Source organism: Carettochelys insculpta, chromosome 2 (genome assembly GCF_033958435.1).
Source record: "Carettochelys insculpta isolate YL-2023 chromosome 2, ASM3395843v1, whole genome shotgun sequence".
Taxonomy (NCBI): domain Eukaryota; kingdom Metazoa; phylum Chordata; order Testudines; family Carettochelyidae; genus Carettochelys; species Carettochelys insculpta.
The window spans coordinates 275,980,573-276,124,423 of NC_134138.1; the positions used below are offsets into that span (position 1 = coordinate 275,980,573).

Genomic DNA, 143,851 nt, shown 5'->3' on the forward strand with positions numbered 1-143,851 from the left:
TTTTCCCATGTGCCGTACTTGGCATTTATCAGCATTGAATGTCAGAGGCCATTTTGTTGCCCAGTCTCCCAGAACTCCTAGGGTGGTGGTGTATCAGGCCTTGCTCCAAGCTACCCTGCTTTTGCTTGTTCCTGTTCTCCCCTGGCATGCCCTGAAATGCCCTTTGCCCAGGGGTGCGGCACAGGTTAGCCAGGGGCTATCACCCCCGCTCCAGAGGGAGGCGCCTATGCCTAGGGTGACCACATTGCCCCACGGCTAATATGGGACATCAGCTGCTGGGGATGGGGGCTGCTGTCCCATGTCAGGGCTCCTTGAGGATGGGGGCTGCTGCCTCACTGTGAGGCACTGGGGATGCCGTGTCCCTGCAGCCTCCCGATGAGGGTGAGTGGAGGGTGGGGGTTTTGCAGCCTCCTGGCAGGGGAGGACAGAGAACTGGGCAGCCAACCCATGGACTAGCCCCCCGGAAATGGGGGCTGCTGTCCTGAGGCACCGGCTGCCAGGTAACTGGGCAGATGCCCTGCAGTGAGGCTCCCTGGCAGCGAAGGCTGCTGCCCGCACAAGACACTGAGTGCCGGGAAACAGGAGCCCTGCAAAATACAGGACAATTTGCCCATTTGCTTAAAAAAGTCAGGATGCCTGCAGGGCAGCTCAAATAAGGGACTGTCCTGGGAAAACTGGGACAGATGGTCACCTTGCTAAGTCACATTGCATGCTAAATCACATTGCATGGCATCTTTGGGGCACAGGGCTGTATGAATCCACAAGCCTCAGCAGAAGCCCTAGCAGTGGGATTCATCTAGCAGGGCCGGCACTCGCTCCCTTCTGCCCCGTGCTGGGCAGAGCACAAAGCACAGGCTGTGCCAATCAGCTGCCATCACAGTTCCATCCTGGGAACCCCGCCAGGTATGGTGGGGCCTGCCAGGAGCATCGGAGGCAGCTCAGGAGCCATGAGCACTAATGAGCTGGTTATGGCACTATAACCCCAGAGCTTATCCCATCCCAGCCGTGCGGATGGAGCAGGCAGGTGGGTAATTAACTACCCTCAGGGATGACACTGTTTATTTTACAGCACCAGCTGCCCCTCACACAGAGAGGTGCACAGCGAGCCTCCCTCCCCCATGCCCATCAATGGGAGCTTCGCCTTTCATTTCACTGGCAGGCACTTAAAAATCCAGAGGTGAGGGCAGGAGCATCCCAATACAGGGGGCCACCCCTGCAAACTTTAATTAAACAACCAGAATCCTGGTGCCAATGGCCTGACTCATACTGCAGCACTGGAGCCTTGTCTAAGAGTCCGGGCAACTCCTCAACCTTTGAACTGAATAGTGACATTTCTCCACCTTTCTGTCTGGCTCGGCTGCTTGGGACCATGTGGATTAACACTCGCAACAGCAGCAGCATCTACAGGCTGTAAACTAAACTGGGGCCTCCAGAGCAGGTGGAAGAACAAGTGCATACATGATGCAGGTTGAACTGCTCTCTTCCAGCACCCTCAGGACCTGACTGGTGCCAAACGAGCGAATTTGCTGGACCATGGGAGGGCCAATATTATCTAGCAGCATTACCAACGTTTCCACTGCTTCCTGGGCTCTTACAAGACATTTAGGGGTAAATTACAGCTAAATAACAGCAGAGGACACTGAGAGCCAGGAAGCGTGGCTGGAAACAAACTTTATGGGGCTGCAGGAAACTTGGCTACACCCATGATAAGTAGACATCCAGCTAACTGAAATCATGCGAGATTACAGATGTTGCTGGACGGGAGAGTTCCGGGCTGGAGAGGTTCAACCTGTACTTGGTTTCCAACATGTGAGCAGCTTGTCTCTGTGGCTGACTCATTGTGCTAGGTGTCCAATGCCTCAGATTTGGTATTATGTGAAGTTCTGAGCTCAGGTGCCCTTTTTGCAATTGGTACTAGAGCCATTAAAGAAAATAACAAACTTCTTGTCCTATAGACATGCTGGCTTGGCTGGGCTCCAATTCCTTTCTCACAAGCTAAGCAAGGTCAGACAGGCTCAACCCTTGGAGGGGAGGCTGCCCTGGAAGAGCAGGACTACTTGATTGAGGGGTCTGTAGCTTTGCTCTAAGGAAATATTTAAGTCTGGTCCTGGGAAGGGAACTGGGTGCTCCATCATCAATGTTGTGTACTCTAGTAGCTGGAATGCTCAACGGGAAGTTGTAAGACCTTGGTTCTTGTCCCTTGCTCGACTTTGGGTCAGTCATTTTAGCTCTTTTGTTGTACCTATCCCTTTGGGATAGAGATGCGAACGTCTCCTCCAATGCATCTGTACATTGACTGGCTGCACAACAGGGCCGGCCCTGAGCTCAGCTGGAGTCTCTAAGGATGACTGCCATACAACTAACAGAAATCTGAAAAGGGCTCATGATGCTATCTCCACCTGCAGAGTAGACCTGCTCCAAGGCAGAGAACACTGAGGGGGTGAGCTGAGCAGGTCTGAAGGAGGAGCCCTAAGAGCAGCCAAGTCTTGAAAGAAGAGTATTGTCTTGTGTGTTTGTTAACAGAGTCGAATCCCAGGAAGGTGATGAGTTTTGACCCAACAAAGTGCACAGAGACTATATTTTAGAGCTGGGGGGTGGGAAACAGCTAGCTGTTCTCACACACACTTTGCCTTTATCCAAAGACCAGGAGGGTTTCACTGCTTCAGCATGTCTTAAGCAATGATTTTATTAACCTCTCTTTGGACCCACTTCTCTCCACGCAGCAGAAGAAAATGAACAGAATAAAATGCTGAGGCATCCACAACAGCATCAACTTGTTTAGAGTGTGTGGGGAAATCGCAGCTTGTGTCCTGGATGTTGTACCTGAAAGCCCTGATTCTCAGCTGGGAATTTCTCATTGCATTTGTGCATGTGCAGCTGCTGTAGGAAGGTCCAATTACAGTTGCACACCAAGGCTGCGTCTACACGTGCACGCTACTTCGAAGTAGCGGCAGTAACTTCGAAATAGCGCCCGTCACGTCTACACGTGTTGGGCGCTATTTCGAAGTTGAAATCGACGTTAGGTGGCGAGACGTCGAAGTCGCTAACCCCATGAGGGGATGGGAATAGCGCCCTACTTCGACGTTCAACATCGAAGTAGGGACGTGTAGACGATCCGCGTCCCGCAACATCGAAATAGCGGGGTCCTCCATGGCGGCCATCAGCTGGGGGGTTGAGAGATACTCTCTCTCCAGCCCTTGCGGGGCTCTGTGGTCACCGTGGGCAGCAGCCCTTAGCCCAGGGCTTCTGGCTGCTGCTGCTGCAGCTGGGGGTCCGTGCTGCATATACAGGGTCTGCAACTAGTTGTTGGCTCTGTGTATCTTGCACTGTTTAATGAAAGTGTGTCTGGGAGGGGCCCTTTAAGGGAGCGACTTGCTGTTGAGTCCGCCCCGTGACCCTGTCTGCAGCTGTGCCTGGCTCCCTTATTTCGATGTGTGCTACTTTGCCGTGTAGACGTTCCCTCGCTGTGCCTATTTCGATGTTGGGCTGAGCAACGTCGAAGTTGAACATCGACGTTGCCAGCCCTGGAGGACGTGTAGACGTTATTCATCGAAATAGACTATTTCGATGTCGCTACATCGAAATAAGCTATTTCGAAGTTGGGTGCACGTGTAGACGTAGCCCAACAGTTTTGTGTGTTTGTAACCCAGCAGTGAATGCATCTTACAACCAACCTGCAGAGGACCAGGCTTGTCACAACACCTGCCCAGAACATCTCAGGCTCTAGCTGCTCATATGTTCACTCTTGAAGCTCCTGGTTCAACCCATGGAGTATTGCCCAGGAGGATGGCTGCCCCATATGGAACAAATTGGTGCTGGCCTAGATTGGTGTTTATATAAATCCCCTGCACACTTGCGCTGGTGCAGGTGCAACTGTGTGTACAACCAGCAACACTAGTTGAATGCATCATTTTAGCAGCCCTGTACCAGGATACATCAGTTTATCAGCGTCACCCCTGAGGCTGTTACCAAAATATTAATAAATGAACTGTTTGGCCAGGTAGGTGTTCGCTCCATTTTACAGGCGCGGGAAGATGACGTAGAAAGCTGTGACATGATTTAGCTAAGACTGGACAGCTGGGAATAGAAGTCCCCCTCCCAGGGCAGAGGGCACTCCTGCACAACAAATAAAAGGGGATGAGAGATTAACAAGAGAAACGAGTAGACTGCAACTATGACAATACAGTTTTATTATCTTCACAGACCCAGCAGAATGCCTATAAAACTTCACTTTGATTTAAAACAATGCTGGTACTTTGATGGAGCAGGTACAAATTCTGGAAAGAACTACGCACTCCGTAGCAAACATGCTTACAAAGGCAGTCTATGAAATTTAAGCTTAAAAATAGGTCTCCTTCCCTGATGGCTGTCTCCTGAAGACCACTGAGCAGATAAGCAATATGCTAATAAGATGCGTTCATTCCTGCCTTTCACCCGTTCTGACACTGAACCTACAGATCCTTTTGTCTGATGTCTCATTATGCATCTTCTTGCTGCTGACAAAGCTACTTCCATATGTTTGCCTTGATGTTTGCTTGACATCACCGCTTTTCAATTCTTTAACACGCAAACATCTGGTTTAAGTCAACCACAAACGTTCGCACTGATCTTGCAAACTGGAGCTTTGTGATTCTTATACATAACAATGCACCTAACACACTCTCGGCTTGAGACGGTTCCCTTTGCACACTGCTGGATTGGAACAATGGATGAGTCCAGCGTTTCTGCTAATTTTTTCCATCCAAGGGTGTAATAAATTTTGTTATGTGCACCAAGGCATGGTCAGATGTGCAACAGCAGTAGAAACACACGCTGTCCACTGTGGGTGCTCTGCTAATCAGCGGGGTGGCACCTGAATCCGTCCTGGGCAGCTGCCCAAGTGCTCAGCTAATGGGGAACACTGGACCCCTCTACTCTTGTATCCCTCCACTTTCTGCGACACTGGATCAGACTAATGAGGCCGGCTAGCTGGGTATCCCCCACCCCCATTCCTTGTTCTGCTGGGCCAACCTTCTAGTTCAGGGCCTGTCCACACTGCCACTTTGCTGCACTGTAACTTTCTTGCTTAGGGGTGTGAAAAAACCACATCCCCAGCATAACAAGCTACAGCACTGCAGAGTGCCAGTGTGAATAGGCTCCCAGCTCTTGCAGAGGTGGTTTACTTAGTGCGCCAGGAGTGGTGTCGTCCAATGCCAGATCTGCAACCACACTGCAGCGCTTTAATGTCCTCGGTGTAGACAAAGCCTTAGTAGCATTCCCAAGGCCTTCCGTTGTTCACAACCAGCGTCCTTTTGCCTGAATAACATAGCCATGAGTTTTGTTCACATTTAGGCAGAACCCAGCTAGGCTATGGATTCAGGAGACCTTAATATAACAATACTCTTTAATTTAGAAGGAGAACCAGTTGTTTGGGTCGGGAGTGATATTTTCCCTTCCAAAATAACCTTCCCAATGCCTGAGGTGTGGGGCTCTAGGATGTTTTAAACGTGTAACATATCACTTTTTGAGCTGTTTTAAGTCTTCTTAGATTTGTGTCTTGCTATTTTTAACAGAAGGATTTCCTGTTTAGTTAACTGACAGAGGCTGTTGTTGGACTGATTTTTTCTTGAAAACAGTTTGTGACAATAATGTCATTCTGACAAGCACAGAGGCACATTCGGGTGGTGCGTAAAGAAATAAGAACATAAGAACATCCACACTGGGTCAGATCAAAAGTCCATCTAGCCCAGTGTCCTGTCTTCTGACAGAGGCCAGTGCCAGGTACCCCAGAGGGGGGTGAAGAAAACAGGGAATCACCAAAGTGATCCTTCACCTGCCATCCATGGCTTGAGTGATTAGCCTGCTAAACCCAGGATTGTGAGTTCAATCCTTGAGGAGGCAATGAAGGCAAATAGATGCCAAGGATGGTGCTTGGCCCTCCCAGGAGGGCAGAGGACTGGCCTAGATGACCTCCTGAGATCCCTTCCAGCTCTAGGAGGTGTGTATCCATTTCCAGCCTAGGACAGAGACACCATTCCCACCCATCCTGGCTAATAGCCCTTGATGCCTAACCACCATGAGTTTATCTAGTTCTTTCATTGAACCCTGTTAAAGTTCTTGTCTTCACAACCTCTTCTAGCAAGGGGTTCCACAGGCTGACCATGTGCTGCACAAAGAAAAACTTCCTTTTGTTATATACCCGCTACCCATTAATTCTGTTTGGTGACCCCCTAGTTCTTTTATTATAGGAACAAGTAAATAACTTTTCCTTATTCACTTTTTCCACGCCTGTCATGATTTTACAGATGTCTGTCATATCCCCCCTTTGTCTCCTTTTCAGTAAACTGAAAAGTCCCAGTCTTCTTAATTTTTCTCCATATGGTGCCTGTTCCAAACCCTTCACATTTTTGTTGCCCTTTTTCTGAACCTTTTCCAATGTCGATATATCTTTTTAGAGGTGAGCCGACTAAATCTGTATGCAATAGTCAAGATCTGGGTGTACCATGGATTTATACAGAGGTACGAAGATATTCTCTGCTTTATTCTCTCTCTCTTTTTCAGCACATTGCCTGGATGTTTTTAGAGAACTATCCACAATGACTCCAAGATCTCTCTCTTGAGTGGTTATAGCCAAATTCCCAAACACTAAAATCTAACTTGAGAGAAGTGTTCTCTGGTGGTCTGATTACAAGTCTGTGAGTAAGGAACCCCAGCGGGCTCACCCATCTGTGACAGTGACTCTTCACGTATGTAGTTGGGGGAGTCATTAACCGCTTCATGCCTCAGTTTTTCCATCTGTAAAATGGGAATTATACATTTTCCTGTTAACTTGAATTCTCTGCTCCCTTCCCCCACCCTGCTCACTGGATTGGGGCCTAAAGCATGTGAGAATTTCTCTTTGTCAGACATAAGCATCTCTCTGGGAACCTAGCCAGTTATGCTTCTGTTCATTCTGGTAGACAAGAAGTAAAAGCATCTGCCACCAGAGAAACGCAGAATTTGTAAACCTTGCTTTATCACCAGCAAGCAAGGTAGCTTGATGCATAGTTTCATATTAGGTCTGTAAACAGTGTCTGTGTAAGCTATTGAAGGAGGGCTTCTCTCCAGGTTTGAAGAATGTGTTGCACTGTGTTATCAGATGTTATTTCTAGTCCCAGGTGTCCTGTTTGATCTTTGTTCAGTGGACTGAGTTGTTAATGGTTCCCACACTGGTAACAAAAAAGCCAAGAAGCTTACCCTTTGTTGGCAGATTTCCTGGAAATATATTATCTTAAAGGCTAAATTAAGTTAGTGTAACATACTCACTTCTAAAATGTTCCTTATTTACTGATTTAATTTCACAGAACAACCATTTGGTTGGCCTCAGATGTCCACATCTTAGAAACCATTAGAATATTCGACACTAACTGCGCTAACAGAGCCCATTTCTTCTGCGCTGCTGGCCTTGCCAAGGGGCTGTATACCTTCGGTCAGTGAAACTACGTTCTGCTCCGTCACGCTGTTGAAATATTCGCTACCCTGGAGGGGAGGAGTAGCAGGTGCAGAAATTGCCTCCTTTGGCACAAACCCAACAGGAAGGTCCCTTTCACGAGGGGAATTCTTCTCTGGCTGTTTTTGCCCATGATAGTCACTCTCCATAGAAAGGCCAGGAACGAAAGGATCAGAGAGACTCTGCTGTCCTCTGATGGGTTAGGACCAGTGTTCCCTGTAAGCTGAGTGCTTGGGTGGCTACTTAGGAGAGATTCAGGTGCTGCCTGGCTGATTATCAGCTGACCCACAGCAACCCAGGGTGGGTGTTTCTATTGGCGGTGCACATCCATGCAGGCTTTGGTGCACATAACAAAATTTATTCTGCCCATGGAGGGAAGAAATTAGAGGGAACACTTGTTAGGACCCAGCTTGGCTCACAATCACCCTTCTAGTCCATATCCCTAAAGACAGTTGTACACAGGGCTAAGAGAGACATTGTGTAAAGGTTATTTTCTACTCATTCTTATACATTAGAGAAGACACCCAAGCCAATTACATTCATACCACCCTGCAATGTTCCCTCTCATTTTTTCCTTTCTTGTGAAGAATGAATTTTGTTATGCGCATCAAGGTATGTGCTCATGTGCACCACCAATAGAAATACACACTGCCAACTGTGGGCACTCTGCTGGGCTGCACTTGAATCTCTCCTGGGCTCTCAGCTTACAGGGAATCATGTCCTTCTTCTGTCGTATCAGCCTGATGTGGGACACTTCTCTTTTCCCATAGTAAGCTGCTGCACAGCCTCGTCATTAACTACGGCGTCCCACCCTGGGAGTGAGTGAAACGAATCCTACTCAGTGTCTTGTGTCTCCTTCCACACGGGCCAGACTCTCCTCCTCCCGGATAGGGAGGCGGAGGGGACAGGCGGAGTTTCTCAGTCACAGGAATGAGAGGTAGCATTCACAGAGCCAGGGATAGTAGCCTGCCAACCCTGCCAGCCGAGACTAACAGGGAAGGAGAGGGGAGGCCTGCTCCTGAAGGCACCAGACTTCTCCTGTCCCTGACTCCCCACGCCCCCCTGTCCTCTCCTATTACCCTCCCTTCCATTTCCCCACTAGGTGTATCCTCCTTCTCAGTCCCGTCACCTGTCTCCCATCCAGCTCCCCTCCCCCACTCTGCTCACTCCTCCTGCCCCAGCCCCTCTGCTCCCCTTCCCCACCTTAGTGCCTCTGGTCCCCTCGCCCCAGTGTGGGTCCTGCTTATCCGTTCCCTTCCCCCACCCTGCTCACCCCTCTATCCCTTTCCCCCACCCAGCCCCCGCTCCCCTCCCCCACCCTAGCCCCTCAACAAGCCCTCCCCCAACCTTCTCATCCCTTCTCTTCCTCCACCCTGCTCACCCCTCCCGCTCCAGCCCCTCTGCTCCCCTCCCACACCCTGCTCACCCCTCCAGCCACACTCCCTCTGCTCCTCTGCCCCATCCTAGCCCCTCTGCTCCCATCCTCCAGCCTTCTTAGCCCTTCTCTTCCTCAACCCTGTTAACCCTTCCCCTGCCCCTCTACTCCCCTTCTGCTGCCCTGCTCATCCCCTCCCCTGCTCACCCCTCCCTCATCCCAGCCCCTCTGCTCCCCTCCTCCAGCCTTCTTAGCCCTTCTCTTCCCCAACCCTGCTCACCCCTCTCCTGCCCCTCTGCTCCCCGCCCCCACGCTGCTCACCCCTCCCCCAGCCCTTCTACTCCCCTTCCCTCCCATGTTCATCGCATCCCTTCCCTACCCTCTGCTCACACCCCGCACCATGGTCCCCCCACCCTGCTCACCCTCCCCCACCCTGCTCATCCCTTCCCCCAGCCCCTGTGCTCCCCTCCCCCATGCTACTCACCCCGTCCTCCAGCCCTTCTACTCCCCTTCCCTCCCATGTTCATCCCATCCCTTCCCTACCCTCTGCTCACACCCCGCACCATGGTCCCCCCACCCTGCTCACCCTCCCCCACCCTGCTCATCCCTTCCCCCAGCCCCTGTGCTCCCCTCCCCCCATGCTACTCACCCCCTCCTCCAGCCCTTCTACTCCCCTGCCCTCCCATGTTCATCCCATCCCTTCCCTACCCTCTGCTCACACCCCGCACCATGGTCCTCCCCACCCTGCTCACCCTCCCCCACTCCAGCCCCTCTACTCCCCTCCCCCACCCTGCTCATCCCTTTCCGCAGCCCCTCTACTCCCCTCCTCCAGCCTTCTTAGCCCTTCTCTTCCCCAACCCTGTAAATCCTTCCCCTGCCCCTCTGCTCACAGAATCACAGGGCTGGAAGGGACCTCAGCAGGTCATCTAGTCCAGCCCCCTGCTTCAAGTAGGATCAACCCCCACTAAGTCATCCCAGCCAGGACCTTGTCCAGCCGGGACTTAAAAACTTCATGGGATGGAGAATCCACCACCTCTCTAGGCAACGCATTCCAATGCTTCACCACCTGCCTGGTGAACTAGTATTTCCTAATATCTAAACTACACCTCTCCCTCTTCAACTTCTGACCATTGCTCCTTGTTCTGCCATCTGACACCACTGAGAACATTTTCTCACCCTCCTTTTTAGAGCTCCCCTTCAGGAAGTTGAAGGTTGCTATTAAATCACCTCTCAGTCTTCTCTTCTGTAAACTAAACAAGCCCAAAACCCTCAGCCTATCCTCATAGGTCTTGTGCTCCAGACCCTTAATCATTTTTGTTGCCCTTCGCTGAACCTTCTCCAGCAAATCCACACCCTTTTTATGCTGGGGGGGGGGCCCAAAACTGGACACAATATTCCAGATGTGGCCTCACCAGTGCCGAATAAAGAGGAATAACTACTTCTCTAGATCTGCTCGAAATGCTCCTCCTAATGCACCCTCGTATGCCTTCTTGGCATTAGCCTTCTTGGCTACAAGGACACACTGTTTACTCATATCCAGACTTTTATCCACCATAACCCCTCGGTCCCTTTCCATTGTACTGCTGCTGAACCAGTCGGTCCCCAGCCTATACCAATGCTTGGGATTCTTCCACCCCAGGCGCAGGACTCTACACTTCTCCTTATTGAACCGCATCAGATTTCTTTTGGCCCAGTCCTCCAATTTATCCAGGTCCCTCTGGGTTCTCTTTCTACCCTCCAACCTATCTACCTCTCCCCCTAGTTTTGTGTCATCCACAAACTTGCTGAGGGTGCAACCCAGTCTCTCATCCAGGTCGTTAATAAAGATGTTGAACAACACCGGCCCCAGAACTGAGCCTTGCGGCACTCCGCTGGAAACAGACCGCCATCCAGATATTGAGCCATTGACCACTACCCGTTGGGCCCGACCATCAAGCCAGCTTTCTATCCATCTTATAGTCCAAGGATCCCATCCGGATTTCCTTAACTTAGGGATGAGAATGTTGTGGGAGACCGTATCAAAAGCCTTGCTGAAGTCAAGCTCCCCTCCCCCACCCCGATCACCCCTCCCCCAGCCCCTCTGCTCCCCTCCCATGTTCATCCCTTCCCTCCTCCCTGCTCACACCCCGCCCCCACCCCATCGCCTCTCTTCCCCTCCCCCACCCTGATCACACCTCCCCCAGCCCCTCTGCTCCCCTCCCATGTTCATCCCTTCCCTCCTCCCTGCTCACACCCCGCCCCCACCCCATCGCCTCTCTTCCCCTCCCCCACCCTGATCACACCTCCCCCAGCCCCTCTGCTCCCCTCCCATGTTCATCCCTTCCCTCCTCCCTGCTCACACCCCGCCCCCACCCCATCCCCTCTCTTCCCCTCCCCCACCCTGATCACCCCTCCCCCAGCCCCTCTGCTCCCCTCCCATGTTCATCCCTTCCCTCCTCCCTGCTCACACCCCGCCCCCACCCCATCGCCTCTCTTCCCCTCCCCCACCCTGATCACCCCTCCCCCAGCCCCTCTGCTCCCCTCCCATGTTCATCCCTTCCCTCCTCCCTGCTCACACCCCGCCCCCACCCCATCCCCTCTCTTCCCCTCCCCCACCTGGCTCCCGACTCAGAATTCCGGCTCCGATCGATGCACTCGGGGCTCCCCCTTGTCCTGGGGAGGCCGCTCGATTGGCCGGGGCTTTTCCCCCTGCGCGGGGCCTGCTGGGTGTCGGGCAAGATGGCGGCGCCCGTGACCAGCTCGGGCCCGGAGCCTGCGGCCGGTGCCGGCGTGGGGCGGCTGCAGGAGGAGGCGCTGCGGCGTAGAGAGCGGCTCAAGGCGCTGCGGAGCCGGACAGCGGCGCACAAGGTGAGTCGGCCGGGCTTGTGGGGGGGGGGGAGGGGTTAAGAGAGTGGTGGTGGCGGCGGCGGACCTGTGGGGGAGGGGAAGGAGCTGCGGGGTCTGTGGGGGGAGGGGATAAGGGGGAGGAATCTCTGTGGGGAATGGGCTGGGGTCTTTGTGGGGGAGGGGATTGGAGCTGGTGGGGTCTGGGGGATGGGCAGGGGTAGGACCTGGGGACCCCTGTGGGGGAGGGGGGAAAGAGTTGGGGTTTCTGTAGGGGAGGGGGTAGCAGCTGGGGACCCCTGTGGGGAAAGGGCAGGGGCAGGAATGGGGGGGGCTGTGGGGGAGGGGATAGGAGTGGGGGTGTCCTGGTGCTGGGGGAGGTCTGTGGGGAATGGGTGTGGACACGAGAGGGGCTCTGTGGGGGAATGGGTTGGAGGCAGACAGGAGGAGCTGGGCCAAGGGCCGGAGCTGTGAGTGTAGTGGGATTGGGGGAGCACCAGCAGCCACCGGGGGGTGGGAGACTTGGCAGCCACTGGTGTTAGGGGAGTGTCGATGAGTTTTTGGGTTGGGGTGCGAGTGTCCCCAGAGCAGTGGAGTTGTGGCAGGTGCGTGGGGCTGGAGAAGGTGATGTGAGAGGAGCAGAGGGAGGCAATTGTGCTCAGAATGCATGAGGGGGGCACAAATCAACTGGTGGAGAGCAGGGTGTTGGGAACTGTGTGTGTGGAAGCAAGAAACTTGCAGGGGAGCATCTGGGGAATGGCAGGAAGGCCTTGTGCCTCATTGAGACCTGCCCTTGGTTGTCTGCCAACTGGTAATCTGCTGATTTTGCTCCTGATCTGTAATTGGATTTCTGTGGGTAATCATCTTTCTCTGTGTAGGGTCCCCATAATCTTCATAAAAACTGGATAATGGTTGCAAGGGGGTCTTTTATGTAGGTTCAATTGCTGAATCAGGGTGTTACTCTCCGACTTTCTTTTTCATTATTGTTGCTTCATCATGCTAGTGTATTAGCCTTTGTTGAGTAACCATGTAAGCTTGCTGATGTTAACTTTTCCTTTTTCTCCCTACTCTTCTCCTCTTGTGCTTGGTTACGGTCTTCTCATTTGCCTTGTGTCATTTTAGATTGTAAGTGCTTCAGGATCATGTCTGCTGTCAGTATTAGACAGCACCTAACACCTTTAGTTTTGGTGGTGTTAAAACGATAAATAAGTCACTAAATGAAGTGTACAAGTGTGAATCAATTGAGTATAAACTGGGTTTAGTACTGTCATATTCGAATATTTTGTATTTTATAGTAGTTTCTGACTTATAGAAGGATACACATCTCAATTTTCAAAGTAGTCTGTCTGGAAGATGTTATGTGCTTGGTATTCATGGAAAAACTGAGGTGCAATGTGTATGATTTGCTCAGACTGTGCCTTTGTCAGTATCAGGCTCGGGATTATGACTTGGGAGTTCCATGGCTCTCAGTCCTGTGTTTATTGCTGTCAGCTTGGTTTTCTAACTTGGAGTTTGATGATGGTAAATTTACAGTGATAAAAGGTAGAATACTCTAGATCAGGTGTACAGAAACATCTAGCCTGAGGGCAGTAAATGAAAGAATGGGTTGGGTGACTGGGACAGAGTCCGTTGGAGGAGGAGGAAAGGTGGGCATGAGTTCTGTGGAGAGGAGAGAAGTTGCTCAGCAATCACTGGGGAGAGGGCATTGAATGAATGGCTTGATCTTTCATCAGTAGAGAACCTGAACTCTGTGTGTATGTGTAAAATAGACAGAGTTGCCACCTCATGGTTTTTGTACTTCCGTGAACACCATTTAGTTCATTGTCATATTACTAGTTTCTTTGTGACTCTATAGTACCGTAAGCAGGCTTATTGCTGTACAGTGTGCCAAATGGATAATAAGCCTCAACTGCAGAAATCAGCCTAAAATCAACAGCAGGTACACAACAGAAAATAGCATATAGTTAACAAACTTGGAATCTTACCTTATAAACTCCTTGGAATAGGAACTGCCTCTGTGTATATAGTACCTAGCAGAATGGGTTTTTGGTTCGTGACTCCATCCTCTAGGCCTGTGCTATTGCTATAATTCCTTTTCTGTTTTCTTTTGCCTTCAGCATCTGAGGAAGTGAGTTGTAGGGGGCTCTGCAGATGTATTTCTGAGTAAATGGAGATGGTATAAAACTGGCAAAAGTTTAAATAGCCTTTTATCTGATGCCCAACTGAAGTCAGTATGAGGGGACAACATGGGAACAGTGCTTTCTTCAGAACAAACTTCCCCCCTTTGTTTCTTTGTGGAAGAAGAAATGCTGTTGTAATGTTTGATGTGGTCTTGCACATTTTTCTGCAGGCTTAAGATACTGAAATATCTTTGAAAGAGGTTGCTTGTATAACTGTCACTTAGCTGATGTTTTTGGTGCCACATCCAATTGAGAGGAAAGCAGCACCGGTTTTTCTGATGCCAGCTTTGGTAACGCTCACATAATGATGCATGGGAAAAGCAGGGGTAGTTATTTCCTAAGTAACTGAGTGTATGTCATATCATACCTGTAAAAGCAAGCCTCTCCCAAAGGGTGAACATGAGCGAACACTTGAGGTGCAGTTTAGCACTTAGTCATTCTGCACAGCAGTGGGGTGGAAGAATCTGGTATTTCGTGCATTATATGTGGAAGTGTAGAGCTGCATATTAAATAATAGAAGCAAGAGCTGCATTCATACTGTAATTGCATCATAATTTTCTCAACTTGCTTAAAGCTTATTAATACACTAAGTTTTCTCTTATAGTATCATGTAGTCCAGCCCACTGTTCCTTTCACGTATATTATCTTTTTATTAAGCAGCTGAAAATCAAATAATGAATCAGAATGCTGATTTTTGCCTTTTGGTAAGTTTATTATTGCTAAAGTGTAAAGTTAGGCTCATTTTAAAGTTAAATACTACATGCCTGGCAGTGTTCTCTCTCTTTTTTTCAATCGATTTGCAGAATAAGTTGTGTTTGCACAGAGGCACATGCAGAGGTGCACCACCAGTAGGAGTACATGCTAATGGCTGTTGGTGCTTTGCTAAACAGCTGAGTAGCATTTGAATCCCTTTTGGGCAACCATCCAAGACCTCATCTTAGAGGGAACGCCGATGCTTGGCTGTTTTTAGTGGCCATCACTTAGCTACTAAGTGCAACATCACTATCTGCTTATAAATCATGGAACATAATTAGAGAATTTGCCCTCTTTGATTTATTTTAAGTGTTTAGGTACATCATTACCCAACTTTTAGTGACTCCTAGCTTGCTTATGCTGTGATGCTTCCACTATTTAAACACATGCTGAATGGCATGCACCCCAGCAAGCTCATTGTCATTGGGACTACTTGTATGTAAGTGTTTGCAAAATCGGCACTGTAAAGCATAAGCCTCAATATCATTCATTTGCAGTAAATGAGAAGAAGATGAAGGATAATTGTATCAAAAGTTTCCTAGCTGTCAGGGCTGTCAAACACTGGAATAAATTGCCTAGGGAAGTTGTGGAATCTCCATCTCTGAAGATATTTAAGAACAGGTTAGATAAACGGCTTTCAGGGATGGTCTAGACAGTACTTGGTCCTGCCATGAGGGCAGGGGGCTGGACTCGATGACCTCTCGAGGTCCCTTCCAGTCCTAGCTCTCTATGATTCCCCACTGAACATTGAAAACTGGCTTGCTCTGTGGGCCTCAGTTGACTCGTGGATCTCACTGTTGCGGTTCCTAATTTAGTATGTTGTTGGGGAGCTGTTCCCGCATAAAGAATGTAAGATTAGATTCAGAGTGCTGTTGGGGGCAGTGAAAGCTCTTTTACAATCAACTCCAAACAGAATGTGGCCACACTTGTGTGGAATCAGCATTAAATTTTTTTGGATTGGTCTTCCTCAGTAATTTAGGAGCACAGGCTCTTTTGATTACCAGTGAGACTTGTAAATCAAAATACCACTAAGTGCTCGAAAATTCTACCTATAAGTCACGGAAAATCTTATTTCCAGGTACCACCACTTCCCATTAAGTTGATTAAATTTGCAAACTGTTAACTTCATCTCCTTTTCTGCTGCAAATGTTTGTTTAAGAGATCATATGTAGTGAGAGGTTGTAGCTGTTTTGGTCCCAGCATATTAGAGACAAGGTGGGTGATGCAATCTCTTTTATTGGACCAGAATCAGAGATTCCCAACCAATGGGTCAGGACCCAAACATGGATTGCCATTGGATTTTCTAAGAGTCACTGTCTAGGCAGCTCCAGGCCACATGTGGCTCTTCAAGGAGCCTTTGCAGCTCCTGGTGCTGCCGCCACTTACTCCTCCAGCTCCCAGGCCCAGTCCTGATGCGCTGAAACGGAATTCAGTTTAATTATTTTGACATCCAGCAGGAGGGATCCAGCCATTAAACCAATTAAATTGAGTCCCATTTCAGTGCAGCAGGGCAGGGAACTGCCCATTCTGCAGATGGGGAAAGAAAGTAAGAGGGCTGGGGGGAGCCGTGCCGAGGAGGTGGTGGTGGCCCGGCGAAGGAGCGGCAGAGACAGTGCCCGGAGGTTGTCTTAGGTAGGTGGTGGGGGGCATTTTGGGACTGAGAGGGGTTTAAGCGGGGGGCATGGGAGAGTCCATTTTTCCCAGGGGAGAATGTTCTCCTGACCCCCGTTTTGAATTGCCTTGGGTCACCAAGTCTTACTGAATTATTAGAATGGGTCCCCACTTCCAAAAGGTTGGGAACCAGTGGACCAGATTCTGTTGGTGAGAGAGACAAGCTTTCCAGCTGACACGGTGCTTTTCTACAGGGGCTGGGAAATGGTACGTATCAGGGAACATCTACACTACACAGCTGTGTCGCTAAAAGTAGTGCATGTGAACGCTTCTTGTCACTTGCACTGACCAAATACTTCTACTCCCCCACTTGTGGGTGTTTCTTTGTCAGCAGAAGAGCGTTCATTTGTACGAGCACTTGCCACCAGAAGACCTTGTTGTTCATGGGGTGGATGGTGGGGGTTAAACACCCATGAATATAGGCGATGTTTACACTCTAGGGTTTTTTTTTTTTTGACATTACTTTTCGATGTTCTAATGTGTGCATAAGTAATGTTGGAAAATTGCATTCACACAGTCACAGCATTGCGAAAGGAGCCTAGAGATGAGCCATTGGTAACCGTGCTTTGTTCACACACATTCCTTTTTGACCTTGAAGGGGTTGGCAAAAGTTGTTGGTAAAGCTGGAGTAATAATCTTGAGGGAAAAGCCCTCTTATCTTAAATCAATAAATGGAGACACACACCTCATAGAGCTGGATGGGGCCTTGGCAGGGCCAAGTACACACTCACCCCACACAACTTTTTTTTTTTTTTATTTTAAATTTATTTGTCCTAGATCTCTAAATGGCCCTCTCAAGGATTGAACTCTCAACCCTGAGTTTAACAGGCTCATGCTCATACCACTGAGCTATCCCTCCTTCAAATACTTAAATTATCTTGCTTGGTTGTGTGAACGCTTTGGGCTCTTTTTTTTTTTTTTCCCGGAAAAGGGTTTTCCATAACCCCTTCCTCCCATTGTAGACAAGCCCCTAGCCTCAGAGCTAAATAAAATGCAAGGTAAAACAGACGGTTTAATGCAAGTGTTTAACATATTTTTCAAAGGACCATTCCAGGTGAAATAGCCTGCTAACACCCCTCCAAACACCTCAGGAGTGGGGGGGAAAAAAGGGGGATGGGTGAAAGGCAGTTTGGGGAGTAGTTTCTGGTGGATTATAGATTGTTTGGGGTTTTTGTGTTTTTTCTCCTATGGGCCCTTTTCATCTCGAGAGACCGTGGTTAGCCGCGGCGGTGAGGATGCATGGGCAGTGTTTGCGTCTGCAGCTTCTCTCATGGCTTATCCATCCAAACCTGAATTTGCACACCCAATTGCAATAACCCATGTTGGTCTGTTTCCAAATTCTTGAGTCCCAGAGTTAATAAGTAATAAATTAAGTGTGTCTATTCAGTCCATGATTTTTGATATCTAATGAAGTTATGAATTTAAGCTTCCAGGCTTGTGTTTTGAAGGCATGGTGCAGTATTGCTTTTGAGGAGAAGGACTGAGTGGTCATCGGTAGAGTGATTGTTTTGTGAAAAATTGTTCACCCACAGGTGTAAGAGTGTTTTTGTCATTTATAATTTTTTGCATGGGAATTTGTCTGAGAGCATAGTGATTGTCTGGTTTCATCCACACAGATGCTGTTGGGGCACTGAGTGCACTGTTGAGGTATACCACATGTGATGAGTATCAGAGAGGTAGCCATGTTAGTCTGTATCTTCGAGAACAACAAGAAGTCCTGTGGCACCTTATAGACTAACAGATATTTTGGAGCATAAGTTATTGTGGGCAAGGACCCGCTTCATTAGATGTACCATGTGAGAGGCATGTTTAGGACCCAGGGATAGAGCCTTGTAAATCTGTAGCTATCCGCTTGGTGTCTGCAGCAATTTTGTGGATATGGATGCAGACACAAATTTTGTATCTAGAATCCTGCAAATCCATGGAAGTCTGCTTTGTATCTGGGGGTATCCACATCCATAGATGTCGATCTGTAGCTCATGTTTACAGATACAGATGCGGCTGCAGGTACAAATTTTACATCCTTGCAGGGCCTTGCACAAGGATGTTGATCATCACAGCAATGGCGATTTGTCTGCGTGTTTTGAATCATCTGTTCTGGCTGAGTTTGGTGCTCTTGTGAGTTGGTGTGTTCTTCTGATCTGTGGGGAGCTTGCTTCTGATGATGAGCTTGGAGAGGTTGGGGGGTGTTATTTGAAGGCTGGAAGAAGGAGTTTAGGAAAGGTTTCTTCTAGGATGTGGTTCCAGTGAAGTGTAGGTTGCAGTTGCTTGAGGATATCTTACGTAGATGCCAGTGAAGGATGGTAAATCACAAGTAGGGGTGTGTGGTTGAAGGTGGTCTTATGTCCACATTGCGAGAGGTTCTCTCAGGGCATTTGGGTGACCCGTTCCATGATGCAGTCTGCCTCTCTGTTGGAATGTCTTTGTTTGGTGAAGGAAGTTTTAAGTGTCTAAGGTGTACATGGCCTGGACTTTCTCCTCAGAGCATAGTCTATGGAATACGAGAGCCTGGCTGTTTTCTTGGTGTGTTTGTGTGGTTATGAGAGCTATCTGGGTAGGTCTGTTGATGCAGGATTTCTTGTTTATAGGTGCCTGTAGCGTTCCGTTGTTGAGGCTGATCACTCTGTTCAAGAAGTTAATAATAGTATGGGAGTGTTTTAGAGAGAGTTTAACTGATAAATTGTAGTTGTTGAAGTTGTGACGAAAACCTACAAGGGAGCTTTAGTTGTCTGTCCGGAGGATGAAAGTATCCTTTGTGTCTTCCCGGTATATCATTGGTTAGTGGAGCATTTATCCAGAAAGTCTTCCTCCAGGTGGCCCAAAAGCAGGTTGTCATACTGGGGAGCCATCCTAGTACCATGTTGGTTCCCATGGATTGGACACAGCATTTGTTGTTGAATGTACAATTGTAATGGGAGAGGATGAAATGAGTGAGTTTAGCCATGCCTCTGTGGTGGGGATATCTGAGGACTGCCCATTATTAGAGCCCTGGGCAGTTACAAAATTTGCATCTGCATTGATATCTGCAGATGCATATAAAATGCATGTCCCTGGATTTACAGGGCTGTACTCATTATCTTGTAAATATTTGAGTCAGGGAACACTGCTGTCATTGTGAAGGAGAAATCCACAGGGGCAAGGATGATGTCTTAAGAGAGTGGGTCTTGAGAAACCACCTTATGTATACATCTGTATCTGTCTGTTTTAGGATTTTGACATTCTGCCCTTCACTGGAGTCCTTTTCTTTATGAAACTTAATGTTCAGAACCAGAAAAAAGTCATGCAATATTAATCTTCAAAAGGGATACTTTATGGTAATCTATTGTGGTGCATCTGTAAATAAATGAAAACAGTATATATTCAAACATACATTCCTAGGAAGTTTTGAGACCTTAAAGTAGTCTAAACAGGGATTTTTCAAATCTGTCTGCCATGCACTATTTTGAAAACCGAGCATGTAAAGCAGGGAAAACCAAGTTTTCCTTAGTTGCTGTTGGATACCACAAATGTCACAATGCATGGTCCAAATCATTAGTTTCACTGCAGGGAGGCATTTTGATTTTAATTAAAAGAACATAGTGAAGTATTCTGTAGTTCTTTCATCATTGCTAACACTATAGAGAAGATGTGGATCTGTGAATTATCTGTATAAGAGAATCAAGTAATCTGTTTTCTTTTTCTTGTATGCTAAGCCCTTTTCACACCATCAGTCACTCAGTAGTATTTTTAGAAGCATATTTTTGAACAGGGCCGTTGTTTCAAACCTGGGGTTTGTTTTTTCATGTCTAACGTTGAAACAATTTTGTGTGTAACCTTTAGGTGTTGAAATGAGGGAGGAAATGTTCATTGGCTGTTGGTGGTGTGATAAAGTCTGCAGCTTATCCTTGCTAGAGGAGGAAGCTGTGACTGCATTGTTAATTCAGCCTACTTCAGAGAAGGAGGACATTTATTAACAAAAATTGAGCATTAAAATCAAGCATAGAAAATTGTGAGGTCTTACTGTACATTGAAGTACTGAGCATTTGCATCTGATTCCTATTCGTTGGTTCCTTCTAAAAGAAGAGAGGGTTGAAATAAGAGAGCAAAAGCTTTACTGGGATAGAGATCAGACTCTCCATACAAATATACAGAAACAAGACATGTGCAGTGCAAATACTAAGCAAAAAAGTAGTAAATTGTTTTTAAAAGGATGCTGTTAACTTGTAAGCTGATCAGGTTAAAACTAAGTTAAAACCAATTGTAGGTTGTGCACCTCTCCTGTTTCTCTTGCCAGCCTTTGTGGTTTTGCATATTTTTCCATTTTCTAAACTGAATTAGTCTCTGCCGTTGCTGTTTGAAAGACCCACACAAAAGGGAATATGACTATATGGGGAAGGACTAAAAATGACTAGATACATTGCTCCTTTGTGCACAAAGTAAATAAATAGGGGATTATTATTCAGTAGTCTGTCAACTTATAATAGTTTTGGGTGTTTCTTTCATAACAGTAAAGTTTTAGACTGAAGTGGTTGGTTTTGATCTTTACGTACTTGTTTCTTTGCCTTCGAATCACATCTAGGTTTTTTGTATGTTGAGTATTCCACGTAGGAAGACAGAGTCAAACTAGGCCAAAGAAGCAGTGGGGCTTTCATCACTTCCTTTGGGAGACAGATGTAGTATAGAGGGTAGGAAAACCAAAGAGAGGCAGGTTCACACCCTCATTTGCTACTGTTGGCCAAACTGAAGCTGAGAGGTTAAATCACCTGCCTGTGGTCATGTGACAAGTCCATGGAGAACTGAGAAGTCTCTGGCTTCAAGCCCACACCTCTCCAAGGTGGCTGTCTAATTTCCATCTGTATGGCACTAGGTGACCACATTTCTGTTCTTATTTCTTGCGATCTGGGTTTTTTCATGCTCTTGGCTTTGTTTTTTTGGTTGAGGTGAGTATGGACTAGAACTAGTTTTGATACAATTAGACGCTAATGGCAAATAAATGTGGCTAGCACTTTTCCTGAGTTGTTGCTTTTTGCAGTGAGATGCGCTTCACTGCGTTTATGCAAGCATGGAATCTGACGCAATGGCATCCGGAGGCAAATCTTTGAAAACTCTGCTGCAAACTCATTTGGACTTCTTCCCTCTCCCCAGTGTAAAAAACATTGTAATATAATAAAATCCTGGGGAGATCCCTTATTTATCTTGTAAATAAGGATTACTTTTCACATGGGAAACCAGCAATAAGCTTATGGGTTCTGATTTTTGTGATGCTCATTATCTTGACTTGACTTTGCATTGCCATGGTAATGGGCAAGAGGACTTTTACATAGTTTTTCCTTTTTTCCATCTGTACCCATAAAAAAGATTAACTGCTCCTTTTCAACACAAACTGGTGGGCTAAAACCTTGACTCCGTTTATCTGCCGCTTAGTGGTCCCAGCTGTGCAGTCTCTTCTTTCTTCCATGAGTTTTTGACTGGGCTCCATGGTCATAGATGACTGACACGAGGTATCTTTTCATCTGTAACTGGTCATATGCTCACTGTGAATAGATACAAGCTCCAGAGGGTAGTGCAAAGACAGACAAGTTATGATATTAATACTAAACATGGGGGTGGGGAGAAGAGTGTGAGCATTCTCCTTTGGTATACAGCCTTCATCCCTTTGTTTCAAATGAAACTTTTGGGTATCACCTGCCTCCAGCTCATGAGAAATTTGTGTTCAGTTTGTTTAAATAACCCCCAGTGGGAAAATCTGAACATCTTTTTTTTCCGCTGGATTTGAACAAGTATCTGTTGGTTTTGAAGAAAGTTAGCAATGAGCGTGGAGGAGGCATCAATGTGGTCTTGATCTCTGGCTCTTAGTCACCTGAAGTTGACTCACCTAAATTAGCTTGCTGTCTGTTGGAGAATAATATGGCTAAAACTTAATCTGAGCCCCTTCCTCCCACGCGTTTATTTGAGTCGCCTTTTCTAATACCTTTTTTGAAACTTGAGAATATGTTGCCTTCAGATTTGGTAGTGTTCCACTCTGCAGCCCACTATCTCTCTTTAATGGGTCTTGAAACTTATTTTCTTTAAGATCTTAGTTCTAAATACAGCCAACGCACATCATTCTGGCATTTGAAATGTCTCGCAGTGTGAACCTTTAAGTTTCCATATGCTCTGAAAGTGATATCAAAAATTGGGAATCAAAACCGCTTATCCCAAGTGGTGAATGGATTTAGGAATCTTAGAATGGGTGATCCATAGAAAAGTTTCCCACCTCGGATAGAGTGGTATGAAAGATACCGCAAGGGGGAAGAATAACACATCTAAGGGGTGTAATGAAATGACCACAGAGAAATCCCATAGGAATAACATGAGAAGTCTAACATCAGTGACCAAATCTGAGAAGCACCACTTTGTGATGGGTCACAGTGGAAGGGACAAACTGGAATAGGAGGTTACATTCTCAGAAGTATGAGATGTTTTTTATTTGCTGCTGTAACACAAATGACACCTGTCTAAGCCGGCTTTTGCAGCAGTTAAGGTATCTTATGTGTCTGGTTCTTTTGTTTTATCTACCATAGCTGCTGTTCCAAATGTATTTTTTTCTTGCAACTCCTGTGTGATGCATTATCCTTGTGGTATAGATGCGGGAAATGAGACTGGGAGACCCAAAGAGGAGAAAGTCCAACAAGAAGTCTGTGGCAGAGCTGGTAGTAAAACTGGGACCTCCTGAGTCCTTATCAGTGCTTGACCACCAGACTTTCCTTTTTCTAATAAGATTTTCTCTTGTTAAATACATCTTGTCTGAGTAAACTGTGGATGGTTTGAGGCTGTCTGGGCATTTCATGTTTGCTGTCTCAGAGGTGAAACATCTGTCAGCCTGTAAGAAATGGTAGAGAAATAAGGTTGTTTAATGTCAGCCCTCACACCGTACAGGCTAAGGACTCCTTTGCAGAAATGTCACATTCATGGTCGTCTTCCTCATGCATGCAGGATGTATTCAGTGACCAGAGACTACAGCTGACTTTAAGGATGACTTTAAGGTTACAGGGGTGTGACAAAGGCCGCGTCTACATGTGCACACTACTTCGAAGTAGCGGCGCCAACTTCGAAATAGCGCCCGTCACGGCTACCCATGTTGGGCACTATTTCGAAGTTGAAATCGACGTTAGGCGTCGAGACGTCGAAGTCGCTAACCCCATGAGGGGATGGGAATAGCGCCCTACTTCGAAGTTGAACGTCAAAGTAGGGCATGTGTAGACGATCTGCGTCCCGCAACATCGAAATAGCGGGGTCCACCATGGCAGCCATCAGCTGAGGGGTTGAGAGACGCTCTCTCTCCAGCCCCTGCGGGGCTCTATGGTCACCGTGTGCAGCAGCCCTTAGCCCAGGGCTTCTGGCTGCTGCTGCTGCAGCTGGGGATCCATGCTGCATGCACAGGGTCTGCAACCAGTTGTCGGCTCTGTGGATCTTGTGTTGTTTAGTGCAACTGTGTCTGGGAGGGGCCCTTTAAGGGAGCGGCTTGCTGTTGAGTCTGCCCTGTGACCCTGTCTGCAGCTGTGCCTGGCACCCTTATTTCGATGTGTGCTACTCTGGCGTGTAGACGTTCCCTCGCAGCGCCTATTTCGATGTGGTGCTGCCCAACGTCGAAGTTGAACATCGACGTTGCCAGCCCCGGAGGACGTGTAGACGTTGTTCATCGAAATAGACTATTTCGATGTAGCCTGCACGTGTAGACGTAGCCAAAGAGGGAGAAGGGGAGGGATAATAGCAAGAAAAAATCTTCAGGACAGTTCAGTATTTTAAGTATTTAAAAGAGGTGTGTTGCTTTGGTATCTAATCACCTCTCCCTGGCTGTGGAATTCTCTTCCAAGAGAATGGTGGAAGCCCAGTTATTTGACCAGCCTAGTTTTAAACATACAGTAAAAGCTGGGTTATCCAGAATTTACATAACTGGCAAGCTCAATTAACTGGCACTTGCTCCGGCGAAGCAGGGCTGGTTGCCCTGAGACCTGGGCAGTTGGCTGCCCTACCATGGTCTGTGGCCATGGGGCCAGTTGTGCAGCTGGTGCCAGCAGCAGTGGGGCCAGGGCTGATGGCCCAGACAGGGCTATGTGCCTGGCTTTCTGGCCAATGGCAGTGGGACCGGGGGCCAGCTGTCTGCAGGGCCAGCTGCCTGCTTGGGACTGCGATCTTGGGGCTGGCTGCCTGGGTGGGGTGCTGGCTATTGTCCCGCAGCAGCGGAGTCAAGGCCAGCTGCCTGGCCAGGGCTGCAGTTGATGGCCATGGAGCCCGATGTTTGGTTGGAGGTAGTGGCAGCAGAGCCAGAAGAGTGAGGCCAGTGGCCCTGCTCCAAAATCCATTACTTTTGATTATCCAGCATCCCCAGTTCCCTGGGGGTGACAGATAATACAGCTTCTACTGTATCATGACAGTAGCTAATAGTGAAAAAAGGAACAATTCTGCACTGGCAGCATGAAGACTAGGTAACCTATGAGTCCTTTCCATCTCCAGCATCCGATTCAGTTTTCAATTGAGTGGGTGTGAGGGGATATAAAACAAAATATTCATAATATTGTAAGTCTTGAGAAATGTGATCTTGTGAGCTATGCATGTAAGCCAGGAATTGTTGGGTTCAGATTCCAGCTCTGGCTTGTCGCATGGCCTTATGCAAACTGCCCAGCTCCAGTTTCCCCATCTGTAAAACAGAGATGAGAATGTGTTTTTTCCCCAGTTACTGAGGGTATAGTTGTTTGGAAAATGCTGTGTAAATGCTATGTATTGCTGACACAACAGAATAGTGTGTTATAAATAAATACTTCTTGGGCAGGGATGTTCCAAATATAGCTTTTTCTTATTTGTGCACCAAGATTGCTCCCATCCAGCCCTCTTAGAGCCAGCGGCAAACTGTTGTTATAGAGCTGTCTGAATTCTGGAGTGCATATTGTGTACAGCAAACAAACACCATGTGCAGAACCTGTTCAAGGCAGAAGAAGCTGGTTTACTGGGTGGGGAAATCTCCCAGCTGCAGTCCAGGAGGAGTTGATGCTAGTGTCGCAGTCGGAGATTTGATATAAAAGTGGGTAGATGGTAGCAGGAACTTTTGTGCCTTTTGTCAGCTACTCTTACCCATGGTGATGGGCATGGTGGTACAGCCAGTGGAACCAAATTCCCAGCTCTGTGCAAGTAATGCAAGAATGCGAGAGAACACGTGGTAGAAACATGATCCTAGCACCTAACCGTCAAGGTGCTGTCTTGTTTTTGTCTAGAAAATATTAAACAGTAAAGTGATGCAGGAGGTTTCCAGGTGCTGTGACAGCTGCCAGCTGTGATCTCTTTCTGTAGCCACTTTATTCTGTCTCGCTCACTGCAGTTCTAAACAGGCAGCAAATCAGTAGTTGAAAACTCTAACTAAACCAACCGAAGCTCTGACCTGGGATCTCTCTCCATTGAAGAGAAGGGCATAGCCTGGTTACTGGCAGTGTGCCTTCTTCAAATGTGTTTTTCTCCTCAGTTTTATTTTAGAAAGAGGATTGTAGCAGCAGCTTGTGTTCCTGAAAGCAGAGAACAAAGTGACTGAGAAAATAGTTGCTGTGGTAACAACACAGCATAGTAAAGTTGAATTACATGGAGACAAAAATGTACACTTCAGGGCTAGCCAAAGCTCTTTCTATTTCGGCTTTATTAAGAAAATAATATGCTCTTCCTGCAAAGCTTAAGTGTTTAGATGTGGAACCTGCAGACAAAATTATTTCACCAGCAATGTACAACTGGATAATTTGCAGTGAAAAATGGTTAGTCATCTAATCTATGTAGAAATATTACTTAGCTGTTCTATCCTGCTTGTCAATTTAGATACTGCTATTTGCAGGCATAGTGTTTATAGTAGTTAATCCTTTCAAGACTCAGCACGTCTCCCAAAGCATTCCTTTGACAGTTAAGCAAAGGTCCATAGTCTCAGAAACTAGCAGTTCTTTAGCACCTTAAAGACTAATAAACTAACAAATTTAACAAATAAATGTATTAGTCTTTTAGGTGCTACAGGCTAACTTGGCTACTCTCCGAGACCATATCCCAAGAGTTCAAACACAGCACAAGCTGCCTAAAGAGCTAACATACAAATTAAAAAAGAACTACTCTAAGTAAATGATATTTTGCATGTCTGTGGTTCCTTTGAGCTAAAGCTTTTAAAGCGCTTTGTAAATACTAATTTCATTACATCCCTGTGATGTAAGTAAGTTGCAATCCCATTTATAGATTCTTCAAAAACAAGATCTGATGAAGCGGGTCTTTGCCCATGAAAGCTTATGCTGCAAAATATCTGTTAGTCTATAAGGAGCCACAGGACTTCTTGTTGCATTTATAGATTGGTAGTCAAACTATTGTATACTTTTCAGGGGTCTGTTTTGTCCATTTTTCACCTCACCTAAAACCGACTTGCTTAGAAAATCAATTCTAAAAATGCTAAAGTGTTACAGCACATTAGTACCGAAAAAATGTTCATATTCTTATTTTTACCATACCATGATGAAATAAAACAGTTGAAACATAATTACTTCACTTACTTTTCAGTGTTCAGCATATAAAGTGGTATCAGCAAGTTGTGTGAAGTTTGAGTTTGTACTGACTTGCCAAGTGCTTTTTATGTAGCCTGTTGTAAAACAAGGCCGATATCTAGAAGAGTGAGCAGTGAGATCTTTTAAGCCTATTGATGGCAACTGGTACACTGATACAGAGAACGGCATGCGATGGAATTAATGTGAATGAACAAACACAGACCCAGAGTCCCCTGATTCTCGGTGGTGGGTTTTACAAGTCTTTTAAGCGTTTGAAATTGAAGCTTGATGACAAAAGTCTCTTCTTTGCTATAACTGTACTGTTGCTTTTATTGCTTCACGGTAAGGTTCTGCCAAAAATCCATAATATTTTCCTATTATGTTCTTCTGTTGCATTTTATAGGGTAGCCTACTAATACACTACCAACAGTGCTCTTAATCTGACAATCTCAAGTACTTTATACAAATTTAGCTTTCATCTTCCCCACTCCCTTAGCCTGGTGCATTGTCAATATTTGACAGAGGAGGAGACAGAGATGCAGCCGCTAAATGAGTTCCCCAAAGTCAAACAATGTGTTTGTGGTGAAGCTCCTTTCTTTGAGTCCCATGCTTGGACCACTAGCCAGCACCTCTGTATCAACAGAGAAAACGTTCTCCTTCTGAATAAGGTTGATCTGTGCCTAGCTACCAACAAACAAGAATTGCACAGAAGGGATTGAATCCTTATCCAGAGAAAACAAAACAGCAGTCACGTAGCACTTTAAAGGCTAACAAAATGATTCATTAGGTGATGAGCTTTTGTGGGACAGACCCACTTCTTCAGATCTTTAGAACTTCCACGGGTTCTAGTCCAGGGGTCCGCAACCTGCAGCTCTGGAGCTGCGTGTGGCTCTTTAAGGACTTCTTTATGGCTTCTGATGCTGTAAGTGCAAAGTGAAGAACAAATCTCCCTTGATTGTTTTTGATAAATGGTGAACATCTAAAAGCCCCAAAATGAACAACTCAGATCTCAACAGCAAACAATATGTGATCTCTAAACATTGGATAACTCCCCCTAGCATCCTCCAGAGAGAGAGACCGTTTGGGAGTGAAAGTCAGGAAGACAGTAGCACACACACACGTAAAGTGTGAGGAAATAGAATATGTGAAAAGCTTGTGAATGTCCTGCAGTAAGCAAGAATCGCGTTACAAATCATTGTGCGTGCGCTGTTCTTAACATAGGAGTTAAAGTGCGGTTTGACAATATTTTTAAAGAACCATCTCATATTCACATGCACTGCGGCTCTTGAAGTATTGAGTTTTTTACCGAATTGGAAAAAATGGCTCTTCCTGATGTTTTGGTTGCCAACCCTGAGTCTAGTCTCTCCAAAAGATAGCAGTAAGCAGATGGCAAAATTATCCTCTGCAAAACCTAGGTATTCCAGAATTTAAAATAACCCCTGACAGATTTGCTCTGGATGGAAGCTGGATTCTTCATAATATGTCAGATGCTTTAAAATGGTGGTCTTTTTTTTGTTTTTGTTTTTGTTTTTTTTGAAGGCTGCCTTTTAGAGAAATCAATCAAATCTACTGCCACTTCCTTTTGAGAATACACACATACTATTTACCAGTTTTTCCTCCTAAAATTTACATTTAGATTCTTTTCTCATCTGCTTTAACATTTTTAAAAATACAGCTATAAATCCATTCCACATTCCTTCCTATTATAACTCTATTCTTTGGCGGGTCCAAGAATTTTGACCAAATATAAATAAAAAATATACACACATACAGGTTGAACCTCTCTTGTCTGTCACCCTTGCGATTTGACTGGCACTGAATGAGAGAATTTACTGGCCCAGGGGAGGTCAGTATTGTCTAGCAGCATTACTGACACTTCCACTGCTTACTGGGCTCTTAGAAGACATTTGGGGTAAATTACAGCTGAAGAACAGCACAGAACATTGAGAGCCAGGACTGGTAGCTGGAAACAAACTTCATGAGACTGTGGGAAACTTGGCCACACCCATGATACGTGGTTGTCCGGCTAACTAAAATCATGACGGGTTATGGATGTTGCAGGGTGCTGGATTAGAGAGAATATAAGAACAGCCACGCAGGGTCAGATCATAGGCCCATCTAGCTCAGTATTCTGTCGTCCGACAGTGGCCAATGCCAGGTGCTCCAGAAGGAATGAACAGAACAGGTAATCATCAAGTGATCAATTCCCTGTCGCCCATTTCCAGCCTCTTGCAAACAGAGGCTAGGGATGTCGTCCATGCCCATCCTAGCTAATAGCCATTGATGGACCTTGCCGCCATCAGAGGTTCCGCCTGTGCGTGTGCATTTTTTTTTTTTTTTGGATTTATCCCTATCTTATTAACTAGTTATTTCTTTTCAAACTGAACATGCACTAGTTCATTTAGAACAAAGCTGCATTCAGATCTTCCCTAATACTTACACAATGTGGAAACTGTCCTCCCATTTTGTGGAAATTACTGAAGTAGCTCAGAGCTGAGACCCTTCACCTAAACCTGGGTTTCTTTAGTCAGTAAGTGTGCCATGAAGCCTCTTGCTACAGGACAAGCCCAAGAGAGAAACCAACAGAACACCACTAGCCATCACCTACAGTCCTCAGCTAAAACCTCTACAGCGCATCATCAGGGATTTACAACCCATCCTGGACAATGATCCCCCACTTTCCCAGGCCTTGGGAGGCAGACCAGTCCTTGCCCACAGACAACCTGCCAACCTGAAGCAAATCCTAACCAGCAACTATACACTGGACCACAATCACTCTAATTCAGGGACCCATCCATGCAACAAACCTCGTTGCCAGCTCTGCCCACATGTCTACACCAGCAACACCATTACAGGACCTAACCAGACCAGCCACACCGTGGTGGGTTCATTCAGCTGCACATCTACCAATATAATTTATGCCATCATGTGCCAACAATGCCCCTCTGCTATATACATTGGACAAACTGGACAGTCTCTACAGAAAAGAATAAACGCACATAAATCAGATATCAAAAATGGCAATATACAAAAACCCATAGGAGAGCACTTCAATCTCCCAGGCCACACAGTAGCAGACTTAAAAGTAGCTATCCTGCAGCAAAGAAATTTCAAGACCAGACTCCAAAGAGAAATTTCTGAGCTACAGTTCATCTGCAAATTCAATGCCCTCAGCTCTGGCTTAAACAAAGACTGCGAATGGCTGGCTAAATACAGAAGCGGCTTCCCCTCCCTTGGTGTTCACACCTCCAGATCAACTGCTGGTAGTAAGCCTCACCCTTGCTGACTGAGCTAAGCTTGTTATCCCCAGCTTTGCTCTGGCTTATTTATACCTGGCAGATTTCCAAGACCAGCATCTGACGAAGTGAGTCTTTGCTCATGAAAGCTCATGCTCAAAACTTTTCTGTTAGTCTATAAGGTGCCACAGGACCCTTCGTTGCTGTTACAGATCCAGACTAACATGGCTACCCCTCCGATATTCAGTCAGTAAGGTAGCATTGACAACGTAGCACCATCTACACCAGCATTTTTGTTGGTGAAATGTGTGTAACTCAGGGTGTGTTTATTTTCACACCCCCGACTGACCTTAGTTTTGCCGACCAACGTATTAGTGAGTTGAGATACATTTTAGCTACGTAACTATTACATGATTCTAATTGCTGGCTTTCAAGTTTGTTTATTCCCTGTATTGCTTCAAAACTCAATCACTTGTAAATAATGACAAAATGAGAAAATCTTAACTCTCTTTTGTTAACAAACAGGTTTCTCCCGAAATGTTCTTCGGGTGAAGAAAAAGTTCTGGCTGAGTAGCTGGGGCAGTAGACTCCTGTTCTTGCATGGCTGACTGGCACTGCCTTTCAACAGGCTTTTTTGTTTAATTTATGAAGGAAAAAAGAAACGCCAGAAAATAGGTTAATCATCAGCTCCAGAAATGCAGAATTAGATTTGTCTTGCACCCATGTAGCAATGCTTAATTAATGTGTGCAAAGCTGTGAAACTTGCCTTGTATAGTTTGAAACTAACCTGTTTTGTAAATTCAGGGGTGGGGTGGGGAAAGGTCACCTAGGTAGAGAAGTTTCTGCTTGGTTCTAGCTAAAATGTTTACCTCTAACAGGTCTTCACAGGTAAAAACAAACCTCCCTGTTTTTATTTTGTTTTTTCTCCTGATGGGGAAGTGAAACCGTCTTGTTTGTGACATTTCGTTTTTGTCTAAAGACAGTAAAGGTAACAGTCTCGGTGAAATGCTAATAAAACTGTACAAGCTGGCTAGTTGTTTCCCTCCAACTTTAGGAAAGAGAACAGTTTTTATTATCTACAATGATTTAAAAATGGTCTTGGCTTTGTAAAATTTGCCAAGATTTCAGGATAACTGACAGTTTCTTGTTGCTTGTTTGTTGAGTGTTAAATGCAAGAAAGTTTCTGTTCTGGGTTGTAGAAAGGAAGTGTGCCATAAAAAGTGATCTGGGGCCAGAGCAAGCAAATGGTTTCTAACTTCTTTAAAATACAGTTCTGAGGATTATTTCTGGACATGATAAATTTTGTTGACAGGTTCAGACATTGTGATGGAGCTTCATGTGTACTGTAAATTAGTTACCATATATTGAATAGTAACACAGAGAAAGCCGTGCTAGTCTATATGGTGTCAAACCAAAAAAGAAGCACTTTAAAGACATATCAAAACAAAAAAGCAGTAAAGTAGCACTTTAAAGACTAACAAAATAATTTATTAGGTGAGCTTTTGTGGGACAGACAAAGACCTGAAGAAGTGGGTCTGTCCCACGAAAGCTCACCTAATAAATTAGTTAGTCTTTAAAGTAGCACTTTAAAGCAGTGCACTTTAAAGACTAACTAATTTATTAGGTGAGCTTTCGTGGGACAGACCCACTTCTTCAGGTCTTTGTCTGTCCCACAAAAGCTCACCTAATAAATTATTTTGTTAGTCTTTAAAGTGCTACTTTACTGCTTTTTTGTTTTGATAGTATATAGACTAGCACAGCTTTCTCTCTTACTAATCAACATTTAAAGACATATTGAAGGAATGCCTCTGGTAAGCTATTACTTTGTCATACTCAAAAGATAAGTCTTAACTGGCTCCACCAGGGTTCCTTAAACTTTTTGAGACTACAGATCACCAAACATTAATATTTTTAAACGGAACACCCAGGAAAATTTTCTTAAGTCATACCAACCCTCCCCTACCCAAAACAACAGCATATACATCAAAAACAAAATGAAGTAACTTAAACTGGTATCATAGCAAGGAAGAAGTAACCATTGCATCTGGTTTTAATCACAGAAAATATATATTTTTCCAAACGCTGAAGGCACACCTGCGAGTTGTTCACAGAACATAGTTTAAAAAACACCGGTCTATATAAGAAGTTACTTTAGTTTTGTCCTCACATGGTGTCTGTGCTCCAGTGCCCCCTATTGAATGCTCAGATGTAGGAACATGTTACTGTCTACTGGCTGCAGTCCTACTATACTGGAATCAATGTATTTCAGGAACTCTTACAGCTTTATATTTTAAGAGAGCTAATGCAGGTTCCTAACTGCATAAATGATTGTTTCTGTGTGCCAGGTTATATGTGATGGGATACAGGATAGTTTTCTGTTGTCCGTAGATGGCAAAAATATTAGGTAGTGCTATATGGATGCATGTTTTATTTAAGGCATTAGCCGTGATAGAGAGGTTTTTGCCCACACAAGCTTATGCTCCAAAATATCTGTTAGTCTCTAAGGTGCCACAGGACTTCTTGGGTTTTTTTCCCAGACTGAGGTGCAAGACAAACACCAATTTGCCTTTCAAGTATTAGAAACTTATTTTTGACGCTATTGAAAATTGGCGTCTGTGTCTATGTGAGAGCCTTTTCCTAACAGCAAAGATGAGGTTCCCTGCTGGCTCATGCTGTGCAGGGTGCATTGCACTCCTCAATAGCGGTCTGTGTCGACCTGAACAAGGTTGTTTCACTAAGGGATTGTGCTCTCTTCTGAAGATGTTAAGAATGTAAGAATGGCCACACTGTTTCAGATCAAAGGTCCATCTAGCCCAATATCCTGTCTTCTGACAGTGGCCAACGCCAGATGCCCCAGAAGTAGTGAAAATAACAGAGAATCTTCAAGTGATCAATCCCGTGTCACTCATTTCCACCCTCTGATAAACAGAGGTTAAGGATGCCATCCTTACCCATCCTGGCTAATGAGTATCGATAGACCTATCCTCCATGAATTTATCTGGTTCTTTTTTTGAACCTGTTAAACTCCTGGTCTTCACAACATCCTCTGGCAAGGAATTCCACAGGTTGACTGCTGGGTGAAGAAATATTTTCTTTTGTTTGTTTTAAACCTGCTGCCTATTAATTTCATTTGGCGGCCTCTAGCTCTTATGTTAAGGGAACAAGTACAGGACAAGCCTTATTATCTGGCATCCCTAGGGAACTGGGAAAGGCTGGATGATGAAATGTGACGGTTATTTGAGCTGAAGTTGACAGCTGGATCCACTCTGCCCTCCCCCATTACCCTCACTTGGGAAGTGGCCAGTCGGCCCCACTGAGCCCTCCCTTTCCCCCAGCTGAGCAGCGGGTACCCTGTATGTCCCATGCCCACCTGGATGGTAGGCAAATGTGCCAGTTTTCTGAGTGCCAGCTAACTGGGCTTTTGTTGTAAATAAATTTCTCCATAACTGTCATGATTTTATAGACCTCTGTCATATCCCCTCCTTAGTTTCTTATTTTTTAAGCTGAAATGTCCCAGTCTTTTTAATATCTCTTCACATGCTACCTGTTCTTAACCTCTAATCATTTTTGTTTCCCTTTTCTGAACCTTTTTGAATGCCAAGATGAGAAGAATCACCGCCTGGGTGCACTTTTGCAGTAATAAAGAAACACCTGCCAAAGAGATTCAATTAATGAAAATCCCCTCTCAACACATTTGAAGGAAATGCCACCTTCTAATATCAGAATATACCAGCATTGAGCAATACAGGTGACATCTATACAAATCACTTGCTGGGAAAGGGATCTGTGATAGAGTTTGCATCGAATGCACTTAGGGACTTTAGTGGGCCCTTAATAACTGGGCCTGGAGGGTTGACATTTGGAAAAGCGTGCCTCAAAATTTTTAAATTATTTAAAATAAAACAAAAACAACCTCTACTTTGCTTAAGATAGCAATGCAAGTTTGGAATTAAAGTTGTGGATTAGTTCTCAAATTATCCATTGTACCAAAGTCTAAATTTATTGCAGAGAGTATCGCCTCTGCGCAGTTAAATTTGAACCATTATACTCCCGTTTACATCATCTGCCCCTTTCTGACTTTGATTTGTCCTAGTATTCATTCTCTTGGCAGGTAAAGGATAATGTTTCTGGAACATTAGTAAAACGTTCACTAATATATTGAAATAATATTAGAAGGACCCCAATTTTAAATCTTCATTTTTGTTTATTTCTGTCTGTCTCAAAAATGGCTTGTTTCTGCCTCTTCAGTTTATTTTTTCATCTAGTTTAAGCTAATTGAAAGCTCATATGACTGGATCCTGGTCTCTTCAGCTATAGCTATTAAATAAAAACATTAAGCTCTTTGTATAGGTTTGGTTTCCGTAGAACTTCTATGTCAGTAATTTCATTTGTGATAGCACCTGTACTGTCAGCTGCAGTAGTTTTTGAAAGAAAATACTTAGGTAATGACATTCAGATAATACAAGTACATTTAAAATAACAAAACTGTCAATTCGGGAAAGTTATTGCGATGGTAAAAGGTATTTATACATGAATGATAAATATGGTCATGTTGATTAGATAGGAAGTATAAGAATTCGTGCCTGTAGTTATTTGCCTAGGATTTTGGAGGCATTGATGTGAAAACAGGATGTTTAGTATTTCTGACAAAGTAAGTTCTTGCGTGTGAAAGCTTATGCTCCAATAAATCTGTTAACCTATAAGGCGCCACAGGACTTTTCATTGTTTTTAGTTTTCAGAATCTATTCTGCTCCTCCTGATTGTTGCTCACGTGAAGTCACAGTGTTCTGGGTGTGATTGAATCATTTCCATAGCAGCCAACTGTGACTGAACAGGGTTTATGGCTTCGATAAGGAATAAGCACCAGGAATGCAACATAATCATGTTTTTATACTCTAATAAGTAGGGTGGGTATGAACAAATTGTTTCTAAATAATGGTTGTCACAAAGTATCAATGAATCTTTCAGTTCCAAATATATATTTATGAATCATTATGCTACGCTGGCTTGCTTCTGTAGGTATTAAAATGAAGCTTTTTTCTGAGCTGCTTTATTCATTTAACTACCCAGTTGGGGACTTAAAGCAGTTTGATCCTTTGGTAATTATGTAAAAATTCCTGTGGTCGCTAATGGAAACTCTGCTACCAGTGATATAAAGTAGATAGCACTTAACAGTCCTCTCAGGTTTTCCATTCTTGGCACTAAGAGAAGTAAGCGCCCCAGAACTGTTGTTAACACAGAGGTAAGACAACCCAGTGGTGTTTTGTGTCCGCCCCGAATGTGGAGAGTGACCGTTTCTGAAAACCAGGAAATACAAAGTACATGACATCTCCTTCAGTACAGCCTTACTTCTGCCTGCTGAAAGCAAAGCCCCACCAGGGCAGTAACAAACATTCTGCCCTCACAGACGCTACAGAAAGCTCTGGGAACAGTTCACACACGCACTGCAGGGTGCAGTCTAATTGTAACACCTTCTCTTTGCTAAAGCAAAACTTGGGGTTAGGTCGGGTGTAGCAAACGCTGGCCTGCAGTCAAACTCCATGGAAACTACCCCAGTCCTGCTAAATTGTTGTCAGATCTTCTGAGACAGTGCCTTCGCTTAAAGTGTGCCACCAGAAAGCTGCTCGTTCCTATGGCAAGACGACATCCTCTTATGAATCTCTAGTGAGGCAGCCTATGACATTCAGCCCTGAAATGAGGCATACTTGTTTTCAGGGTACACATGGTCCTCTTCTCATATCACCGAGGCAGACAGAACGTAAGAACGGCCATGCTAGGTCAGACCAAAAGTCCATCTAGCCCAGTATCCTGTCTTCCTACAGTGGCCAATGCCACATGCCCCAGAGGGAATGAACAAAAGAGCGAATTCATCCCGTCACCCATTCCAAGGTTTTGGCAAAATCCCTGCCCACCTTGGCTAATAGCCATTGATGGCCCTATCCATCATGAATTTACCTACCTCTTTTTAAAACCCTGGTAAAGTCCTGGCCTTCACAACATCTTTTGTTAAGCTGTTCCAGGTAGTCCCTCTACTTTTCAGTATAGTGCCAGCTAACATGGTGAATGCTGCTGGAAGTTCTAGAATTCAGATCTGTGGAATAATAAAAATGACATGCTTAGTCCTTCCTCAAAGCTCCATGTTATACATACATATGTTTTAATACCAGAGACCTTTAGATCATGTCGCTTGGCCTCTTATATATCACAGGCCAGAGAATTTCACCTTGGCCGTTTCCACATAGGCCACTTCCTTGGAAGTGACATGCTAATACATGGAGTGAAAGATGGTAATGAGGTGTGGATGCAAATTCCCCCCACCTCATTAGCATAATGTCACGTGATTTGGAAGAATTTTTGGGAAGAAGGGGCCTTCAGAAGAAAGCCCCCCCGCCCCCCGGTGCCCCGCTTCTACATGGCATTTTGGAGTCCAGAAGAACGGTCTTCCAGACTCCAAATCATGTGACATTATGCTAATGAGGTGGGGGGAATTTGCATCCGCACCTCATTAGCATCTTTCTCTCTGTGTATTAGCATGCCACTTCTGAAGGAAGTGGCCTGTGTAAAAACAGCCCTAGTTACTCTGCTGTTGAGAGTAGTAGCTTTTGATTGACTAAAGCACCTTACACTAAGGCATCCAGTCTTGATTTGAAGATGACAAGAAATGCAGAACCTGCCACTGTTTTTTGGTTGTTTAATATTTATACCAGTGTTTCTCAACCAGGGGTACTAGTAACCTTGGGGGTACATCAGCTCATCTAGATGTTGGCCTAGTTTTACAACAGGCTACATAAAAACACTAGTAAAATCAGTACAATTTAAACATTCATTCAGACAATGACTTGTTTCTACTGCTTCACATGCCTTACACTGAAATGTAAGTACTATATTTCCATTCCAGTTCCTTTGTTTGATAATAAGTAGAAAGTCAGCAAGTTTTCAGAAGTTTTTGCATGATTGTATAAGTAGGTAGTTTTTAAGTGAGGTCTAACTTGGTGGTATGCAAAACCAAATCTGACTCCAGAAGAGGGTAGAGTAATCTGGGAAGATTGAATGGCACTTGTTTCAAGACCTCAAGTTACCTTAGGACCGTGTTTCTCAGCCAATGGTATGTGTGCCCTTAGGGGTATGTGAGAGAAGTCTGGGGGTACTTAAAAATTTTTTTTTGAAAAAGGGGTACATTATTAAAAAAAAAAAGGTTGAGAAACACTGATTTGTACAACCCTTTCTGAAGCACCAGCAGGGCTGACAACCACCTCGGGCCCCAGGGCAAGCTGGGATGGGGTCCTGGCTCTGTGCTCTCAGAAGTGGGGCTAAAGGTTGAAGGGGCGGGGCCTTGGACAATCAACCCTTAGCACTGCCCAGATTGTGACGCTGCCCAGCCCCCTTTCCTGACAGCTGCGTGGAGCAGCAAACTACTACCTACTGGCACTTCAAAGGGGCCAGAGCTCTGGGCCCCTTTTAAATGCTGGGCCCCTGTGCATCTGCCCCCCGCCCCACATCAGCAGGCCCGCTGAACCACACCAAGCTCAAAGAGGCTGGGATGGGGCAGAGTTAAGGTTGCATTGAAAAGCCGGCTTGTCTGCTAACTTTGTATCTCACAGTTTTTAGAGACTTAAAGTTAGATAAGCTTCACATTCCCTGTGATAGGGAACAGCCAGCATGGTTTTGTTAAAAACAGATCATGTCAAACCAATCTAATAGCTTTCTTTGATAGAATAACGAGCCTTGTGGATAAGGGAGAAGCGGTGGATGTGGTATACCTAGACTTCAGTAAAGCATTTGACACGGTCTCACATAACATACTTATCAATAAACTACGCAAATACAACTTAGATGGGGCTACTATAAGGTGGGTGAACAACTGGCTGGGTAACCATACCCAGAGAGTCGTTATGAATGGTTTTCAATCCTGCTGGAAAAGTATAACTAGTGGGGTTCCGCAGGGGTCTGTTTTAGGACCGGTTCTGTTCAATATCTTCATTAACGATTTAGATATTGACATAGAAAGTACACTTATTAAGTTTGCAGATGATACCAAGCTGGGAGGGGTTGCAACTTCTTTGGAGGATAGGGTCATAATTCAGAAGGATCTGGATAAACTGGAGAAATGGGCTGAGGTAAACAGGATGAAGTTTAATAAGGACAAATGCAAAGTGCTCCACTTAGGAAGGAACAATCAGTGTCACACATACAGAATGGGAAAGGGACTGCCTAGGAAGGAGTACAACAGAAAGGGATCTAGGGGTTATAGTGGACCACAAGTTAAATATGAGTCAAGAGTGTGATGCTGTTGCGAAAAAAGCAAACATGATTCTAGGGTGCATTAACAGGTGTGTTGTGAACAAGACACGAGAAGTCATTCTCCCGCTCTACTCTGCGCTGGTTAGGCCTCAGCTGGAGTATTGCGTCCAGTTCTGGGCACCGCAGTTCAGGAAGGATGTGAAGAAACTGGAGAGGGTCCAGAGGACAGCAACGAGAATGATCAAAGGTCTAGAGAACATGACCTATGAAGAAAGGCTGAAAGAATTGGGCTTGTTTAGTTTGGAAAAGAGAAGATTGAGGGGGGACATGATAGCAGTTTTCAGGTATCTAAAAGGGTGTCATAAGGCAGAGGGAGGGAACTTGTTCTTCCTTGCCTCTGAGGATAGAACAAGAGGCAATGGACTGAAATTGCAGCAGGGGAGGTTCAGGTTGGACATTAGGAAAAAGTTCCTAACTGTCAGGGTGATCAAACACTGGAACGAATTGCCAAGGGAGGTGGTAGAATCTCCATCACTGGAGCTATTTAAGAAGAGGTTAGATAGATGGCTTTCAGGGATGGTCTAGAAAGTGCTTGGTTCTGCCATGAGGGCAGGGGGCTGGACTCAATGGCCTCTCGAGGTCCCTTCCAGTCCTACTCTTCTATGATTCTATGAAGGGCATGAGGCACCACTGGGTTAAGTCTGTGTTAACAAAGTCTGAGAGCGCTTAATTTCCTTGGTTTGTTAAAAATAAAAAAAAAATCACAGCACCTGCATGAATAACTGATGCTTTTGAGTTGCAGTATGTGTTTGCTGATCAAGACCCAAAGTTTTATCTTATGTTCTCAAGTCCTCATTGAAATAGCTCCTTGAATGTGCATATGTATTTGTCCAAGAAGTTGTCCTTAGCCTGAAGCCCTGCTTCGCAGGTGCACAGCTGTACACTGAACTAAATGGAGCTGGTTTGTGGATTTCACCGTCCCTCAGTTTTAGGGTGAGATGTTAATCCATTTGGGAGGCGATAAACACACAAATCACTGATGTGCCCTGTAGGACTGGATTCAGCCTGCTGATCAGCTGAGAAGGATAAATACCCATGTTGCATGGTGCGTGACCTCGGGTGTCATACTAAACTATATAAAGGGAAAAAACAAGGAGGCTGAAATACTTCCTGTGCTAACATTACCTCCTGCTGACCAGCAAGGCTTACTCTCCCATACCGTTCATGCTTGAATTCAGGAAGCTGCTGTAGCCCGTAAACTGGTGGTTTCCCCATAAATGCTGTAGGCATTTGTAGCACTGATGGTGCAACAGAGATATAGACCTTTGGATGCTGCCAATAATCCAGAGTCTGGAAAGGCCTTTGGGTGCAAAGGGTGAGCGCTGAGACAGCGATGGCTCGGAAGTTGGAAGAAAAGCGGCGGTGTCTTGCTGACATTTGGCTACACCCACAATGCGTGTTTTTCTGCAGTGTCTCCATCTGGCATTTACTCAGTGCTCTACGGCCAAATGTATCTTTATCACCACCTGGCACTTGCTAAGAGAATAAGAAGATAACACAGGGATGCTGGTTGTACCCCAGTTTGCAGCAAAGGTACTTGCAAGGCCCAGGTTCTGAAATCTTATGTGTCTGCCTATATATTGTTACTAACTTGGACTATCACCAGTTTGTTCTTTGTGACTCTTTACCACTAGCATTGCATAGCGTCGGGATGCTAGCCATGGATCAGGGTTGGAAGAGACCTTAGGAGGTCATCTAGTCAAAACCACCGTTCAAAGCAGGACCAACCCCAACTAAATCATCCCAGGCAGGGCTTTGTCAAGACTGGCTTTAAACACCTCTAAGGATGTAGATTCTAACACCTCCCTCAGTAGCACATTCCAGTGCTTCACCACCCTCCTAGTGAAACAGTTTTTCCTGATATCCAATGTAGATCTCTCTCACTGCAACTTGAGACCATTGCTTCTCATTCAGCCATCTGTCACCACTGAGAACAGCCTGGCTCCATCCTCTTTGGAACCCCCTTCAGGGAGTTGGAGGCTGCTAACAAATCCCCCCTCAACTCATCTCTTCTGCAAACTAAATAAGCCTAGTTCCCTCAGGCTCTCCTCAAAAGTCATGTGCCCCAGACACTTACTTGTTTTTGTTGCCCTTCACTGTCCTCTTACCAATTTTCCCCCAGCCTTTCTGTAGTTGGGGGATGGGAGGGCGAAATGGATGCGATCTTCCATATGCGGCCTCACCAGTGCTGAATAGACGGCAATAATGCTCCTATTAATTTAGCCTATTATGCCATTAGCCTTCTTGGCAGCAAGGGCACGCTGTTGATACATGTCCAGCTTTTCGTTCACTATAATCTGTCAGTCTTTTTCTGTAGAACTGCTGCTTAGTTAGCTATTTGGTCTCCAGCCGATAGCCATGCATGGGACTCTTCTGTGCTGAGTGCAGGACTTTGCCATTGTCCTTTTTGAACCTCATCAGATTTCTTTTAGCCCAATCCTCCAGTTTGTCTAATCCGCTTTTGAATGTCAGTGTCAGCCTTGTGGTAGGAGGGGTTGTGCCCTTAACAGGAAGTAGTCTTAAGTCCCCAGTAGCATTTTGGTAAAATGGTCTTTTTTTATCTCAAACCTCTTTGCTTTAACTCCCTCCTTTATCCACCCAAAAGTCATTTTCGTTTTGATGGCTTTACGCCAGGAGCAATGGATGAGGATTGCAATGTTGGAGACCTAAATAACGCCTGGATTATAAATGAGCAGCGCAAAGAGAGAGAAACTGAGTAACTCGTTCACTGGCAGTTCATCCAAAGGCTGGCTGTTCCCAGCAGACTGAGGTATGGGATAGACTTTCATTTGCAGGCAGCTAGCATGTAGATTTGTAGACTATAGCTGTACAGCTGCTTACAGTGCTGTGACTTATTGCTGCTAATAACCAGCATTGTTGGACTCTGCCCACAGGGCACATCAGAAAGAGGATGTACTAGAGCCAGGCGCAGAGTAATACAACCATTATTTTCAACCTCCCCTTCTGCTTTTAATTTAAATACAATAAAATAAAGTTGGGAGGCTCGCTAGGTGTAGAGCCTGCAGTTGACTTATTGATCTGCAGACCTGTGGAACCTGACCACCTCGGAGGAGGAGAACAGCTGAAGCATTTGAAATGTGGAGCTTTTATTAGAAATAGAAGCCAAAAGCTTGGCAATGCAGTGTTGTGAAGAGAAACGTTTCCTCTCCTGGAGCTTGAGAAATGAAAGTCCCGGTATTGTACATGGCCACTGAACAGCAGCGGAGACCATCTGCAGAAGATGATGGTGGAAGACAGCTTGCCAAGGAAGAAGTTGATGGGAAGGCAGAGTGGGGAAGGAGCAGACAATAGATCTATAATGAATTTTCCTGTATTAATTATATGATGGCTGTGTTAGAAAATGCATGTGTTCAGCTAGGAATCCCAGATGGTCAGTGAAACCCGCAGTATGCTGGGAAGGACAGGCGGCTGCAAAAACTAAATTGAACGAAAGGCTCGGCTAAAATGGCACAATGGAGAGCCTCTTTCCCAGTCTCAGTAAATGATAAGGACATTGTGGTCTGGTGATTGCAGCATAGCGCTGGTGGGAGTGAAGAGACGTGTTCTGCGCCTCGCTCCAACTCACTGCTGTGTGGCCCTGGGTTTTCTGTGCCATAGTTTCCTTTCCTATAGAATGGGTCTATTGCCACCCACCCCACACACTTTTGAGGTACTCAGATAGGCTAAGTATGATCACGGTATACCAGGGATCAGAGCGGTAGCTGTGTTAGTCTGGATCTGTAACAGCAACGAAGGGTCCTGTGGCACCTTATAGACTAACAGAAAAGTTTTGAGCATGAGCTTTCATGAGCAAAGACTCACTTCATCAGATGCTGGTCATGGAAACCTGCAGGGCCAGGTATAAATAAGCCAGAGCAAAGCTGGGGATAACAAGCTTAGCTCAGTCAGGAATGATGAGGCTTACTACTAGCAGTTGATCTGGAGGTGTGAACACCAAGGAAGGGGAAGCTGCTTTTGTATTTAGCCAGCCATACACAGTCTTAGTTTAATCCTGAGCTGAGGGTGTTGAGTTTGCAGATGAATTGTAGCTCAGCAATTTCTCTTTGGAGTCTGGTCTTGAAATTTCTTTGCTGTAGGATGTCTACTTTTAAGTCTGCTACTGTGTGGCCCGGGAGATTGAAGTGCTCTCCTATGGGTTTTTGTATATTGCCATTTCTGATATCTGTGCATTTATTCTTTTCCGTAGAGACTGTCCTGTTTGTCCGATGTACATAGTAGAGGGGCATTGCTGGCACATGATGGCATAAATTATATTGGTAGATGTGCAGCTGAATGAACCCACCATGGTGTGGCTGATCTGGTTAGGTCCTGTAATGGTGTTGCTGGTGTAGATATGTGGGCAGAGCTGGCAACGAGGTTTGTTGCATGGATGGGTCCTTGAGCTAGAGTGACTGTGGTGCGGTGTATAGTTGCTGGTTAGGATTTGCTTCAGGTTGGCAGGCTGTCTGTGGGCAAGGACTGGTCTGCCTCCTAAGGCCTGGGAAAGTGGGGGATCATTGTAAATCCCTGATGATGCGCTGTAGAGGTTTTAGCTGAGGACTGTAGGTGATGGCTAGTGGTGTTCTGTTGGTTTCTCTCTTGGGCTTGTCCTGTAGTAAGAGGCTTCGTGGCACACATCTGGCTCTGTTGATCTGTTTTTTTACTTCCTCAGGCGGGTATTGCAGTTTCAAGAATGCTTGGTAGGGATCCTGTAGGTGTTTGTCTCTGTCAGAGGGGTTGGAGCAAATGCGGTTATATCTTAGTGCTTGACTGTAGACCATGGACTGTGTGGTGTGTCTGGGATGGAAGCTGGAGGCATGAAGGTAGGCGTAGCGGTCAGTGGGTTTACGGTACAGGGTGGTATTGATGTGGCCATCGCGTATTAGCACCGTGGTGTCCAGGAAGTGGATCTCCTGTGTGGACTGTTCCAGGCTGAGGTTGATGTTGGGGTGGAAGTCCTGGTGGAATTCCTCCAGAGTCTCCTTCCCATGGGTCCAGATGATGAAGATGTCATCAATGTAGCGTAAGTAGAGACGGGGTGTTAGTGGACCAGGGGTGGCCAACCCGCGGCTCTTTGAGCAACGGAATGTGACTCCTGCTTAGAGCCATACGCCGGAAGTGCTCATTGCCTCTCTGCGCACGCAACCCAGTGCCTTGAGGGGGAAGCACATGGCAGCAGTGGTGGTGATGGCTCTGGTGAGTCCAGGCATTGCGTTAGATTGGGGGAGGGACTTGGCGATACTGGGCCCTGGAGGGAGGGATGGGGATTGGGTTAGAGCAGGGAGCTGGGGGTGCCTGACTCTGGAGGAGGGGAAGGGGATTGAGCCGTGTATTACATATTTTTATCTGTCTCTATCTATAAAATAGATATTTAATATTATATGTATAATTTAATAATATAATAAATATATAATACATGGCTCTTTGCACGCTATCCAGCTATTTTGGCTCTTAGTCTGTAACTGGTCGGTCACCATAGCCATATACTCTCTGTCCTCCATACAGGTTCTGTCTTACTGTGCATCTTATCCCTGCTGAAGGAGCTCAAAGGAGAACTTGCCTACAGGTTCCCGTAGTCTGCAGCAGACTCCAGCAGTGCTAACTAGAAACACTGATTAAGCAGTTCCTGCTAGTACGTAAGCAGAAACAAATGCTGAAGTTTGCAAGGACAGCTGCTAACACCTTCAGAAATGTGGAAGACTCTTAGAATTCCTGACTCTGCTGGTGTTTCACCTTATTGTAGAATCGTAGAAAATCAGGGTTGGAAGATACCTCGGGCAGTGACCTAGTTCAGCCCTCTGCTCAAAGCAGGGCCAACCCCAATTAAATCACCCCTGCCAGGGCTTTGTTAAGTTGTGCCTTAGAAAACTCTAAGGATGTGTATTCCACCATCTCCCTAGGTAACCCATTCTAGTGCTTTGCCACCCTTCTAGTCAAGCAGCTTTTCCTAATACCCATCCTAGATGTCTCCCTCTGCAACTTGAGACCATTGCTTCTTGATCTGTAATCTGCCACCATGGACAAGAGCCTGGCTCTATCCTCTTTGGAACTTCCCTTCAGGAAGTTGAAGGCTGCTATCAAATCCCACCTCACTCTTCTCTTCGGCAGACTAAATAAGATCCATTCCCTCAACATCTGCTCATAAGTCATGTCCTAAGCCGGGGTCAGCAACCCCCAGCACATGTGCAGAGTGGCATGTGAGCTGATTTTCATCAGCATGCAAGGCTCAGCCCCATACCTCCTCCCCGCTGCAGCCAGGAGCTTGTTCAAAGCCATGCCACCTGTGGATTAAGAAAAACCAGCTAATGCTACCAATTGCCACCTCACCGGTAAAGCTCTGCATCTCCATTTATTTACTAATGAAGCTGTTGTAAACAGGACTATTGGTGACTTTAAAAAGTGTCCCTGCCACTGGGTCAAAAGGTCAGATCTCAGCACTCTGCCTCAGAAAGGCTGTTGACCCCTGTCCTAAGCTGTTGTGTAGGAAGGTCCCAGCTTCTTCTGCATCTGTGACATGATTTTCTGTTGGGGGGAGTCTGTGTAAAGAGCCATATTGTGCCCACAGGGTGCTGTTCGCAAGTAAAGATGATGATTATTGACATTATAGGCAGTGCATCCTATCTTCTCTGGGGAGAGGCTGAGGTCAAGTATTGATTTACATCACTCTCTGCTGCGAGCAAATGTTCACTCTTCTCCACTCTCCTTGTGGACACTCACTCTATGGGGCTACAGCCGTTTACAGGGCTTTTCTGTTGCACTGATCCAATGTTTCATTTTCCTGAAGCAGAGTCATGAAGCTCCAGTCTTGTGGGGTTGGCAGGTGGGTGGAGGAATAAATATGAAGTGTCTTCAACGCCCACCTTCTGAGGCATTACTAAATAGCCAGTCCTCTTGTTGCCAATCTTGCAACATGCTCCAGTGTGAAAGTGACTGGGAGCATTATGAATCAGCCACATGTTAAGAAACTGAGAGCTTAATGCAGGTTGAAACTCTATAATGCAGGCTTCCTTCCTGCAGCAACTTCTGTGGTGTAGCACCCTTGGGTGCTCTGGGCCTGTGGCACTGTGGGGAGAAAGCTGGGGGCCTGATGCTGATCACCCACGTGCCCAGAGCTTTGGAAGTGGGAGGATGGGGGAGGAATGGGAACAGGAGGTGCTCAGGGGAAGAAGCGGTGGAGCATACCCCTCTCCACATTTCATCAGCGCCAGCCCCTCTGCAGTAGCAAAGGGGCTGTCATTGACCTTCCCTGGTTAGGCAGATTCCCTGTTTTGGGACTAGGCAGATTCCAAAGTGCCAGACCAGGGAGGTTTGGCCTGTGTTTATATTTGCTAGAAACATGTGAGCCTCTCCCTCTGTAACCTCTGAACCTCTGTAATCCGGAACTCTCTTGTCCAGCAAACTCTGTAATCTGGCATGATTTTAGTTAGCTGGACAGTTACTTATCATGGGTATCCAAGTTTCCTCTGGTCCCATAAAGTTTGTTTACAGCCACCAGTCCTGGCTCTCGGTGTTCTGTGCTGTTATTTAGCTGTAATTTACCCCTACATGTCTTCCACTGCTTACTGGGCTCTTGGAAGTATTGGTAATGTGCTAGAAAATATTAACCCCCTGTCGCCTGGCAAATGCTCTCGTCTGGCACAGTCAGTTAATACAGGTTGAACCTATCTCAGGACCTAACTGGGAACCTTGCTTTTCTCAGCTAGCGTATTGGTAAACTGTTCAAGTGAACACAAAAAGCTCTTATTTATCATTTGTATGGTCGCTGGAAATGGAATTGAGGGAAATTAAAGGAATTCTCCCTGCAGTGGCAAAAGGAAGTATGATCCACACATTGGTCTATTGATAAAGCAACTATGGGGTGCTATTAGAAAAAGAGTGTACAAAGGCCCTTCTGTGAAAAATTAAGTGATAACAGAACAATTCACTGTAAAGCCATGACTGTTTCTTACCTATTTGAGTTTCAGAAATAAGTTGTGCTTCTCAGCATTTTTTGGCTTTGCAGGCTGACTCTGGAAACATTAGCACTAGGTTTGAATGTTCCTGCTAATGAAACCTGAAATCTTGTTTAATAGCCATTATTACCAAGCAGGAATCAGAGTTAATTTCTCTGAGGAGAGAAAAACCTAAATTTTAAGATATTTGTTTAAGACCTACTCTATTTTTTGCTCTTTCAGAGCCAAGACAACAGGGAGAACTGCAGGATCTCAACATGTGGTGAGATGATGGTGTAGGGAGGAAGGTTTTATGTTTTTTAGGGACTGAGGAACCTTCTGGGACTGGCAGAGCTCTGCCTAGGCCAGAAAGGAACCAGACAGCTGGCATGTAAAATGAAAATGTTTGTAGAGGTTTTTTTGAGCTAAGCATTGCGGGAAAGCTGACAGGTATGGAGGAGCACACAGCTTGGGTGGAGAGATCCCTGAGGAATGGATTTATTAAAGGGGAAATTCTGTATCCTCGTAAAGAGAATAGGAAGGAATTTAGTAAAGTACGGGTAAGGAAGTCAACAGGAACACTCAAACGTAAGAAAATTTGACTGAAGTATGACATGAAGGCAAACAATGAAATCTCAACACACTGTAAGAGTGCTTATAGTCAAATTGCTAGAAGTCTAAATATTAGATGGGTGAACTAGCATTCCTGGCATTAAATGAGGATATTAACGTAATAAGTGTCATGAAAACTTGGTGAGATGAGACTAATCAATGGAACGTGGTGATACTGGGGTACAAAGTATACAGGAATGACAGAATAGGTCATGCTGGTGAGGGAGTGTCATTATACATGAAAGAAAGGAGAAAGTCACAAATAAAAAATCTTAAACTAATCAAACTGTGCCATGGAATCTTAATCTTTTTCTCGCTCTCTAGAGAGTCCATATTTAAATAATAAGAATATAGTGGTGGAAATATACAACCGACCACCATGCCAAAATGGTGACAATGGCTGTGAAATGCCTCAGGAGATTAGAAAGGCTACAAAGGCAGAAAATGCAATAATAATTGGGGATTTCTACTTGTCTTTATGTTGACATGCCATATGTCACCTCAGGAAGCAATGCAGGGGTAGAATTTTTAGACAGAATTAATGACTATGGCTTGGAGCAGCTAATCCTCGAACCTACATTGAGAGCCGCAGTTCTTGATTTCATCATAAATAAGGCATAGGATCTGGTTCAAGAGGTGGCTGAACCACTTGGTAATAGCTGTCATAATGTAATTAAAATTAGCATTTTCTCCCTACAAGGATCTTAAAGAAACCCACCACAGTAGCGTTTAACTTCAAAAAAGAGAACTATGCAACAAAGAAGAAGCTAGTTAAATGGAAATTAAAAAGATCTATAACAGGATAAAATTTCTGCAACACGTGGAGACTATTTAAAAACACCATGATGGAAATCAAACAAAATGTATACTTCCATACCCCAAAGAGCATGAGGACCACCTCACAAAAAAAAAAAAAAAAAAGGCCACCATGGCTAAACAGCAGAGCGAAAGAGGTGGTTTAGAGGCAAAAAGGCATCTTTTAAAAATTGGAAGTCAAATTCTGTTGAGTTAGAATAAGCTCTGGTAAGTCAAGTGTAAAAGTATAACAAAACAGACCAAGAAAGAATGTGAAGAGCAAATAGATTAGGACACAGAAACAAACAGCAGAACATTATTTAAGTACATCAGAAACAGGAAACCATCTACATTCAGTGGGCCCCTGGATGATGGAGATGCTTAAGGGAGCACTCAAGGAAGACAAGGCTGTTGTGGAAAAGCGAAGTAAATTCTTTGCATCGTTCTTCACTGCAGAAGGCATGGGGGAGATCCCCACACCTGAGCCATATTTTTTAGTTGGCCGGTCTGAGGAACTGTCCCAGTGTGAGGTGTCAGGAGATTGTGGAACGAAGTCGCCAGGACCATATTTTACCAGAATTCACATAGTAACTCTGAAGGAACTCAAATAGGAAATGGCAAAACTACTCACTATGGTGCACAATCTACTACTTGAATCAAACTTTGTACCAGCTGACCCAGAGGGTGGCTAAAGCAATGCATCTTGCTGTTTTTTAAAAAAAAGTTTCCAGAGATGCTGTACAGATTTGCTGGCTGGTAAGGAAGGGCCTCTCATTGATCAGTGACTGGTTATAAAATAGGAGACCCCGGGTATGAATAAATAATCAGCTATCACAAAGGAAGGAGGTAAGTGGAAGAATCCCCCAAGGATCTTCTGGGACCCAATGCTGTTGAGTGTATTCATACACGAGCAAGAAAAGGTGGTAAACAGTGATGTGTCAAAAGTTGCAGATCATGCAAAGTTACTCAAGATAGTTAAGTCCAAAGCTGACTGTGAAGAGTTACAAAGGGATCTCGCAAAACTGGGTGGCAAAATGACAGATAAAAGTCAGGGTAGATAAATTTAAAATAATGCACCTTGTTAAAAATAATTCCAACTACATGTACAAAATGATGAGGTTTAAACGAGCTGTTATCACTCAAGAAAGGTCTTGGAGTCACTGTGGCTATTTCTCTGCAAGCATAGCCTCACTGTGCAGTGGTAGACAAAGTTAACAATGTAGGAACCATTAAGAAAAGGATAGGTAATGCAACTGAAATTATCATAGTGCCATATAAATCTGTGATAATCTCCCACCTTGAATACTTCCTGCAACTCTGGTCGCCCCATTCAAAACCTATATTTTAATTGGAAAAGGTGCAGAGAAAGGCAACAGAAATGATTAGGCATATGGAAAAGGTTCCAGACAAGGAAAGAATAAGAGGACAGGGACTGTTCAGCTTAGACAAAAAGATTAGGGTGGGGTGAGGATATGGTAGAGATCTATAAAATCAGACTCGTGTGGAGAAAGTGAATAAGGAAGCATTTTTCACCCTTTCAGCTAGCACAAGAACTGGGTTACCCAATAAAATTAACAGGCATCAGGTTTAAAACAAACAAAAAGTGCTTCACAGAACACATCAGCCTGTGGAACTTGTTGCTGTGGGCTGTTGTGTTGGCCAAAAGTACAACTGAGTTAAGAAAAGATGTAGGTCAGGTCATGGAGGACAGATATGTTAATGGCTATTAGCTAAGACCTCTTGCTTCCCGTTTTCCGAAAGCTCCAGCTGCCAGAAGCATATGTGGTTGCATATGTCCTGTATCCTCTTCAATGTGGCCATAGTGCCCCTCTGTCCTTTTGTGAGTGGACATAATTCTGGGAAGTAGACGCTTGACAAACTTTTTTGTTTTGCAGAACAAGGACAGTGGTGAACCCGAGAATAAGCAGTTTAGAGAAGATGACGAAGAGGATGCCACCAAACACAAGTAATTTATTTTTCTGACACATCTCTGTGTGTTGTCCTAGTGCTGTTTTCCATGCTTTGCTAATTGGAGTCTTTTCTTGGCTTCTGGGGCCTGGATATCTCAGTGAAGATTATCTGCCATTGCGGGAAAATAATTTGCTCCTAGCAAAAGAGGGAATTATCAACCAAGAAATTTTCCATTTCATACACTTTAGGAAATGCACACGGCCCTTCTGTTTGGGAAGAACTCTGAGTGTGTCCAGAGTTCAAAGGAGGGCCTGTGGCTGTGGTGCTGTTTCCTGGAGCTGGCTGGAGCGATAGCGCTCTCCTGCTTTGCAGGGTCTGAGAGCCTTTAGGTCAGCCTGAGCCTGGACGTCAGCCCAGCAGTGAAACAGCACTGCAGATCAAGCTATATGAACTTAAGGCAGCAGGCAGGGGCCAGCCCTGGTTGTCTAGCTGCCGTGTAGATATACCCTTCCATACTGGCATGCAAGGGGAAGGCCGTCCCAAACACTGGACAATCAGAAGCTGAGCGCAATTTGAATTTCAGAAGCCATGGTTATATCTCTGTCGCCTCCTGACGCTCCTTAAACCGGGAGTTAATTTTGGCATGCAAGAATGATGGCCTGGAGGCCCAGTGTGGCTCTTGTTGTTTGTGTCCAGCTGCTGTGCTTTCCCTGTAGCTGCCCGGGACATAGACAAAGCTGATCAACTGCAGGCTTTTCTTGATGGCAAAATCAAGTCATTAGTTGATGTTGCCACTAGTAGGTATTTGTAGGTCCCAGCAGAGGACTGGGGGCTTTGAATTCCCCGTATGATCTCGGGAATTTCGTGTTCTCCCTTACCATCTGGCAGTGCAGTAATCCCCCAGCTTAAGAGCTGCATCTGAACTGCTGCTTCTTCACAGGAACATTTGCTCAATGATGCTGACAGGAGCAGAATGAAACTCTTGTGTCCCGGGTCTGTTTCAATTCTGCTGCAGAAGTGCTGTGCACAGGAATTGCCTGGGTGTAATTCTGCACTGCTGCTGAGGGCAGCTCATGGGATGAAGCATTGTGAAGAGGCAAACTTGTGTATCATAGTCCTGTTCTTGCGCCTGAAAGCGCGGAGAGGCCCTGCAGATGGTAAGTGAGCTGAAATACCAATAGTTTGAAGGTATACAGCATGGTGAATAATGAACGAGCTATTCTATTCCATCCCTCTGCCACTTGATATCCTTAGTATGCAACAAGGTAGGGCAGCATATTGTGATCTGGGTGACTAGACGTGCCAGACCTGTGGCATCTCTGCCATGCAACGATACGGCATTATTGTGCCATCAGCGATCTGTTCTTCCATACCCTGGTTTAGAACATGCAGGTGTTAGCCATGTTCTCTTTGGAGAGACCAAATAATGATGTGAAAACAGCCTCTATTGGCTTTCAGCCCTATAGTTCCTTCCTTTTTAAATGGTGGTATCTCGTCAGACAGCACAATGGGAAGCTTGAACTGTGCCAGAAGCCACGTTGTGTCCTACCACATCTTCAGCCTGTGTACTCTGGAGTTGGCAAACCACCTTCTTCTCCGGGGACTCTTGGGAACTGTCATAATCGCCTGCCCTTTGGCTGGTGCCAGGAAGGCCAAAGGATTTTTCCACTCGTGTACGGTGTCCTTGGAACTTCAGAGCAGCTGTATAAGAGAATTATAAGTGTGACACTGGCTGCTTCCTGACAGAAGTCAGTTTTGTGTCAGTGGGCTGAACTCTGCCCACAGATGCATGCCTAGGACTTCTGAAGAGGTCAGCAGGAATCATGCTTTTGAAAGTGCAATTTATTTTAAAAAGAGTAAAATTTGCCTTCAGTGGCAATTACTCCCAACAGATTGCAAGACCCTTTGTATGCATCTATCCAACTACTCTCTGGGTGTGTCTCCACTTGGCACTAACTTCAAAGTTCGCTTTTAAATTAGGCACTACATCTAAGTAGCCAGCAGAGAGTCTACACACATTTTTCCCTTACTTCGAAGGGAGGCCAACTTCGAAGTCCTTACACCAGTCCTGTAGGGTATGTGTAGATGCTCTACTTTGCAGTTCTTTCTGTAGTGTAGACACAGCTTCTGTGTTGTCAGGGTAACTTTGCAAGGTAGTTAGAATCATGCCTCCTCTGTGGAGGATGTCTAAATCTCAAATTGAGGTTTACTTGTTCAGCTGGTAGATAGTAGCTTTGCAATTAAACTTCTTTGATTGACTTAGTTTTGTTAGTAGCTCACTTCTTTACCTGACAAATATTCTTTTAAAAACAGAGTGACTTACAGCCATGGGAGGCTGATATCTTGCTTTCCTTCTGGATGAGCATCTCCCAATAGTGTCGCTAACGAGCCCAGCCCCTTGAGCTAGGGCCCAGTGTGTGTAACACCACCCTGCTTGCGAATTTGGCTGGTCGCTAAAGGTAGGCTGATGGGGTTCATCTTAGTCTTGAGAAGCAGTAGGCTCTGGAAATCAAAGCTTACAGGACAGCCGCTGGCTGCCCCACAGTTAAAGTAGCCGCAGCATTTCTGTAGCACCTTAGAGGCTGTGCAGCAAGCTAAGAAAAAACCTGTTGTGTGGAGCTGAAGATCCAGGCAAGTGAATTATAATTGTCCACTGAAGAATCTCGTGACCTACACTAATCCCTGGATGAGCTGTGTAACCGTTGTGGCTGACCTGAATCTCAAAAACGAGAAATGAGCCACCTTGCTTTGATTTCCTTGTAAAAAACTATCAGGAGAAAATAACTTAGTTGCCTGCCTCCTCACCAGCTTTCCTAAGCTCCCTCTGGCTGTTTTTGGCCTGGTGCACTTCATCCTGCATTGGCGTTTGGGGGAGAGGAGAACATATTGTCAGTAGTGTAGCTACTGGGTTGCTAAGTGGCTAAATTAATAAATGCAAAGTAATGCACATTGGATAACATAATCCCAACTATGTGTACAACATGATACAGTCTAAATTAGCTATGAACACTCAAGGAAGAGATCTTGGAGTCATTGTGGATAATTCTCTGAAAACATTGTCCCCATGAGAAGCAGCAGTCAACAAAAGTAACAAAATGTTAGGGACCATTAGGGAATGGCTACATAATAAAACAGAAAATATCAAAATGCCACTGTTGAAATCGACTTTGAATACGGAGTACTGTACTGCTCGGGTTGCCCGATCTGAAATATTAGAATTGGGAAAAGTACAGAGAAGAGCAACAAAATTGATTAGGGTATAGAACAGCTTCCACATGGAAGGATTAAAAAAGGCTGGGGCCATTCAGCTTGGCAAAGAGATGACTGAGGGAAAGAGGTCCATGTCATTCTTCAAGTCCCACCATTCTGCCTGTCCTGGCTGGGACCATTCTGGAGTTAGGTCGCTATGGTTTAAATAACACAGATGACTTTTCTTTAAAGCTATACATGTAGCACTTCAAATCTTGGTGAATTCTTGCTGGGTTTTCTTACTTTATTAATGGGGCTTTTTTTCAAGAATCTGTGCTGCTGGCTGCAACTTCTGAGCCAGCCTGCTAACTGGAACAGTTCGCCTCTGCTGTGTAAAGTCAGTTTAAGTAGTTATGCTTTAAAGAGTTCTCAAACTGAGTCTTCAGAAGTTTTGGCTTATGCCATGTGGTATAGCCAGAAAAGCACCCAAGCTGCACTGTCCTCATATTAGGGATAGAGATAGCCGTGTTAGCCTGTATTCTATCAAAACAAAACAACAGTCATGTAGCACTTTAAAGACTAACCAAATAATTCATTAGGGCGATGAGCTTTCGTGGGATAACCCACTTCTTCAGATCATAGCCTTACTAGAACAGACTCAATATATAAAGCACAGAGGTCCAAAAATGATCAAGGTTGACAAATCAATCCCTCCCTTTCCCGCCCCCCGTCCCTCTGCTCTTCCGATGTGCCAACCTTGATAACAATTTTTCTGATTTGCCAACATAGATAACAATTTTTGGACCTCTGTGCTTTATATATAGAGTCTGTTCTGGTATGGCTAAGATCTGAAGAAGTGAGTCTGTCCCATGAAAGCTCATTGCCTCATAAATTATGTAGTTGGTCTTTAAAGTGATACATAACTACTTTTTTGTTTTGTCCTGATATTAGCGAGTTGTCTGTGGTTCTATTGGTTTGGTATTTCTCCATTTTTCTGACCAATTTTAGGTTGAGAAATCTTCTGTACATCCTTTGTCCTCTAGGTTTGTGCTGTGAGATACCAACTCACAAGTGAGTGTGAAATACACCTCTGTGCAAATGTGTCAAACCCTTGGCAGGTCTTGCTCCCACTCAGCTGGGGTTCTGGGACGAATTTTCACCATGGACATAGTTGCAAAGACCATGTGTGTTTATATACCAATTTCTGCCACGTATTGATCAGGAAACAACTAATAGGATCTGTTGTGCACAGTCACTCACATGATCGATATCCTCCAATTGCAACGGGTGTGAACTTTGACCCTTCAGTGTCTGATTTGGAGAAAGTAGGATAGTTCTGTAAGATAGGGCTACTCCTGCGACTGTTGATCCAGTGCCTCAGATTCCCATAATAAACCATCTTTTGCTGATGATTTGAGCCTGCGCTCCCTGAAGGAGATGTTCTAAGCTGGGAAATTACACTGTAGTTCTGCAGAGTGGGCTTCTGGCGTGTGAGGAATGTCAAAGAATGCATGGCAGGGGTGGAGGAGTGAGAAAGGAGTGACCTGTGACTTAACCAGTCAAGCTAGCAATTAAACTTCACAAGGCTGTAATTAATCCGCTGCTGGTATTTCAGCACTTAGTCATCCTTAAGAACTACGACTCTGCACAGTGCTGCTTGCAGAGAATTATTTCCTGGGAGGAGCTGCAGGAAACCATGGCTGTGAAATGCACTCTCCCCAAGTCTATGGCAGGATGTCATGGGTCAGGTTGAACAATCAGCGTTCAGATTTAGTACTCAAAATGTAAAATGGCAAACTTGCCTTGCAATAGATTAGAAAGGAGGAACGAAGTCCATGCCAAGAACAACATCTATGCCAGTACAGTTCCTCTGCGCTTTGGAAGGTAGAACCAAGTTCTTGTCAACTGTAGTTACCTTTCTACAGAGGAGGCCATTGTGGTATATTCATCTGACCCTTGGTGATGATGTGTGAGAATGTGTGTTTTTATCACTTTGGAGACATAGTTGTCCTGGAAGTGAGATTTGAGCCCATTAATACTCTGATGTGGCCTATTCTGGGGTCCTTGACTCTTTATCCTTTTGTTGCTAGGATCAGAGCAGTGCCCCTCCCCACCCGACCCTTGGCCTCGTTCCAGCAATTGTTCTAATGCCTGAATGGTGAGATAGGGGGTTGAAAAGCAGCTAATTCCACTCAACCTAGGTAAAAGCACAGTGGGGCTGGTAGAAGGAAGAAGCACTTCTAGGATCTGGCAGGAGCTTTGATTCCTCCTTCAGAGGATGCCTGTCTCCCTATGGTCAAAGCAATGCTTGGACTTGGTGTCCTACATGATTGTAGCAGAGAGGTAGCCGTGTTAGTCTGTATCCTAGCGCAGTGGTGTCCGAAAGGAAGACACCCAATCACCACATGTCCCCTGTGCTCTCGCCGCCAGGCATCCTGTGCTCCTTCCCCCCCCATTGACTTAGCGGAGCTGCGCAGCCCTGAGAGCCGATGCATCAGTGCAGTGTCCTCGGGTGCCGTGTGGTTCTCGGGGCTGCACGGTTTGGAACTGTGCAGCTTGGTGCTGGGTGGCTCTGGTGGGGCAGCACCCAAGGAGCCACCATGCCAGCTGCACAGCACTCGAGAGGACGATGCAGCAGCCCGTTGACTGTCACTCGCCACAGTACACTTCCCCGTTCTCCACATGTGGCGAAGGGGGAGCACACCACAGTCCTAACAAAACAAAAAAGCAGTCATGTAGCCCTTTAAAGACTAACCACATAAGTTATTAGGTGGCAGTGCCGTACTGGGAAAGCTCATCTCCAGATCTGAAGACATGGGTCTGCCCCTGAAAGTTCATCACCTAATAAATTATTTTGTTAGTCTTTGAAGTGCTACATGGCTGCTGTTTTCTGCAGGGTTGTGTTACTCCTCGATGCTCCAGGGGCAGTAACCAGTAGTGCTGCTTCGCTTTTGAGACTAGCTGGGGTGGCGTGTCCCTTTCCTTCGGCTGAGCACTGAGTCATAGCAATTCAGGTCTCTGTCCAGGGTAGACTATGGGAACAGGTTCAGCCTGGCTTTTGTGGTTAAGGGTCCGCGGAGGTATTAGCCAGTCCAGCACACCATAGCTCACCTGCTGAGCACACATCACACTGCCTTAGCTCCCTGTGTGATTCCAAGTCTGCTCTCTCTGTGCTAAGGCAGACTGACTTAAGAGCCCTCTCTCCACTTTCCACCACATCTGCCATCAACAGGGATGATGAAGCTTGAAAGACCCTTGTGTGAAACGACTTTGGGCCAAGGCTGCAAATTCTTGAGCACAGACTCTTGGCTGTGCAATTCCCCCGCAGCACAGTTCATGATCTGCCCATCTTGCACTGTTCGTCTGTTATTCAGACCCCACTGGGGCGGTGCCTTTGCCCAAAATTCCTCTCCACACCTTCAGAATGGTTGGTAGCATGTGACTGATACAACCCAACAAAGAAGCCATCATCAGGGATGGAAGATTCGTGGTCCTTTCTGGGCAGAATTGTGGCAATTTGTAAGTGGTAAATATGATCCCTGGATGCAAAGCTGATGCATATATTAGGGAAGATGAGTTTAGATCTTGTCTATCAGGGCAGTTCATTGTGTTGTCTTTCTATTAAGCTTATGGTGGCACCAGTTCTGTGATTCCTTGGGTAGTTCTAAATCAGTTTGGCGATTGATGGTCAGTTTAGTTGTAGCCAGTTGGAAAGTACGCTGTAATCTGGCCAGGCATCATGTGAGGCTCTTCGGACACATGTCACCTGCATGTGCTTGAAACTCTTCTACTCCAGCTCTGCTCAGCAGCATCTGGCTATGGCCATCTCCCCCTTGCACACACGGTTCCTGAGGAGTCTGTCTTGAGAAGCCAGGCACCTCTTCAGTACAACAGCAGTAATGTAGCACTTGACCCACTAACAAAATGAACATCCCTTCCTTTCGAGGTTCGTAATTATCTCAGGCAAGACACTTAACATCCCCCAATCCTCACCCCCCTCCTTTGCTGTTTTGTTTTCCTACTAGCGAAGGCATCCAGGCATGGTGGGGAAGAACTGCACTGTTTTAAGCAGAGAGAGTTTCTGGACTTCTGTGTTGGCAAGGCCTTTAGAGAAGCATCTGCCTCCTGTCCCAGGAGATGGGTATTGTGGTGTAGCTCTTCTCTCTGTGACTAGATGAGAGGGGATCTCAGCTGAAGGACCAGCTGAGAGATCTTTTATTTTATTTTCAACAGTGGTGTGATACCCTCTTAGAAAACAATTCTTGGTTGCTATGCCAACAACAGAGCAAACAGCAAATCCCATGCATGAGAATATGAAGGATGATAGAGTAGCCTGAAAGTGTAAGAAGCCAATCTGCTGAGAATTAAGGTCAAGGACAGAAGAGTGGCTGCTCAACCCTGAAATACTGCAGGAAGTATGTGGTGGTCAATGTGAAAGGATAATCTTGAAAGCTATTTAGGAAATGGGTTATAAAATCGGGCTGAATGGGAAGGTTCAACATCAGATAGGGAGGAAAGTCTTAGCATCTTCCACATAAAGATCTACACATCTTTACAGACAAGTTTGCCTGTACCCCAAGAGACAGGAAAATAACATTGCTGTCTTATACGTGGGTGAGCTTATCCACACTGTTACCTTGACTAGTCCAAGGTCATACAGCAGCGTAGTGGTGGAACTGCTGGTAGAGCCGGACAAAAGCAGAAAAGACTTTAAGGCTAAACACCCTTCTTTCATAAATACAGAAATCTTTGTCCAAATGCCACAGACGTGAAAAATCGTGTCCATAAAAGTTCATATTCCAAGTACAAAAGGAGGCGAAGAGACTCCAGGAGACCCATGTGAGGAGATTAGGGTAATTTATATAAAATCTTTAGATGCTGAGGCAAAAAGTTGGCATGTGTGACTCTGGGCTGCCTAGACCAACCGGGGATAAGTAGACATTAAAGTAGCAGAGACATATTCTTCTATCTGTCTCTCCTTAGAGGACAATGAGGCATTTCCACTTCAAGGGCATTTTTTAAAGCAAATTTGTGTAGCTAGAATAGAAATGGAAGAGTATAAAAATGAAGCTGTGGGGCAGCTTGAGAAGGTAAAGTGCAGTGAATAAGCAAACCAGGTGGTATTTCTTTGAGGGTTCTGACGGAAATGACCTGAAACAGCTGAGATACTTATGAGGAGGCGCAGGACTTCTTGAAACATAGCAATTGTTTCCCTAGAACACAAAGTCGTTAACATGGCGCTTGTGCTTCAGAATAGGAGCCAGTTGGAATCCTGAGCGTTACGAACCACTCAGCTTTGGGAGAGAAGATGGACCATCTTGTTTGTAGTCTTCAGCTGGCATCTGGAGCAGGAAGAATCCAGGGAGTGAATGAGTGGAAGCAATCTAGAAGCATCTAAAGTTTGGTCATCTTTCAGAATTGGAGGAGGAAGAGGGGCCGGCAGGAAGCCAAGTCTGTTGGAGAGGGCTTTAAATCATGCTGGAGCAGAGCCCTTGCAAGATTTGGAAGGTCCATAAAATTGTTACCTCCTACTGCAAGTTTTCCTCCTGTCTTCCCTCCAATTAAAATGTCCTTCAGTACCTTCAGCCTTTCCAAATGCTAACAAAAGTTACCCTTCACCTAGAAGAATGCACTTGAGTGTCCTGAACAGTTGTTCCTAGGTACTAATCTTCTCATTAAGACATGAATGTATTGCATTTTAAAGTATTCTATTTAATGAGCGTTCAAATGGCTGCTTTGCAATAGCAACTGGAGCAATGATGGGCTCTGCATCTGAAGAAGTTGCTTTCCCAAGATTTTTTGGCAGATTGCAGCGTGTTTCAGACAGGCAGGAAGAGGCACCGTGCAGAAGACTTGAGAGGCCTGTTACTGGAGGAACAACATTCACTTAATTGAACAGTCAGCACTTAGAATAAAAGAAAACAATCGGAAGAAAGCTTTAAGCACCTTAAGTGTTAAGATAGTTCTTCACATCTTACAGGAATTATTTTTCAAGCTCTGTGTTGATTGTAAATGGTAACTGCACTTTTACCCTGCAGCAGTTCCAGGTACCAGCTGCATTGCCCAAGGATGATGCCTGAGTATCCCCTATTGATGTCTCAAAGTGAGATTTCAACATCCCCCTAGGGAAACTCTTCCCCACTGGAGATGCCAGTAGAACTGATGCTTGCTGTTCTGCAATGGGAGTCAACAAGGGGTTGTCAAAGTTAGACTCAGACTCACAATTTATCAGACCACTCTGTTTTATTAGCAAAGCCGCTCTGCTAATACATTTAGAAGTGAGCCCCCCGAGTGGGGCTTGTGTCTCTTAATTTATACAGTTTTTTGGAGAACAAGTTACAGAGAAGTTACAGACAAAAGAAGAAAAAGATTTTAGTCACCACCCTTCGAGATCCCTGAGACCAGTCAGGTATCTTCAATTACCTGCCACCCTTAACAATCTCCTTTAACAGCTTCCAGTTAACTTAACTAATTGCCGTTCACACCTTCCATTCTGATGCCTGCTTCTTAGACGTGCTGGCTCCATCTTAATTGCTTCTCCATTCAAAAGCTAACTGTCCCTATGTGTGCTCCCTCAGATACTTTGTAACATGTTTTGGCATGCCCTCTCATATACAATGTATCCAGCATGTCCCCTTATACAACGTTATACAATGTTATACTTCCACAATCCCCCCTTTTGGCCCATGACCAACGACTTACTGGATTCCATACATCAATCGTTTTTTTTCATTACTTTCACTGGTGACATTTAACAACATTAGATTAGCACTCTGGTTAGGGGTAACCTGATAGATGGTGTGTCTTGTGCAGTTTTGGATACAACAAGAAATCAATTGAAAACACACAAAGATTATTAGAATTCCAAATAGGATAGTTAGGATTCCTTGAAACAACCAGTTTCCCAGACTAGAGAAATTGAATAAGTTACTTATCCATTTCCACAAGGAACTTGGTTCTTCGTGGGGAAGGTATGCAATTTGCTCCAGATGGCTAGCACGATTTATTACCTCATTAGTATCATCAGGTATGTATACACAGCATTCTGTTCCAATTAGAGCACAGGTCCCTCCTTTGGCTGCCAGTATTATATCTAATGCCCGACGGTTTTGGAGGGCCACTTGTCGGACCGCTCCTGCTTCTTTGGCTAGAGCTTTTAAGCTCTCTCCTGTTTCATTGGCCATGATCTCAACTACCGCTTGTAACCTTAAAAGCCTTTTTGCATGGTGAATTACCCCCCCTACTGGGATTAAAGAAATGCCAACAGCTTCTTCCCAAGTTAGGGGGCTTATGTTATTTACATACCATTTAGCATCTGGCAAGTCCCTCCTTTTTCGCCTGAAATTACGGAGGCGATTTCGTGGGAAGGATTGAAGCACCCGGAATTGTGGGAAAAGCTGAGCAGGATAACAGATACCTGACCAATTTGCTGGTAACACAGTGTAAGCATTTTCCCCACAAACCCAATGATGTCCCATTAAAGCTGGGAAGGGTTGACTGCAACCCTTTGACATGTAAGAATTTACGAAGGAGGAATAGTATCCCCCAAAGGGCACAGGATGATTTTCACTGGGAGAAGAGGTAGCATTTACATGACATTTGTAGATGGTGCTGTTTTTCTCAGGGAGGCTGTAGGGGGAGCAAGAGATTGAATCTCTGGTTTGATCCCAGGTTGAGAGGAAGTTTATCTTTCCATACCCGGTTCGCCATTCTCCAACCTTGTTTGAATAGTCCCATACACCATGGGACACAATGTATTGGAGACAGCTGCTCCTCCCTAGATTCAGCCCTGTCCCATTACACACCCAGCACCAGTGGCCCTTTCCTTTCACCACACTTATAAGTTTAGGAACATATGTTTTTCCCAGCCCCCAAGTGTCATTGTCCTTCCATGTCCTTTTAAGTGGATAGGGTTCTCCAGCAAGCTCTGAGGAATTCAAAGGGATTGCCATGGTGGGGATACTAGCTTGTGAGTGAGCTGGGATGTGGCTGCAGACCCAGCAATTAGAAATATTCAGGATCTGGGCTATCTGCACCTGTTGTTGGATGAAAGAATTGTCACTGTCACTCTGGATTCTCCAGATCCTCAGGACACAGTAGCTGAGGATTAAGCTTTTCAAAGGACACATGTTGGAAGCAGGACCCTTTCTGGTTCCGACAACCCCTTTCGAGGGAACCGCAGTCACGGTTTTACGTCCACCAGGCAGCAGGCGCTAGGCTCACTACTGCTTCTTGTTTGTTGGGTCCTGCTGTCTGCTTACCCTCTGCTTCTGGCAACCCTTACGAGAGCGCAGATTGTAAGGTATTGCAGGCTGTTCCTCTTTGTCTTCTGGGGTTGAAGCTGGTTCTGCGTGGTCTTGCAGAGGTGCTTGGTCCCCTGGAGGTGGCGCTGGCTTACACTGTGAGGCGTGGATCCATGCAGCGATGCCGGATAATTTCACTGCTGTCTGGGTGGTGAGCAGTACCTGGTATGGACCCTTCCACTGGGGTTCCAAGGGGTGCTTCCGGAGGTGGTGCCGCAGGTAGACCCAATCACCAGGCTTAAGAGTGTGACAGGCAGCAGAGGTGGGCTCCGTCGGCCAAGCTGCTTGCACCTGCGAATGGAAGGAGCTCACAGCTTGCATTAACCCTTTGCAGTACTGGAGGAGCGTGCTGTGAGTTAGGTTTAGGTCTGGGACTGGGGTAATAGTAGCCATTGTTCGCATAGGGCGTCCCATGATGATTTCAAATGGACTCAATTTGTGTCTCTGGGATGGGGATGACCGAATTTCCATAAGGGCCAGTGGTAAAGCAGCTGGCCAGTTTAACCCTGTGGAACTACAGATTTTTGCCAGCTTATTTTTAAGCACACCATTTTGCCTTTCAACTGCCCCTGCACTCTGTGGATGGGAAGGGCAGTGCAACAGGTGGGTGACATGTAATACCTGGTTTAGATGTTGAACAATTTTTCCAGTAAAATGTGTTCCCCGGTCACTAGACAAAGTGGCAGGAATTCCCTTGGTAGGGATAATGTGGTTTAACAGACATTTTGCAACAGACAATGAATCAGCTTTGCGACAGGGAAAGGCTTCAATCCAACCCGAAAATAGACATATTATAACTAAAATGAATTCATATTTCTGACACTTTGGCATTTGTACAAAATCAAGTTGCCAGTGTAGGAAAGGTGCTTGAGGCAAATCCCGGAACCCTTGTGTTACTTTTACAGATTTTCCTACATTGTGGCTTTGACAAGTAACACAAGCGGCACAGTGGCGGGTTGCAAAGGAGCTGAAATGGGGAGCCCACCACCCCACCTTACTCATAGCAGAGACCATCCCCTCCTTGCCGACATGCGAAACACCATGTAGCAGGGCGGCTAGAGACGGGTAGAGTGAGAGGGGGGCTACAAAGGTACCGGTGGGCGATTGCCAAAGGGAATCAGAATGCAAAGAGCAACCCAAAGCACTCCAGGAGTCTTTCTCTGTTTCTGGGGCAGAATCCTGGAGCTGAGCGAGATGAGACAGGGATGGTGGTGTTACAGAGACAGAGAGGGGACCAAGAAACGCTTCTGGTGAAGGTTTTATAGTGGCGGCATGTTTTGCAGCAGCATCAGCAAGTGCATTACCTTTTGCCACCTCGGTGTCTGCCACTGAGTGGCCAGTGCACTTAACAATTGCCAAGGCAGATGGTAGTAAAACTGCATACAGGAGGGCGGCAATGTAGGGGCCATTCTTGATAGGGGTACCAGTAGAGGTAAGAAAACCTTGAGCCTGCCAGAGGGTGCCAAAGTCGTGCACAACCCCAAAGGCATACCGAGAATCAGTAAAAATAGTGGCAGAGAGCCCCTCGGCTAGAAAGCAGGCATGGGTTAGGGCAATCAGTTCAGCCACCTGGGCAGAGGTCACAGAGGGTAAAGGCGCAGCTTCTATGGTTTCAGAGAGAGAGACCACAGCGTACCCTGCAAGAAGGTGGCCTTGGTCATTTCTATAACAGGACCCATCAGTGAATAATACCAAGTCAGAGTTAGGGAGAGGTACATCTGAAAGGTCGGGGCGCGAGACAGTGATAGCAGCACTAGGTAAAGGAAGGAGGGTAGCAGGGTTTAACCGGGAGCAGCGCTTAATAGTGATACGTGAGGCTGAAAGCAGCAAAAGTTCATACCTAGTGAGGCGAGCAGAGGAGAGGTGAGCAGTGTTGCGTTGCAGAAGGAGAGTTTCCACAGAATGGGGAACCATGAGAGTGAGAGGAGAGCGGAGGACAAGGGACTCAGACATCTCGACCAGGCGCGCTGCAGCAGCTACAGCGCGTAGGCAAGGGGGTAAACCCTGGGCTACAGGGTCCAAGGTTGCAGAAAAATAAGCCACCGGGCGATTTCTGTCACCGTGCTCCTGAGTAAGAACCCCAAGGGCACAAGCAGATTGTTCGTGACAGAAAAGGGTAAAAGGTTTGTCATAGTTAGGTAACCCTAAGGCAGGGGCAGAGGCTAAATTTTGCTTAAGGGAGATGAAAGCAGCATTTGCTTCAAGTGGCCATGGCATGGGGTTAGGTACAGAGGATCGAGTGAGTTCTTGGAGTGGTTTAGCCAGAGAAGCATATTGGGGAATCCGTTGCCTACAGAACCCTGTCGTGCCTAAGAATTTTCTGACCTGGCGTGGAGAGCAAGGCTGGGGAAAGCTAAGGATGGCTTGTACCCGGGCTGGAGAGAGAGTACGGGAGCCCTGGGAGAGAAGGAAGCCTAGGTATGTGACAGAGGTTTGGCAGAGCTGCAATTTTGTGCGAGAAGCCTTATGACCCTTGTTCGCTAAAGCTGTGAGAAGTGTTAGTGAATCAGTTTTTGAGGCAGACAGAGAGGGGGAGCACAAGAGTAAGTCGTTCACATATTGGATCAGTGTGGATCCTGATGGGAAAACCAGATTAGCAAGATCCCTGGCTAGGGCTTGAGAAAAATAGGATGGACTCTCTGTATACCCCTGGGGAAGGGTAGTTCATGTATATTGCTGACCCTTGTAGGAGAAGGCAAAGAGATACTGGGATTCAGAGTGAACTGGGACAGAGAAGAAAGAGGAGCACAAATCTACAACAGTAAAGTGGGTTGCATTTGGAGGAATAGATGCTAGTATTGTAGCGGGGTTAGGGACCACTGGAAAAAAAGGCATGACAATACGGTTAATAGCTCGAAGGTCTTGAACAAATCGCCACGATTTGCCATCAGCCTTTTGAACTGGGAGGATAGGGGTGTTACAGGGGCTGGAACAAGGGACAATAATTCCTTGTTCTTTTAATGTAGATATAACTGGAGCAATCCCAGCCTCTGCCTCAGGATTCAAAGGATACTGAGACAGGTGAGGCAGAGGTTTGGAATTGTCTACAGTAATCCGAACTGGGTCAGTATTTAATCGGCCCACTTCAGATGGGTGAGATGGCCATAGGGAGGAAGGAACCTGAGAGATTAGGTGCTCTAGGGACAGAGTTAAGGGACAGCAAGGGACCGGAGTGGAGAGGGAAGTTTCAGACAGCAGGGAGGCTACAGAATCGCATAAGGAAGACTGAGGGATTTGCAGATAGACACCATCTGGGGAGCAGTAAATAGAACAGCCAAGTTTGCATAGCAAGTCCTGTCCCAGAAGGTTTGCAGGGGTGGAATCAGAGAGGAGGAATGCGTGTTCCTCAGAGAGGGGACCGACCTGAACAGACAAAGGTTCTGTGAGGGGAAAAGAGGTCGGGATCCCTGTAATGCCAACAGCAGACACAGATTTTCCAGATCGGGGAACCACAGGCAAGTCAGTGGTGCGGCTTGTAGAAAGAGAAGCTCCAGTATCAACAAGGAAAGGGAGAGAGAATCATTTACAGTCAGGACACATTCTCCAGTAGGGGACAGAGGTAATAAGGGAGCTAAAACTTTCTGAGGTTCCCCAGCATCCCGTCATTGTTGGGGTGAAAAATAGGGTTGGGGATCAGCTGGAGGAACCAGCGGGGGGTTCACTTGATTTCCCATACGATTATTAGGTCGTCTTGGACACTCTCTTTTCCAGTGTCCAGGCTGTTTACAGTAGTTACAAACCCCAGTTAATCCAGCCCCCCGCCCCCTTCCGCGACCCCGTCCCTGTCCCCGGTGTGGTCTGCTTAGTCCTGAATAATGCTGTATCTGCAGAGCCATTAGCTTTTGGGAGGACTGTTCCTCCTTTCCTTTTAAAGTGCGGTGGCAATGCTCTGCCACTGCCAGCAATTTGTCCATGGTTTCAGTCTCCCATCCCACACTTATTCGTTTTAACATGCTGCCTGTGGCAGGGAGAAGACCATCAACAAATGCATGTGCCAAGGCCCCCTGCCCATTTACATCGGGCTCTTGTATTCCTGAATGTTGTAGGAAAATATCAGTTAGCCGGGACCTATAGTCGCCTGGGCTTTCTCCTTGCCCTTGCTTACAGCAACGTATTGCTGTCCAGTTTGTTTTAGGAGACCACACTTTGGGAATGGCTTGATGCAGGCGCTTCCAAAGAGCCATACACCGGTCTCTGTACGCCGAATCTGGGCCAGTACTTTTTATGGTTGAGTGGCATGCCTCAGCTGGCCAGTCTGCGGCAGCCAACCATTTTTCATAATAACTGGCAGGAGCTAACAATTTGCACAGTTGGAGGAGATCTGTCTCAGAGGGTTCATAGGTTTCACAGATTAACAGAAACTCCTCAGCAAATTTGATAGAGTTTTCCTGTGGTTTGGGAAAACCTTTAACTATAGATAAAAGTTCCGTACGAGTCCAGGGCTTATAATCCCATATGGACTCACTTTCTCCCATCTTAAGGACTCGTAAGGGTGCCACAACAGTTTGATCAGAGTCTCTCATTAACCTCCCATCAGGTTCTCTTTTCCAAGAAGAGATGTCAAGAGAATCTTTGCAGTCTGCTTTGGATTTCTTCTTCATAATATTTTGCAGAGCTGTGAGGCCAATGAGGGTATCTTTTTCACTTTCATTATCTGTAGTCACTGAAGATTTTTCTTTTTCTGATTTCTTATTTGCGCAGGAGTATGGTGGGGGTCGGGTTTGATCCGGATCATTGCACAGGACTGGGCAAAGGGGAGCGCTCGGACTAGTGGTGGGAGAGACTGCATCCAATTGAACTTTTAGTTTTTTGATAGAATTTTTAAGAGAGGTGAGTTTTGACTCAGTCCATCTACGATTTGCCTCTTCCCACCACTGCATGAAGCAGTCTACTTCTCCTCTCTCCAGTTTGGTTTTTGGGAGGACGAGTTTGCTTTTTAAAGTGTCCACTCGATCCTTGTCCCAAGAACTTAACAGTGGCCACTGTAATTTGGGGTTCTCTAGAGCTAATTTGGACCATTTTTCAAGAAACCTACAAGAGTCCGGACCCCTCCTAAAATACATAAAATAAGCCGGAGTTCCCTTAGGGAACTGTTCTACCTTAGACTTCTGATTACCCAGCCAGGAGGACTTCACAGAGCACTCACACAAGAAGGAAATTCGGGCTCGGCAGAGCGGTATTCGGTGCAACACACAGAAAGGAGCCCACAGGCTACTGCCTCAACTGCCCTTGCTTTCACACCAGGGGTTATACCCAAGGCGTGGTGCGGCTGCAGCTGTGCAGATTCCACTTATTCAGACCGTGGGGACGGGGACCCCTTGGTCAGCCAGTCTCCGGACAGAGATGGCTCCCAGATTCACACACACACCACAGGGAAGACGGATAGACACAAAGACAAGACAGTCCTCAAACCGGTTAAAGCACAAAAATAATAATTACCTGAGACGTCTGATTCCAGAAGCTGGATCCAAAGACCCCTACCTGAACAGAGTGGGAACCAACAAGTTCAATGGCGTAGACTGCGCTGCTGCTGTGTACCTTTCTGTCTTGTGGAGGATCGCTTGGACTAAGCGTCCAGGCGCCGGCTGCCACGATCGTCCTGCAAGGCAGTCAGGGATCACACAGCCTCAGCGAAGCCGCTTGCCATCTCGGTGGAACCTCCAAATTGTCAAAGTTTGACTCAGACTCACAATTTATCAGACCACTCTGTTTTATTAGCAAAGCCGCTCTGCTAATGCATTTAGAAGTGAGCCCCCCGAGTGGGGCTTGTGTCTCTTAATTTATACAGTTTTTTGGAGAGCAAGTTACAGACAAGTTACAGACAAAAGAAGAAAAAGATTTTAGTCACCACCCTTGGAGATCCCTGAGACCAGTCACGTATCTTCAATTACCTGCCACCCTTAACAATCTCCTTTAACAGCTTCCAGTTAACTTAACTAATTGCCCTTCACACCTTCCATTCTGATGCCTGCTTCTTAGACGTGCTGGCTCCATCTTAATTGCTTCTCCATTCAAAAGCTAACTGTCCCTACGTGTGCTCCCTCAGATGCTTTGTAACATGTTTTGGCATGCCCTCTCATATACAATGTATCCAGCATGTCCCCTTATACAACGTTATACTTATACAATGTTATACTTCCACAGGGTCTTCAAAAGCAATGAGGGGTCCTGTGGCACCTTATAGACTAACAGAAATGTATGAGCATAAGCTTTCGTGGGCAAAGACCCACTTCGTCAGATGCAGGTCTTGTAGCAGAAAAGCTGGTTTGAGGCTTAACCATGGTTCCATTACTGTGCTGTATATGACAGATAAATTTAATGAACATGTTTGTTGCGTGTAACCACGTGATCTTGGACCCCTGCTTTGAGAAGTAACGTGCCAATGGCCAATTAGTTACTGCGTTGGTCCTTTGCCTGCTCCATTACTGCAGTTGTGAATGCAGTTATAGTAGGTCACCTGTGTTTATGAAGCCAAGAGGTAGGAAGTTGCATGCTCCACATAATGCTGAATTTCTGCTGAACTGCGAAAACATTTGCACAGAACAGGTAAAAAATTAAAAAACATGGAGCGAGGTAGTTCAAAGGAAGTACTCCCTTTGCAGGCTGCATTAGACCAGTGGTTCTCAAACTTTTTGGTCTGTGACCCGCCCCGCTCAACGCAAAACTTTCTGTGAACCACCAGCCAGTCACCCATGAACGCAAAATGGCTTCCTTTATTCCTTAAATGCTAAATTATTCATGTTTGGCTACTAGAGCTACAGTATAGGGGTGTGTATATTGCTAGTAAGAAAGGAAATATTAATAATCAGAATAATCAAACTGATTAAGTGCTTTAACTTTATCATCTTAGTTTACCAAACTTAATTTTAAATAAAATACTAATGTATATTAAAAGAAGGTTTCAGCGTTGTCTTTATTTATGACAGGTGTAGGGAACTTTTTTTGGGTTGGAGGCCACTGATCTAAAGAAAAAACAGTCGGGGGCCACACAAGTGAGAGGCAACCCCCTAACACTCACCCATATGACCCCCAACTGAGGGGCTAGATGGTGGGGGACGGGGGTCCAGAAGCAGACCTGGACTGGGAGAGCTGAGCTGGAGGTGTGTCCAGGAACTGACTGAGGCTTAGAGAGCTGGGCTAGACGGGGGTGCAGAAGCAGACTCGAGCTGGGCTGGGGGCGGGGTCCAGGAGCAGGCCCATGCTGGGATATCTGGGCTGGAGGGATGTTGTGGGGGGGGGAGGAGTGGGGTCCAGGAGCAGACCTGGGTGCATGTGAGGAGGATGGGGGTATGAGGACTGGGCTGGAGGGAGGCATGGGAGAGGGATGGGGGTGGGGAGGCTGGGCGAAGTGGAGGGGTGCATGAGGGGGATGGGGCGTTGGGGCTGGGCTGGGCTGGAGGGGGGCATGCGAGGGGGTTGGGAGCTGGGCTGGACTGAACTGGTGGGGCACATGTGAAGGAGGTGGGGGCTGGGCACTTACTCCACTCCATGCTCCCCCCCCGCAGGTACCACCTCCCCCACATTCCCATTGGCCATATTGAGATGCTAGGGAGAGGACCCCTGAGCATGGGGTTGGGATCCAGGCAAGCAGTGGTCTTTATCTAGACCATGGCCTGGGGTTCCCCAGCCCTAACCCTTGACGATAGCCCTGCCACAAGTGCAGTGCAATCTCACCCTGCCACAGCGTCACCTCACTGCACCTTGTCTGAGGTGAGCGATGGGGGCCCTGGGCTGCTCTTGCTGATACGCCTCCATGGTGGTGCTGACGTGTCTGATGCTGTATCAGAGAAAGGTGCGATCCCATCTATTATGTGTATTGCAGCACACAGGTGTGCAGGAAAGGGCAAAGATAGGGCAGGGCAGTGCAGCTCTCTAACCATCCGTATTGTCTGACTTTGATTCCAAGACTTTACATTAACAGGGTTTTCTTTCTGAGAAACTGACTGAATGAATGAGAACTTTTTTAGGTGGCATCCAAATGGGCAGGTAGCTCTTAAACCCGGGTTGCCTTTCGCCCCAGAAGTGGCTCCAGCTCATTGGAGTGGCTCTTAAGTACAGTCCCAGATCCGAAGCCTGGTGAAGTCAGTGGGCATCTTCCTATTGACTTCAAGATCAAACCTGTAGTCTCTAAAGTGCTTTGGGGTCAGTTTTTGGGGCTAAAAGCAGGGTAGAGAAATCACTTCCCTTGACCTCCCTCTGTCCAGCCTCTGTAAACCCTTCTTTTCAAGACAGCACATTTAATTCCTTCTGTCCTCGTTGATTCATTTCCTACAGCAAATTACTAGGTTTGCCTTGGCATCACTCTCCCTCTTTGCCACAAAACATTACAGATCATCAGCGAGGAACTGTGGGGTGAGGATGGGCGAGACATCCGTGAGTGGGAAGGGCTAACGTAAGTGAGCTCTGTCTCTTTCTGATGAGTGCCGGAGTCATGGGGCTTGACTCCATGTTCCAGGAGCCCTTCTGGGAGGTAGCTGCCAGGAAGAATGGGCCTTGATAACTGCAGGAGACAGGTGCATGGCAATGTTGTACATTGAACAATTAAAGGGATCCTTTTTTGTTTGTTGCACCAGTCCTGCATGAATTCAGGAAGGGATTGAAAGCCCTGGCTGGAACTGGGTGTAGTACAGCTAGGTACTGAATATTTTTCTGTACCTTACGTGTATCTGCTGGGGTCCCTCAGTCCTGACCCCTGGCATCTCTGCTGGGTTGGTCCTTAGCATCATGGATAAATCTCCATGGCTACGTCTACACGTGAACGCTACATCGAAATAGGCTATTTCGATGAATAACGTCTACACGTCCTCCAGGGCTGGCAACGTCGACGTTCAACATCGACGTTGAGCAGCACCACATCGAAATAGGCGCTGCGAGGGAACGTCTACACGCCAAAGTAGCACACATCGAAATAAGGGTGCCAGGAACAGCTGCAGACAGGGTCACAGGGCAGACTCAACAGCAAGCCGCTCCCTTAAAGGGCCCCTCCCAGACACAGTTGCACTAAACAACACAAGATCCACAGAGCCGACAACTGGTTGCAGACCCTGTGCATGCAGCATGGATCCCCAGCTGCTGCAGCAGCAGCCAAAAGCCCTGGGCTAAGGGCTGCTGCACTTGGTGACCATAGAGTCCCGCAGAGGCTGGAGCGAGAGCGTCTCTCAATCCCTCAGCTGATGGCCGCCATGGCGAACCCCGCTATTTCGATGTTGCCGGACGCGCAACGACTACACAGTCCCTACTTCGACGTTGAACATCGAAGTAGGGCACTATTCCTATCCCCTCATGGGGTTAGCGGCTTCGATGTCTCGCTGCTTAACGTCGATGTTAACATCGAAATAGCGCCCAACACGTGTAGCCGTGACGGGCGCTATTTCGAAGTTAGTGCCGCTACTTCGAAGTAGCGTGCACGTGTAGAGATGGGTCATTAGAGGCTGGCAGTGATAATACCCCCTCATCCGCTATTGCCACCCCCCTGTTTTTGTTTGCGGTCAGACGTGGGATTTGAATCCGGCTCAGCATCTATGGGCAAAAATGTATTTTATTGTTATGCTGTGTCCCTGCCTGCTGGGGAATCTGATTTAAACCTCACTCTTTTCGCTGTGTTACAGCCTTATCCTTACCTGGTGCATGTGCTGCGTATCCCCAGATGGAGAGTGGGATTAAATGTCCCAGTGCCTCACACCGCTGAAGGCTCCAGGGGCAACTCACCAGGAGTCTAAGGCTGTGTCTACACTGGGCAAAGTCAACCGCGGATATGTAATTCTAGCTACAGTTGCATAGCTAAAATTGACATATCTGTGATCGGCTGGCTTGGCTGTCTATCCTGGGAAAGATTGACAGGAGAGTTTCTCCTGGTAAGCTTCCTTACCCCTTGTGTCTCGCAAGGAGTGCAGGGTTTAACCGTGACCCCTGAGAGGTCGATTTCAGGCATCCAGACTAGATGTCCAAAATCAAACCCCAAAAGGCCAACCCTCTCTTCTGGGGTAGTGTCAACATAGCCTAAGTGGCTCTGCCTTGTCTGAAGATCACACACAACCCTGTGGCCCTGGGCTGGTATTGATATGCCTGGTATAAATTTCCCCAGCAGCAAAATACTACAGGCTGATCACATTTGTCCTCACTCTGGGTGTACAAGGCATAGGGAAGCCATAGGCCAGGCTGAAATTTTCCTCCACAGGATTGTGAACGCTGCTGTTCTCTGCCTTCTGGCTGCTTGCCCAAGCAGGAGCACCCTCAAACACAACAAGACACATTAGGATTAATGGCAACACCCTCTTGACTTGTTTGCCTGGAGCTATTGTTTCAGAGTGGTTGCACTCAGGAAATCTGGGCTGGCTCACGTTCAGTTCACAGGAAAACCTTCTTGACATGAACTAAAGGGAGGAGAAACTTTGAAATGAAAGCTTCCACTCCACAGAGTCTGTCTGCACTGTGTTAGTTGGATAAGCCCCTTCGGCATGCTAGATCCGCCTTACCAGCCAACTTTCTTAACGGCACTGCCTGACATCCTATTACCTTCTGGGTGAATTAGTTGCTGCCATTTTCTCCGGGCTGACAACAAAATTCAGCTTGGTGGGGATTGTTAAAAAAAACATAGATAACCCCGAGCTGTTGGTGTGAACAGCAGAAGGGGCTGGTATTGAAAAATACAATAATGGATCAATCATTTGGGGTAAGAAAGAGAATAAAAGGAGTCTGTCAGCTGGCAGTTGCTGGAAGGAATTGGCTCCCTTGATAGGATTCAATGAAAATAAATTAACCTCTATTGATTAAATTCCTCCTCTCACTCTGGCACGAAAAGATGCATTTCAGCAGAGGGAGAAGGAGGAGGAGAAGGAGGAGGAGAATAACTAGATGCTTTTGTTACCTGTTCCGGTGTCTGACACCAACTTTTGGACCTTAGTTTCACCTCCCTGCCTCAGTTTACCCATCTAAATACTCCCATTCATCTGATATCCTATTATCTGGACTTGCACATTATCCAAATCTCTTCTTTGGCTGGACCCCTGTCCCTAACAACAGCCTGTGTGCTACCCTGCCCAGCGGCTTTCATGTCACTCCTTTAATAAACCCCGCCGCCAACACTTGTGTATGCACATCCCTGCTCTCTGCCCCCTTGTGTCCTCCCCCCACCTCTGCCATGGAGTTACTCTTCACCTGGTCAGTGTCCAAGCTCTGTCCTGAGCTAATGGAGCATCTGCCTCCATGCCACTCCCTGGGCGGGCCGAGGGAGCCAACACAGGGGCATGCAACCCAAGATGAGCAGCTGCAGGAGCCTGGGTGCACCTGGATGCCAGGGAGTTCGCTGTCGTTCGGTCATTGTGCTTGCGTAATAGCAACAGCTAAATCTGTACCCAGTCCAGCTGTTTGACTGTGAGGGAGAGGATTGAAGCAAGGGCTGCCCTCTTGATTATCCAAATAAAATGCACATGCCCCATGCTGTTTGGATGAATTACAATCTGCCGTAGTGAGGTTAAAATTCACCAGGCCCTGCGGGAGTTGAAGATTGGAAAGCCCTCTGGGCGGTTAAGCTCAAGAAGCCAATACTGTGATCACTGCTCACAAAGGGCAGCTTCTTGTGAGGCTTGGAGCACCTGGTGACTCCCACTGACTTCACCAGGGATTGAGTAGTCTCACCCTCTGCAGTCAGCCACAAGGCCTTCATTTTAACCATAGATATCTCGGCAAACCCACTCCGACCCTGGGGCTACACCCTTCTTCTTGTCAAAAGACTCCTGGTCCCGTAGAGTTAATCAGTCACTTTTAATCCCCCATCAGTTTGAACTTTTTCCTAAGACCAGCTGAGTTAAAGATTGCTCTGCAGCACCTGTCCCAGCGCTGCACACCCCGCACAACTGTCATGCTTAACGGTGAGCTCCATAACCTCTGACCTGCGCTGGACACAAAGGGAGAGATGTTTGGCCTCCACTTGTATTTCAGTCCTGTGCGAGTCTCTGCTGGAATCTTTCTTCTACTCAACCTGAGTCCGACAGCTTCTGCCCGGTGGTGGGAAATTTGGTTGGTTTCTTGGGGTTAAGTTAGAATTGGCGGGTGGGGAGGAGAGTTCAGATCTGGGTTCAGTTCCAGGCTGTGCCACAAACTTCTTGGGTGAGTCACTAAATTGCTCCGGGGCTTGGTTGCCACTGTTCTGCTTCTGTTGGTTTAGATAGTTATATGGCCCATGCCCCTGGTATCTGAGTACCACAAACTAATTTATCCGCCCCAGTCTCCTTACAAGGACTGGGGAAACCGAGGCACAAAGGACAACACATGAAGTCTGTGGCAGAACAGGGAATTGAGCCTGGGTCTCTTAAGTCCCAGACTAGCACCCTTAACCCCATAATTATCTTTCCTGTTGACGGGTAAGTAATGCTGTACCTCTTTCTCTTGCCCTCTGCGTGCTGTGTTTACATAGATTGTAAGCTCTTTGGGGACGGTGGCTGGATTTTACTATGCACGCAGTACTAATGCAGCGAGGCCTTGATCTCGATTGGTGGTCCTGATGCTACCAAAGTACGAACAAAAGTAGAAGTGAGACTTCAAAAGAAGCTGATGCTTTGAATCTGTGCAATGCGACTGTTTCAATGGGGTCTGTTTCATATCTACTAAAAATACAGGATGTTGGTTGTTGGTGTCAGAGCTGGCAGCCCTGCACTGTTGGCTGAATGGAGGAATTCATTCACTATCAAGTGTGAAATACTGCCTCTTGTTTCTGTGACAAGAATGATTTCAGGTTAAACTTGGCAATGGTGGCATACCTCACATAACTTGGGAAATGGCCTCCTTGTTAAAACTGGCTGTTAAAAATTGAAAACTGTCAAATTACTCCATCGCTGGCATTTTTTTAAAAGGGGAAAAAAAAACGGTTCTCAGGTTTTGCATGGGATCTAGAGGAAAATGTTTTGTCCAATATACTGCACAGCAGCAGTCAAATACTTTTCCAGGGCAGTTCCGACAATTGATGCAAGCACATAGAAGTTGAAAAAGTGAGTTAATTTCAAGGTCCATTACAAATATAAGAGCCTGCAGCCTTTAGGTATTGCAGGGTAGGTGTGAATTTCTGGATTTGAATTACTCTCCGGTGCATCATTTCAGAAATGGGTTTTAGAGCCATGTGATTGGTTCCCTTTTAGTCCTCTTGTCTTCCCCACACCCCCAGTTTTTAATGTATTTTGCAGTTTAAACTGAGAGCCTTAAAGATGCATTAACAATTTAAACCAATTGAAGGCTTTAGAGCATTTGGAGCTGATAAACCAGTCTCAAGTGTTAGATTAGTTTAATCTTCTTAATTTGCCTTATGGGCTAAAATACTGTTATATAGCACCAGCTGTTGTTAGCAGTGTGTACAGGCACATGAGATGAGGTCCCTGCTCTGAGATCTAGCCTTTCCAGGCCCTGATCTAGCAAAAGCTTAAGCAGATGCTCATTTTTTATTGTTATTCATCTGCCTCGGGCAACTAGGGAGCCCTAGCCACGGATCACTACTGTGTGAGATGGTGTACCCAGTCATCCCACTGAAGCAATCAACTTACATACCAGTAGAGTTGTGTATGTGCAGAGTCAGGGCTTATACGAGCAATGAAACACCAAAAATAATAGACCGAAACCAGGGAAAGATTATGAAAAGGATAAAAAAATGGACCCACAGGAGAGAAGTTCATAAGCATTTCTGGAATGCTTCACATCCTGGCCTGGAAAGAACTGGAAAGGGGATCATGAATGCACAGTTCTGTGCTGAATGTAGTATCTCCCCCACACCTGCAGCCCAGTGGGAGAACTCTGCACAGAAATCCACCCTGCATTATCTTTGCTTGGTGCTTTGCAGTTTACCTTCCATAAATAGCTGGGTCGGCTAGGGTATAGGATAGCTGGGTCGGATAAACACCTCGGATAGCAGGCAAATGAGTTGTTCAATTCTAATTAACCTGTAATTGATTTCTTACCTTCACATACCCTATTACCTTCTTGCACCTTGATCTAAGGCCAACACTTGGGGTCTGTGGTGTGGCTTTATTGGCTTTGGTCAGGTCAGCAGTGAAGTTATGCCACATTATGGCTTTCATGTTGGGAGAGTCAACCCCATTTGTGTCAGTGTTATCTCATGTGTATCAATGTTGTAATCTACTGGCCCCTCCATGGCCATGACTTCCCTATTGACGCATGGTTTGCCCCAGAGAAAATGTCTGAGCAGGTGGCTGGCCTGTTGAAATGCCTCATGTTGAGGAGCAAGCAGCCTTAGTTGCGTCCATCCAGTACAGAATCTCTCTCCTTATTTATTGAGGAGAGAAAGTGAGAACTTTGGCTTCTGCATTTCTTTCCCTTCCCGGTGCGTGCCAGTTAAGAAAGTGGTGACCTGTTGAGGGGGAACGTGCATATGTTTACACTCGCCTTGCTTTATTTCCTAGGGAGCTCAAGCTGCGGAATTATGTCCCTGAGGACGAAGAACTCAAGAAAAGGAAGGTACCTCAGGCCAAGCCAGCCTCAGGTAGGTGCTGGGGGGAGAGCCATGGAGAGATGGGAAGGTTGTAATGATGCCCACCCTCTTTTTTTTTTTTTTTTTTTTTTTTAACAAAAAAGAACCATTATAGAATACTAGAGCCGGAACGGATTGTGATGGGGTTCAGGGGTTCCCAAGCACTGCACCCCGTCTGCAGACAGGAGTGACTCTCACTCAGCAGGTAGAATGGGAAGTCTATTATTGGACAGAGGCACAGCTCAGTTCAAAGGTGCCAGTACAGCCGGCAGAGACCGTCATTCCAACCCATCTTGGGGAGAGGATCCCAAGGGGCGCCCCGTCTGGGGTCTATCTTCCCCCTCACCACAGGCTGTCTCCCTTCCAACTCTCTCTCCCCCCCCAGCCTCTAACTGCCGCCTCCGATTCCAAAGCCCGCTCGGCTCCTCCCTGCTCTTTGTTCAGGTCAGAGGTGTTACCTGCCGTCTTAGGCTACAGCCCCAGGGGATCATCCTGAGCCACTTTGAGCTGCTCTGCATGTCACACACACATCCAGCCTGACACTCTCACACACACCCCGCACTCCATCACAGGGATCTCGAGACTAAACACACCCAATTCTTCCAGTCTTCCCTCACAGGCAATGTTTCCTCTAGTTTTTATCATCCCTGTGCAGAATACATTTTGCTCGGTGCGCCAGGGCACATGTAGATGTGAACCACCAATAGAAACACAGGCTGCCGACTGTGGGCGCTCTGGTAATCAGCTGGGCGGCACCTGAGTCTCTCTAGGGCAGCCGTCCAAGCGCTCAGCTTCCAGGGAACACTGCTCAGAGGTCATGTTTTCTAGACCTTTAATCATTTTTGTTGCTCCTCTCTGGACTTCTTCCAGCTTGTCCATATCTTTCCTGAAATGTGACACCCCCGCCCCCCCCCCGAACTGGACACAGTACTCCAGCTGAGGCCTTATCGGTCCAGAGTAGAGAGGAAGAATTGCTTCTTTTTTCTGATTCACAAAACTCCTGTTAATACACCCCAGAATGATGTTCTCTTTACTTGCAAAAAAGGACTCTATCACCTCATATTTAGCTTATGGTCCATGATGCGTCCAGATCCCCTTCTGCTGTACTCCTTCCCTGGCAGCCCTTTCCCATTTTGTACATGTGCAGCTAATTATTCCTCCTTAAGTGGAGCACTTTGCATTTATCTTTACTGAACTTCATCCTATTTACTTCAGGCCATTTTACCAGTTCATCCAGATCTTTTTGAATTATAATCTTTTCCTCCAGAGCATGTGCCACCCCTCCCAGCTTGGTATCCACAAACTTTAGGAGTTTGCTCTCTAGGCCATTATCTAAGTCATAGCTTAATCACTCAAGGCAGCTCTGTCCACTTCCCACTATTACCACTGTGGGGAAAAAGCCACTTCTCAGAATAGAGCAAACCAAGAGATTCTGCCTGCCGATGAGCTCCATGGATCCTCTGTGTATTTCTGATTACAGCCAGAGCTCCTCTACTCCAGACTATTCTGCTTTAGCCTTTCAAAACTAATTTTGCCACTCCTGCACGTTTTAAAGAGGTCTCTTCTGTGAGGGGTTTAGCAATGCCATGCTAACAGCAAGACAAATAGATATTTTTGTTTTACATTAATGAAGGATAAGAGGATTTGCAAGCTGGAGAATGGTGCCAGATTGAAAGCCCTGAGCTCTTATGGCTAATATTTTCACATGTGGCTGCTTAACGTTAGGTACCTGAGTCGGTGTGGCCCAGTTTTCAGAGGGGCTGAGACCCTGCAGCTGCCAATGACTTCCAGAAAACTCTGCTGCTCTGAAAATCAAACACGTAATGTATGGGTCTGTCTGTGGCTTTCTGCCCAAGTTTGAGTCAACAAGCCTATGGACAAGGGGGAATCCAGTGAGTTTCATGTGGGTAGATTTTTTTTAAAAAGCCTTTAACAAGTTCTCTCACTAAAGGCTTTTAAGTTGTCTTAGGATCAGAGGAAAAACACTGTCATGGTGGGTAACTGGTTAAAGAAAGAGTAGGTATAAATGGTCAGTTTTCTGAATGGATGGAAGTAAATAGTGGTGTTATCCAGGGGTCTGTACCAAACCCAGTTCTATTCAACACAGTCATAAATGATCTGGAAAAGAGAGTAAACAGTGAGGTGGCAAAATTTGCAGATGATACAAGACTGCTCAAGATAGGTAAGTCCAAAGCAGAATGTGAAGAGCTACAAATGGATCTCTCAAGAGGAGATGAAAGAACAACAAAAGGGCAGATAAAATTTAATGTTGATAAATGCTAAATAATGCACGTCGGAAAACATAATCCCAAATGCACCTGTAAAATGATGGTGTCTAAATTGCCTGTTACCATTAAAGAAAGAGATCTTGGGATCATAGTGGGCAATTCTCTGAAAACATCCACTTCATGTGGTTGTGGCATTCCAAAAAGTAGATGGCGTGTGGGGAATCATTAAAAAAAATTACAGATAAATCAGACTGAAAATATCATACTGCCACTGTAGAAATCCATGGCATGCCCACATCCTGAAGACTATATGGCGATCCAGTTGCCCCCTCTCAAAAAAGCTAAGATTGTAGTTGGAAAAGTTTTTCAGAAAAGGGCAACAAAAATGGTTGGGTCAAGGAACAGCTTCTGTATGAAGAGAGAGTAATAAGACTGGGTCTTTTCGGCTTGCAAAAGAGATTAAGGGAGGGATATGGTAGAGGAAAATAAAATCATGCCTGGTGTGGATAAAGTAGATAGGTATTACTTACTCCAAGTCAGAACCTAAAAGCTAGGGATCACCAAAAGAAATGAATAGGCAGCAGGTTTAAACTGAATAAACGCACAGCCAGCTTGTGGAACTCTTTGCCAGAGTATGTTATAAAGGCCAAGACTTTAACAAGAACTAGATGAATTCATGGAGGATAGGTCTATCAACAGCTATTAGCCAGGACAGGCAGAGATGGTGTCCCTACTCCCTGTTTATCAGACTCTGGGAATGGGCAACAGTGGATGGGTCATTTGATGACTACCTGTTCTGTTTATTCCCTCTGTGGCACCTGGCTTTAGCGCCTGTTCGAAGACAGGGTACTGGGCTAATTGGACCTGTGATCTGACCCACTATGCCCATCCTTAACCTTTGGCCCGATGTTGACAACCCAAAGAAAAGGTTCAACAAGGGCAGCGACAGTGCAGTCTCCTCCTAGCTAATACACTGATGTGCCTCAGTGCTCCCCTCGAGGGCACCACAACTGGAGGGCGGGCACCATGCTGCTTCAACCCTTGGTATACCTGCCCAGCCGCTCAAGAGGAGCCTGGTGGTGACCAACACAGACTCCGATTTAACAGAGTTGGATCTGAGCCTTACAGGCTCATTTCACACAGGCCACTGAACTATCAGTACGTAGGGATGCCCTTTCCATCACTTCCACCCCAAGCTGGAGTCAAACCCCAGAGCTAGAGGAGGAAGGCTCCATTACCCTGTTGGGATGCTTCTGACCCTGTTCTTTGGAGACGTAAGCGTAAGTGGCTTGGTATTTAAATCTGCTGGGAGGTGAAACCATATTGTTTTTTCCAGTCTCTGTAGTCCTGACTGCTTATTTCCCTGTAGTAATCAGCACAGTCTGGTGGAGGGGCTTATATGAAGTCTAAAAAATGAACCAGTCTAGCTTATGTGGGTCTGCTCCACTGCCACACTTGGATGGTTTCTAGGATATGGACATTATTTGCTTCTTTCTCTGATACTACTGGGAAAAATATTATAGTTCACCCTCTGGACCACTCAAGTACCCCCAACTGGGCACCGGCTACCAGACAGCTCAGTTAGACCAAGTTTGGACAGACCATAGGAGGCCCAATGGCAATGTAGGTATGGAACAGAGACTTGTTTAGACTCGCCTCTTCAGAGCAGGAAGCACAGCTTGTTTTAAGTTCCCAGACCACCAGGTAGCTGTCCAGCACCGTCTAGCTTCATAATCAATTGGAGAGAAAAAACAGGATCATGGCAGGCCTGCAATAGTTTTTTGAATGATGGAGAGAACTGCCGACATGGAAACTTTCACTTCCAGGTCACCATTTCGAAGGCAGCAAAGGTCATCTACTGAACTGGTGGACAGTTCTTTGGTGGCCAGCAAATGGGTATGGTGGATCTCTGCTCAGGGCCAAATGGAAAGGCTCTAGAACAAGACTAACTGGGCTCTTGCGGGCTGCTAGGGCAGAGGCTAAGGACTGAAGTGTTCCTGCTACACCACTAGCAGAAGTGGCCTTTCCAAATAGGGCAATGTGGAGGCAACTGGGCTTGCGGGTACCCTGTCCTTGAGGCAAAGTACTTCACCGTCCACGGTGATCAGTTCAGCTGCTTTCACACAAACAAAGTGGGAAGGGACTCCCTAGGATGGAGCAGTGCAGAAAAGGATCTAGGGGTCATAGTGGGCCACAAGCTGAATAGCAGAAATGTAGCACTTTAAAGACTAACAAAATTATTTATTCGGTGATGAGCTTTCTTGGGACAGACCCACTTCATCAGATCAATCTCATTTCCAGTACAGACTGACATAAGTACAGAGGACCAAAAAAAATTGCAAACTGACAAATCAAATAGGATTGAAGGAGGGGGAGTGAGGGGTGGGAGATGTTAATTGTCTTGTCTGAGATAATTACGGGCATCGAAGGAAGGGAAGCAGTCCTTGTAATGCGTGAGGGAATTGATGTCTCGGTTCATACCATGTGTTAAGGTGTTGAATTTGAATATGAATTCCAGCTCACAAATTTCTCCCTCTAATCTGCTTTTAAATTCTCTGTGCTCTAAGGCACAAATTCTCAGGTCTTAAACAGAATGGCCCACTCCATTGAAGTGTTCACTGGCCAGCTTATGTGTATTGAGTTTCCTGATGTCTGCTCTGTGTCATTTTATTCTTTGGTGAAGGTTTTGCCCAGTCTGTCCAACGTACATAGTGGCAGGGCATTGTTGGCACATAATGACATATATAATGTGATGGTGTGGTGCAGGTTGTTAAAATCTCTGTGGAACTCTTCCAGAGTCTCTTTACTATGGGTCCAAATGATAAAGATGTCATTGTATCATAAGTAAAGGAGGAGTAATGGGACGAGGGCTAAGGAATCATTGTTCTAAGTTGGCCATAAAAGTGTTAGCCTACTGTGGGGCCATGTGGGTTCCAACACACCAATGAGCATCAGTCTGACTCGTTAGATCCCCCTCTACCAACACCAAAAGAAGAAGACCACAAGCTGAGTAGCAGAACTGCTTTGTTTTGTTGGAATACAGGCTAACACAGCTACCTCCCTGTTACTATTCCACATGCTGAGTATGAGTCAACAGTGACGCTGTGGCAAAAAAGCAAATGTGATTCTGGGATGCATTAACAGCAGCAATGTGAGCAAGACACGAGAGGTCATTCTTTCGCACTGCACTGATCAACCCTCAGTTGGAGGACTGTGTCCAGTTCTGGGTCCCACATTTCAGGAAAGATGTGGAGAAATTGGAAAGGCTCTAGAGAAGAGTAACTACAATGATTAAAGGTCTAGAAAATATGACCTATGAGAGAAGCTGAAAAGGATTGGGTTTGTTTAGTTTGGAAAACAGCCGGCTGAGAGGGGACATGATATCAACCTTCAAGTACCTAATGGGTATTACGAAGAGGAGGAAGAAAATTATCCTCCTTAACCTTTGATGACAGTTAAGAAGCAGTGGGCTTAAATTGCAGCTGGGGAGGTTTGAGTGTATTACTACTGAGAGCCAGAAAGGGGAGTAAATTAGTTTGACTTACGAGGCCAGGTAATAAAATGCAGAGGGTCTCTCCACTGCCAGTCATCCCTTCTCATGGCATGATGTCGCGGGATAGAGAGGGCTCCTGTTTGTATCTACAACTGAGCCACGCTCTACGCAGAATCTGCATCTAACCTTATTATAACCCTAGCCTGGACCGGGTTGCCAAGGCTCTGCCCTGCCTTCCGTTTCCACCACTCAGCTCCATTCTCATAACTATCTTTTCCTTGTTATTGTGTGCATCGTTCAAAGCTGTTCATCCCCGGCGAGGACCATCCAGGAAAGCTCAGAATGGACCCGTATTAAATCAAGAGGCTAATATTTGAGTTTCCCACTCTGCAGTGGTTATCTACGGTACTGCTTTTTCAGCTCCTGAGCGGAAAGGGCATGTGATAGAAATGGCATTCTCAAGCCTAGAATTGCATCCACCAGTAAATATACCTGTGCTCTGAGTGTTCAGGCCTCTCCCTCTTGCAGTGTCTGGGCAGAAAGAGAGACCTCTGCCACTGGTTTCTCCTTGTCTCTTGTTCCATGTGGGGCTTTACGTTAGTTTTCAAGCAGAGATTTTAAAGTAGTTTGGGTACTTTGCCGAGTTCAGAGCTCTGCTGGATAGGGGATTTCATTCTCAGTGTGGCTGTGCCCATTGCAGGAGGGAAAGTGGTCTTATACACTGTGTGTAGATCCGAGTTCTGGGATGGATAATGTAAAGAATTACAAATAAGGAGTTTTAAAGTAAGATGACGTAGAGCTGTGGAGTGGGAAGACTCCCATGATTATCTGAGTAAAGTAGTAGTGGGGAATAAAGTTTACCAGTCATCTTGGCTGTTTCTACACATGCCACTTTCTCCAAAAGTGCCATGCTAATGAATGGCCCAAAATATGCTCATGAGGCACATATGTAAATTCCCTGAATCTCATTAGCATAGAGTCACATGATTTGGAGTCCGGCAGAAGCTCTTCCGGACTCCAAACAGCGTGCAGAAGTGCAGCCCCAGGGGATCTTCTGGAAGGAAGTCCTCCTTCTGGAGGCCCCTTCTTCCTAAAAATTTTCGGGAAGAAGGGGCCTCTGGAAGGAGGACTTCCTTGCGGAAGATCCCCTGGGGCCGCAATTCTACGCACTGTTTGGAGTCCGGAAGAGTTTCGGCAGGACTCCAAATCATGTGACCCTATGCTAATGAGGCACTGGGAATTTACATTTACATATTTGGGGCTATTTATTAGAAGTGGCATGTGTTAGTGCTTCCTCGTGTGGGGCTCTGCCAGTGCGCTCGGACAGTGTTTCTCCAGGATCAGTCCAGGGACTGGGTCCTGTCCCTGAGATGATCTTGGGGCAGTTTTGGAAGGCAGCAAGCCAGTCCCTAGTATAAGTTGAGAACCACTGCTCTAGGAAGTGCTATGCCTTAAGAAAGGCTCGATCCTAAGCACCATTGCATGCTTGAAATTAGCATGGTCAGCTTAAGTCATATATTGTGAACAAATTCATTCCTTTCCCAGTGTTAGCAGCAGCAGAGGTTATTAAAATATAATTTGAGTCCACTTGACTTTTGTTCTGCTGCTCTTCATGTCTTGTATTCTTTCTCTGTTCAGACAATGTCAGTTTTACATCTAAATGCAATGTTTGGGTCGCAAAAGCTCCAGAGGAATAAAATTCTTCTGCAGTAGTTTCTAAAGTATGTCCAGAGGTGGAAAAAGTACCCAAAAAGTTACTTGAGTATCCGAGCAGCTGCTTTCACTTTTGGATACTCAAATACAATCTAGGTGTAAGGTGTGTGTGTGTACTTTTTCTCCTCTAGTTTTCCAGAGGGACACTAGTTACTTGTATTTAAGTATGCCCCCCCACCCTTAAAAGCAGCTATAATTTTACTCAAGTAACTTTTAGGGTTCTTTTTCTACTTCTGAGTGTCTCTGTTAGGGTTAAATTTTGTACAAGTTTTTTACGTTCCAGTTGATGGAAGTGAAGCACCTGTCACTTCTATCCTCACGAGAGTCACTCTGGTAACATTTAAAACAAAAAGCAGTCAAGTAGCACTTTAAAGACTAGCAAAATAGTTTGTTAGGTGAGCTTTCGTGGGACAGACCCACTTTTTCAGACCATAGCCAGACCAGACCAGACTCAATATTTAAGGCACAGAGAACCAAAAACAGTAAGCAAGGAGGACAAATCAGAAAAAGATAATCAAGGTGAGCAAATCAGAGAGTGGAGGGGTGGGGGGAGGGAGGTCAAGAATCAGATTAAGCCAAGTAAGCAGACGAGCCCCTATAGTGACTCAGAAAGTTCCTGTCCCGGTTTAAACCATGTGTTAATGCTCCAAATTTGAATGTAAAAGCTTTAGATTCAAATTTGGCGCATTAACAGATGGTTTAAACCAGGAGGGGAACTTTGAGTCACTATAGGAGCTCATCTGCATACTTGGCTTAATCTAATTCTTGACACCCCCCCCCGCCACCCCTCCGCTCTCTGATTTGCTCATCTTGATTATTTTTTTCTGATTTGTCCTCCTTGCTTACTGTTTTTGGTTCTCTGTGCCTTAAATATGGAGTCTGGTCTGGTCCGGCTATGGTCTGAAGAAGTGGGTCTGTCCCACGAAAGCTCACCTAATAAACTATTTTGCTAGTCTTTAAAGTGCTACTTGACTGTTTTGCTAGTGTATAGACTAGCACGGCTCCCTCTCCGTTACACTTTTGGTAACATTTATTGTTCTGTTGTTCCCTCTAGTGGAAGATAAAGTGAAAGACCAACTGCAAGCAGCGAAGCCAGAGCCTATCATTGAGGAAGTGGTATGTGTCTCATCGTCAGTGCCTGCTTTGCAATATAGCTGTGCACACTGATAAGTTCACTCTTTTTCATTCTATTAGCTTGGCTTTTAGTGAGAATTCCTTTGTTCCTTTCTCCTTAGGATTTGGCAAACCTTGCCCCCAGAAAACCAGATTGGTAAGTGTTAGGAATCAGCTTGTTTCGCTTTAATCCGGGGGGGGGGGGGTGTGTGTGTGTGTGTGTGTGTGTGTGTGTGTGTGTGTGTGTGTGTGTGTGTGTGTGTGTGTGTGTGTGTGTGTGCGCGCGCGCTGAGTATCAACGGAAACGTCCCAGCAGTGAGAGCCAAGTGCAGGACAGTTTTGAAAGGGAAGAACTAAAACCCCCACAAAAAATGAGCAGTCCTGGAGCATCTAAAAGACAAACAGTTTTATTTGTTAGGAAATGAGCTTTCATGGGTGCTACAGGACTGCTTGTTTTTTGTGACACTACTGACTAATACGGCTACCCCCCGAGACTGAAATCCCCACGACACCACTAACGCTAGACTGCAGAAGAACTTAATGAAATTAGCTGCCTCTGGATCCCCCACAACTGCACTTTCCCTGTGGGAATCCCTTCTCCCACAGGAATCTCTCCCTGCAGCTCCCCACCCAGGGGTTGGGCTGGGCCAGGCAGGCCTGAGGCCAGCCAGGTCCCTCAGCTTCTGCAAGGAGGGATCTCTCTGCAAGTTGGTGTGGAACTTGGTGGCAGGGGAAGTGATGGAAACCAATTTCCCTTCTCTTCCTGGACCCAGGACAGCAGGCCTGGCAAGCCTGGCTCTTGGCAGCCCCCTGTCCCCCGGGGTAGGCCAGTGTGGCTCTGGCTGGGTGTCCTCTCCCAGACCAGGACAGAGCACCCCTCACTTCCTTTGGTTGTGGGTTAAGACCATGGCATGTTGAGGGAGGGTTCACCTGGCCAGTTCTCCAGGTCACTCCCATGAGCACATCAGCAGCAGGTGATGGTGCATGCCACCTCCTTGCAGCCCCCCTTCTCCCCCATTTCAGCGGCGCTCTGTCCTAGAGAGAAGACTCTCAGGATTGGCTAGATGGGAGAGGTGCTAAAGAGGGTGGGCACAATTTGATTCGTTTATATTTGACTAGTGATGAAGGGGTGTGGCGAAGCTTGTTTCCCTGCACGGGGGCTGCACATGGAGGCCTGGCTAGCATGGTACACACTGTAGAAACAGGTAGTGAATGACGCGACCTGACAGCACCTTGAGTTCAGCACGTAGGCAGGAATGCCTCACGCGCAGGGCTGGAGCGGTGTGCATGGGATAATAAGCCAAGGAATACGTCACTTCCTGAGTCTCTCTAGCTGTGAGCATCTCTGCTCAAAGAGGGGGTTCTGAGGGACTCCGAAGGGCGTGGCACGTTATGCGCCTCAGCTGGGGTTTCACAGCCTCCTGTTCTGAGCCCCGACAGACACATCCCCAATGGCACAGGCCTAGGCAGCAGCTCAGGTTTGGGTGCGTTAGACCTCGTCTGCCCTGGGGTCCTCATTAGCTGAGTGTGGGATGTTTTGTGCTGGGTCGGTGAGTTGGCCTCTCGGAGTTCCACTGTCACTGTGTCACACGGGTCCCTGGGGACGGGTGTTGAGGCAGGACTGATGTAAGTGGTGGGGCCTGTGGAGCATCAGGGGCCACCGGGAGTCTCAGGAAGTCCTTGGTATCGACAGTGGCGCTTCTCGCAGTTTAGAGGAAGGGCGAGAATTGCCCAGGGAGGGGGCAGAGGTGGGGGATTTCCTCCTTCCCCTTCCTCTCCCAGCAAGGTGATATCCCCCCGCCCCCGGAAGCTGGCACTTTTTGCTCTCTTCCCAGCTAATCCCAGTTTTAAGGCAGTGGTGTTTGGGCAGAAACATCCCGTCCATTGGATGCTTCAGGGGGCTTGCATCAGGCCCTGTGTTTTAGGCGGACATGAGGCCTGAGTAGCCCATGGGCTGGCAGCAGCACGGCAGGCCGTGCTCTGTCTCACTTTGCTGGCTCCTGGCATCACTTGGGGGAGGAAGGGACAGAGACTGAGGACAGGCAGAGCAGCAGGGACAGAGGCTTGGGGGAAAGGGTGGGGTGGGAGCAGAGGGGGTGTTGTCCCAGACACTGCACCCCATAGGATAGTCCTGTGTTTAGGGAACACAGCTGCAGGGATGCCCCATCTCACTGTGCCCCACGTCCCTTGCCCCCAGGCTGAGGATGGTGAGGATTGAAGTGTTAGCAGCCTGCCCTGTAAGACACAGTCTCTTCCCCAAGGAGCTTATAATGCAGAGGCCATGTTTCTCTGGCTGTTCGTCCTCTCAGGCCCCGGGATGGCTCTACATAGACACGTGGGCCCTTTCATTTGGGCTCATTGGCTGCTTGTTCCTGTCTGTGTGTTCCCATGGGTTTGGGTTTTCTGCTAAATTACTGCCATCTGCCCCAGGGATTTAAAGCGAGATGTGGCCAAGAAGCTGGAAAAGCTGGAGAAGAGAACGCAGAGGGCAATCGCTGAACTGATAAGTAAGTGCACTGCTGCTATGGGGGCAACCCGGCAGGAGCCGTGGAAATGGTTATAGACTTGGAAGGAGCCAGGCTACGGCTTTTCGAAGGCAGGAGGTGAAAGTTAGGCTTTCAAATTGATGTGTATGCATCTGCCTAAGGGCTGCTGGCAGCTGTTCCTGAGCTCTGCTGGATCTGTGGGGATCGCCACCCTTTATGAAGCAGGCTACTTACTTACATGCCTATATATTTATCTTTGAAAACGATGGCCTTGTTTTCAGGCAGTAAATATTGTTGATCATTAGTGTCATGCTTCTGGGTCCAAATCAGACAAGGGGGGAGGTTGTTCCTGCTTGAATTAAAACCAGAGGTGGAAAAGGTACCCAAAAAGTTACTTGAGTAAATATTACAGCTTCTTTGGGAAAATGTAATTAAGTAAAAGTTTTAAAAAAACAAAAAAGGCCACCTGGAAAAATACTTGAGTAAACTGGAAAGTGCCACATTATGATTGTATTCAAGTATCCAGAAGGATTCAAGGATTTCCATATATTGGTGGCTTCTTACTTCTGGACACTTAAGTAAAAATAAGTCACAACACACATGCACTTTTACTCAAGTAGTTTTCCAGATGGACACTGCGACTTTTACTTAATCTATTTTTATTCAAGTGACTTTTGGGGGACTTTTCCTATCTCTGGTTAAAACCACGAGTGTTGAGAATGTGTCTGCTGCTTGTGCTTCCTGCTTGGGGGACACGCTCAGTCAAACTCCACATCCCACTGCCCCCTGTCCCTGCTGGGTGAATGTCAGAGGTGACAAAAAGTGCCCTGGGGAGGCTTTTCTCCAGCGTTCCCAGACAAAGCCGCCCCCGTCGCCCGCTGCTGTTTTGATTGGCTGGAATTCTCGCCAATCAGAGCGGAGAGGAAAGGCCCTCTCCATGTAGCACTACACTGCCGTCCCCTAGCCAGGGAGGGGGAGGAGGAGCGGTGGTGGCGGAGCTGCTTCCTACGGCCAACAGGCAGAACCCTTGGGCTGGATCTGGCGCCAGCTTACCCGACTCCAGCCCGTGAGGCTCAGGGCTCCCCACCCCATTGCAGGCCAGGTGCTGGGGTGGGGAGCCCCAGCCCTCAGGTTCTGGATCCAGAACTGCAGTCCAGAGGTTTCTCATCCCAGTGTAGGGTGTGAATAGAGGGGAGCTTAGGGTTGCACCCCATTTTGTTGTCGGTCTTGAAAGCAACAGTAAAGACAACCCAACATGAGTGAAAATGAGCAGATGGAGCTTTAGGCTTGTGAGACGTGTAGAGAGCTGGAGCTCTTCTGCCAGTTCTGTCGGGACAGCTGGTGAAATTTGCTCCTGTTCTGCTATGAGTCTGGACTGCTCTTCCAATCCAATGGCTCAGTGATCTCCCACGCAAACCCAGTGGTGCTCAGCAGGATATTGTACAACCGAAGGCCATGGAAAAAGAGTCCGGAATGCCCTCTCCATAGGGGCATTGGAGAGACCTCTTGAGTGAAGGCCAAGATTAGAAAAGGGCTCTAAGAGGAACTAATTCAGTCGCTGGAGGATAATCCATCAATTAGCCAGAACAGCCACGGATGGTGCCCCGACCTCTATTTGCCAGAAGCTAACAATAGGCAACAGGGATTGATCACATAATCATTGCCTGTTCTGTTCGTTCCCTCTGGGACGCCTGGCATTGGTCACTGTTGGAAGACAGGATCCTGGGCTAGATGGACCTTTGGTGTGCCCCAGTGGGGCCGTTCATATGAGTAATACTACCTCCCACTGGCAGGTGGCCACCCAGAATACGTTGATCCACAAAGCATGGCATAAGTAAGGTCTTTCTTCCAGTCAAGACCTTGCAGGATCTATCTTCATTGTTAGTTCCCCTTGATTGTTTTCCTGATGGATGGATGGCTGATTCAGGAAGGGGGTAATATTTCTGCCCACTGTAGGCCTGCAGACATGTCTATGGGATATGCCCCGAGGCTACAGTGGTGTAAGATTTGCAGTGAAAGACAGATTCCCCCAGTCAAAGGGGTGATACTCCCATCCTCTCTAGAAATAACCGGACTTGAGCCAATCCAGTGTCAGTGGCTCATGGGGGGCTGGCTGGCTGGATTGGCGGGCCTTTTGGCGGTGTGAGTAGCACAGCTCAGCTCAGCTCAGCTCATCCCTCTTCACGTGCCATTAAAATCTGGTTACACAATGACGACTGACGGTCTTTTCTGTTCTTGCACAGGGGAGCGATTGCGAGGCCAAGAGGAAGAACTGGCATCGGTTGTTGAGTCAGCAAAGCAAGAAGGAAGTGATTCAGATTAAGGAGATCTGGGGGGCTGCCTCAGTGTGCAAACTCATTGGGTCTTGTCAGATGGGTCTTGTTATCCTTCACTAACAGCATCTGTCTCTCCCTTGGACTTGGATAAAGGGAAACCTCTCTTGGAGACTTGAATGTTTTAGTCACATTTCACCTGGGGTGTTTCCTATGGGCAGATCTGTGGAGCCCTTCAGTCCCTTCTGCAACCACGAGCACACGGCTTGCTTGGTGGGAGCGGTTCACACGGGGATGTCGGTGCTGTGTGCGTTCCGAGCACCACATTCCGAGCAGGTCTGGCTTTCTCCTCTCAGCTCTGCAGGGGATGATCACTGCAGTACCTGCTTTGGGGTGGAGGGTGGGTGGGGGTAGGGAAGGATGTCCAGTGGACTTTTTTTGGCCCTTTGATGAAATAAAAGATTTTAGATAAAGCACCGGCTCAGTTGAAAGGAGCAAACGGCTTGTGAGTGGCAGCTGCAACACCCCCCAGCCAGAAGAAAAGCCTTGTGCATAGTGATCGTCGCTGGGAATGTCACATGAGAATGGTGGCTCCTACCTGACACTCACCAGGGCAGAACAGATCATCTTTCTCACTCAAGCCATATTTAAGGGCAGTGTGAACACTTTCCTAGGTCAGTGCAGACAGTGTTTCCGTGCAGAGGGAGTAGGAGCATATAGATCCGCTCCTCTGACCCCTTTTATATCTCCTGCAGTGCAACTGAGCACACAGCGTAAGTGTGATATGCAAAGGTTGTTGCAAATTGGAGGGGCTGGTGAGCTTTGGATCCATAAGTAGAGGAGGGGTGGGACCGCTCATTCATGGAGACTTTGCTGAAGGTAAGAAGAGGCCAATGACTTGTACAGAAGAATCCTGAAATGGCTTTGCAGCTGGAGAGCTTTCTCTCGGGTTCCTGAAAACAGCCTCACCTGCATTCTGGGAGAGGGATTTAAGTATGATTCATATTATTCCCCCTACACTTACAAAAGATGGGGCCACTGAAGGCAAAATCTCGGCTAAGTTCCCACACTGGTAACTATACTCTAGCCAGCTACCTACCTCACCCCTGGAATTCAATGGGCACAAAGGGATAAGGGGAGGGTATTCTGCACACACTGGCTGGAGTTGTTGTGTGTGGTGACGCTCAGCACACCAGAAGGGACCAGTTCAGCGACAGATGTCTCCAACTTTGTGGTTGTTTTGATGGTTGATATTTGTGAAACACTGAAGTGCTTCTTGGGGCCTTTAGTGCAAGGATCTCAAAGTGCTGGTGCCCTTTCAGGTGACGATGGGGATGAGCGGTAGCAGCTGCCTGGGACTGTGCAGGTTGGCTTCCCAGTGGAGCGGGAGTCAGTGACAATTTGGGCATTTTCTAAGCGTGACTTGGTTTATTTACCCACGTGTGAAATGGAGCTGGTCGAAGAGCCTGGAGGCAGTCCCTTCTCTGGAATCTGGCTGGCACTCAAGGAGCACCTCTGCTCTCACAGCTGGCTTAATCAGAATCCATACCAGAGAGCAAACTCTCCGGCTGTTCCCTAGCACTAGGGTCAACAACCTTTCCAAGGCGAAGGGCCGAAATGTGACCTTTTGACCTCTATGTACGTTCCCAGCGCTGGTGATATGTGTTAAAGTCACTAACAGTCCTACTTACAACAGCTTCATTAATAAATAAATGAAGGTGCAGAGCTTTACTGGTCAGGTGGTGGCTGGTAGCTTTAGCTGGTCTGTTGTTAATCCACATGGCTTTGAGCAAGGACCTGGCCGTGTGGGGGCTTTCACTTCCCGTGCCGATGAAAATCAGCTCACGTGCCACTCTTGGCAGCCGGGCAGGGGGTTGCTGTCCCCTGGGCTCACATCACATAAAACACAGCATGTCTTCCCAAGGGAGAAAACTTGCTCGCACATCGAGAAACAATTCCACCTGGTGACGTCTTCCAAAGAGAATTACCTAGAGTGTCCTTGGGCTGTAGCCATTTGTTTTTGGAGAAATTCACTGAGCCCCCCCCGCTTCCAATTCAGTTTGCTTAGGCAGTCTCAGTCATCCACCTATCGGTGACTTCCACTCCCTTGGACGTGGCCATGCGTTGGCCAGTGATCTGGATATTAAAGGCCCCTCTGTACCGCTCTTAAGCTGAATCTTCATGGTTGCCTAGGGTATTCTAATTGTGCCCCCTGCTGTCCAGTCCAGGCTGTAAGCTGCGAAAGTGGATGCTTCTGCCTGTCGGAGGACAAAGAGGGAAGAGGTCAGTGACAGCCGATGTGCCGGGTGGGGTGGCACAGTCGGGTCGGATGCAGGCCTGCTGGAAAGGCAGGATCCAGTGTACTGGTAGTGCCCGAATGTTGCGTAAGCTGCTACGTTTCATGTGCTGCCTGTGCACTGTACGAAACCCAGCCAAGGCCAGTTCCTGGCAGAGGCCCTGGTCACTGCTGGTAACTGACAGTTGCTCCGGGCTCTACGTGATGAGGAAATGGAGGGGATTTCACAGGATTGTGACAAGCCCCTTCCTGTTTCCTGGGGCAGGAGAGAGATTCTCAGCAGAGCAGCATTGCTTAAAACCCTCCCGCTCTCCCAACCTGCCAGCCCCACACGAGGCCGAGGCCCCTCTCCCAGGGGAGCTGGTGGCAGAGCCTGAGAGTCCTGCAAGGAGACACAGCCTGAGGGGACCATGAGGTGCCTGTGGCTGGTGCTGCTGGTGGTTCTGGCGCTGGCTGGGGCTGCCCTGCAGCAGCCGCTGGGCGCGGAGGGTCCGGGGGCGGTGGCAGTGCATGACGGGGTACCAGGCCACGTGGATGGAGCCCAAGAGCGGCCACTGGTGAGTCCTGCACCCGGGGCCCTGAGCACATCTCTGCAGGGAGCCTCTTTGCCTCATGCCAGCCCCCCCTCCAGGATCCCTTCCTCCTGTGCTGCTCTGGGAAGTCCATCTCCCCACCCAGGGGCTCTGCAGCCTACCGCACATGCCCCTGCGCCGGGGGAGATTCCTTACAGACCCCTGCCCAGCTCTGGGCAAAGGGGGTCCCTTCAGAGCCAGAAACGTGAGCTCAGGCCTGAGCGCTGGGGGCAGGAGGCAAGGGACGATGGAGGGAAAACAAGGGGGAAAATCCTGCCCAGGAAGAGCAGGGGGAGTGTGAGACACGGCCCCCGCCCCCCATGAGCATCATCTCCCTCCCCCCGCAAGGTAACTCGCCCTTGGTCCCTGGGCTGTTGAAAGTTTGCTGGGGTGAGGGAAAGGCGAGGTAATGGGCACTCTTCCTCCCTCCTGCTCGTATCTCTGGCAGATTCCTGCTGTGCCCCCGGACCTCTAAATGCCAGGAACTCTGCTGCTGGGCAGGGCAGGGCAGGGCCCACTGTGCTAGAGAAGGGACCCGGGCCCAGCAGAGGTGTGGGCTCGGTCCCCTGGGCCCTGGCGTCTCTCCGGGGAGGGGAGGGAGGGGGCGCAGCTGGGACCACAGCAAAGGGGATTCTGGCCTGAGGCTGCTGGGGACAGACAGGTCCTACGCTTCACCTGGGCTCATGGCTGCAGCCTGGCTGGGCTGGGACCTGCAAACAGGCTCTCCCTGTTGCCAGCCTGGAGCAGGCTGGTGCCTGCGCTGTGGGGCACTCCAGCTCAGAGCTGTTGCCTCCGTAGGAAAGTTTGGGGTAGCAACCCAGAGCCCTGTGCCTGGGCACCCGGTGCTGGCAGCAGCGGTTGTGCTGAGCCTCACCTGCCGTGAGACGTGGAGGGGCCAAGACCCAGCCTGCTCTGCTCTGTCCTTTCCCAGCTGGGGAGCTCCACGGCAATGCTGGGCAACAGGGCCCCCCGGGGCCCAGGCCCCCTGCTCCCTGAGCCGGGCGGCTGGGGCTGGGTTGCTCCACTTCCTGCTGCTGCTGCAACTGCAGGCAGGGAGGCATCACCTCAGCTGCTGGCCCCAAGCAATCCCCCGCAGCTGGTAACCCCGAGTCGCATTGCTTGGGGGAGGGGCTGGGGGGAGGTGCAATGGGGGCAGAGTGGGGGTGCAGGAGGAACAGCAGGGTTCCCCCCACACCCAGGGCCGCCGCAGCTCTGCTCCCGCCCCCCTTCGTTGCTGCTGCTCTGCCCCTCCCCCGGGGACAGCGCCTCTCTGCCCCAAGGAGATGCTGCATTGCCCCTCTTCCCTGGCCCCAAGGCTGGTGCTGCTCTGCCCCCTCCCCCCCCCCGGGGCTGGCGCTGCTCCCCCCATGGCCCTGCTCTGGCCCTCAGTGAGGTGCCCTTTCGTGTGCGTTTCAGGCGGTGAGGGTGCGGCGGAGCCCGCAGCCACGGAGGCGCGGAAGGAAGCAGAAGTTCTGGTTCCCAGGCTGGACTACGGCCATCGGCGCTGCCATTCCTATCCGCTGGAGAGGCTGAAGCCCTGGCTATGCTGGGTTCCCTGCCTTACTGCTGAGCTGGCTGCTGGCTGCCAGCAGCAGATCCCAGCTCCCCGAGCGCCGCCGCTGGAGGCCAGGACTGGGCCGCATGGCTCAGGGAGGCTCGTTCCCTGCAGGCCGAGCCGCAAACCTGCTTTGCTGAGCCCCGCGTGTGTGTTTTGTAGTCGCTCGCACCAATAAAAGCCGCAACCTGAGCCTGGCTGCAGAGAGACGACTCCACTCCCAGCCCCATCGCCCTCACCCCGCACTGCCCTGGCCCAAGGTGGCCGTGAGCGCCTGGTGGGCGCCCTCCAGGGGGGCACTGGCCACATGCTCATTGCTGAGGCAAGTGCTGAAAGGGTCTCAAACTGCCCCAGGCCCTACTGCTCCCTGCCCCCGTCCCACCCTTGCTCTGGCCTGTACCCATCTCTTCCCCCAGCCAAGGGGACCCAGTGCCAGGAGCAGGGATCCCTGGCCCCTCAGCAGCAGCGGAGAAGCACAGCCAGGCAGTCCCAGCCTGCCCTGTTCCCTGCCAATGCTGCAGCTGGGGACCACTGGGCCTGCCGGCTGGGGAGTACAGAGGGGGGTGCAGACACGTGCTGGCCCTCCCCACCCTTCTCGTACCCCACCAGCTGCTGGGGTGCGTGTGCCCCCCTCCTCGGTGCTCGGGGTGCTGCACTTTCCCTGTAGAGGAGCCGTGTGTGGCTCATGAGCTGCAGTTTGTTCCCCCCGCTCATACCCCCAAGCACTTACAACCGGAAGAAGGGACCTGCGTGATCATCTCATCTGAGGTCCTGCACCTCGCAGGCCCCAGAGTACGGCAGCCTGTGCCAGACCTCTAGCTCTGGCTGGGGGGCTGACACCCACAAACTACAATTGACATAGAGCCAGGGTGGGGAAGATACGGCCCACGGGCTGGGTCCGTCCCACCTAATGCTTGGATTGGGCCTGCAGGCTGCGTCTGGCCTGCATACTGCTTCTGGGGCAGCAGCGAGGCTGGGAGTTGAGTCCTGCCCCAACAATCATTTTTAACATACCCCCTAGTTCGGCTGGAAAATGTTTCCCCTGGAAGATGGGAACCCGCTGGGCTGGCTGACCGCTGAGTTTTGTGCTACGTTGGGGTAACCCTTTCCCCAGATGGACTTGGAGGCAATGAGGGGCAGGTTCCATATCCAGGGGTCCCCCTTAGTAACAGGACCCAGGACCAGCTCAAATCCCACCCGGTAATCTGGGAAAATGAAACCCCCCGCCTGGGTACCTCTCGGAGGTGGAACATCACCATGTGCGAGCGCTGAGTTGGTGCGCAACTTCTGGGAGGTGGGAAAAGGGGACCCCGCGTGGATGTGGGGAAACTCTGCAAGCCTGCCGGGAAAGCACGTGAGGCTAAGCAAACCCCCACCCTGCAGCGTAGCTTGTGCCTCAGTTTCCCGCTCTGTGGTGTGTAAGTCGGTGAACCAAGATCCCTTTAACACGCCAGTCCCCCTTCTCCCCTTGCCGTGTCCCACTTGGTTAATGTCCATCGAGAGTTCAGAGGTGCATTCCCAGGTGCATTCTCGTGGGGCCCCCTCCTGAATCTGGAAGGGGGGACACAATGCCCCCCCTGCTGGCCTATCCGCTGCTGGTGCTGCTTTCCCTGGCCGTGTTCAGAGGTTCTTTGCCCTTAGCCCAGCTGTGAGTGATTTCCTGGGGGTGCGAATAGCTGTACTACCCCAGCAGGGCTAACGCTTAGCCCTGTTCAACTGATTGCAGCTCAGGTCGTCCCTGAGCAGAAACAGCATCTCTCACTGGACTCCAGGTGGCTCGCTCTAAAACGGGAGAGGAGATGGTCAGGTTTCCCATTGCTCTCAGTCGAGGCTCATCCTAACACCCCTGTTCCGTTTGGGTATAACCCACGCCTCAGATGTCGGCAGAGGCCTGAGCAGATTCTGGAAGGCATTGAAAAATGGGGTGACTCACAACATTCTGAGGTGGCTCCCAAGTGCCTGCTAAACATTACCCAGCTGCTGTAGATAATCTGGCAGACCTCTGGGGTGGAGGTCTTGTCCTTGCTTTATTTGTTCTGAGCATTGCACAATGCACCTTGAGTGAGCTGGGTGGGGACGTGATTGGTCTGAGGGAGTCTCTCCGGGATGAGGTCAGAGAAGGTTGTGTGTGAAGAAGCCCTTTAAGTTGGCTCTTCTGTGCACACAGCCCCTCTTCCCAGCTCCAGCCTGCAGAAGACACGCCTGATTTCCCCCGTGCCAGCTGTGCTTGCAAGCAGAGAGTCTGGGCGTTCCCCAAGGGGAGATGGAGAACATGATGAAAAGTCTGCTGCTACTGTTGGCTTTTGCAGTGCTGGTTATGGCCGCCTCGGCTTGGCCCACCACACAGGAGTTGCTGGCCCTGGGAGATCTGGGCGCAGTAGGACCACATAACGGAGCACGAGTCCAGGAGACTGCATTCCAGACACAGCTGAGGGTACGTTCTGCAGGAGGGCTGGGGGCCGGAGGGGACGTTGTTTGCTTTGGGTCTGTCCTTCCTTGGGATGCGCTGAGAGAAGCGGGGGCCAGGGGCAGGGGGAATTAGATCCGTGACGTGATCCTTGCTAACCAGCATTTGAGCTTGGAGAAGCAAGTGGCGAGGGGAGGGGTAATTCCGCTGCTCCGGGCCTTGCTGCCAGGGTTGTGTGGACTAAGCCTGGGGTGAATTCCTAGCTTTGCGGTGTCTTGTGCTGTGACCTTAGGCAAGTCACTGCACCCCCCGTGCCTCAGTTTCCCTCTCTACAAAACAAGGATAATGCCTCAGGTTTGCCTCTGGACAGTCCGGTGGCTCCATCACTCTGCACAGGGCTATTATGAAAGGGTAGAGAAGCTTAGATGGGACAATCCCATCGCTGAAAGGCTTCTCCTCGGCCTCTGCTGCTCACCCGAGCACAACACAGCCGACCACTTGCCGTACCTCCAGGGAGAACTGCAGGGCTCAGGCAGGGCTTCCAGCAGAGGAGGTGGGACTCTCTCAGGGCAAAAGTTGTGAACTGTTGCCAGATATGTTCCCCTCTTCCCTGACTGACACCTCCACAAGCGTTCGAGTCCTCTGCCTGCCCCTGGAGCAAGGGCCGCTGCGTTGCAACTCAGCTGTGCTCCTGGGATCAAACTGACCCAGAGAGGACTTTCCCCCCAGCAGGGGCAGCCCCAAAGAATCAGTGCTTGCGGCATCTCGGCAGAGCACTGTCTAGAGACAGCAATGCTGGCTGGGCTGGCCTGGCCTGCACCAAAGCTGCATTGAGTCTGCTAAGTAAGCATGGCATTCTGAGTCCCCGGCAGTACCCACGAGGGCTGCCCTGAGGGAGGTGTGGGGCCTGGGGCAGCCCTTCTCTGTACGGCAGGTCCCGTCCCTTCCTCCACTTCACCCCCACCCTGATCTCTGGTCTCCTTTCCGACCAGCCAGGACAACTGCAGGGGTCCACCTCTCCCCTGGCCTCCCTCACCCCTTCCCACCATGCGGTGAACCACATGCTCCGCCATGGCCTGCTGGGCTTAGCGGGGTGGGAGACCATGGGGGAGCGCCACCTGGTGAATGCTGGGGCATGGGGGAGTCCAAGGTGGGTGCCCCTGCCACCCACGCCCTGCTCCAGGTAATCCTCTCTCTCCTGTCCTATGGGTGCGACAGCTGCCGTGGGGCACCCCCAAAAGCATGAGACCTGGGGTGGCTGCCCCACCTTGCCCTATGGGCTCTGGTGCCTACTTATTAAAGGCAAGGAGCGAAGACGTCTGACATCGTGGGTTCTGTTCCCACCTCTGCTGTGCTGCGTTACTCTGGCCTGATTCACCTCTCTGTGCCTCAGTTTACACCTGGGGAAATACCACTTGTCACCCCAGAGCATTTTGGAGCTTAATTAATTCCTGTTGGATGCTCCAAATAATACTTAGATGAGCCATGGGTACAGGGGATAGGACTACCTGACCTCCTGAGGGCCATTCCAGTGCTGTGATTCTCTATTTGTAAAGGGCTGTGAGATCCTTGCTTCCAAGGCCCTGTAGATTACAATGGGGTCAAGCAAACTTTTTTCGTCAGTCCCCACTTTTTATCACTGCCAGCAGCCGGGCCCCCCCCACCTGGCTAATGTAATCCAAACCAACGGACATGTCCGTTATGTTCATGTGGCAAAAAATAAACTAAATTTTCAGCCCCTGTAAGAAAACCAGGCTGTAGAATGCAACAGCTTTATGCATTGGCCTAGAAATGTGAATGCATGTCCATAAATCCAGCAACAGATTTCAACATTGGTAAGGAGAGGGATGAGCCTGTGGCTCAGCAGCCAATTGTGCTGCACCGCCCTTAGGAAATTTCGTGCCCCCAAGGGGGCCCACCCTCCATTTTGCCCACCCCGGATTACATCATGGCTGCTCCACCCTCCTTAAAGGGCAAACCATACTATAAACTAATACAGCCCCCTCTCTAGCGTTTGCTAGGGCTGTTCACAGTTCAGCCCAGGCTTACAAGGAAGGAATGAGGTAGATAAAGCCAGAGATGCAAACGGGGGCGGCGGACAGCTCAGCCGCCAATTCAACAGGCAGGCAGTTGGCTCCAGTCTTATCTGCAGTGGAAACATCTAATGCTTATCTCAGCCTTTCTCAAACTAATTTGGTCGGGAAACCCTTTTGGGCTTGGAATATATTGATGGAACACATCCATGCCAGTTGGGGGAGGGAGGTGAGGGGTTCATACCGAAAAAATGCCACACGTAAGGCTCAAAAGTTGATTTAAATTGTTTTTTTAGATGTCTTTTATTTTACAAAGAACAAAAACTAAGAAGAGAAAATCATCTGCATGAACAACTAGCATTCTGATAAGAGGACGGTTAGCAACCCTGTAATTAAGTATAAAAATTAAAAAATAAGTACAAACCCAAAACAAACCATCAATATAACAGCCGAAAGAAGGATGGTTAGTGTTGTTCTTTTGTACAAAATTAGGAAGGACGATAGTGATCCGAAAAGCTTAAAAAACATTTCGTGCAAAAACAGAGCAAAATAAATGAGGTCTGGACAAATATTTTTAAAATGTGGTTCTTTATAAATGTGTTACTTTTACAGAAAACAACTGGAAGATAAAAATAGGGAACATCTGACAGGTATTTTTAATGGGAAAAGTGTTTTTCCAGCTCAGTTACGGCATGAGTCGCATAATAACAGCTGCACTATTATGAATGTGCTATAAATACTAGTATACCTGCAATCTAAATACTATTCGAATATCTTAAGCAACAAGGGCTCCTGTGACACCTTACAGGCTAACAGAAATGTGTGAGCATAAGCTTTCATGGGCAAAGACCCACTTCATCAGCTGCAGATGCTCATACATTTCTGTAAGTGTATTAGGTGTCACAGGACCCCTCGTTGCTTTTGCAGATCCAGACGAACAGGGCTACCTCTCTGGTACTGTCTTAGTATTTTTGATACACACATAATTTCACATTTAGTATTTTAGAAGGAAAACTATTGCAAGCATCACGGTTTTTCCCCCGAGCACTTATTCACGTAGCCTGGACCGCCAGTGTACCACGGAACACAGATTGGGAAATGCTGGCTTAGCGAGTAGCCCATTAAGTCATTAAAGGTCAAGTGTCTCCCACTCTTTCTAATGTAAAGAATACTTTAGCCCAGGCTGAGATTTACAAATGTTAACGAAGCCTGTGAAATAGGTCAGGGCCATCGCTGATAGGGAAACTGAGGCAAGAGGGAATGAAGTGACGTGCCCAATGTCTCCAAGGAAAGCTGAACCTCTGGCTTAGATCTGGCCCTGGCGCTGAGCTGAATCCATGAGCCCAGCTTGGTCTGCGAATGGGAAACTATTGAAAGCCTGATCTAGGAGGAGCAATGTCTGGTTATGTGATGGCCCAGCAGCCAGGACCTCCCGAGTTCTAAGATCAGCCCTTTCCCTGGTTCTCTCTGGGGTCTGGTTGTTACAGATGCTTCAATTGGTGTCCCCCGCTCTGGTCCCTAGGGCTAGTTTTTAATGGCATTTAGGTGCCTAACAATGCACAGAAGGCCCAGCTCCCACTAGGCGGCTAGCTGCATGGTTAGCTTCCTGCATACCGTTACAAATCCAGTGGCTGAAGCTGATTTTCTAAATCACCCCTGTGCCCTCACTTCTGTTCAGTTGAAGCCTGGCAGCTGAGGCAGAGAACTTCTCTGGCCTCGGTGCTGCAGAGGAGGTGGTGGTGGAATGGAGCAAGAGGGGGTGGAGCAGCGGGAGAAGGATGGAATGGGGGCAGGGCCACCAGTGGAATGGGGGAGGAGCTACAGGTGAAAGGGGGTGTGGCCGCAATTCCAGCCCTGGTGATCTGACCCAGAGCCCAAGGAGGCATTGCTCTGCCTTTGCTTAGGTGGGAGATCCATCCAGTAGGATATTAAAACCAAACTCAGCCCTGCAGCCTGCCCAACGCTATGCCCGATGCCTCTGTGAATGCACATGGCTCAGTCTGTCCCCACTGCTGCACAACAGTAAAAATGCCTGGAGCAGAGACGGACCCAGGATCTCCCTGATCCAGTTTGTCTACCTTTCCTCTAAATGTCCACATCTCCCGTTTGTCTGTTGCAGGGAGGAAGAGTGCGGCGGTCCGGGAAGGGGAAAAAGAAGGGCAGGTGGAACGCGGGTTCTTTCACCATCCTGGAAGTCGCCAGACCTAAAGGCTCGCGAGCCTGAGACAGCCTATTGGCCAAGGAGCAGAGCATCTTCTAGCCCAGTGGTGGGCAGCCCGTGGCCCGGTGGGGCTGCACCTATGGCCCACGGATCCTCTGGCTGCCCCACTCCTCTACACGCCTCTCCCACAATGCCTGATTCACGCTGCGGCCCTGCTTTTCTCCCTTCTCCCCGAGTTGGAACACTGTGAATCAGCTGTTTGTGGTGTCCCAGCTCTGGGAGGGAGCAGGGATGGGCTCTTAGTGCCCAGGGAAAGAGGGGGAGGAGCAGGTAAGCGTGCAGCTGCAGAGTCCTAGTGTGCGAGAGGCGTGTGGGGGAGCAGGGCAGACAGCAGGGCCGTGGGGCTGCATGTAGAACCCCAGTGGGTTATGGACTGCTGCGCCTCCTGGGGTGAAGAAGGGCCCCTCATGCAGCCCACCCACTATTTCTAGTTGCCTATCCCCACTAGCCACTTCAGCTTGGTCTTGGAAGCTCTTGCAGGTGATGGGAGGGAGTCGGGGAAGAACCCTTCCCACTCCCAGCTGTCAGTGGATGGTGGCATGGCTCAGCAAATGCTTGATGCTGGCTATGTGGTGATGAGGTTGCTTGCTGCTGGGCTCACTCCAGGACTAGCCTCAGTGCTGTCCAGAACATGGAAACACAATGTTTCCCCCCCCCATAACAGAATAAAACCACTCTGCACTGTTTATCTGCCCGGATCTAGTGCGTTTGTTCCCCAGCATCAGCACACAACAGTGCTGGAGTTATCACCTGCACAAATTTCTTTATCCCTTCCTTGCTTCAGGGACACACACATCTTTACCCAATCCCAAGGGCTCACGGTGTAACCAAACTCCCAACTTTTCCCAGTCCCTAGGGCTCAGGATGTAATTCCCTGCAAGTTTGCAGTGTCTGTGCCACTTACACAGTCATATTCTTAGTACTAATTAAAAAGCCTTACAGAATAATCTTATTCTCTATTTATGGACCATTCTCAAGCCAGCAGAATACATGGCCACGGACACAGTGTCATGCTCATCAGTCCTGATGAAGTCAGGCAGATGACCCCTGTTGGCCAAAGTCCATGTCTGTGGATGCTGGTTGTTGCACCTTATGGTCATGCAGAGGCATCCCGGCAGCTCTGCTCTTAGGCTGTGTTTTGGAGGTGAGTTCTTCTCCCAGGTCTTTTCCTTCTTCTTCCTCCTGCTGGGCCTCTCCCTCGTCTCCTTCCCTTCCTTCCTCGACCCCAGTTAATGTAGTAAAACTTGAGTCCTGCTTAACTCTACCTTGACCAATTACTTTAGTATAATTTTACTAACCAATCGGAAATGACTATAACAGAATTACCTCACCCATCCTACCCACCGCCTTAGCTGATTTACACCTAGCGAAATGAATTAGACTGCAGGCAGAAGCAACTCCACACCACACAGAGCTCACACAGACGATCATCCATGAGTGAGGATTCCGCAACCTCAGCTATTGATAAGTAGCTTCTTGCTGGACAAAATGCTGCTAAACAAGTTATTTTCTGCCCATCTTGAGAGCTGTTCCTTTACGTGGTGACAGTGGGTGGTATTAGGCTGGGGTCTCCTTCTAACATCCTGGCATGACACTATTGGAATGAAACCGTAATGTACGTGATGCTGAGCTTTACAGCTGCTGCTCTTCATTCTGGCTGCAGAGGAAGGCCTCGCGGAACTCCACATTAAAAACATGTTCTGTCGACAGTCCCCAGGAGGCAGAATACCTTTCTAGACAGACCCTGTCAACAGAAAGCTGTGTGGATGCTCCGGGTGGGGAGGGGGGTCCTCTGTTGACCAGGCTTCCAGGGCCGGGTCTACATGGAGCTCTGCTCAGTGCTGCTGGCGGCCGTGCTATGCAAAGTGAGCGCCTTGGGATTGCAAATAGCTGCTTATTTGCATACTCCTGGAGCCGATTACCTTAGCCACATGAGAGTTTGGTGCCATCAGAAGGGGGTGCTGGCACTGCAGAGGCTGTGTGGATGTGCCTTTGCCAGAAATACCCCCCTCTGTCTCCGGTCTTTTTATGCCTGAAATATTTCAGGCATAAGGGACTGGCGACAGAAGGGGGTTTAACCAGCAGAGGCACGTCCACACGGCCTCCGCAGTGCTGGCACCGAACTCTCACGTGGTTATGGTAATGAGCTTCAGGGGTATGCAAATAAGCAGCTCTTTGCAATGCCAAAACGCTCACTTTGCATAGCTCTGCCAGCAGTGCTCTGAGCACAGCTCTGGGCAGACCTACCGAGCACACCAGGCAGTCCCATGTGCTGCGCTTCCAGGTGGCCGTTCTGTCGAGAGAGCAGCTGGGCAGCTTGGCCTCTCTTTGGCGACAGAGCGATCTGCTTTCGTGCGTGGCTGCAATTTGTCGACAGAAGTTCCGACAGTAACTTCCATTGGCAGAGCGCTGTAAGGTAGACGTCGCCTCCGTAGGGTTATAAAAAACTGCATTTGTAACACTGTTGCAGAGAGGATCGTTTGGATTATAGGGCAGCTGTGCGTGGACATGTCGGACAGGAAAGGGGCCTGGTGTGTTTGCACGTGTTTAGGTAGTAAGAGACGGCGCCTCTTCCAAGGCACTTTCAGCCCAAGAGTACGTCCGCAGGGCTTTGGAGACATGACTGCGGCTCGCCAGGTAGAGCTGGTGTGAGCTTTTCATGTTGCTGGCACGACTGCAAACAGCTGAGAGGACGTGGGTACAGGTGGGCCTTACAAACCTGCCTGGAACCCTGAGTACGTACTCATGCAGGCACCGAGGGCTGAAATCTGCACCGCTACCTCGTTACTGCTGTTTTCAGCCTTGCTAGTGTGGATAAAGGCAGCCAAGGGACTCAGGGATGCACATGTCCTCAGCTGCACAGAACAAGTGGCATGAAGCTGTTGTAACCCTGCTGCACTGCTGGTGGTGGTGGTGGATTTTAAATCACTGGGGGGGGGCAGCAGGCAGGGCTGGGGGATGCACCGGAGAGTGGGGTGCACAGGGATATGCAGGTGGGTTGAGGGAAGAGACCCAGCTCTGAACTTTGCTGGAGCTGGGACCCTTGGCCAGGTATATCCCTGGTGCCTAGACACTACGGGTCCATAGAACTGATCACCCATGATTGGAGGCTTAAATGTCCCAGGAGACTTAAAGCAGTACAGCTTTGGTGGGTAGAAAAGCCCTAATTTAAAAACAAACGATCAAACCAAACCAAACCAACAACCACAAACTCAGAAGGAAACACTAGGTGTCACTAACACACCATTTTATGATCAGGCCTGGATGCTGGCTCTGAAGCCAACAGCCATCATGGGATAAGAAGAAAGTCTTCTGGTGGGTTAGTAACTGACTAAAAGGTACAAATCAGAGGTTAGGAATAAATAGTTTTCAGAACAGAGAGAGGCCCAGAGTGATGCCCCCGCAGGGGTCTGGACTGGGACCATATCTATTCAACATACTCACAAATGATCTAGCAAAGGGATAAACAGTGCGGTGGAAGGTTTGCAGCTGAGAAAAGACGGCTCCCAGTAATTACAGCTAATGCTGACAGTGAAGGATGACAAAGAGGTTTCACAAAATGGGCTGATGGGCAAGTCAAAGGCAGATGAAATTCAATGTTTATAAATGCCAAACAATTCACACTGAAAAATACAATACCAATTACAGATACCAAATGATAGGGTCTGAATTAGCTGGTACCACTCAAGATAGATCAGTGGGGATAGGTCTCTGAAAACATCAATTCAGAATGCAGCAGCAGTCATGAAACCAAACAAAATGTGAGGGGCAATTTGGAAAGAGAATAGAGAAATTATCATAATGTCACTATAGAAATCCATAGTTCACCTTCAATACTGCATGCAGAGCTTGTCACTCCAGCTCAAAAACAGAAAAGCAGACTCTTTTTCCATCTGTGGGCAGAATAAATTTTGTTACATGCACCAAGGCATATGCAAATGTGTACCACCAAGAGAAATACAGGCTGCCAGCTGTAGGTGACTCTGAGTATTCTGCTAATCAGCTGGGTGGCACCTGAATCTCTCCTGGGTGGCCACCCAAGTGCTCAGTTTACAGGGAACGTGATTCAGAATCGCAACAGGCACAGCGAAGAGCAACAGGAATGATTATGGGCGTGGAACAGCTGTGTGAGAAGAGATTGAAAGACTGGGACTTTTCTCTTTGAAAAAGAGATGACTAAGAGTACTAAGTGAACGCTAGTGGGAAAGGGGTGGGGTTAGAAGTTGAAATAAAAAAAGAACAAGTTAAAAATCACTTAGAAAAATTAGATGTCTTCAAGTCACCAGGGCCTGATGAAATGCATCCTAGCACACTCAAGGAGCTGATGGAGGAGGTATCTGAGCCTTTATTTATCATCTTTGGAAAATCATGGGTGACAGGAGAGATTCCAGAAGACTGGAAAAGGGCAAATATAGTGCCCATCTATAAAAAGGAGAATAAGAATAACCCAGGAAATTACAGGCTGGTCAGCTTAACTTCTGTGCCAGGAAAGATAATGGAACAGGTAATTAAAGAAATCATCTGCAAGCACTTGGAGGGTGGTAAGGTTATAGGGAACAGCCAGCATGGGTTTGCAAAAAACAAATCATGTCAAACCAGTCTGATAGCTTTCTTTGATAGGATAATCAGCCTTGTGGATAGGGGGAAGCAGTAGATGTGGCATACCTAGAATTTAGTAAAGCATTTGATACAGTCTTGCGTGATATTCTTATAAAAAACTAGACAAATACAATTTAGAGGAGGCTACTATAAGGTGGGTGCATAACTGGCTGGATAACCATACCCAGAGAGTAGTTCTTAATGGTTCTCAATCCTGCTGGAAAAGTATAACAAGTGGGGTTCTGCAGGGGTCTGATTTAGGACCGGTTCTGTTCAATATCTTCATCAACGATTTAGATATTGGCTTAAAAAATACGCTTATTATGTTTGCAGATGATACCAAGCTGGGAGAGGTTGCAACTGCTTTGGAGGATAGGGGCATAATTTAAAATGATCTGGAGAAATTGGAGAAATGGTCTGAGGTAAACAGGATGAAGTTTAATAAGGACAAATGCAAAGTCCTCCACTTGGGAAGGAACAATCAGTTTCACACATACAGAATGGGGAGAGACTGTCTAGGAACAACTACAGCAGAAAGGGATCTAGGGGTTATATGGTCTGAAGAAGTGGGTCTGTCCCACGAAAGCTCACCTAATAAACCATTTTGCTAGTCTTTAAAGTGCTACTTGACTGCTTTTTGTTTTGATAGGGGTTATAGTGGACCACAAGCTAAACATGAGTCAACAGTGTGGTGCTGTTGCAAAAAAAGCAAACATGATTCTGGGATGCATTAACAGGTGTGTTGTGAACAAGACACAAGAAGTCATTCTCCCGCCCTACTCTGCACTGATTAGGCCTCAGCTGGAGTATTGTGTCCAGTTCTGGGCACCGCAGTTCAAGAAAGATGTGGAGAAATTAAAGAGGGTCCAGAAAAGAGCGACAAGAATGATTAAAGGTCATGATTAAATGTGATCTATGAAGAAAGGCTGAAAGAATTGGGCTTGTTGAGTTTGGAAGAGAGAAGATTGAGGGGAGACACAATAGCGGTTTTCAGGTATCCAAAAGGGTGTCATAAGCAGGAGGGAGAAAACTTGTTCTTTTTGGCCTCTGAGGATAGAACAAGAGGCAATGGGCTTAAACTGCAGCAAGGAGGTTTAGGTTGGACATTAGGAAAAAGTTCCTAACTGTCAGGATGGTCAAACAGTGGAACAAATTGCCTGGGGAGGCTGTGGAATCTCCATTGCTGGAGATATTTAAGGACAGGTTAGATAGATGTCTATCAGGGATGGTTTAGACAGTACTTGGTCCTGCCATGAGGGCAGGGGGCTGGACTCAATGGCCTCTTGAGGTCCCTTCCAGTCCTAGCATTCTATGATTGTATGAAGAGGGATGTTATGATAGTGGCTTATAGAATCTTGACCACTGCGGAGAAAGTGAATCATCATCATCATCCTTACTAACCATGGGCTCAGCGCCTGTTGGTGTCTGATGCGTCTCTCACTATTCCTTTTCATTGTTCCCTGTCCAGTGCAGAGTAGCTTAGTTTCTGTAGACCAGCTCCACACCAATCTACTATATTATCTATCCATTCTCTGTGGGGTCTGCCTCTTTTATTCGAACCGTCCTTTATGCCAAACACCAGATCCTTGATTTTTCATTCGTCGTTCATTCTGCAAATATGCCCAAATAGTTGTAGCTTCTGTTTTATAACCTTCTGCAGCAGGTTCTCTTTTGGCTGCATCTTTCTATATCATTCCTCATTGGTGACCTTCTGCATCCATCCTAGTCTCAGAATCCTTCTATAACGACTCCATTCGAACGCCGATATTCTTCTTTTCGACTCTTTCGTTATCACCCATGTCTCACATCCATACAACATGCTGCTGAATACATGTTTTCAAGATGCTCAGCTTTGTTCTTAAGCTAATCGCTTGCTTTACCAGATCTTATCCATCACCTTCAAATTCGCTCTTGCTTTCGCTATTCTGGTCACTATTTCCTTCTTACAGTCTAGATCATACGTCATGTTGCCCCCCAGATATGTGAACTTCTCTACATTTTCTAGTTAATACCATCTCTGCTGATCTTCCTTCCTATTTCCTTATCTCCAAATACCATTGTTTTTGTTTTATCGATGTTCATAATGAGTCCATACTGCTTGCCTTCTTCGTTTAGCACCTGCACCGTTTTCGCTTGCTTCTCCTCATCTTCCTCAATCATAACTATATCATCCGTGAGCCTCAAGTTGTTAATTCTTTTCCTGTGCACAAATATCCCTTTTACCTCTTCCTTGATCTTGTCCATCGCTCTTTCCAGATGTGCGATGAAGATACTGGGATGTCCTTGTCTCGTACCTCTACTTGTTTTAAACCAACTTCCCAATTCCCCGCATGTTCTCACCTCTGCCTCTGCGCATTCATTGACATCCTTCAACAACCGTATCAGTCTGCTATCCACTCTGGACGACTTCAACACCGCCGAAGTCACTTTCTGATCTATACTGTCAAACGGCTTTTGAAAATTGACGAAGCAAGTGTAAACATTCTTGTTCTTTCATCGAGCTCTCTCTGCTATCAGTCTTAGTGCCAATATCTGCTGTATGGTACTTCTATCTTTTCTGAACCCTGCTTGCTCATCTGCTAGATGTTCTTCTATCTGCGATCTTCGTCTCTCAGTCAGTATCATCATCGGCACATTGCCCAGATGACGCGTTAGGGGAATTGTACTGTAGTTCTTGCACTCCAATGTACTTCTTTCTTGTGTATTGTCACTAGCACAGATCTTGTCCATTCCTTAGGTGTCTTCCCTTTTTTCCATGCTATATTACGTAGTCGGTGTATTTCCTGGATCATGCTTTCTCCGCTGTATTTGATCAACTCTCCCGTGAGCTTATCATTTCCAGGGCTCTTGTTCGTTAGTCATTTCACTGCTTTTTCTACTTCCTCCTTCAAAATATCGGTCTTCCTCTCCATGCTCAGTGGAGATATCTCTTTCGGTTCCTCAATCAGTCTCTCTGAGACACTCAGTCTCTCTGAGACACTCGGGTCCAACTGTGCTTTGTATAGATCGGTGCAATATCTCGTCCATCGCTGCACAATCATCCTCCCTGTTCATGAGCACCTCTTCCTTCTCATCTTTGGTCGCCATCTGCTTTGGTTGCCATTTCCTATTAATATTCCATTTCTTCACCTAACACAAATAACTGCCACCCAATTAAATGAATGGGCAGCAGATTTAAAACAAACACAAGGAAGCACTTCTTCATACACCGCCTCGTCAGCCTATGGAGCTTGTTGCCGGGGATGTTGTGAGGGCCAAAATTATAACAGATTTTAAGGAAGAGCTAGGTAAATTCATGAAGCATGGGTGCATCAAAAGCTGTTAGCCACAATGGGCAGGGATGGTGTCCCTAGCCTCTGCTTGCCAGAAGCTGGGAACGTACTGTGGGGAAATGGATCACTTGATGATTACCTGTACTGCTCACTCCCTCTGGGACATCTGGCATTGCCCACTGTTGGCAGACAGGACACTGGGCTAAACGGACCATTGGTCTGACCCAGTGTGGTCGTTCTTATTTGTCTGCCATCTTCAGATGCTCGGAAGAGGGGCTGGGCTGTTAGCATGTATTCGTTTTATACGTATCCTGTGATTAAGTATAACATCCTGGAGATGTCACCAGTGCCACGCGCAGGAGGCTGCCTTCTGAGAAGAGGCAGCTGTGGGGAATTTGGAAGCTTTTCTCTGGCTGTCACATCTACTTGTGCCAATAAACCCATTTACTTGCTCAAGGTGTATAGTTAAACCACCTTCCACTCCTATCCCACTCTGACCTTCAGGTGAAAGACTAACACTTCATGAGCAGAGACCCATGGGATTTTAAATGCAAACCAGAATAAAAAAACCCTCCAGTATGAGAATCTGCATTCAATTAGCATATGCATGTTGTAGGCTAAATTCACCACCCTTTCACTGGTGCTATCCCAAGGAGGGTTTGTTGCAGCATAAATGAAAGAATATGGTTCATTGAGTTACAAAAGGTTAGTTTAATACTCTGAAATTCCAAACTGCTCTAAAAAGTATCTGAATAGCTAGTCCCTGCTTATTCTGCACATCTGCTCCACGCATGTATTTATAGTCAGAAATGCATTACCATAGTGACAAAAACATTAAAAAAAATTTCACTCCTCTCCACTTTCCAGAGCTCTCAGTGGGGAAGCTGGATTCTCTTCTGACTCTCACAGCATTAGCAGAAGTGTTAATTGAGTTAGGAAGTCAGGATCTCTCCCAGATGCGAATTCATTCTCTTTAATTGGGTTGCTTAGTTGTCAGTGAGGATTTAATCTGCTCTCAACAATCTTTATTACCAGCAATGATGCGGGGTCATGCAAGAATTGGCAAATGTATGTTCTGGAGTTCGCTACTGGGGACAAGGAAAGACCTCTCATCTGAAGAGATTGGGGACTGCTACTTCAGAAACAAAATGCCTCAGAGGGGATGTAGGAAGAGTCCATAACAAGGGGCAAGAGAAGGGAAATCAGGAGCCTCCCTTCTTCCTCCCCAAGGGGAGTTAATACAAGGACTAAGTGGCAAAATGAACAAAAGAAAATGTTTTCCTATATAGCGTGTGATTAGACTGTGGAACTCATGGTCCCATTATATCACAGACCAAGAATGTAGCAAGATTCTACAAGGGGCTGGACATACATGGATATTAAGAATAGCCCAAGTTGTTATAAATACAGCTTGAACTTCTCAAGTCCGGCACTCTCTGGTTTGGCAACATCCTTGGTCCGGCATGATTTTAGTTAGGCAGTTCACCACTTATCATGGGTGTGGCCAAATTTCCCATCGTCCCATAAAGTTTGTTTCCAGCTACCAATCCTGGCTCTCAGGATTCTGTGCTGTTGTTTAGCTGTAATTTACCCCTAACTGTCTTCTCAGAGCCTAGTCAGCAGTGGAAGTGTTGGTAACACACTCGACAATATTGACCTGCTGCGGTCCAGCAAATTCACGGGTTTGGCACCGGTCAGTTAAAGAACAAGCTCTGAAGTATCACTGAGGATAGCATGGCTTCCAGATATTGTGAGATTCATGCATGTAGCCACTGACAATCATTCCGTAAGGTCTGAACAGTCGATTACAACTCAAATAGCTCGTTTAATACTAGCCCACGGGTGCGTCAGAGCAGTTTCCAGCTAGGCACCTGATCGTGTTCCCAGAGGTGCACAGACCTGGGCATGAACTGGTCTCTGGTCTGCCAGCAACACATGGACCTGGTCAGGGTATTGCTCTTCCAGGGTTCGATGTTGTGTGCATAGGGGACTGTGCTAAATCAAACTGTCAGGGCTTGACTGCCGACCCTGGTACTCCTCAGTCTCATGAGGAGTAAGGGAGGTCGATGGGAGAGTTTCTCACATTGATCACCCTCATTGAGGATGGCCAGATAAGTCAATCCCAACTATGCAATTACCATAGCTGGAACTACCACCACCCCCGCAAACATGATACAATTCTGCGGTGATCTAGAAGCCTACTTCCGCCATCTCTGACTCAAACAATACTTCCAACACAACACCAAAACAGCACACCGGTACGCGGACACTCTCCCAGCAGCAACACAAGAACAATTCCACATGGGTTCCTCCTGAGGGTCGAAATGACAGTCTGGACCTGTACATAGAATGCTTCCGCCGACGTGCACAGGCAGAAATTGTGGAGGGACAGCATCACTTGCCTCATAACCTCAGCCGTGCAGAACGCAACGCCATCCACAGCCTCAGAAACAACTCAGACATTATAATCAAAGAGGCTGATAAAGGAGGAGCTGTTGTCATCATGAACAGGTCTGACTACCAGAAGGAGGCTGCCAGACAACTCTCCAACACCAAATTCTACAGGCTACTTTCTTCGGATCCCACCAAGGAATACACCAAGAAACTGCACCATCTGCTCAGGACACTCCCTACACAAGCATGGGAACAGATCTACACAAACACACCATTACAGCCCCATCCAGGGCTATTGTATCTACTTCCCAAGATCCACAAACCTGGAAATCCTGGACAACCCATCATCTCGGACATTGGCACTCTCACTGCAGGACTGTCTGGTTATGTGGACTCTCTCCTCAGACCCTACGCCACCAGCACTCCCGGCTATCTCCGGAACACCCCTGATTTCCTGAGAAAACTGCAAAACATTGGTGAACTTCCAGAAACCACCATCCTAGCCACCATGGATGTGGAGGCTCTCTACACCAACATCCCACACATAGATGGAATAAACGCTGTCCAGAACAGTATCCCCAATGAAGCCACAGCACAGCTGGTGGCTGAGCTCTGTAGCTTTATCCTCACACACCACTATTTCAGATCTGGTGACGATATATACCTCCAAATCAGCGGCACAGCTATGGGCACCCGCATGGTCCCTCAGCATGCCAACATTTTTATGGCTGACCTGGAACAGCGCTTCCTCAACTCTCGTCCACTTACACCCGGTCTCTACCTATGCTACATCAATGACATCTTCATCATCTGGACCCATGGGAAGGAAACTCTGGAGGAATTCCACCAGGATTTTAACAACTGGCACCCCACCATCAACCTCAGCCTGGACCAGTCTACACAGGAGATCCACTTCCTGGACACCACAGTGCAAATACACGATGGCCGCATAAACACCACCCTGTACGGAAAACCCACTGACCTCTACACCTACCATCATGCCTCCAGCTTCCATCCCAGACACACCACATGATGCATTGTCTACAGCCAAGCATTAAGATACAACCACATTTGCTCCAACCCCTCTGACAGAGACGAACACCTACAGGATCTTTACCAAGCACTCTTGAAACTACAATACCCGCCTGAGGAAGTAAGGAAACAGATCAACAGAGCCAGACGTGTACTCAGAAGACTCCTACTACAGGACAAGCCCAAGAAAGAAACCAACAGAACACCACTGGCCATCACCTACAGTCCTCAGCTAAAACCCCTCCAGCGCATCATCAGTGATTTACAACCCTTCTGGACAATGATCCCCCACTTTCACAGGCCTTGGGAGTCAGGCCAGTCTTTGCCACAGACAACCTGCCAACCTGAAGCAAATCCTAACCAGCAACTATACACCTCACCACAGTCACTCTAACTCAGGGATCCATCCATGCAACAAACCTCGTTGCCAGCTCTGCCCACATATCTACACCAGCAACACCATTACAGGACCCAACCAGGTCAGTCACACTATCACAGGTTCATTCAGCTGCACATCTACCAACGTAATACATGCCATCATGTGCCAGCAATGCCTCTCTGCTGTATACATTGAACAAACTGGACAGTCCCTACGGAAAAGAATAAACACACACAAATCAGATATCAGAAATGGCAATATACAAAAACCCGTAGGAGAGCACTTCAGTCTCCTGGGCCACACGGTAGCAGACTTAAAAGTACCTATCCTACAGCAAAGAGATTTCAAGACCAGACTCCAAAGAGAATTTCTGAGCTACAATTCATCTGCAAATTCGACACCCTCAGCTCTGGCTTAAACAAAGACTGCGAATGGCTGGCTAAATACAGAAGCAGCTTCCCCTCCCTTGGTGTTCACACCTCCAGACCAACTGCTTGGTAGTAAGCCTCACCCTTCCTGACTGAGCTAACCTCGTTATCTCCAGCCTTGCTCTGGCCTGCCTATTTATACCTGCCTCTGCAAATTTCTACAACCTGCCTCTGACGAAGTGGGTCTTTGCCCACGAAAGCTTATGCTCATACATTTCTGTTAGTCTATAAGGTGCCACAGGCCCCTCGTTGCCATAGCTGGAGCTGTGTATCTAGGATTGACTTTCAGGTCTGGTGCAGGCCTGTCCTGTATTGCGTTACTCTCTTCTCGGCTAGAGTGATGAGCCCATCATCAAATATTTGTTAAGTCCCTATGGACTGTGATCGCAAGCAGGGGTAACATAAACTCTCTGCTGCTGCTGGAGAGCTGCCTGTGTATGTATCCAGGGATCACATTAGCCCTTTTGACCACAGCATTGTGGGAGCTTGTTTTCTGCCGGTTGTCCACCAGGCTCCCCGCATTTGTGTTCACTGCCTCTGGTCACTTCCTCTGCTGCTGACATGCGGCCAGCTCAGGAATAGAACGTGGCAGCTTTTGAAAAGCACAGAACAACTCAGTTGGTGGGGCCAACAGCTTGGGGCACAGTGTGTCTGTGTGTGGTGGGGGGCAGCTCTGTGCCCCTGCAAGGGGCGGGGCTTGTGTGGAAGGGGCGGGGCCAAGGGCAGTCAACCTTCAGCACCGCCTGGACTGTGGCGTCCCAGGTCCCCAGCCCTCAGGGCTGCGTGGAGCTTGCTGTGACGCCAGTTCAAAGCGGCCTGGGGCTCCAGCTGCTGTGGCAGCTGCAGTACCAGTGGCAGCGAGCCGGTGTTCCAGGCCCTGTTAAACCACTGTCCATGACGCTGGCCTCGTCCACTTGTTCCCTTGGCAAAGCAGAGCCTTTGTGCTTTCTCCTCCACCCCCCTTGCGCCTGGCAGGGGCCCCCCCCCCGCTTCCACACCCCCCGAAGTCACCGCACTGTCCTCCTTCCAATCCCGTCGCACAACGGCTTTGCCACGGCACCTGACGACGGCGAGGCGGCTGGCGCGTGGCGATCCCTGCGCGTCACGCTGGTCCCTGCTGGCCCGCAGTTTCCTTGTGCTCCCCCACGGCACCTGGGACCTGCGCTCAGGGTTTGCCTCTGAGGCTCACTGTGACCTTCCGCACAGTCTTTGTCCTGTCACTACGGGCCGGGGGCACAAGCCATCCTCATCATCGGCCACTTCAGTCTGGGGCGATGACCCCTCTGTAGTCCGGGTTTCCCCTCCCCGGGGGAGACTCTGTAGCAGGTAGAGAGGTTTGAGGGGACCCGCAGCCTCACCCATTCCTTCGGGGTCCGGCCCAGGAGCTCTAAGGCAGCAGGAACAGACAGGGATTCCCCTGCTCCCCCGTCTGGCCACTTCTGCAAACACTCCCTCCCAGCACCTTTCCTCTGGAGCCTGAGCGAGTCCTTCCAGCTCGTTCACAGCACCCTGCCCTATTGGCGGTCCTCAGCTTTCCCACAGTGCACCTCTTCCCTTGCAGACCTCAGGCGCCTGCCTGAGGAGGAGGAGGGGTAGCTCGAGTGGTTAGCGCATTGGCCTTATAAACCCAGGATGGTGAGCTCAGGCCTGGAGGGGGCCTGTCAAGGGCGTAGGGCAGGTTAGCTTGAAAGAGAATCAGTTCGGGATGGCGCTAGGTCTTGCTGTGAGGTCAGGGGAGTGGCAGGTGTCCTGACTGACCTGTGCTTCTGGCACATTCTCAGTTAGTTCCAGGTGTTGGTTAGGCTGCACTTGGCTCAGTACCTGGCACGGTTCACCCCCATCCCACACCTGCCCCTTCTGCAGCATGAGGGAGAAGCTGGTGCACCCCTATCTCTATGGCGCCCATCTGCAGTTCCAGTTCCGTCTCCTCCAGAACCGCCTCCTGAGGTACTGGCTGCGCTTCTCCCCTCGCCAGTGTATTTATGCACACGCTATCCAGCGCCCCATGAAAACGTGGAGCCTCCTCCTGGCCCTCGGTAAAGAGGCCAGCTACAGCGCCAGCAGGAGGATGCTGGACAGCGGGGTGGCTCTGTCGCTATGGGGCCTGCATCTGCTCCTCCCTCGTGTCACACGCCCGGGCAGAGTTCCTCTGGGCAGCGTTCCCTGGCTCTCTGAATGGCTCTGTGGAGCAGTGGGCACTGTCTGGCGCCCTCTGCTTGGTGTTCCCCTCCGGCTCCCTCCTCCTAAACCTGTGACCTGCACTCCCACTCCTGCTTTCTCACTAGCCGTCCCAAGAACTCAGCTGGGTCCTGGGTCCAGTGGCCCTCCCACTGGGCTGGAGGAGGGGCCTTAACAGTGGGCGGGCTTCAGCCTGCCCTCTTTCCAGCATCCAAACAGTACTCAGGGAAGAGGAAGCTATTTACTCGGAACCCAGCATATCTGCCTTCCATTAGCAGGCTGGGTCTGCCCCCGACTCTACTCATCTCTTGTCCCTTATCTTATACTTAGATCAGAAGCTTCTGGGCAGGGCCAGCTGTTTTGTTCTGTGTTTGCACGGGGCATGGCTGAACCGTGGCCCTGGTCTGTGCACAAGGCACCGTGGTTCCATACAAATCCATAACAATCGCAGTAATAAGACCAGCAAAAGCTTTAGCACAGGAAGTGAAGCATTAGGAAAAAGTTCCTCACTGTCAGGGAGGTCAAACAGTGGAATAAATTGCCAAGGGAGGTTGTGGGGTCGCCATCGCTGGAGATATTTAAGAGCAGGTTAGATAGATGTCTATCAGGGGTGGTTTACACAGTACTTGGTCCTGCCATTGGGGCAGGGGGCTGGACTCGATGGCTTCTTGAGGTCCCTTCCAGTCCTAGTGTTCTATGATTCTAACATTTTGTATCCCTCTGAAGCTACACAGCAAACAGAGGCAGGCAGGACCCTTGGGTGCCTGAAAGATCCACCTCTGCATGAGCCAGGGGTCAGCAACCCATAGCATGTCTGCCAAGTGTGGCACAGAGCTGGTTTTCATTGGCACATGAGGTGGGAACTTAGCCGTGGCCTCCTCCCCCATGCAGCTGGGAGCTTGCTCAAAGCCACGCTGCCTGCAGATAAGCAGAAGCCTGGCTAATGCTACCAACCACCCCCTAACCAGTAAAGCTCTGCACCTTCATTTATCTGTTAATAAAGCTGTTGTAAGTAGGACTCTTGGTGACTTTAAAAAGTATCACCAGCACTCGGACAGTACACAGAGGTCAAAAAAATCAAGTTTCCGCCCTCTGCCTTGGAAAGGTTGCTCACCCCTGAGTGATGCCATGTTAAGACTTTATGCTGTCGTCGATGCAGGTTCATTCTGCAACTATTATATAGAAATAAATACATGGTGTAGAGAAAAGAGTCCAGCCCAGCTCTTCAAAGACATTTAAAAACAGCAAGAAGTCCTGTGGCACCTTATAGACTAACAGATATTTTGGGGCCTAAGCTGTCATGGGCAAAGATCCGCTTCGTCAGATTCATGAGTGCGGGGGGGGTTGAGGGGTTCAGAGGAGGATTTAAAGAGGGAGTCTCAGTAAAGGGGAGGGCCAGAGCTGACAAGGTCTATTCAGTCAGGGTGGATCTGGCCCATTATTGGCAGTTCATGTGGAGTTGTGATAATCAAGAGGGGAGAAATCAAGTCAGTTCAGTCAGGGCAGATATGGCCCATTATCAACAGCTAATCTGGAGGTGTGAACATCAAGAGTGGAGAAACTGCTTTTGTAACGGGCCAACCACTCCCAGTCTCTGTTCAGTCCTTGGTTGATGGGGTCCTGGACAATGATGCTTCACTCTCGCAGACCTTAGGAGGCAGGCCCATCCTCGCCTACAGACAGCCTGCCAACCTTCAACAAATCCTCACCAGCAACTCTAGACCACAACACAGTAACTCTAAACCTGGAACCAATCCCTGCAACAAACCTCACTGCCAACTCAGCTCACATATCTGCACCAGCGATATCATCACAGGACCTAACATCAACCATACCATCAGGGGCTCCTTTTCCTGCACATCCATTAATATAATATATGCCATCATGTGCCAGCAATGCCCCACTGCAATTTACATTGGCCAAAATGGACAGTCTGTATGTAAAAGAATAAACGGACATAAATCAGACATCAGGAACGGCAACACACAAAAAGCTGTAGGAGAATATTTGAGTCTCCTGGACACTCAGTAACAGATTTAAAAGTAGCCATCCTGCAACAACAACAACAAAACAATTCAAAATAAAATGCAAAGAGAAATCTCCGAGCTGCAAATCATTTGCAAATTTGACTCCATCAACCAAGGATTGAACAGAGACTGGGAGTGGTTGGCCCATTACAAAAGCAGTTTCATGGCTCTTGATATTCGCACTGCCACATTAGCAACTGACAATGGGCAACATCCCGCCTGACTAAACTGACTTGACTTCTCCTCTCTTGATGTTCGCATCTCCACATTAACTGCCGGTAATGGGCCACATCCACCCTGACTGAATAGACCTTATCAGCTCTGGCCCTCCCCTTGACTGAGACTCTCTCTTTAAATCCTTCTCTGAAACACCTCCACTCATGCATCTGAGGAAGTGGGTCTTTACCCACGAAAGCTTCTGCTCCAAAATATGTTAGTCTATCAGGTGCCACAGGACTTTCTGTTGTTTTTGAAGTGACAGACTAACTCGGCTCCCTCTCTGCTACAAAGATATTTAGGTATGTAACTCTCATTGGTTTCAAAGGGAGTTGGGCACCTCAATTCCAGGGAGGCTCTGGTGCCATGTCCGTTTTTAGTGACCGGGAAGTAACCCTTTGTAGTGCCAACCCTGATTTCCCAGCACGCCTTTTGACAGCTGCCCCTTTGCATGTGACAGAGCCAACCAGCAGGACTGTTTGGCAACTGTGCCTCCACCTATTGGCTGCTAAATCCCTGTTGCCTCCTCCCCTGCACCTTATATGGCTTCTCTTCATGCTGAGATCAGCTACCCTCCTGCTATCTGCATTCATGTTTGATTTGTGTGGATTTCTCTCTTGCTACACGCTGCAGGGAAGGATTTCGGTGGGGCTGAAATAACACACCCTTGGCATCTGCCATTTCTGCTCCCAGGGGAAGAAAAGCCGCTCTGATTGCCTTTCAGGCTCGAAAAGGGCTCCCCATAGCCCAAACGCCCTGAAAACCACAAGTCTAATTCCTGGTGCCGTAAAACGCCTGCTGGACACAAGTGCGCTGTCCATAAAGAAGGGAACATTGCGCTCTCTTGCCCTGGCGAGTACGTTCCCTCCCTTGGGTTGTTGATGGCACAAGAGAAGAAGCATTTTGCTGGGGGAAGAAACTGCATATGAAAGTATTGCTCCATCCTGAGCTCCGCTAGGAGAGCAGTGCATTAAATGGGCTTAGCTTAGGAAGAACAATTTCTGTGATTACTTCAGTGAACCAGCATCTGTTGGCAAGTTGCACATATTTCATTCTGCCTCTGAGACCTCCCTGCCCAAGAGAGGTTTACAAAGCAGGCGTGTGCTGCTAGGCTGCCTTGATTGTCAGGTCCAAAGCTTACCAGTAAACCAATGGCAATTACATTCTCTCTGCCTTTTCATCTCTCCTCCAAGTTTCCTCTGCCCTGAGTTCATGCCTTTACGTCAGACGCAGTTTCTTTGGGGAAGCTGTGAGGAGCAAGGGAATTTGCTGTCTGCTTCAATGTGTCTAACTAGATTTAAGTCAGGGAATAGAATCACTCCCTGGGAACCAGAGTTGGTGTGTGGCTGAAATCTTTGACGCTCGGAATTGTTCCTCTTGCTTTTCTGAGGGCCTCTTTTCCAAGGCAGGTGTATGTGAGCCAAATAAAACAGTTTACTATAAGAAAACTTTGATTTCTCCTCCAACATTGATTATGGCTCAGCATTCACAGGACAGGTAGCAGTGTAAATGTAGTACCTTGAGGCACTGAGCCCTCCTCTGGGGTAAGTGAAGTCTTTCCTCTACAGCGTTGCCTGGGGGTCAGCTGGCCTTTAGTTCATGTGGTAGAGTGCAGGGTTTTAGACCCTCTACTCACAGGTTCAATCCCTGGGACCAGCAACCCGGATCTGTCAGGGTTACATAAGGATGCAGTCTTCTTCAGCAGCCATATTAAGCCTACGGCCTCCCTCTGCAGCCATGCCAACAGAACAGCTGTAAAGCAGGAAATTACACCCTGCCATACCTTCCACATTGCATTGAAATAGTACAACACGAGGCTGCTAAGAAGGAGACCCTGTCCTTCTGGCACCCACTACCACTGCAATAATGAGAGGGCCTGAGAATCAGGTTTGGTGTAAGGCTGCAGGCCTAAAACAGGGGTCAATGCCTAGCTAAAGCACCTCAAGCTGGCACAATGCAGGGTTAAAGCAAAAACTGCGAGCCAGGTAGCTGCTGCTCACTGGACTGCAGGAAGAGACAGAGTGCTGATAAGTAACAGGGCCTGCAAGCACCAGGTACTCAGTGATACCCAGAAACACATTCCAGTAAGGTAAGAGAACATCCTGCTTAGTACCACAGACTCTCCAAACACTCCCTGTAGATAAAAGCTTAGCACCAGGTACAGTCTGACCCAGGTTCAGCACAGTGTCGTTATGACAGTGTGATGGGTAGAGTTGTTTTGAAGGTACCGCTACCTACAAGGTAATCGGTAAGATCTAGTTACATTAAGGGGCATCAACGTATAACATATTATAATCAGGGGCTGTAGACAGACACGTAACTTGTTTATACCGCTGTGTAAAAGTGTGTGTAAGAGGGGCTGTGTTGAGCTACCTAAGGGATGACAGAGCCCCCTCTTGCCGTCAGTTGAGTCAAGTGCATTGTCAAGGCACATACATGTATTAGTATAAAACTACTGGCATCCAAGCGGGGACCCCCAGTGTGCTCAAGCCCATGTGTCAGTGACAAGAAACCTTGTTCCTGTTCCTTCGTACCTGGCTTAATTTGTGGTTGTTGGGGGCCCTCAGAAGTCTGCGGTATGGGCGATCTGCGCAGAACTGTCTCTGGTATTCGGAAAGGGTGAATACACATGCAGCCAAAGGTTATCAACATGGCAAGGAGCAGAACAGGCTCCAGACACCGCATTGGTAATCATAGAATCCTAGGGCTAGAAGGGACCTCAGGATGTCATCTAGTCCAGTGCCCCTGCTTCAAGCAGGATCAACCCCCACTAAGTCATCCAAGCCAGGACCTTGTCAAGCAGGGACTTAAAAACCCACCTGTCCAGGCAACACATTCCAGTGCTTCGCCACCCTCCTGGTGAAGTAGTTTATCCTAATATCTAACCTACACCTCTCTTCAACTTCGGACCATTACTCCTTGTTCTGCCATCTGACACCACTGAGAAGAGTTTCTCAGCCTCCTCTTTAGAGCTCCCCTGCAGGAAGCTGAAGGCTGCTATTAAATCACCCCTCAGTCTTCTCTCCTGTAAACTAAACAAGCCCACATCCCTCAGCCTCTCCTTATAGGTCATGTGCTCCAGCCCTTTAATCATTTTTGTTGTCCTCTGCTGAACCTGCTCCAGCACGTCCACATCCTTTTTATACTGCGGGGCCCAAAACTGGACACAACATTCCAGATGTGGCCTCACCGGTGCCGAATAGAGGGAAACAACCACTTCTCTAGATCTGCTCGAAGTGCTCCTCCTAATGCACCCTAGTATGCTGTTAGCCTTCTTGGCTACAAGGGCACACTGTTTACTCATATTCAGACTTTCATCCATCGTAACCCCTATGTCCCCTTCTGTAGTACTGCTGCTGAGCCAGTCGGTCCCAAGCCTATAACAATGCTAGGGATTCTTCCGCCCCAGGTGCAGGACTCTACACTTCTTGCAACAGATTTCTTTTAGCCCAGTCCTCCAATTTATCCAGGTCACTCTGGATTCTCTCTCTATCCTCCAATGTATTTGCCTCCTAGTTTTTGTGTCATCCACAAACTTGCTGAGGGTGCAATCCAGGCCCTCATCATCATCATCAATAATCGTGGGCTCAGCGCCTTTCGGTGTCTGATGCCTCTCTCCCTATTTCCTTCCATCTTTCCCTATCCAGTACAGAGCGGCTTAGTTTCTGTAGACTAGCTCTGCACCAATCTACTACATCATCTATCCATTCTCTGTGGGGTCTGCCTCTCCTATTCCAACCATCCATTATGCCGAATACCAGGGTCTTGATTTTTCGTTCATCGTTCATTCTGCAAATATGTCCATATAGCTGTAGCTTCCGTTTTATAACCTTCTGCAGCAGGTTCTCTTTTGGCTGTATCTTTCTATATAATTCCTCATTGGTGACCTTCTGCATCCATCCTGTTCTCAGAATCTTTCTATAACAACTCCTTTCGAACGCCAATATTCTTCTTTCTGAATCTTTCGTTATCACCCATGTCTCGCATCCGTGCAACATGCTGCTGAATACACATTTTCAAGACGCCCAGCTTCGTTCTTAAGCTAATTGCTTTGCTTTTCCAGATCTTATCCATCCCCTTCAAACTTGCTCTTGCTTTCACTATTCTGGTTGCTATTTCCTTTTTACAGTCTAGATCATACATTATGTTGCTCCCCACATGTATGAACTTCTCTACATTTTCTAGTTCAATACCATCCACACTGAACTTCCTTCCTATTTCCTTATCTCCAAATACCATTGTTTTTGTTTTATCAATGTTCATAATCAGTCCGTACCGCTTCCCTTCTTCGTTTAACACCTGCACCGTTTTCGCTAGCTTCTCCTCATCTTCCTCAATGATAACTATATCCTCCGCGAACCTCAAGTTGTTAATTCTTTTCCCATGCACAGATATCCCTTCTACCTCTTCCTTGATCTTGTCCATCGCTCTCTCTCCAGATGTGTGATGAAGATACTTGGTGATATTGGATCTCCTTGTCTCGTACCTCTACTTGTTTTAAACCAACTTCCCAAGTCCCTGCATGTTCTCACTGCTGCTCCGCATTATCACTGATATCTTTCAAAAACCATATTAGTCTGCTATCCATGCCGTATGACTCCAGCACCACCCAAGTCACTTTCTGATCTATCCTGTCAAACGCCTTTTGAAGATCAACATGGCGAGAGTATATGTTTTTGTTCTTTCGTTGAGTTTCCTCTGCTATCATTCTCAGTGCAAATATCTGCTGCATGGTACTTCTATCTTTTCTGAACCCTGCTTGCTCATCTGCTATATGTTCTTCTATCTGCAATCTTAATCTCTCAGTCAGTATCATCATCAGCACCTTGCCTAGCTGACTCGTTAGGGCAATCGTTCTGTAGTTCTTGCATGCCGGTCCCTCATCCAGGTCATTAATAAAGATGTTGAACAACACCAGCCCCAGAACCGAGCCTTGAGGCACTCCACTTGAAACCGACTGCCGTTCAGATATTGAGCCACTGACCACTACCTGTTGGGCCTGACCTTCAAGCCAACTTTCTATCCATCTCATAGTCCAAGGATCCAATCCATATTTCCTTAACTTATGGGCAAGAATGTTCTGGAAGATTGCATCAAAAGCTTTGCTGAAGTCAAGGTATATCACATCCACTGACTTCCCCATGTCCACAGAGACTGGTACCTCATTATAGCAGCTAATCAGATTGGTCAGGCAGGACTTGCCCCTGGTGAATACATGTTGGCTACTTTTGATTACTTTCTTCTCTTCCAAGTGCTCCAAAATGGATTCCTTGAGGATCCCCTCCATTATTTTCCCAGGGATTGAGGTAAGGCTGACCAGTCTATAGTTCCCTGGATTGTCCTTCTTTCCTTTTTTAAAGATGGGCACTATGTTTGCCTTTTTCCAGTCATCCAGGATCTCTCCCGATCTCCAAGAGTCTTCATAGGTAATGGCCAAAGGTTCAGCAATGACCTCTGCCAATTCCCTCAGTACTCTTGGGTGCATTAAATCCAGACCCATGCATTTGTGTACATCTAGTTCTTCTAGATAGCTCAGAACTTGTTCCTTCCCCACAGTTGGCTGTCCTCCACCTTCCCATACTGCATTGTCTAGGACCATCGTGTGGGAGTTGACTTTGTCCTTGAAGACTGAGGCAAAAAAATTATTGAGTACTTCAGCTTTTCCTGCATCATCTGTCACTAGGTTACCTCCCTCATCCAGTAATGGCCCCACACCTTCTCTGATAACCGGTTTATTGTTGACATGCCTGTAGAAACCCTTCTTGTTACCCTTCACATCCTTTGCCCTTTGCAGTTCCAACTGTGCTTTCGCTCTCCTGATTGCTCCCAGGCATTCTCCAGCCATATCTTTATACTCCTCCTTAGTCAACTGTCCACATTTCCATGTCTTGTATGCATCCTTTTTGAGTTTAAGCTGACTAAGGATTTCCCTGTTAAGCCAAGCTGGTTGCCTACCATCTTTGCATTTCTTACTATGCAGAGGGGTGGCTTGTTCTTGTGCCTTCAGTAAGACTTCTTTAAAATACTAACAGTTCTCTTCAACTCTTTTCCCCTTCATCTTCATTTCCCAAGGGCTCCTGCTCATCAGTTCTCTCAGGGAGTCAAAGTCTGCTCTTCTGAAATCAAGGGTCTGTATGTTACTGCTCACCCTTCTTCCTTCTGTCTGGATCCTGAAATCTACAATCTCATGGTCACTGCAGCCCAGGTTTCCTCCCACTTCTATTTTTCCTACTAGTTCTTCCCTGTTTGTGAGCAGCAGGTCAAGTTGCGCATGGCCCCTGGTCGATTCCTTCAGCACTTCTACCAAGAAGTTATCCCCTACGTTCTCCAAAAACTTCCTGGATTGTCTGTGTGCTGATGTATTGGTCTCCCAACAAATGTCCGGATGATTAAAGTCTCCCATGAGAACCAGGGCCTGTGATTTGGAAGCTTTACTTAGCTGCCTGAAGAAAACCTCATCTATCTCATCTCCCTGATCTGGCGGTTTATAGCAGACACCAACTACAACATCACCTCTGTCACTTCCGCCTCTAAGCTTAACCCAAAGACACTCATGTAGCTTTTCTCTCTCCTTATACTGCAGCTCTGAGCAATCATACTGCTCCCTCACATGGAGCTCAACTCCTCCTCCTCTTCTCCCGTCTGTCCTTCCTAAACAGTTTATAACCTTCCACGACTGTGATCCAGTTATGCGAATCGTCCCACCAAGTCTCCGTTATTCCAACCACCTCTTACTTCTTTGACTGTGCCAGGGCCTTTAATTCTTCCTGTTTGGTCCCTAGGCTTCTGGCCTTTGTGTGCAAGCATCTTAGAGAAGTGGCTGATTGGCCCACTTTCTCCTCTTCACCCAGGAAGCCTGCTTGATTGTTCCCTCCTCCTTCCCCACTTACCTCAGGGCTTGTGTCACCGTCCCCCGACGAACTTAGTTTAAAGCCCTCCTCACTAGGTTTGCAAGCCTGCCCACGAAGGTGCTTTTTTCTCTCTTTGTTAGGTGGATTCCATCTCTTCCCAGCAATCCCTGTTCATGAAAGAGAATCCCATGGTCAAAGAAACCAAATCCTTCTCTGCTATGCCACCTACGCAGCCTTGCTACAACCAGCAGCAAAATGAACAGATCTCAAGGTGGGTAAAGAAAACATTTTGACAGCATTTTGTCTGGGAAGAACCTCACTATCAATAGTTAGGGTGGAAGAATCTTCATTCTATAACTATGGTCTTCACTTTCCTATGGTTTGTCCGTGTGATCTCTGCCTGGGATGTAATTATTTCTGTCTGCTGGATAATTAATTTTGCTAGGTATAACTCAACCAAGGTGTTGAGGTGTGAATGGTTAGGTAATTCTGTTACAGTACATTAGGAATGGTTAGTAAAGCGTTAGCAAAATAATTGGTTAAGCCTTAGCTAAGCAGGACTCAAGTGTCACTACATAAACTTCAGTCCAAGAAAGAAACCAGCAGGAAAGGCACGAAAGAAAGACCTGGCAGAAGAACTCACCTCCAAGACACATCGTAAGACCAGCGATGACAAGAATTCTCGGCATGACCGTGCCATGCAGCAAAGAGACTGTCCGTGCGTGGCCAACAGGGAAAGTTGGTGAACATGGCTCTATACACTTAGCATGTGTGTTCTGCTGGCTTGGTAACTGTCAATAAATAGAGTCAGAATATTATTGTATCAGGCTGTTTCACTGGTGAAAGGTCCTGCACACCGGCAGGTAGTTATGCTGTGAGCCCTAGGAACTGGGTAAAGGTGGGTATTTAAATTAACACGGATACACCTTGAGCTGTGGGAAATGGGTAACATGCACACCCCAGAGGGTGGGAGTGACAGAGAATTTTGTACAGCTAACAGCAGCACATAAATTGTTAAAGACCTGAGGGAGGAGACCTGGGTTTTTTTTGTCTTAGGTAATGCAACAAAGACCACATCAGAGAGGAGTAAAGATTTTTTTTTTCATTTTATTTTACCTGTAAACACTTGGGATCTGTGTAAGTCCTGTGGGGGGAGAGGGGCGCACAAATACCTACCTAGGGAAGGACGGCAACTTAGTTTTCATCACACCCTGATAAGACTGTTGAGCAGCATTATCTCCATGTTATGGAGAGGGAAACTGTGGCATAGAGAAGGCAAATGACTTGGCCAAGGTCACAAAGGAAGTCTGTGTCAGAGGTGAAAATAGAGCCCCCTTTCTGGCGAAGGTCAGTCGGGTGGTGAATTTTATCCAGTGCCAGGCTGTTCATTTAAACAACTTCTATTTTAACAGTACTTTTTTGTGCTGGTACTCGCCAGTACTTAGTGTCACCTCAGCAGCCCCATTTGCAGGATTGGCTGGTGGGCTGGTACGAGGATCTGGCTGATCTTTTTCTGCATACCAAAAAAAGCATTGCCTATTACTCTGGCTAAACATAAATGTACCATTGGGACCAAAGAACCCAGGGCATACTTAGCAGAAGTCCTGTCCTGGCAAGCAGGCACTCTGAACAAGATTTGGAGCTTGCTGTGAGCTGCCAGTGTGACAGTGGGGTCCAAAGAGCTAACGAGATCCTGGGCTGCATAAACAGGGGGCTCTCTAGTTGGAGCAGAGTGTTATTTTGCTGCTGTATTTGGCACTGGTGCGGTTGCTGCTGAAAGTGTGTGTCCAGGTCTGGTGTCCACAATTCAAGGATGGTGAGATTTGCAAGGGCTCAGAGAAGAGTCATGAGAATGATTAAAGGAAGCCTGTTTTCTAGTGAGAGACTCTAGGACAGAGGTGAGCAGCTTTCAGCCCACCTGTGGCCTATGGACCTTCTAGCTGCCCCTCCTCCATGCACCTCTCATGCACTGGGGCACCAGAGTCCCACCCTTCCTATGCCTCCCCCTCTGCCCCAGCACTTCCAGAGCAGCTGCAAGTTGCCCTGTCCCCGCTCCTCCCACTTTCTCCCAGAGCAGGACCACGGCAAAGCAGCTGTTTGTACCATTCCAGCCTTGGAATGCTTCAAAAATGCTGGGAGGGAGAGGGAGGGGCAGGTAAGTACAGGGCTCCAGTGTGTGAGAGTTACATCAGGGACGGGGGGCGGGGGTGGATGGGGGAGCCATGGGGCTGCAGGTGGACCCTCATTGGGCTGCAGGTTGCTGCAACCCACTGAGGTTAAGGAGGGCCACTCTTGCAGCCCAGTCACCATTCGTGGTTGCACATCACTGCTCAAGGAGCTCAGTCCATTTAGGTTAACGAAGAGAAGGTTGAGGGGTGAGTTGCTTACAGTCGATAAGAACGGGGACCAGATATTTAACTGAGGGTTCTTCAGTCTAGCAGAGAAACACTCTTTGGCTGGAAGCTGAAGCCAGACAAATGCAGCTTGGAAATGTGGTGTCTATTTTTGCTGGGGAGGGTAATTAATCATTGGAACGATGTATCAAGGGTTGCGCTGGAGAATTCTTCCGTCACGCCCGGATGTTCGTCTGAAATGCTCCACTCCAGGGATTATTCTGAGGCAGCTCCCTGGGCTGTGTTACGGCAGAACACAAGAACGGCCACACTGGGTCAGACCAGAGGTCCATCCAGCCCAGTGTCCTATCTTCTATCAGTGGCCAATGCCAGGTTCCCCGGCGGGGGGTGAACAGAACAGATACTCATCAAAGTGATCCCTGACAAACAGCAGCTAGGGACGCCATTCCTACCCATCCTGGCTAATACCCACGGATGGACCTCACCTCCGTCCGGGTCTGACCAGGTGATCACAATGGTCCCATCTCGCCTTGCAGTCCGTGAAGATATTTGGCCCTCTGCCCTCCAGTGGTAGACGACGATCAATGTGTGGGTTAAACCACCCAGTCCCAACACCCCCCAGCAGCTGGCTCGGTGTGAGGCGTAGCAGGAAACAAGGCCTCCCTTGAGTCACCTTTTGGCTCCCTGGTGTGTAGAGTTTAAGTGTGACATCTATTCATGGCTTTAGTGGAGCCAAGAGCTGTTCCTGCGAACAGAGGCGGAGAAACATCAGTGGGTTTCTCTCAGGATGCTGCTCTGAGGGGTCGCTCCTGGGGCCGGTTTTGTTCAGTGTCTTCATTAACAAGCTGGCTGAGGAGACGGATTGCACCCGCAGCAAGTTTGCAGATGACACTAAGCTGGTGGGGGAGGTAGATGTGCTGGAGGGTAAGGATAAGGTCCAGGGTGACCTAGAGAAATTGGCGGTTTGGGTCAGAAGAAATCAGATGAGGTTCAACAAGGGCAAGAGCAGAGTCCTGCACTTGGGATGGAAACACTGCGACTGGCTGGGGACCAGTGTTCCTTCCAATATTTTTCCCATCCCTGGGCAGAATAAATTTTGTTACGTGCACCAAGGCATATGTGGACGTGCACCACCCATCGAAACACAGGCTGCTGGCTGTGGGCGCTCTGCTAGTCAGCTGGGCAGCACCCGCATCTTCCCTGGGTGGCTGCCCCAGCGCCCAGCTTACGGGGACCCCTGCTGGCGACCGACGGCTAAGCAGCAGTTCTGCAGGAAAGGATGTGGAAATTATAGCTGATGAGAAGCTGGCTATGAGTCAGCTGTGTGCCCCTGGTGCCAAGAATATGGACAAATCGGAGAGCTTCAGCACAGGCAGGGACGTAGGTGCCCTCCTCCATGTGCCGTCCCAGGCGGGAGTTGTGTAGTACCCGGGCATCGTGGGCTCGCCTGGACCAGCCCACGCAAATGTCACAGAACCGGCCCCGGGCATGAAAAAGCGCTTGGCGCACCACTGAGTGGTACCCCTTCCAGTTTATGTAGCATCCTGCACTGTGGTCCAGGGCGCGGATAGCGATGTGGGTGCCATCGAGTGCGCCAAAGCAGTTTGGGAAGCCGAGGGCTGCGAATCCTGCCGTGGCATCGTCCCAGTTGTGGATGCGGATGGCCTTCTGCAGGATGGTGCGATTGATGGCCTGGACCACCTGAAGAAGGGGGGCACTGACATGTGGGGCCTGCACATCAGGGGGCCCCCAACCCTCTTCCCCTGCAGGCCCTTCAGCTGGGGGCCCTGTCCTCCCACCCCCTTCCCCTGCAGGCCCCTCACCTGGGGCCCTCTGCCCCCACCTTCCCCTGCAGGCCACCCAATCCAGGGGCCCTCTGTCCCCCCCCCTTCTCCTGCAAGCCCCCTACCTGGGAAGCCTCTGCCCCTCCACTTCCCAGGGTGGGTGTGGGGCACTGGTCTGACTTACCTCCAGGAGGACGGCTCCGACGGTGGCCTTGCCCACCCTGAATTGGTGCCCCACTGAACGGTGGCTGTCCGGGGTGGCGAGCTTCCAGAGGGGAATCCCCACACGCTTCTCGACTGGGAGCGCGGGCCGCCTGCGGCTGTCCACGTGCTGCAGGGTGGGCGTGAGCCATTGACGCAGCTCCAGGAATGTCTGATTTGTAATCCTAAAGTTCCGGAGCACCTCTCATTGTCCCACTGGCCCAGTCCCAGCCCCTCCCACCAGTCCCCACTGCTGGGGTGGCTCCAGAGGTGCCGTGGGGAATGGGGAATGGGAAGCGGTGGTTGCCCCGTTGCCAGGGTCTGCAGGACCCCTGTGGGGGGGGAAGGTGGGCCCCAGGGCATCCACCACATCCAGGATGGCGATCACCACCTGGGTCCCGGTGTGGGTGGGGGCATCGGCCTCGGGCAGCTGCTGTTGCTCCATCCTCCTCCCATTCTTGGAGCACGGTCCACGCAGTGCTGAGTGCTGCTCTGCGGTGCTCTGTGTGCGCAGGGTGGGTGTGTTTGGGAGGGGCCCTTTAAGGTGGCCGCTGGCTGTGAGATCCGGAAGGGCTTGTCGGCCATGTGACCCCGTGTGCAGTGTTTCGATTTTGCTTTTCGGTGCTCCCCCTTTCGAAATTTCTTTGCATTTAGACACAGCCTGGGGGAGACTGTAGCAAAAGTTTTGCTGAAGTGAAGCTCTATCACATCCCCATCAGCCACCGGACTTCTTACCCCCACCCCCCCAAAACCACTGGTGGATGGGCAGCTGATGATCAACGATCTGGCCAGCGACAGGGCCCAGCAGTACTGATGGGAGGGAAAAGACTGAACCTACAGGACGATTGGCCCATTTAAAAACCGAACAAACGAACTCAAAAAAGAACATCTGCAGGAGGGCTTAAAGACGGGATTGTCCCTTTAAAAACGGGACCGCTGGTCACCTTCCTCCTCCCTCCCCCCTCCCTCCCTCCCTCCCAGCACTCCTGCTGTTTTGTGGGGTTCAGAAGTAAGGATGAGGCATGTTCAGGGGAGGGGTGGAAAGAGGCAGGTCGGGGGGGCTGGAGGCTTGAGGGCAGGGTGGAGTGGGGGTGGGGCAGACAAGATGCTGGATGGTGGGACAGGGGGCAGGGTGGCGTGGGGGCAGGGCCTGGGTTGGAGCGGTGTGTGTGTGTGTGTGTGTGTGTGTGCGCGCGCGCAGCACCCCTTCTTCCCAGCTAGAGCAGAACTTAGCGCCTATGACATGGAGGATGTTATCTTGTAGCTCAAAAGGGTGATGTCTGCAAAATGGGCTGGACAAGCTGGAGAAACTGTCTGAGGCAAATGAGATGAGGTTCAGTGTGTGTTGCATTGTGTGAGTGTTTTGTGTGTGTGTGTGTACGACAGCGAGCCAGCGAGTCCTTATCTGGGTCCTTAAAAAGACTTTGATTCCGCCCAGCCCACGGAGACGACTCTGAAGCAGCTCCATCTCCAAGGCAGCCAGGATGGACATTTGGCACAAAGGGATGGAGAGCCGCCCCAGCCACCCTGGGTCAGGATGTCTCTGTAGCAGAGATGGGGTCTGCAGGGGAGCTCTTCGAGCCCCAGACGAGAGGGAGGCGCCCAGCTCCTTCGACTATCCTCTATGTGTAGTGCCCAGCTCCTTCAACCATCTTTTATGTGTCGTCTCTGCTCTACAGCTTTGCTTCAGAACCAGCTGGCCGTTAGCTCATGCAGTTGAGCACAGGCCCCTAGGGTTGCAGGTTCCATCCCCGGTGCTGATGACTCTGGGTCTGTCAGCATTACATTTGGTTAGGCCTGGAATTCGTGGCCTTGCAAGCCTGTCTCTTTAAGCTCTACTCTAGCTGCAACCGGGATTACGTCAGTGAAGTCCCCTGGCCTGGGTTAGGTGGGAGATTGGGCAGGTTTATCCCAATGATCCTGTTTGGCTTTGCCACCGATTCCTCTGTTGCCTCTTTCTCCATGCACAGATCCTTTGCGAGTGGCAGACAGCCAAGCTCGGCCTCAGGATCGGAGCAGCCGGAGAGGTGCCTGGGAGACCTGGGCTGGGAGGGGTTTGGAAGAATGAGTCTGTCAGGCCCAGGCCAAAAGATGAAATGGTTGTAAACACTCTGCTGGAGCCGAGTCCAGCCCATACGGCCAGCACCAGCACCGCCTGTGCAGCACAAAGGCGACATTTGAGACAAGTATTTATGGGCTAAAAGAAATATGGACGACCACCAAGCTTGGTGGCCGTTTATTCCCATCTGCAAGGGAGTGCCTTCCTGCCAGAAGGCTCGCCATGTCCAGACTTTATAGCTCCACCTGGACAACAACCCAGCACACAGACAGACCAAAACCAGCCCACGCAGCGAGCACTCTGGGACACCGTGTGCTCCTTCCAGCCGCTCGCTCTGCAGATGAGCTGCTGCTGTGAGGAGATTAATTCTACAAAGTGTTTTACGCTGAGGGCTCTGTGTGGGAGACATTACAAGAGTCAGGTTGGCTCTGCTCACTTTGCTGCAGGGTCGTTCAGCTCTCTGTGCGAGGCAGCTCTGGAAGGGGGCTATGGCATTGCTTGCAGGGGTGACCCCAGACGCAGGCTGGGCCTCTCCTTGCTGACTGCCTCACTAGGAGCTGGCATAGGGGTGAGACACAGGGCAGTGCTGGAGAGAGTTGGAATTTTGTTTCCTGGTTGCCCTCAGGTGACAGGTGTGCTAGAGCGGGGGCGCACAAAGAGAGTGTGTGTGTGTGTGCGTGCGCGTGTGCGTGTGTGTGTGTGTGTGTGTGAAATTTCTCAAGGGGAGCTCAGTACAATGGGCTGCTGGGTCTCAGGCTCATATGTTGCAGCTTTTACGGATGTGCATTCACATTTCTGTACTGATTAATAAAGTTTTTACATTCTATGGACTTATTTTCTTACACGGACAGAAACGCTTTTTTCCTTTTTTTATATGAACATAACCAAGATTTCCCTCGGTTTGGATTACGTTACGGTTTGGATTACGTTAGCAGATGGGTGGGGGCGGCTAATTGCCTGGATGAAAAGTGGGGCCCAGCGTAAAAAATTCGCTCACCTCCATTCTAGAGCTACCAAGGGGGCTGCAGGGAAGAGGATTACAATGAAGCCTCCAGCCTGAGACTTGGGAAGAGATCTTGGGAATAGATCTCAGTGTCTCAGTTCTCCGTCTGTGAAGTGGGGATGATAACACTGCCTTAGTCTCTCTTATTCAGGAGGTCAGCTGTTTGGGGCAAGGGCCAGCATCACCTGCTACATGGCCAGCACCTGGAACGTTGGGCACCCTAATCTTGGCAGTAATACACACAGTAATACAGTGGTCCTTATCTTCCGACTCCAGTGGCTACTGATCCAGGATCCATGCTGGATGAATCCCTTGAGACCCGAGGGGGACAGTTTTGAGTGTCCAGACCAGGTGTGGGCAACCTGGAGCCCATCAGAATTCTCTATGTGGCCCATGAGGCATTTTGTTTACCATTGCCCACATGCAGTGTTGCCAGGTTTCACTGTTTTCTATCGATGTGTATTTTCCTACTCTATTACTAACGTGGCCCACACATAAAGCCAGGGCACATGAGGTGCATTGCTTGTTAATTGCAAAGCTCTGTTACGTTTCAAGTGTTGCACCCTGCAAATTCGACGTGCAGTTAGCAAACGACTCTATCCTGGGAGATCCTTTTTGGTTACAACAATCTTGCAGCCCACGGAGATGAAGGAGGCCACTTGTGCAGCCCACTCACTAGCTTAGGTTGCCCATTGGTGGCTCAGACTGAAGGAGCCAGACCTGGCTGTTGTTGTGTAACCCAGCACTGAGCACAGCCCAGAGGACGAGGCAGGGGCAGGCTGGCTGGGTCTTAGGATTCATAACAGCATAAGACACATAGGAACAATGCTGCTGATAGAGGCCATGGTACACATAGCTGCTCCCTAGCATGTGACCTTTGGTGGAAACCAAGGGTGTTGCAGCCCTGTCAACGGAGGCCATTTTAGGTCTCTAAATATGGAGTTCAATATCTCACTTGAGGTGCTCGAGTTTGAAAATGTTGGCTTTGTCTTCAGACAATGAAGCAGGAATGGACACAGCTCAGGAGGCAGAACGTTCAGCTTAAGGAGAAGGGAATGTAACAGGTGTGTGGTAGCATTGCTGAAGCCCGGAGCAAGGTAGACCAGGAGCTCTGGGTTACAGTGGGCCATAAACTGAATATAAGCCAATGACAGGAGGCTTATAGTGAAAACGACTGATATTCTTGGGTGTCTCCACAAGAGTGTTGCCCCAAAGGCATTTAGAAGCATTCACAGCATGGGGTTAAATTGCCCAAGGATGCTGGTGCAAATTCTTACTGAGGATACAGCTGCATTCGGGCAAGAGGTGAAAAGTCCTGAGGAGCTGGAAGAAAACAGCCACTTCCCATTGTTGGTTAATGAAACGGAAGAGACAAGCTTGAAAGGTCCTTGGGAAGCACAGCTAGGAACACAAAATGGAGCGGCTTTCTCTGTTAAATAGCTATTTTTCTTCCAACTCCTGCTAGCCGACAGGTTCCACTGACCCAACTATTCAACAGTGTCTGCTTCCAGCTGGCTGCTATTTCTACCCTCAGGGCTGGTGCCCTGGTACCCTGTTATCACTTACAGACAAATGAAGGCATGCTGCAAAGTCCAGATCTGTTTGTTGGGAGCGCTTGGCATGAACCTCTCACTTTTGATTTAACTGCACGCCGTCAGACAGACAATATGAAGCCATTTCTCCAAAGGCTGGAGAGAGGGAAGAGGGTAAATCAGGGTGATCCACAAACTGCATTTTCTTTAAGCCTTTATTTTCCACAGTGAACGTTAGTTCTGCACTGACTGCTCCAGAAACTAAAGCCATGGGGCAGGAGTAGCTCAGCCTGTACAGTCCTTGTGCCATCTCTGTGCTTCAACTCCAGGGAAGAGAGGATAGTACAGACCCCATGGCCCATTCTCTTGTCTTTCTGCCCACCGGGATGCCAACTGCGAGTGTGCAGTGGGCATTTGTCCGTTAGAGGCTCAATCGCGACCACAGGTCTGTGTATTCATTACATTAGATCCAGTTCATTTGTGGTTAGCTGAGGACTGGGTTGGCTGAGGCTCCTTCTGGATAAGCCTGAGGTGTTTCTTGCAGATTAGGGGGAGAAAATGGAGGTGTCTCCACCCTTTTAAATGAGAGACTGTCCCTACTTTTTGTTTATCAACATACTCACTGGACATGTCATGTCAAACCAACCTGATAGCTTTCTTTGAGAGGGTAACAAACCTTGTGGGTAGGGGGAAAGTGGTAGATGTGGTAAACCTTGACTTCAGTAAAGTCTTTGATACTGTCTCACAGGACCTTCTTACAAACAAACTACAGAAATGCAAACAACCTAGATGGAACTACTGTAAGATGGATGCAAAACTGATTAGAAAATTGCTCCCAGAGATAAGTGATGGATGGTTCAGTCATGCTGGAAGAGCATAATGAGTGGAACCCCCCAGGGACCGGTTCTGGCTTCAGTTCTGTTCAATATTATCTTCACCAGTTATTTAGATAATGGCCCAGATGATACCAAGCTGGGAGGGGTTGCAAGTGCTTTGGAGGACAGGATGATAATTCAATATTATCTGGACAAACTGGCGAAATGATCTGAAGTAAATAGGATGAAACTCAATAAGGACAACTGCAAAGTACTTCATTTAGGAAGGAACAATCAGTTGCACACCTATAAAATGGGGAATGACCAGGAAAGAGTAGTGTGAGACAGGATCTACAGGTTATAATGGATCATAAGCGAAATATGAGTGAACAGTGTGACACTGTTGCAAAACTGAAAATGTTCTGGGATGTATTAACAGGAGTGTTGTCAGCAAGACACAAGAAGTCATTCTCTTTCCTACACTGATCAGACCTCAAGTGGAGTATTGTTTCCAATTCCGGGTGCCACAATTCAGGAAAGGTGTGGACAAAATGGAGGTCAAGAGAAGAGCAACAAATATGTTAAAAGGGTCTAGAAAGCATGACCTACAAGGGAAACCTGAAAAAAAAATGGGTTTGTTTAGTCTGGAAAGGAGAAGGCTGAGTGGGGACTGAGTAACAATTTTCAACTATCTAAAAGGCTTTTACACAGAGGAGGGAGGAAATTTGCTCTTCTGAACCTCTGACGATAGAATAAGCAGCAATGGTCTTAAATTGTAGTGAGGGAGGTCTAGGTTGGACATTAGGAAAAACTTTGTGTCACGATAATTAAGCACTGGAGTAAATTGCCTAGGGAGGTAGTGGAATTACCATCAATGGAGATTTTTAAGAGCAAGTGAGACAAATAACTGGCAGGGATGGTTTATAATGCTTAGTCCTGCCATGATGGCAGGGGACTGGACTATAGGATTTCTTGAAGTCCCTTCCAGTCCTATGATTCCACGGATCCACAGCTCCTACTGGATTCCAGGTAGCAATAGTGGAGGCTGCTTTTCTTCTGTCTGTGTTAGCTGAAAAGGCTACGAGTCTCGTTTGCTCTTCCATCTATGTTTGCTCCTTTGGCTACGAGTCTTCACACAACTCTCCATGCCTTTCATAGAATCATAGAACACTAGGACTGGAAGGGACCTCGAGAGGCCATCGAGTCCAGCCCCCTGCCCCAACGGCAGGACCAAGTACTGTCTAACCCATCCCTGATAGACATCTATCTAACCTGTTCTTAAATATCTCCAGCGATGGAGATTCCACAACCTCCCTTGGTAATTTATTCCACTGTTTGACCGCCCTGACAGTTAGGAACTTTTTCCTAATGTCCAACCTAAACCTCCCTTGCTGTGTCACTTTTGAGGGTGGATTGCTCTGGACTTTCTCCAATTTGTCCTGCAACGTACTGTCTATTCATTACTTGCTCCTGGAATCACCAGATCAAAGATCCCCTGAACTGTAAGAAGGATGAGCTAAACTCTTCATGGGTAGTTTGGTTCTGATCTGAGGCTGTGATGAACTTGAGACTACCAGCAAATACCTTGGATGGGCCAGAGCTCAGGCTTTGGGCTGTGGTGTTCTCTGGTGAGCTTGCTAGCACGCGTGCAGGTTCTTGTACATTCTTTAGTACATTTTCTCTGTAATACTTTCTACTTTAAGGATAAATCTTCTTGCACAGGAAGTATTGCACAGTTATCATGGTGGCAATCACACTGCTGTGACTCCTGAAGAGAAAGCAAACAGCTTCTTCAGGCAGACTTGTCTTTTGGTGAGAATAATAGAGCAGGCTGAGAACAGTTTGGCCTGGACATATCCTGCCTAGGAAGGACAGAGACCAAGAAATGCAACTGTTAGGGTCCTGGAAGCCTGACGGTGGAGGCCCTTGCTGAACCATGGATTAAGGTGCTGTTGTCCTGTACTGTGATATGGGCCCCAGAGTCTACCGAGGGAGGTCATCCCTGCCTCTGAGATGAGCATTAATGAGAAACATGCTCCTTTGCTATTTGTTCTGTGGATAGATGGAGGACATGTTTCTTCAAAGCTTTTCAAACCTGCCATGTTTCCATCAGCATTAAATGTGCTTCACTAACGGGCTGCTCACAGGCCTTAAGGAGCGTTCCTTTATGACTCAGCTCTTCATCTTCACCTCCAGTTTTTCCGCTCCCAAATTGGTGTCTCTGCTGAGCATAAATTGCCACATAAATTCTGGCTGCAAATGGAACAGAAGAAAATTAAACTCTTGAGCTAGAGGAGTTGTGAAAAAAAAAATCACACATCCTAGATCTGGAAACTAAAGAAATAAGACCCAGCCATACAGTCCATCTCGCTTCTAGTCACTCTCTCAATCAAAGCTTAAGATTTTATTATCCTATATATTTAAAAAATAAAGTGGCAAGCCATGAAGAAAGGTGGAGTTAATGAAGTGGCTGCTGAGTTTAAGACTTGCAACTGCAGCTAATAACATTTTTGAAGAATTTGTGTCTGAGATAGCTTATAGGTCATTCTTCATAGTTTGATGCTTAGCCAAAGCCAGGTGCATATAGGTCCTAAACTTTCTCTTTCTTTTTCTTTCTTTCTTTCTTGTCATACATTTTGGTGATAGCCTCCACACCTTCCCCAAGAGCATCACACTGGGAGTAGATCTACATTGGAACGGGAAGGTACATCTTCCAGCACAAGAATACATAACTGTGCTGCCGCTGAGCAAGCCAATGTGTTCAAAAGAACATGTGGTCGCAGTAGCACAAGGGGCTAGCTGCTTGAGGAATTACCTAGAGTTTCAGATGAGCTGACACTCAGAGCTTCTGAGTTCTCTACCACTTACCTGGTAGGAAGCACTGAGGTCAGTATTGTGGCCTAGTGGTTACCAACCTGAACTGACCCTCAGGAAATCTGGGTCCTGTTCATAGCTTTGCTACTGGTCCACTGGTTATTCCACTTTCTTGCATGGTGCCTCAGTTTCTCTCTCTGTCCTGTGAGGGTAATTATATTGACCTCTTTGGCAAAGTGCTTTCAGGACTATTTGTGAAGCTGACAGACCTAAGTTGTTGGCGAAATGCATGTGCCTTTTTGCCTCAGTTTCCCTAACTATGACAGGCCATGACATTGACCTCCTCTGTCAAGTATTTTGGGATCTATGACAGCAAGCAATGTAAGTTATACCCCCTGTAGTAACCTTTGGAGCTCCTGGAAGAACGTAAAGTGAACTTCATGTAAAGGAGAAAGACAATCATAGCCACACCTGGTGGGTAGGGTGTGCGATCCCCTTGACTTATGGCTTAGAAGCTGTGGTGTAAATGGTCTTAGCACTACATATTCCAAAGTGTATATATAGATATTAAACTACATGGATTGAAATCTGGTCTTTTAATGCAATTCCAGATGGTGCCTTGTCCTACAGCAGTGAGGGGCAACCTGGGCTAGTAAGTGGACGACAAGATTGTCATGACCAAGAGGGTCTCCTGGGTTAGGGTAGTTTTGCTAACTGCGCTTGTGCACTGTCAAGGCTGTTCCCAACTCCGACTCTCTGAGAGCAGAAGCTGGGGGCCCACAGTAGACCTCAAAATATGTTGCCTCTATAGGCTTTTGCTTAAAAGCTCCCAAGGTTCCCTGACCCTGGGAGGTAGCTGCCACCACCCATGTGAGAAACCCCCCCCGGCCCGCTTTAAAACCCAGGCAGACACACTTGGGATTTCTCCCTGAGGTGTAACCCCAAGCTCTTAACTCTCCCTTAGGAAAGAAGTTGGAAACAAAGAGAGGAAATTAACCTGTAATCTGATTGTTGACCTTTTGATCTGGGCATGAATGCACCCAGACCTTTCCTTAGTACACAGGAATCAAATCATGGCCTTAAAAACAGTAATTTACTAACAAAACAAAAGATGGAAATATACCAAGAAATTGATCAAGCATACTTGGTTGCTAGGTGTTAACAAAACAATTAAAAACATCAAGGGCTAGAGCATAGAGAATGACTTCCCTGGCATTCAGTTTAGAAGTTACAGCAGGGATAGGGGGGGAATACATCAACTAGCCAAAGAAGTCCCACTCCAAACCCAAAATAAAAATAATCTGATCGTGTCTAACTAAACGTTTCCTGTCTACTTACATACCTGTATGCCCAGATCATGATGTGGCCAGGATATTTACTAGATTCATTAAGCTTGTTTAGGATTAAGCATCATGGTCTCTCCATTTGCCCTCGCTGGAGAAAAAAAGACACTCTTGGCAGACAACTGCTTCAATTCAAAACCATCCCTCTCTTGCCCCCTTGGCTCGTCTGGCTGCTGGCCAACAAAGAACCCACTCTGTCTGGGTTTAACCCTTTACAGGCATTCATTCATGCTCTTCCAACAGAATTTGGCCTAGAAACTGTGGCGTAAGTGGTCTCAGCACTCTATAGCCCATAGTGTGTGTGTAGACATTAAACTACATGTGTTGAAGACTGGTCTCTTAATGCAGTTCCAGACGGTGCCTCATCCCACTGCAGCGATGGTCAACCTAGGCTGGGGAGTGGGCTGAAGGAGAGGCTTTCATCTCAATGGGCTGTAAGATTGTCGTAACCAAGCCAGTCTCTTGGGATAGGGTAGTTTTGCTAACTGTGCTTGTGTGCCTAGCTTTTGTGGGGCGTGCTGATTGAACCATAACCGAGCTGAGACTGGCTGTAGTGGGAGCACATGGCTCTGACAATCAGTGTTCACAAAATCACAGAATCATAGGAGTGGAAGGGACCTCAGGAGGTCATCTAGTCCAGCCCCCTGCTTCAAGCAGGATCAACCCCTACTAAGTCATCCCAGCCAGGACCTTGTCCAGCCGGGACTTAAAAACCTCGAGGGATGGAGAATCCACCACCTCTCTAGGCAACACATTCCAGTGCTTCACCACCCGCCTGGTGAGGAAGTTTTTCCTAATATCTAACCTACACCTTTCCCTCTTCAACTTCAGACCATTACTCCTTGTTCTGCCATCTGACACCACTGAGAACAGTTTCTCACCCTCCTCTTTAGAGCTCCCCTTCAGGAAGTTGAAGGCTGCTATTAAATCACCCCTCAGTCTTCTCTTCTGTAAACTAAACAAGCCCAAATCTCTCAACTGATCCTCATAGGTCTTGTGCTCCAGACCCTTAATCATTTTTGTTGCCCTTCACTGAACCTGCTCTAGCAAATCCACATCCTTTTTATAGTGGGGGGCCCAAAACTGGACACAGTATTCCCGATGTGGCCTCACCAGTGCCGAATAAAGAGGAATAACTACTTCTCTAGATCTGCTCGAAATGCTCCTCCTAATGCACCCCAATATGCTGTTAGCTTTCTTGGCTACATGGGCACAGTGTTTACTCCTGTCCAGCCTTTAACCCCTAGGTCCTTTTCCATCGTACTGCTGCTGAGCCAGTCGGTCCCCGGCCTGTAACAATGCTTGGGATTCTTCCGCCCCAGGTGCAGGACTCTATGCTTCTCCTTATTGAACTGCATCAGATTTCTTTTGGCCCAGTCTTCCAATTTATCCAGGTCCCTCTGGATTCTCTCTCTACCCTCCAACGTATCTACCTCTCCCCATAGTTTTGTGTCATTCGCAAAAATGTTGTGTGCAATCAGCACGTACCTCACTTCATGTGCTCTTGCTTTATGTGAGTGTAACTTTAGTAATACCGGTAGGAAAAAGCCAACAAAGATGGAAACCAGCAGACTCTGGCAACCCATCCTGTGGGCAATGGTAAACAAAATGTCCCACGGGCCACACGTGGAACCCCCAGGGCCCGCAGCTCGCCCACCACCATCCTCCAGTGAAGGAAACACCACCATGGAACAGGACAGAAGCCAGAGGGAAGGACTTGTTCTTTTATTCTAAGATCTTTTCTTCTCCTGTAGAGTCAAAATGCAACCAGTCTTCTGCAAATGCCGCACGTTGGAAATGTGAGAAGCACGCAGCCCTGGTCTCAGGTTCAACGGGGCATTGAGTCTTGGGTACGCACAGGAATACCTATTTAGCAAGCAGCTTGCTCAATAGTACTGCAGGGTGCAAAACAAGGTGAGTGCCAACCGCACCTATCAAATGGACACAAATGCAGCTCCTGCATATGCTGGCCTTGTCTTGGTATCCTCTGAGGAGTGTGCATGTGAGAGCAAAGGAGACAGCACACAGTGACCCCTTGCACATGGCCAGTGGCACAGAAAGCCTCTGTGAGCCTCAGGGCAAGGAGGAAGGGGCACCTGGCTCGGGGACCTGTAAGGGGTGGGGCCAAGAGAGGAAGGGGCAGGGACGAGAACAGTTAGCTTCCTCACAGCCGCGTAGAGCCAGCGTAGTGCTGCTGCTGCACTGCAGAGGGGTCTGGAGCGCCAGCCATCCCCACTGCCAAAGTAGCACTGGGTGCCTTAGAAATGCCAGGAGTCAGGGGCTCCTTCCCCACTCCACACTTTGAGTGCAGAAAGTGGGGCCCTGCAGCGACTTAAAAACATCTTGCCTTATACACAGGTTTAGCCATAAAACTTCCCAGGGTCACAGAGTCCCTGACCCTGGTTGGGGGGAGTTTGCAGCCACCACCTGAGTGGTAAAAGACCTCCGAACCCAGGAAGACACACTCAGGACGTCTTCCTGTGGGATGCCCCAAGCTCTTAAACCCCCCTCAGGAGAGAGCTTAGACACAAAAAAACCCTGTAATTCAGTAGCTGCCTTTCAGTCTATGGCAGCCATGTATGCAGATCCTTCTCAAGAGACAGAAATCAAATCATTTGCAGAAAAAAAAACAGCAATTTATTCACAAAACAAGAGAAAAGCAAATCATGGGTTGCACACAGGGAAAGGCATTTTTCTAGGATATAGCTTAAAAGTTACAGGGGAAAACTTCAAGTCAAACAACGACACAAAAATGACTACAGAGCCGAGAATCCAGCCAATTTTAAAATAACCATCACCTAAATGCATCTAACTACATATTTCCCAGCGCTGTGGCTGATTTTGTGACCTTCAGGATATTTTTGATTTTATTCCAGTTTCCTGGGAGAACTCTCCCCTCGGGGTCTTTCTCTCGGCAATCCACAGAGACAAAAAGTCCCAGGAACCGCAAATGTTCTCCGTTTAAACAGAATTCCTTCACTCCCATTGGCTCACCTGGGATTCAGGTTACCTCAGGAAGAGTAACGTCTTCCTTGCACTCATTGACGACGCCCGGTCTGGGAGCAACTGTCCCCTTTGCGTCCATGTTAGTGAGCCTGCACTGGGGTCACCAGAGTCCCACACCTTGCATCCCACAAGGGGGTTAGTAGCTGCATGTAACAGGGCATGCTCGCCCTTCACAGGCAAGATCCAGGTCCAGGTCCAGATCCAGCTGGGCCCTGTTCATGGTTTCGCCCTTGGACTGAGGCATTCTGGCAGCTGTCCTTTGCCAGGCTAATGGAAGGATGCGGCCTTGCAGCAGTGCATGCTGGGAAAGAGACTGGGGATTTCAGGAACCTGCAGCATGCCCTGCTCTGATTAACCCTGGGAATCTCACCTTAGCCGGTGCCTTCCTCTGGGACAGAAGCCAGGAACGGGCCCCATTTGGCCAGAGGGGCTGTTCTTAAAGGGACAGCACGCCCTGTCATAGTGGCCTTACTCTGGTTCCTTCATGGCACGATTACGTTTTATAGTTGCCGAAGGCAGCAAGGATTCTAATCGCCCATCCAACATCTGTAAATCTCCCAGCCCAAGTGTTGGGCGCGTGGGACAGGCAATCAATCACCGCAGATCTCTGGAACCACCTACTGGGCCGCAGGAAGTGGCTGCCTGTTACTGAACTTCATGAAAAATTGTCAGTGCAAAAATGGGCCCACCTGGGAAAGACCAAGGGCGTTTTCTTTGTGTGTGAAATATGAAGTACAGGAGATGAAGGTTCCTGAATTATAAAATGTCAATGGTAGTGCGAGCTGCAGTTGGTGGACCTGATAAATGAGTTGCTTCTTTTGCAACAGGCAGTTCTTATTTGGCTACCTATGCTGCAGCTGGAGGGCTGCGCTATTATCCAGGCGCTGTTACAGAATAGTTAAGCAATAAATTACCTCCGCAGGGATAAATCAATGGCCAGGGTACCTGTTTGCTATTTATTGCTGGTACTAATTAGTCATAGTAGCAATTATTGTGGTGCCTACAGGCTCTGATGAAGACTGGGCCCCAGTTTTGCTAGGTGATAGATGTACAGGTGAAAAATCACCCCTCCCCCAGAGAGCTTATAAATTAAATAGGCAAGACAGGTTATGGGCTGGGATTTAGGACACGCAGCTATCATAGTGCTGACTGTGATACAGATCACTCGCTAGTTTGCTCCAAGCTCAAGCTGAGACCCAAGAAGCTGCACTGCTCTAAACCTGCTGGAAGGCCCTGCATTGACACCAGAAAGATGGCAAACTCGGAGAAAGCTGAAAAGTTCAGAGAGACCCTGCAGGAAAATCTGCGCAGCGGCCCTGGGGGTGCCGATGCGACATCTAAATGGCAACATCTGAGGGACACAGTTTCCCACACGGCCTTGTCGGTGTTTGGAAGAAGAGCTAGAAACACGAACGACTGGTTCGAAGCTAACTCTGATGAGATGATTCCAGTCATTGAAAAGAAGCACGCTGCACTACTGGAGTACAAACACTCACCGAGCCAGAGTACCCAGGAAGCACTTAGAGAGGCCAGAAGAACAGTACAGCAGACAGCCAGGCGCTGTGCCAATAACCACTGGCTCCAGCTGTGCAGCAACATCCAGACCTGTGCTGACTTTGGTAATCTCAGAGGAATATACGAGGGTATGAAGAAGGCATTAGGACCCACCCAGAACAAGATGGCACCTCTGAAATCCAAATCTGGTGAAGTCATCGCTGACAAAGCCAAACAGATGGAGTGCTGGGTTGAGCACTACTCCGAGCTGTACTCACGCGAGAACATTGTGGTTGACGCAGCCCTCGATGCCGTCGAGCTCCTACCAGTAATGGACGAACTGGATCAGGAACCGACTGTGGATGAACTGAAAAGAGCCATCGACAGCATTGCAGCAGGAAAGGCCCCTGGTCAGGATGGTATACCACCAGAGGTAATCAAGTGTGCCGCGGACACACTCCTGGAACCCCTACATGAGCTACTGTGCCTGTGCTGGAAAGAGGGTGAGGTTCCACAGGATATGCGCGATGCTAACATTGTAACGTTGTAAAAGAACAAAGGAGACAGAAGCGACTGCAACAACTACCATGGAATCTCCCTCCTAAGCGTCACTGGTAAACTGTTTGCTCACATCATCCTTGGCAGACTCCAGAAGATTGCTGAGAGGGTGTACCGCGAATCGCAGTGTGGATTCCGCGCAGAGAGGTCTACCGTTGACATGATCTTCTCTCTAAGGCAGCTGCAGGAGAAGTGCAGGGAGCAGAGGAAGCCACTCTACATAGCCTTCATTGACGTGACCAAGGCCTTTGACTTGGTCAGCAGGGATGGTCTGTTCAAACTGCTCCACAAGGTAGGCTGTCCTCCACGGTTACTCAAGATGATCCAGTCATTCCACGAAGACATGAGAGGAACCATCCAATGTGACGGCGCATTATCGGATGCTTTCAGAATCAGGAGCGGTGTCAAACAAGGATGTGTGCTTGCTCCGACATTGTTCGGGATCTTCTTCGCACTCCTCCTGAAGCATGCCTTTGGATCTTCAACAGAGGGCATCTTGCTGCACACAAGATCTGATGGGAAACTGTTTAACCTTGCAAGGCTGAAAGCTAAGTCTAAGGTGCGGGAAGTCCTCATCAGAGACATGCTGTTCGCAGACGATGCTGCTGTAGTGTCTCACGCAGAAGAGCAGCTTCAAAAACTACTGGATCAGTTCTCCAAAGCGTGCAAGGACTTTGGGCTTACCATCAGCCTAAAGAAGACAAACATACTCTGTCAGGATGTTGCTGAATCCCCATCAATCAGCATTGACAACTATACGTTAGAGGTCGTCCACGAGTTCGTTTACCTCTGGTCCACCATTACTGACACCCTGTTGTTGGATACTGAGCTAAATAGGAGGATCAGAAAAGCGGCCACAACTCTGTCCAGACTCAGCAAGAGAGTGTGGAATAACAACAAGCTGTACACTCACACCAAAATGCAAGTCTACAGAGCCTGCATCCTCAGCACCCTCCTTTATGGCAGCGAGACTTGGACCCTGTATGCCCGCCAGGAAAAGAGTCTGAACGTCTTCCACTTGCTCTGCCTCAGGGGCATCCTTGGAATATCATGGAAGGACAGTGTCCAACACCGCCATCCTTGAGGAAGCTGGAATCTCAAGCATGCACACCCTCCTCAGGCAGCGTCAGCTCCACTGGCTTGGCCACGTCCACAGGATGAATGATGGAAGGATCCCAAAAGACATCCTGTATGGCGAGCTAGCCTCTGGCATAAGACCTCCCGGACGCCCCCAGTTGCGCTACAAAGATGTCTGCAAGAGAGAGCTCAGAGAGGTAGACATTGAGCTGGACAACTGGGAAGAACTAGCAGAAGACCGCGGCAGATGGAGGCAGGGGTTACACAAGGGCCTTCAGAAGGGCGAGATGAAGATCAGACAGCTAGCAGAGGAGAAGCAAGCGCACAGAAAGCACACTAAGGACTTGCCAGACACCCATCACATCTGCAAGAGATGCAGCAAGGACTGTCACTCTCGTGTGGGTCTTCATAGTCACAGTAGATGCTGTAAATGAAGCCCTCAATTGAAACTACAAAGGGCGCGATCCATAGTCTATGCATACTGAAGGATGCCTACTACTACTACTG

The 143,851-nt window shown here is 47.9% G+C and overlaps 1 protein-coding gene and 1 long non-coding RNA gene across 2 annotated transcripts; both read left to right on the forward strand.

The window, feature by feature from the left end:
• Positions 1-11,509: 11,509 nt before the first annotated feature.
• On the forward strand, positions 11,510-89,246 carry CCDC12 (coiled-coil domain containing 12). Its single transcript, XM_074986350.1, has 7 exons — positions 11,510-11,690; positions 49,558-49,628; positions 75,471-75,550; positions 84,027-84,088; positions 84,208-84,242; positions 86,516-86,592; positions 88,815-89,246. Exons 1-7 carry the CDS (start codon positions 11,562-11,564, stop codon positions 88,892-88,894), a joined length of 534 nt encoding a protein of 177 aa, XP_074842451.1. The 5' UTR covers positions 11,510-11,561; the 3' UTR covers positions 88,895-89,246.
• A 2,189-nt stretch (positions 89,247-91,435) lies between these two features.
• LOC142008966 (uncharacterized) lies at positions 91,436-93,459 on the forward strand. The gene is made up of 2 exons (XR_012644283.1): positions 91,436-91,697; positions 93,129-93,459. It is a non-coding gene; the product is annotated as an uncharacterized LOC142008966 (long non-coding RNA).
• Positions 93,460-143,851: the final 50,392 nt, after the last annotated feature.

What these genes read in the sequence shown, in the direction of transcription:
- CCDC12 (XM_074986350.1), top strand. Translation starts at nt 11,562, where the DNA reads ATGGCGGCGCCCGTGACCAGCTCGGGCCCGGAGCCTGCGGCCGGTGCC. An exon ending in GAGGATGCCACCAAACACAA is followed by an intron (nt 49,629 to 75,470) that starts GTAATTTATTTT and finishes TTTATTTCCTAG; the next exon opens with GGAGCTCAAGCTGCGGAATT. An exon ending in GCCCCCAGAAAACCAGATTG is followed by an intron (nt 84,243 to 86,515) that starts GTAAGTGTTAGG and finishes CATCTGCCCCAG; the next exon opens with GGATTTAAAGCGAGATGTGG.